At 39.5% G+C, this 144179-nt stretch overlaps 1 protein-coding gene across 1 annotated transcript; it reads left to right on the top strand.

Annotated features, from left to right (window-relative positions):
• Positions 1–69184: 69184 nt before the first annotated feature.
• On the top strand, positions 69185–140842 carry HAPLN1 (hyaluronan and proteoglycan link protein 1). Its single transcript, XM_026498664.3, has 5 exons — positions 69185–69510; positions 108233–108358; positions 128323–128694; positions 136680–136982; positions 138998–140842. The coding sequence occupies exons 2-5, from the start codon at positions 108259–108261 to the stop codon at positions 139285–139287; spliced, it is 1065 nt and encodes a 354-aa protein (XP_026354449.1). The 5' UTR covers positions 69185–69510; positions 108233–108258; the 3' UTR covers positions 139288–140842.
• Positions 140843–144179: the final 3337 nt, after the last annotated feature.

Here is a 144179-nt window from a genome sequence, read left to right as displayed (position 1 = left end):
AAGTAAAGGTACAATAATTGAACGTGGTGGAAAATGAGGATGGTTGGGTAGGGATGAAACACTTGAAATTAGAAACAATTCTAAAAGACAAAAAGGGTTCACAGACAGTATTAGAAAATTCAGAAATGAGTAAAACACTAAAGTGATTATTGGAATTTAAAAATGAGCATCAGTATCAGACATCTGTTAACTCAGTGCTAATTCAGGAAAAGTCTAGGTATTTGCATAGTTCATTTGGACCATGCAATGAATAGTCTTAAATGTGGCCTTTAAAAACATAACCTCTTCTTTAAACTGTCTTATATGAGTTCCACTCTAAACGTCTGTGACTTCGTCTTACGTCTTTGACCTGGCAGCTCGAATATAATTTTATTCTTGGAGTAAAAGAAGAAAGATGTTTTGGTGGTCCAAGTGCATTCAAGAGATATGCTTCAGGAAGTAATCGCTATATTGGCCTATTGCTTGGATTCCGAGATTCCATTAATAGTATGCCTACTGCACTAGCCATATAAGCTCAGAACTTCCAAGTGTAAAAGTATTTTGGGGGGGGGGGGGAAGGAGGGGGGTGGAGGGAGCTACCAAAGGGAGTGCTTTTCAAAACTTCATTTACCCCCTTGTGTTGGTTTAATGTGTCTGACCTCAATTTCATGTACAGATCTTAAGGACACAGCTTACATTCAGATTACCATGTACTCACACACACTTCATTTTCGTGTTCAGGATTCTGTGGTTTCTTGTTTGGGAATTTTGGCTAAAAACAAGTTGAATATATTTGTAAAATTCTTTCTCTTCAGCAAATCCCTTCTCTTTCACTATTTAACCAGTTGCCAAATTGTTTAGAATTTTGCCTCTGGGGGCGCCTGGGTGGCTCAGCCGTTAAGCATCTGCCTTCGGCTCAGGGCGTGATCCCAGGGTCCCTGGGATTGAGCCCCGCATCAGACTCCCCCGCTGGGAGCCTGCTTCTTCCTCTCCCACTCCCCCTGCTTGTGTTCCCTCTCTCGCTGGCTGTCTCTCTCTCCGTCAAATAAATAAAATCTTAAAAAAAAAAAAAAGAATTTTGCCTCTGAGATGTCTTAACAATCTTTCTCGTCTTCTATTTCAACTATTCATTCCCAGGATTATTTTGCTTATACTCTGGCTGGGTTTCCACACCTGTCACTGCCCACTTCTTTCCTACATTCAGGTGTTGGTTTAGATTCATACACACAGCTTGATCATACAGCACATCCCTGGTGAAACAAATGAATGGCTTCCAACTGCCTAATGACATCGCATACAAACTCTGCTCATTTTCATGCCTGTTAACAATATAACTACCGCTTTATCCCCGTCACTCCAGCTTTATCCCTCAAACCTTTCTGCAGTTTCTCTGTTCAGCAGATAGATGGAACATTTTTTTTAAAGATTTTATTAGAGAGAGAGAACACAAGCGAGCCTGGTGAGGAGGGGCAGAGGGAGAAGCAGATTCCCCACTAAGCAGGGAGCCCGATGTGGGGTTCGATCCCAGGACCCTGGGATCATGACCTGAGCCGAAGGCAGACACTTAACTGACCGAGCCACCCAGGTGCCGCTAAATGGAACATTTTGATCACCCAAGCAAGCCTATCTGTACATATGTTGTTCTCCTGCTTGGAATTTTCTCGATGCCTCTTTCACCTATCAAATCATTACCCATATTTCCAAATTCATCTCCACCACCTTGTCTGTTTTCCCAATACTTTCTGAGTGGAGGTGACTGCTCCCTGATTTTGAGGTGACCAGTCCTTATAGAACTTTCTTTGTACTCTTTTATGCCATTAACGCTGCACACACCACCTCGTACTGTATAGTATGCACCTTCTGGGTACTGCCATAGGTTAAGCCATCAGCTCCTTCAGTGTAGCAACTGAAATTGACTCATCTCTGTGGGACTTAACAAGCGCCTACTCAGTGTAAAATTAAAAACAAAAGAAGACGAAGTATGGTCAGGGGCTTAAAGAAGCATGTTAAGTATTCATTCAGTAAATATTCTTGAGTACATACGTATGTAACACTTGCCAGAAACCCTCCTAGGATACATTTCATTCAGCACTAATGGTTGTTCCCAGATGGAAGCAATTAATATTATACATCTGCCAATAGCAAACAAAAATAAGCCAACTCTACTTTAAAAATAATCAGTCTACAGCGTAGTTTTTGCCAACAAAATCTGGCAGATATCATTTCTCATAATGTTAAAATATGTAAATGAAATTAAATCTCCCTACGTGTTAATTTAAGCATTATCTCTCCATAGAAATTAGGATATATAAGTTTTCACCTTCTAGGATATACTTGATGCAAAATAAGCATATAGCTGACAGCTGACAGCTTTGTGTGATTAGTGTTGGAAAAACTCCGTAAAATTAGATCTGTTAGCTCTGTAACACACTAGGTAATGGTAAATTTACACTAAAGTAACTGTAGGCATGCAGACTGGAATAGGTCTTTGCAAAAATCATATTATTGTACTTGCTATTTTTTACTGGCATATCTGTGAATTACTTGAAAGTTGTTATCAAGCATCAGAAATTTGTACAGTTGTGCCTATGAGCCCAAACATACACAGGACTACATGCAAATTTTGTAAACTCAAGTGTTTTGGAGATTGCTGAATGACATGAAAACTGGGTTGTGAATTCTAGGCCTAGCTGTTCCTAGCTAGGCTTTATTTACTAGCTGCACAATCTTAATCAAATCAATTAACTTTTTTAGACGATTTAATGAGGTAAAAAAAAATCACATAATCAAAATCAACTTGAAGGGACTTCTACCATCTTGGAAGAAGCAGAGATAGGGATCAGATTTACCCACTTCCTGAAACTGGACAAATCCCAACACTGGACAACATATTTGAGACAGTGGCCTTAGGACTCTGGGCATCAGGCAAACAGTAGAGTGATCCCTGAGGATGGGAAACAAATGAAGTGATTCTTATGACTGCCCAGCTTACTCTGTTTCCATATGGTGTTATGGGGAGGGGGAGACCAGGTGGAGCTTGGTGGATTCTTTAAGGTGGAGAAATGGACCTAAAGAGACCAAGAGGGTGTAGTTCTCAAGACAGACTACTGGAGGGAAGCTAGATACACACACACACACACACACACACACACACACACACACACAAGAGCACTGGAGAACTGCAGAAGGTCCCTCTTGAAAATTCAGGGGAGTTTAGATCAGCGCATGCATGCATGTATGGAAACTACTCAAAGGCAGCGACAGACCCAGCTATAAAGGTAAGAGAAAACAGTTCCTGAAACATATACAAGACAGGGAACAGGTCTGGTTCCCACTAGCTAGACTAACTGGTCACTAACTGTAGTCAGCTGTCAGGTCAAAAACATAAGACGAAGTCACAGACGTTTGGAGTAGAACTAATATAAAACAGTCTAAAGAACTGGTTATGTTTTTAAAGGCCACAGTTAAGTCTATTCATTGCAAGGTCAAAGGAACTATGCAAAATTTAGATATTTTAGACACCAATGAAACCATCACTGGTTCTTTGAAAGGATCAATAAAACCAATTAACCTCTAGTCAGACTAAACAGAAAAAAAACCAATATTGCCAATATTAGAAATTAGAGGAACATCACTAAAGATTCTATATATATTTTTCAAAAGGCAGTATTATGAACAACTTCATGCAAATATGGCAACTTAGATGAAATGAACAAATACCTTGAGAGATACAGACTACCTCAGCTCGCTCGAGAAGAAAAAATATATATACAATGGGAATAACCCCTGTCTACTTAAGAAATTCAATATGTAGTTAAAAACCTTCATACAAAGAAAACTACAAACGCAATGTCTTCTCTGGTGAATTCTACCAAACGTGTAAGAAAAAAAAATCTCAATTTTACATTAACTCTGAGAAAATTGAAGAGAACGAACTGTTCCCTAAATCATTCTATGTAGCTAGCTTTACCCTGAAACCAAAACTAACAATGTTATGAAAACGTAAACAAACAAAACTTGAGCTGAATATCCCTCATGAATATAGATACAAACATTTAAACAAAATCTTAGGAAATCAAATCCAACAACACATTAAAGATTGTAATAGATTATGACAAAGCAGGGTTTATCCTATGAATATAGGTTGGTTTAACATTCAAAAATTAATTAATGTAATTCATTCTAATTGTTCATATCCTAAATAATAAAATTCCCATGACATCCAAATTAATGCAAAAAAAAAAACCCACAAAAAAACACTCAACAAAATCAAACATCCATTCTTGATAAAAACTCACAGCAAAATAGGAATAGGAGGAAATTTTCTCAACCTGATAAAGGGTATCTGGGAAACAACTAGAGTTTACATCATACTTAACACCATACTTAACGGTGAAAGACTGAATATATTTCTCATAAGAGCGGGACCAAGACGAGGATGTTCACCCCCACCACTTCTGTTCAATATTGTACTAGATGTTGTCGTCATTGCCATGAGGGTGAAAAATGAGTAAAAGTCGCCCAGATTGGCAAGGAAAGAACTCTCTTTACTGTTAAAAAATATCACGCACTGTGTAGAAGATACAATTCAATCTATCTCAAAGCTGCTAGATTTCATAAATGAGATTAACCAGGTGGCAAAATATAAGATTAGTGTTCTGGAGCCAATTTTTATTTATGTGTTATCAAAAGGCATTGATATTGGGATTAAAAAATATATCATTTACAGGGGCGCCTGGGTGGCACAGCGGTTAAGCGTCTGCCTTCGGCTCAGGGCGTGATCCCGGCGTTCTGGGATCGAGCCCCACATCAGGCTCCTCCTCTGGGAGCCTGCTTCTTCCTCTCCCACTCCCCCTGCTTGTTCCCTCTCTCGCTGGCTGTCTCTATCTCTGTCGAATAAATAAATAAAATCTTTAAAAAAAAATCATTTACAATAGCAAAAAATGTAAATGATCTATATACTGAAAACTGCACAACATAGCTGAGAAAAAATAGAGTAGACTTAAATAAGAGGAAAGACATACTTCGTTCACGGGTTGGAATAATACTCGGTATTATCAAGATGGTATGCCCTCACAAATTAATCCATGGGTTGAAGGCAATCCTAATTAAAATCCCAATAGATGTTTTTGTAAAACTGACTGCCTGCATCTAAAATTCATATGGAAATGCAAAGGACCTAGAATAATCAAAACAATTTTAAGTATACAAAGTTGGAGGGCTAACATCTGCTTTAGAGATTTAAAGGCACAGTGATCAAGACGGTGTAGTGTCAGCATATAGAACACACTGAAACAGAGTAGATAGTCCAGAAAGAGATCCACACATGTGGACAACAGATTTTTTTAGCTTTATTGAGGTATAACTCACAAATGGTAAGATATTTAAAGTGTACGATGTGATTTGATATACACATATATTGTGAAAGGACTACCCCAACTGAGTTCATTAACATACCCACTATTTCACATATTTACCTTAGGGTTTTTTTGTTCTTATTTCACTTTTGGTCAGAATAGTCAAGTTCTACTTTCTTAGCATATTTCAATTACACAATATAATGTTATCATCTACAATCACCAATAGCCCCCAGGCAACCACTTCTCTACTTTCTGTTGCTGTAATTTTGACTACGTATTTTTTTACATATGAGGGATACCATACAGTTTTTGTCTTTCTCTGGCTTATTTCACTTAGCATAATTCCCTTCAGTTTCATCCATGCTGTCCCAGATGGCAGGATTTGCTTCTTTTCTTAAAGCTGAATAATATTCCACTGTGTGTATGTAGACATACACACACATATATACATACCACGTTTTCTTCATAGGGGTTATGCCCCTGGCCATTGGTCTTAGCAATAATTGTTTTAATTGGCAACAAAAATAAACAAGTGGGACTACATAAACTAAAAAGCTTTTGCATAGCAAAGGAAACCATTATCAAAATGAAATGCAAATCTATGGAATAGGAGAAAATATTTGGAAACCACATATCTGGTAAGTGATGACTCTCCAAAATATACAAGGAACTCATATATTTCCATGGCAAAAAAAAAAAAAAAACCTCAAAATAACAAAAAAAATCAATTAAAAATGAGCAAAGTTCCTGACCAGACATTTTTCTAAAGATGATAAGCAAAAAGCCAATAGGTACATGAAAATGTGCTCAACGTCACTAATCATCAGGGAAATGCATATTAAGCCCCAGTGAGATATCACCTCCCACCTGTTACGATGTCTAATAACAAAAAGAGAAGTGATAACAAATGCTGGCAAAAATGTGCAGGAAAGGAATCCTTGAACCCTAAACAAAGGAATATAAACTGGAATAGCCACTATAGAACACAGTGTGGAGTGTCGTCAAAAAATTAAAAATATAACTACCATGTGATTTAGCAGTCCCACTTCTGGGTTGATGTCCAAGGGAAACAAAATCCTTGTTTCATAAAGATAACTGCACTACCATGTTCATTGCAACACTATTCACAACAGTCAAGGTATAGACAATTGGTCTTCAACAAAGTTGTGAAGGTGAAGAAAGAATGGTCTTTTCAACAAATAGCGGCAGAAACAATTGTCCATATGCAAAAGCATGAACTTTGATCCCTAACTCACACTATAATAAAAACTAACTCAAGATGAATTATAGAACTAACTGTAAAACCTAAAACTATAGAACTTTCAGAAGAGAATTGAGGAGAAAATCTATGTGGTCTTGGGTTAGGCAATAATTTCTTAAATACTGAAAGTGCATCCTTTTGAAAAAATTGATAAAGTAGACATTGTCAAAATTTAAAACTTCTGTTCTCCAAATGACATTCTTAAGAGTATGAAAAGACAAACCACAGACTGGGGAAAAATATTTGCGAAGCATATTTCTGATAAAATATTTGTATTTGTATTTCTGATAAAATATTGTATTTGTAAAAATACAAACAATTCTCAAAATTCAATTTTAAGAAAACAAGTAACCTAATAAAAAATGGAAAAAAGAAAGTATTTGTACAGACACTTCTCCAAAAACATATATAGGTAACAAATAAGCATATGAACTAAGTATTGTGAGTTATGAGGGGAATGATAATTAAAATACAATGAGATACGTATGTCACAGAATGGCTCTACTTAAAAAGACTGACCATACGCGTGTTGACAAGGATGTAGAATGGGCCCTCTCCTCCACTGCTGGTGGAATGCATAATGGTAACCACCTTGGAAAAGAGTCTGGCAGATTCTTGAAAAGTTAAATATAAACTTATAATGTGATCTGGCCTTTTCACTTCTAGCTATTTACCCAAGGTAAAGGAAAACATATGTCTACACAAAGACATGTACATGAATGTTCAAAGAGGCTTTCTTTGCTCTAGCCCCGAACTGGGACCAACCCAAATGTTCATCTCAAAATAATTACACTGAGTGAAAGCAGCCAAGCAAAGGGTGCACACTGTATGATTCCATTCATATACAGCTCTAGAAAAGCCAAACCAATGTAACCAATTTATAGTACAGAAAGCAGGTCAGTGGTCACCCAGGGGTGGGAGGACCAGTGGGGAAGGAATGGGGGTGCGAGTACCAAGGGAAACAAGAAAACCTCCGGATGTAACAGGTATGTTCACTATCTTGAATTTGGTGATAGTTTCACAGGTGTATGATATATCAAAACTTTTCGAATTGTACATTTTAAATCTGTGCAGTTTATTGCATGTCTAGTTTACCTCAGTACGATTGTTTAAAAATGTCCTTTGTCCTTTGAAAATTTATGTTATTTGTACTTGAATAAAATATCCTTTGAAAACCGATTCACTTGCCCCTACACTACAATAAACATATATTATATACACTGTACATTCTTCTACAGAGAAGCCCTGTGCGAACCACTAGAGTAGAACAAAAAAGGACAAAAGGAAAGGGTGCATATAGATATTAGGACATTCAAACCGTTCTGCCTCTAACGCCGGTGATGAACAGTAGGGTGAAAATTTTAAGACAGTCTTCTTATATGCAGTGTTTACTCCATTCGGTTATAATATAAGCCTGACCCTTTCAATGCACATTATTAGATGTGTTTGTTATTGTACAAAAAACAGGACCATATCATATTTTGTTGTTTGTTGGCATAAATTAAAACCATTTCTATGATGAGCCTCCACTATAATTTCTACCTATTGCATTGCTTTCTGCATTGTGAATATGCGAATTAGCTTCTACCCTAAAGGCCTGCACAGTCTGGTGGGCAAGTCAGCATGTGTACATTTATAACATAATGTTGTTATGGCTACAGCGAGGCAATTGATTTTGCATAGGGACAAAGGGTCGGGTAAAGCTTTGCAGAAGATGTGAAATTAGAACTGTGACTTGAATTAAATATAGATATCTTCCTAGAGGGGAAGAAAGAGATCATTTCAGAAGGAAGTGTCTTTTCTTGGTTAGAAGCACCTTCAAAAATCCCTCCTTTTTAGTCCCCAAAACTTTTCCACTGCCCTCTCCAAGCCTTGTGCTGGCTACCAGTTACTGAGCTTTAATGTATATTATCTCACTCTGCCTTTACATTAGCTTTGCAGAATGGATAATGCTACCCCCATCTTACAGGTAAGAAAATGTGCAATAACTTCAGGCTAAGGTACTGTGTAGTCTTGGTGGTTTACAGCAACAAGGATTTATTTCCTGCTCACATTATGGGTCTCCACTGTGGATTGATCGTGTCTGTGCTCCATGTCTTCTGTTTTTCCGGACCAAAGCTGAAGCAACAACGATATGGTACATAGCAGTAACAGAGAAAAAGACCAATAGTGGAACCACAAGATGGCTCTTACAGCTTTGGTTCACATGACATTGGCTACAGCAAGTCACTCAGTCAAGTGTGATGTAACGGTTGGAAGTCTAATCCTCTCGGGGAAATCTGCCATGCACCAATTGCCATGGGAAGAGACATGTGATTCTCTCACTGTTCAGGGGCAGCCAATACTTGGAACTTCAGAAAACTAAGGTTCAAAAGTTGGTGTAACTTGCAGGCCATATAGATGCGTGGCAGAGGCAGGGTTCAAATGGTTTGTTCATTGTCAAAACCTCTGCCTTTTTTTTTTTTTTTTTAAGTAGGCTCCATGCCCAGCATGGAGCCCAACCTGGGACCCGAACCCATGACCCTGAGATCAGGATCTGAGCTGAGATCTAGAGTTGGAAATCTAACCAACTGAGACACCCAGGTGCCCCAAAACCTCTGCTTTTTACACTACACCACACTGCCCCCCTCATGGGTCTCAAAGGGACAGGTCAAGACTAACTTTAAGTTAGGGAATATCCTTGGCAGGGAAGAGAAAATCTAAGTAGTGTGTGTGTACAGGCACAAGTGTGCATGTGTGTGAAATAGAGAAAGACACGGGGAGACATAGAGACACAGATGTGAACTGGAGAGAAACAAAAACAGGAATTAATTGCTTCGTCTTCCCTCCGGTCTACTGCTCTGGCAAAGAATGTCTGTATTTCTCCACAAATTTATCACACCCCTCCCCTGAATGCAGAGAAGAGTATTAGACAGGAATTTGAGGCTATTTAACATAGCCTCTCACTTGGCGTTTAGCAAGTACGGCATGGATGGAGCACTAAACTAAGTCATCTAGAGAGACACGAAGGCCTAGAAAACAGTATTAGAGCCCATGCCACCCACACGACAAATCTTAGGCCCTGCAAGGACTACTTTAGAGGCACTGCTAACTGGGAAGGTGTCCCCAACACAGGCTAACCTCACCTAAAGTGGCTTGCTGGTCAGAGTCCGCGGACTCTACTCCTGCCCTGTCCCTCTGGTAAGTGGTTCCACTTCCCATCCCGCCATGGGCAGCTCACCTCACACTTCCAGTTTTCCTTCCCTGCAGTCCTCCAGCATACAGGTATTTCCATACTAAAACCGAGGGAAATGCAACACAGAGGAGCTGGCCCACTTGTCTGGAGCTTTGACATAAATGAATGGAGGGAGACCTTCAGGAATCATCTGAGTCCCCATCATTCTCTTCTGTCCGTGGATGGTTCTGACAGAATGTCACTTGCCAAAGATCAACTTTACTGAGGTATTTCCCTCTAAATCGTCATATAAATGGAGTCAGCTGTATATAGCAAAGAAGGGGCGATGATTATGTGGCATTCTAAGCATGATTTAACCAATTTTCTTTCCTTTTTAAAGGAATGCTGTCACTTTAAGTCTGCACTTAAGGCAAGTTTTAAGAAGCCCGTTGCTAAGAGCATCTAGGGAAAACTGTTAAAAACTGTAAGTGAATCATTATATAGAATAAGTCAAGTACCAGTCAGCAGAGGTCAGGAAAAAAACAAGACATAAAAGGTAAAATTTTATTTCGCGGTTGCATGGTGTGATTCTCAGCTGGAGGACTACCGTGTCCACTAGTCAAATATGTCCGAGGCACAGCTACGGGAAATTTGTCTGTATGGAAGTGTACTGGGGTTCTGGCCACTTTAACTCTGTTTCTGTTGGTGCTGCTCAACCCTGCAGCGTCCTGGGATGTGCGCCCCACAGCCGGCGTCCCTGCCCTCACTTCCAGGGCGGGCGCGTCTCTGTCCTTTGTGTTTCTAATGCCGCCGCCAGCCCCCCCCCCCCCCCCCCCCCCCCCCCCGGCCCCACACGCTCCGGAGCTCCCGGTCTCAGTCTCGTTCCAGTGAGCGCACCGGAGCTCCGTTTCAGTCTGGTCGTGTGTGCTCCCGGCTCACAGTCTCAGTCCGCTCTCTCGCTTGCCGTCCTCGAGTCCGCCCGCTCCCCCGTGCAGGTGGCTACCGCTTCCCGGCGCCCGAACGCGACGGCTCCCTCCCCCTTCCGTTTATCTTCTGATATCTGTGCACGGTTTCACGGCTCCCCGCTTTGTACCTCAATACTCATATAAAACGTCACAGGGTTGCATATTGAATAAAAAGACATGACCCATCCATTTGCTGTTTACAAGAGACTCATTTTGAACCTAAACATACATCCAGACTGAAAGTAAAGGGATGGATTACCATCTTTCATGCCAATGGACCTCAAAAGAAAGCTGAGGTAGCAATTCTCATATCAGACAGATTGGATTTTAAACTATAGACTATAGTTAGAGACACAGAAGGGCACTATATTATTCTTAAAGGATGTATCCAACAAGTGGATAAGACAATTATAAATATCTATGCCCCCAACAGGGGAGCAGCAAGATACACAAGCCAACTCTTAACCAGAATAAAGAGACATATAGATAAAAATACGTTAATAGTAGGGGACCTAGGGGCGCCTGGGTGGCACAGCGGTTAAGTGTCTGCCTTCGGCTCAGGGCATGATCCCGGCGTTCTGGGATCGAGCCCCACATCAGGCTCCTCCGTAATGAGCCTGCTTCTTCCTCTCCCACTCCCCCTGCTTGTGTTCCCTCTCTCGCTGGCTGTCTCTATCTCTGTCGAATAAATAAATAAAATCTTAAAAAAAAAATAGTAGGGGACCTCAACACTCCACTATCAGCAATAGATAGATCACCTAAGCAGAAAATCAACAAAGAAACAGAGCTTTGAATGCCATACTAGACAAGTTGGACCTCATAGATATATATAGAACACTACACCCCAGAACCAAAGAATACTCATTCTATTCTAATGCCCATGGAACATTCTCAAGAAGAGACCATGTTCTAGGTCACAAAACAGGTCTCAACTGATACCAAAAGACTGAAATTATTCCCTGCATATTCTCAGACCACAATGCTTTGAAATTGGAACTCAACCACAAGGAAAAATTTAGAAGAAACTCGAACACTTGGAGACTAAGAACCATCCTGCTCAAGAATGATTCGATAAAATCAATTTAAACAATTTATGGAGACCAATGAGAATGAAAACACAACGGTCCAAAACCTATGGGACACTGCAAAGGCAGTCCTAAGGGGGAAATACATAGCCATCCAAGCCTTACTCAAAAGAATAGAAAAATCTAAAATGCAGTTTTTATATTCTCACCTCAAGAGGCTGGAACACCAACAGAGGGACAGACCTAATCCACGCACGAGGAAGCAGTTGTTGATCAAGATTAGAGCGGAGATCAATGAATTAGAAACCAGGAGCACAGTAGAACAGATCAACAGAACTAGAAGCTGGTTCTTTGAATGAATAAATAAAATTGACAAACCACTGGCAAGACTTATCCAAAAGAATAGAGAAAGGACCCAAATTAGTAAAATTATGAATGAAAAGAGAGAGGTCACAACCAACACCAGTGAAACTGGAAGGATTACTAGAAACTTTTATCAACAGCTTTATGCCAATAAATTAAGCAATCTGGTAGAGATGGAGGCCTTCCTGGAAACCTATAAACTACCAAGACTGAAACAGGAAGAAATTGATTTTTTAAACAGGCCAATTAATTATGAAGAGATTGAGTCAGTGATAAACAACCTTCCAAATAACAAAACTCCAGGCCTGGACGGTTTTCCTGGGGAATTCTACCAAACATTCAAAGAAGAAATAATACCTATTCTCTTAAAGCTATTTCAAAAAATAGAAACAGAAGGAAAGCTACCAAACTCATTCTATGAGGCCAATATTACCTTGATCCCCAAACCAGGCAAAGACCCCACCAAAAAGGAGAATTACAGACTGATTTCCCTAATGAAATGGACGCCAAAATTCTCAACAAGATCCTTGCTAATAGAATCCAACAGTACATTAAAAGGATTATCCATCATGACCAAGTGGGATTCACCCCTGGGATGCAAGGGTGCTTCAACATTCACAAATCTATTAGTGTCATAGATTTTATCAACAAGAAAAAAGCCAAAAATCATATGATCCTCTCAATAGATGCAGAAAAAACATTTGACAAAATACAGCATCCTTTCCTGATTAAAAGCCTTCAGAGTGTAGGGATAAAGGGTACATTCCTCAATCTCATAAAATCCATCTATGAAAAGCCTACAGCAAATATCATTCTCAATGGGGAAAAGCTGGAAGCCTTTCCCTTAAGATCAGGAACACGACAAGGATGCCCACTCTCACCACTATTATTCAACGTAGTACTAGAAGTCCTTGCAACAGCAATCAGACAACAAAAAGGGATAAATGTATCCAAATCAGCAAAGAAGTCGTCAAACTGTCTCTCTTCGCAGATGACATGATACTCTATATGGAAAACCCAAAAGAATCCACTCCCAAACTACTAGAAGTTATAGAGCAATTCAGTAATGCGGTGGGATACAAAATCAATGCTCAGAAATCAGTTGCATTTCTATACACGAACAATGAGACTGAAGAAAGAGAAATTAGGGAATCCATCCCATTTACAATAGCACCAAAAATCATACGTTACCTCGAAATTAACTTAACCAGAGATGTAAAGGATCTATATTCTAGAAACTACAAATCACTCTTGACAGACATTGAAGAAGACACAAAAAGATGGAAAAATATTCCATGCTCATGGATCGGAAGAATTAACATAGTTAAAATGTCCATGCTACCCAGAGCAATCTACACTTTCAATGCTATCCCGATCAAAATACTGAGGACATTTTTCAAAGAACTGGAACAAATAGTCCTTAATTTGTATGGAACCAGAAAAGGCCCCAAATCGCCAACGAACTGTTGAAAAGGAAAAACAAAGCTGGGGGCATCACAATGCCGGATTTCGAGCTGTACTACAAAGCTGTGATCACAAAGACAGCATGGTACTCGCACAGAAACAGACACATAGACCAATGGAACAGAATAGAAAACCCAGAAATGGACCCTCGGCTCTTTGGGCAACTAATCTTTGATAAAGCAGGAAAAAACATCCGGTGGAAAAAAGACAGTCTCTTCAATAAATGGTGCTGGGAAAATTGGACAGCTATATGCAAAAGAATGAAACTTGACCACTCTCTCACACCATACACAAAGATAAACTCCAAATGGATGAAAGACCTCGATGTGAGACAGGAATCCATCAAAATTCTAGAGGAGAGCATAGGCAGCAACCTCTACGACATCCGCTAAAGCAACATTTTTCATGACACATCTCCAAAGACAAGAGAAACAAAAGATAAAATGAACTTGTGGGACTTCATCAAGATAAAGAGCTTCTGCACAGCCAAGGAAACAGTCAAAAAAAACTAAGAGGCAGCCCACGGAATGGGAGAATATATTTGCAACTGATACTACAGATAAAAGACTGGTATCCAAGATCTACAAAGAACTTCTCAAACTTAATACACAAGAAACAAATAAACAAATCATAAAATGGGCAGAAGATATGAACAGACACTTTTCCAATGAAGACATACAAATGGCTAACAGACACATGAAAAAATGTTCAAAATCATTAGCCATCAGGGAAATTCAAATCAAAACCACACTAAGATACCACCTTACGCCAGTTAGAATGGCAAAAATTGACAAGGCAAGAAACAACAATTGTTGGAGAGGATGTGGAGAAAGGGGATCCCTCCTACATTGTTGGTGGGAATGCAAGTTGGTACAGCCACTCTGGAAAACAGTGTGGAGGTCCCTTAAAAAGTTAAAAATTGAGCTACCCTATGACCCAGCCATTGCACTACTGGGTATTTACCCCAAAGATACAGACGTAGTGAAGAGAAGGGCCATATGCACCCCAATGTTCATAGCAGCATTGTCCACAATAGCTAAATCGTGGAAGGAGCCGAGATGCCCTTCAACAGATGACTGGATTAAGAAGTTGTGGTCCATATATACAATGGAATATTACTCAGCTATCAAAAAGAATGATTTCTCAACATTTGCTGCAACATGGACGGCATTGGAGGAGATAATGCTAAGTGAAATAAGTCAAGCAGAGAAAGACAATTATCATATGGTTTCTCTCATCTATGGAACATAAGAACTAGGAAGATCAGTAGGAGAAGAAAGGGATAAAGAAACGGGGGTAATCAGAAGAGGGGAATGAAGCATGAGAGACTATGGACTCTGAGAAACAAACTGAGGGCTTCAGAGGAGAGGCGGATGGGGGAATGGGATAGGCTGGTGGTGGGTGGTAAGGAGGGCACGTGTTGCATGGTGCACTGGGTGTTATACGCAACTAATGAATCATTGAACTTTACATCAAAAAATAATAAAAATTAAAATTAAAAATTAAAAATAAAAGCTGGAATGTGGTTCTACAAATTTTATATATAAATATATAATAAAATATGTTCATTTACATATATTCTTTGCCCAAATTATTATATTATACATACTCTTAAGAAACATCTTTTTCACTCAGCCTCATAGCTCAACATATTAATTTGCATTCCTTTATGTATTGTAATTGGGCACATTTTTTAAGGTTAATGAGTATGCATATTGCTTACTATGTGAATAATCTGTTCACATTATTGACCATTTAAGACTTTATTCCCTATCAATGATATTAAGTAGGATTGTTAATGATTTAGTATAAGAGTACCACCAGAACAAAACAGCAACTATTAATACTAAACAAAAAAAGAAACAAATCAAGCACAAAAAAAAGAAAGAAAGAAAGAAAGAAAGAAAGAAAGAAAGAAAGAGAAAGAAAGAAAGAAAGAAAGAAAGAAAGAAAGAAAGAAAGTCAGTCTACTGGGGCTTTTAGGAAATAACTGGGCTGGTATCCATCTATGGGGTGTAGATATCCTCAGGTCTGCCTGAAAAACTGGAGTGGCTCACAGGGTGTATCAGGGGAAGAGAAGGGTGCAGACTGTGCCAATAGCAAGTGAATTCTACAAAGAACAGCAACATTCATGGTAAACTTGGCTCAGGGAAAACATATTTGCATTGATGGTGCAAGGAGTTTTTAAGTATGAAATTAAAGTGCAATTTCTCAGCTGCAGGTGCTGTTGATGCTGTGCTCGATTCACTGGCAGGCATGGTGGACATTCCCATACGCACTGCCAGCTCACCGCAGAGCCTCCATCTCTTTGTTTCTCAGTCATAAGGCTTTCTCCAGAGTCATGGGAGTTTGCCCAGTGTTACAGGGTAGCCCAGAAAAAGCCAGGGTAGCTGGAGAGATTTAACACCCCCAGAAGCACCTCTTAACCAATGAGAAATGGGAGTCAGCAGATAAATACCCAAGCTTCCTAGACACTCTGGACAATTTTGAGGTGTATTCCACCCAATATCGCAGCCCATAGTGAGGCTGAGTACACAACCAACTTATGAATGAACCTTTGTCAGCGCATCTTCTTTCCCCCTCTTTCTTTACTCCTTTACTTGCGCTTCCTGGAATACTTCACAAATAAACCTAATGCAGAGGTTCTTAAGTCTTGTTGTCAGAGTTGGCTTTTGAGGGAACCAAAGCTAAGTTACTCAATTGAATACTAATGTATCATTGGGATTAAAAAAAAAAAAAACCTCAGCTTTTTAATTCTATTAAAAAGGTATAACACAAAGGGGAAAAAGACTCTTTTCCCCCACTCTGTCTCAAAGCTCTGGCACCACAAAGATCCAAGGTGATCACCAGGAGAGAACTATATGCCTGATAGAGCAGTAAGAGAACGAACTCCCCAAGGGAGTTCCAAAGAGTGGTGAGGTCTGATATGAGGTGCAGAGCAGAGGCAGCACTCACCACCTGGTTGGGGTGACAGGTGTCATTTAAAGAGACCAGCTGAGGGCTGTACATCAGAGAGGCATAATGGAAGGGTGGACATCTCACAGAGGGAGAGTAATAAAGGGGATGTTAACATGAGTGTATTTTTAGTGATGTGTTGCTCAGGCAGTGGACATTCTGAAATTATCAATAGTAACAGGGAGAAGTAAAATCTGACACAGAAATGAAGATACTCCATATCTCATTATTGATAAATCAATTAGAGTTATTTCTTTCCTGCTGGCAGGTTTTAGGAAATTAGTATCAGAGCAAAAAGCACAGACTGAATGAGAATTGAAAAAGCATCCAAGTAGGGGACTAAGGAAATTCTCTTAAGGAAGTCACCAAGAGTATTCTCTAAACTGCGCCCTGGGAAAGGGGTTAACTCCAAAGTTAATGTGAGGAACAGATGCAGGAGGTTAAACAAGGTCCATGTGATTATTACTTTTTTAGGTATTTTAATCAAGTGAGTTACTAGGATTTGGTTACCAATTCCCATTTTGGAGGAAAATATTACTAAATTAAATTGTTAAATTTTACAAGGTAAAACAAGTACCCAAAAGTCATAGAGAAGATAATAAACACATTTTACAATATCAAATACCAAGATTTATAGACCAAAAAACAAACAAGCAAACAAAACAAAACGAAACTACACAAAAATAAACCAAAAAATGCACTGGAAAATATTTGAATGTAAAATAGAGCCTTAATATTTGAATATAATAGATCAAGGAGAAAAATCTCAAAGGACCTACCTTACACCTAAAGGAGATAGAAAAAGAACAAAAGAAGCCTAAATCCAGCGGAAGGAAGGAAATAATAAATATTAGAGCAGAAATAAAGGATGTAGAAACTAAAAAAAGAAAAACAAACAAACAACCAAAAAAAAAAAAAAAAAAACCCTACAGAACAGATCAATGAAACCAGGAGCTGGTTCTTTGAAAAAATTAATAAAAAGGGACAGACTTCTAGCCAGACTTATCAAAAAGAAAAGAGAAAGGAATCAAATAAAATCACAAATCAGAGAGGAGAAATAGCAACCAACACTGCAGAAATACAATTTTAAGAGAATACTATGAAAAGCTATATGCCAACAAATTGGACTACGTAGAGGAAATGGACAAATTCCTAGAAACACGTAAACTACCAGAACTGCAACAGGAAGACATAGACAACTGGAATAGACCCATAACCAGCAATGAAATTCAATCAGTAATCAAAAATCCCCCAACAAACAACAGTCCAGGGCCAGGAGGCTTCACAGGTACTTTCTACCAAACATTAATAGAAGAGTCAATACTTATTCTTCTCAAACTATTCCAGAAACTAGAAAAGGAAGGAAAACTTCTAAATCCATTCTATAAGGCCAGGACTACCCTGCTACCAAAGAGAAACACCCTACTAAAAAAGAAAACTACAGGCCAATATTCCTGATGAATATGGATGCAAAAATTCTCATTAAAATACTAGCAAACCAAATCCAATAATTCACCACAATCAAGTGGGATTTATGCCTGGCCTCCAAGTGTGGTTCAATACTCCCAAATCCATCAATATGATCCACTACATTAACAAAAGAAAGGATAAGAACCATATGATCCTCTTAATAGATGCAGAAAAAACATTCAACAAAGTTCCACAGCCATTCTTGATAAAAACCCTCAACAAAGTAGGGGTAGAGGAAATATACCTCAACATTATAAAGACCATATACAAAAAACTCACAGATAATATTATCCTCAATGGGGATAAAACTGAGAGCTTTTCCTCTACAGTCAGGAACAAGACGGGGATGTCCACTCTCAGCACTAGTATTTAACATAGTACTGGAAGTCTTAACCACAGCCATCAGACAAGACAAAGAAATAAAAGGCATCCAAATCACAAGGAAGACGTGAAACTTTCTCTATCTGTAGATGACATACTATATAAAGAAAACCCAGAAGACTCCACCCAAAAACTGCTAGAACTGATACACAAATTTGGTAAAGTCGCAGGATACAGAAGTCAATGTACAGAAATCTGTTGCATTTCTATACATCAATAATGAAGCAGCAGAAAGAGACATTAAGGAATCAATCCTATTTACAATTGCATCAAAATCCCTAAGATACATAGGGATAAACCTAACCAAAAAGATGAAAGACCTGTAATCTGGAAACTATAAAACACTGATGAAAGAAATTGAAGAAAACACAAAGAAATAGAAAGCATTCCATGCTTATGGATTGAAAGAATATTGTTAAAATGTCTATACTACCTAAAGCAATCTACACATTCAGTGCAATCCCTATCAAAATAACACAAGCATTTTTCACAGAGCTAGAACAAACAATCCTAAAATTTGTATGGAACCACAAAAGACCCCCAAATGCCAAAGCAACCTTGAAAAAGAAAACCAAAGCTGGAGGCTTCACATTCCCGAACTTCAAGTTATAAACCTGTAGTGAAAACAGTATGGCACTGGTACAAAAACAGACACATAGATCAAGAGTAGAGAAAACCCAGAAACGGACCCACAACTGCATGGCCAATTAATCTTTGACAAAGCAAGAAGGAATATCCAATGAGAAAAAGATTGTCTCTTCAACAAATGGTGTTGAGAAAAGTGGACAGCAACATGCAAAAAAAATGAAACTTGGCCACTTTCTCACACCATACACAAAAGGAAATTTAAAATGGATTAAAGACCCAAATGTGAGACTTGAAACCATCACAACCCTAGAGAGAACACAGGCAGTAACTTTTCCAACATTGGGCATAGCAACTTCTTACTAGATATGTCTTCAGGAGAAAGGGAAACAAAAGCAAAAATAAACAATACTCCATCTAAATAAACTTCTGCATAGCGGAGGAAACAATCAACAAAACTAAAAGGCAACCTAAAGAATGGGAGAAGATATTTACAAATGACATAGCTGATAAAGGGTTAGTATCCAAAATATATAAATTTATAAAACACCAAAAAAACAAATAATTGAATTTTTGAAAAAGGCAGAAGATGCGAATAGACATTTCTCCAAAGACATACAGAGGGCCAACAGACACACGAAAAGATAAATGCTCAACATCAGTCATCAGGGAAATACAAATCAAAACTACAATGAGTTTGTCACCTCACTCTGCTCAGAATGGCTTAAGTCATCAACACAAGAAACAGCAAGTATTAGCGAAGATGTTAGCAAGGATCAGAGAGAGGGGAACCCTCTTACACTGTTGGTGGGAATGCAAACTGGTCCCGCCACTCTGGAAAACGGTATGGAGATTCCTCACGAAGTTAAAAATACAACTACCCTATGATCCAGCAATTACACTACCAGGTATTTACCCAAAGAATTCAAAAATACTAATTCAAAGGAATACATGCACCCTGATGTTTATAGCGGCATTGTGCCAAATTATGGAAACAGTCCAAGTGTCCATCAACTGATGAATATATAAAGAAAAGGTGGTATACGTTATATATATGTGGATATTCCTCAGCCATCAAAAAGAATGAAATCCTGCTATTTTCAATGATGTGGACGGAGCTAGAGAGTATTATGCTAAGTGAAATCAGTCAGAGAAAGACAAAAACCATATAATTGCGCTCATATGTGGAATTTAAGAAACAAAACAAGCAAACAAAGGGAAGAAAAAAGGGAGGCAAACCAAGCAACAGACTCTTAACTACAGAGAACTGATGGTTACCAGAGGGGAGGTGCATGGGGGAATGGGTGAAACAGGTGATAGGGATTAAGGAATGCACTTGCTGTGATGAACACCGAGTGTTGTATGGAAGTGTTGACTCACTAAATTCTCCTAAAACTACTGTTACACTGTATGTTGAATGGAATTTAAATAAACATTTAAAAAAATTATAAAATTTTTAAACATATTTCGATATAATTATTTGAATAAAATCTAAATATTTGGATATATTTAGATATAATTTGAATACAAAATAAAAAGGTAATATCAATAATAAAGAGCTTCTAGAAACAAGTAAAAGGTAAATAACCTAATTTAAAAATAGGTATAAGAATGGAACTAGACAATTCACAGAAGAAATCCTAGTGCTCTATAAACATAAATATCTGACCTTTCCCTCCATAGCCTCCATAGTCCTTTATCCCTCTGATCTCTGATCTGTATCTTGCTGCTTCTTTGGCATGAGCTTTGGCCGAAATTGTTGGTCATTTGGTTCTCTCTGATGATTTCATCACACTCTGCTTGTAGTCCGAGGATATTCTAAAAACTCCACTTTTTCTGGTTTAGCATCTGGGTGAAAGCACTATAAGGTAAGTGTATCTTTCTCCCTCTACAAGATTGACAGTATTTAATAGCATGACTCCAATTACTTTATTAACAGAATCTCTTTTCTCTACCTTATTAAGAATGCTGTTGCCTGCCTCTGAGCACAATTCCCATGATATGCTCTTATCTTTTTGCTACCTTTTAAAATAACCTATTCCATCATCAAGAAATTGTATAGGGAGGGGGAGGAATTAAGATGGCAGAGGAGTAAGGGGACCCTAAGCTTGTCTTGTTCCTTGAACACAGCCAGAAAGTTATCAAATCATTCTGAACACCCAAGAAATCAATCAGAGGTCCGAGAGAACAAAAGCTGCAAGTCTACAAGTAGAAAACTGACCACCTTTTGGAAGGTAGGAGGTGTGGAGAGTTGACTTGGGGGAGATAAAACTGCAGGTACAGTGGTGAGGTACAGCTTAAGGAGGTTACTGCAAAATATTATAAGCAGCGGAGCACAATATCTGAACTTTCAGAAGTCCTTTATCATAGGTGACATGCCTGGCTTAAAGGTGCCCAGGTGGCAAAGTGTGGCAGAATCCCAGGAGTGACAGCATAGTCAAGGATCTGCTGGGTCTCAGGAAGAACAGGTGGGGCCAATGTGGTGCACTGTTCCCAGGCATACAAGTGGGAAAGCCAGCTGAGAATAGTCAGCCTTGGTGCCAGCTTCCTGCTCTTTTTGCCATCAACAGTGAACCACTGGGCAGTCCTGTGACTGCTTAACTGAGACAGGCCAGCAAATGGCAAAAGCAGGTGAGACCCTCCCCTGGAGGAATAGTGTGGGTCTACTCTGCAGGAGTCCCTAAAATTTGGAGTTTTGAAATTCATTCATAGCTCTGAGATAAAAAAGCTCAGACACAGGCAGGGTAAAAGCAGGGTTCTGATGAAAACCAGGAAAACAAGAGTGGTGATTGATTGCTCTTCTGTGAGGGCTCACAGAAGAGTGGAGGGCTCCAACTTTTAGCTCCAGGGCCAGAGAGCAGGGCATTGCCATAATCATCTTGCCCATGGGCACTGAAGCCTACAGGGAGCAAAACAGCACCACCTGGTGGAGGCTGGAGCCACTTATATCAAGTCCCCCCACCCCCACCCCGTGCCATGGAGGCGCCTTGTCACTAGGGCAAATCCATCTGAGAATCAACCCGACAGGCCCCTCACCCAGGAGACCAGCACGCTCCCTTGGACCAAATCTAATGATCATAGAGTGCTACAAAGCTTCAGCTCTAGGGGGAAATAAAATCTAGCTTCCTTTTAACTATTATTTTTTAATACTATTTTTTCATTTATTTTATTTTTTTCTATTTCATTTTTTTCTATATATTTTTTTCTGGATCTAGATTTTTTTTTTTTTTTAACCAGCAGACCAAAACACACCCAGGACCTAAGTTTTGTTACTTTTGTTTTCTTTTCGGGTTTTTTTTTCTTTCTACTTTTTTTTCTGAGCAAAATGACAAGATGGAGATATTCACCCCATAAGAAAGAGGAAGTAGAACTCACAGCCAGGGATTTAATCAATACAGATATAAGATGTCTGAAATAGAATTTAAAACAATGATTATAAGAACACTAGCTGGGCTTGACAAAAGCATAGAAGACACTCGAGAATCGCTTACTGCAGGCATAAAGAACTAAAATCTAGTTAAGCCATAATTAAAAATTCTATAACCAAGATGCAAATCTAAATGGATGCCAAAAAAATGAGGATGGACGAATCCGAAGAGCAAATCAGGGATACAGAAGATAAAATTACAGAAAATAATGAAACTGAAAAGAAGAAGGAAAGGTAATGAATCACAAAGGTAGACTTTGGGAACTCGGCAACTTACTATAACGTATTAACATTTGTAACCTAGGAGTCCCAGAAGACAAAGCAAAACTAAAAGGGGCAGAAGGTTTATTCAAACAAATTATAGCTGAAAACTTCCTTAATCTGGGAAAGGACACAGCCATCAAAATCCACGAAGCACAGAGAACTCCCATTAAATTCAACAAAAGCTGACCATCGCTAAGGCATATCATAGTCAAATTCACAAAATACACAGACAAGGAAAGAATCCTGAAAGCAGCAAGGGGAAAAAAGTCATTAACCTACAATGGAAGAGAGATTAGGTTTGCAGCAGATCTGTCCACAGAAACTTCACAAGCCAGATAAAAGTGGCAGGATATATTCAACATGCTGAATGGGAAAAATATGCAGCCAAGAATTCTTTATCCAGCAAAGATGTCATTCAGAAAAGAAGGAGAAATTTTCCCAACAAAAACTAAAGGATTTCTTGACCACTTAACCAGACCTGCAAGAAATTTTAAGAGGGACTCTTTGAGTGGAGAAAAAAAGACCATAAGTAGCAAAGACTAGGAAGGACCAGAAAACATCATCAGAAACACCAACTCCACAGGTAACACAATGGTACTAAATTCATATTTTTCAATAATCACTCTGAATGTAAATGGACTAAATGCTCCAATCAAAAAACATAGGGTACCAGAATGGATTAAAAAAACAAGATCCATCTATATGCCGCCTACAAGAGACTCATTTTAGACCTGAAGACATCTGCAGATTGCAAGTGAGGGGATCGGGAAATATTTATCATGCAAATGGACATAAAAAGAAAGCCAGATTAGCCATACTTATATCAGACAAACTGGATTTTAAAACAAAGACTGTAACAAGAGATGAAGAAGGGCATTATAACATAATTAATGGGTCTATCCATCAAAAAGATCTAACAATTGTAAATATTTATGCCCCCAACTTGGGAGCACTCAAATACATAAATCAATAATAAACATCAAGAAACTCATTGATAGGGGCGCCTGGGTAGTGCAGTTGTTAAGCATCTGCCTTCGGCTCAGGGCATGATCCCGGCGTTCCGGGATCGAGTCCCACATCGGGCTCCTCCACTGGGAGCCTGCTTCTTCCTCTCCCACTCTCCTGCTGTGTTCCCTCTCTCACTGGCTATCTGTCACATAAATAAATTAAATATTTAATAAAAAAAAAAAAGAAACTCATTGATAATACAATAGTAGTAGGGAACTTTAACACCCAGCTTACAGCAATGTACAGATCATCTAAGCAGAAAATCAACAAAGCAACAATTACTTTAAATGACACAATGGACCAGATGGACTTAACTGATATATTCAGGACATTTCATCCTAAAGCAGAATATACATTCTAAGTTCACATGGGACATTCTCCAGAATAGATCACATACTGGGTCACAAATCAGGCCCCAAGTACAAAAAGACACATCACACCATGCCTATTTTCAGACCACAAAACTATGAAAGAAGTCAACCACAAGAAAAAATTTGGAAGCACCTCAAATACATGGATGTTAAAGAACATCCTACTAAAGAACGAATGGGTTAACCAGGAAATTAAAGAAGATATTTAAAAACACCTGGATGCAAATGAAAATGAAAACACAATAGTCCAAAACCTTTGGGATGCAGCAAAGGCAGTCCTAAAAAGGAAGTATGTTGCAATACAAGCCTTCCTCAAGAAGCAAGAAAAGTCTCAAATACACACCTTAATCTTACACCTAAAGGAGCTAGAAAGGGAACAGCAAATAAAGCCTAAAGCCAGCAGGAAAAGAGAAATAATAAAGATTAAAGCAGAAATAAATGATTTAGAAAAAAACAAAAAACCAATAGAACAGATTAATGAAACTAAGAACTGGTTCTTTAAAAAATTAACAGAACTTATAAACTTTTAGCCAGACTTATCAAAAAGAAAAGAAAAAAGGACTCAAATAGATAAAATCATGAATGGAAGAGGAAAGGTCACAACCAACACTACAGATATACAACCAATTTTAAGAATTTTAAGAGAATACTATGAAAAATCATATGCCAACAAACTGGGCAATCTGGAAGAAATGGACAAATTCCTAGAAACTTACAATTTACCAAAACTGAAACAGAAGAAATGGAAAATATGAACAGACCCATAACCAGCAAAGAAATTGAATCTGTAATAAAAAAATCTACCAACAAACAGAAGTCCTGGGCCAGATGGCTTCCCAGGGAAACTCTACCAGACATTTAAAGAAGAGTTAATACCTATTCTCAAACTGCTTCAAAAAATAGAAATGGTGGGGCACCTGGGTGGCTCAGCCGTTAAGCATCTGCCTTCGGCTCAGGTCATGATCCCAGGGTCCTGGGATCAAGCCCCGCATCAGACTCTCTGCCTGGCAGGAAGCCTGCGTCTCCCTCTCCCACTCCCCTTGCTTGTGTTCCCTCTCTTGCGGTCTCTCTCTGTCAAATAAATAAATAAATAAATAAATAAAAATAGAAATGGAAGGAAAATTTCCAAATTCATTCTAGGAAGCCAACATTACCTTGATTCCAGAAGCAGACAAAGACCCCATTAAAAAGGAGAATTACAGGTCAATATTCCTTATGAACATGGACATGAAAATTCTCAATAAAGTACCAGCAAATCAATTCAACAGTACATAAGGGGATTTTTCACCATGAGCAAGTGGAATTTATTCCTGGGCTTCAGGGGTGATTCAATACTTACAAATCAGTGTGATATACCACATTAATAAAAGAAAGGATAAGAACCATATGATCCTGTCAATACATGAAGAAAAAGCATTTGACAGGTGCCTGGGTGGCTCAGTTGGTTGAGCGCCCAACTCTTGATCTCAGCTCAGGGCATAATCTCAGGGTCCTGAGATTGAGCCCTGCATCAGGCTTCATGCTAAGCATGGAGTCTGCCTGAGATTCTCCCCTTCTCCCTCTGTCCCTCCCTCCACCCACACACTCTCTTAATAAAATTTAAAAAGAAAGAAAGGCAAGAAAGAAAGAAAGAAAGAAAGAAAGAAAGAAAGAAAGAAAGAAAGAAAGAAAGAAAGAAAGAGAGAGAGAGAAGGAAAACCATTTGACAAAATACAGCACCCATTCTTGATAAAACCCTCAACTAAGTAGGGATAGAAGGAACATACCTCAATATCATTAAGACCATATATGAAAGACCAACAGCTAATATCATCCTCAATGGGGAAAAACAGTACTGGAAGTCTTAACCTCAGCAATCAGACAACAAAAAGAAATAAAAGCCATCCAAATAGGCAAGGAAGAAGTCACATTTTTACTATTTGCAGATGACATGATACTCTGTGTAGATAACCCTAGAGACTCCACCACAAAACTGCTAGAATACTCGAATTTAAGAAAGTCAAAGGATATAAAATCAACATACAGAAATCCGTTGCATTTCTATACATCCATAATGAAGTACAGAAAAGGAAGTCAAGGAATCAATCCCATTTGCAATTGCACCAAAACAATTAGGAATAAACCTAACTAAAGAGTTAAAAGATCTATACTCTGAAAACTATAGCACACTTATGAAAGAAATTGAAGAGGACACAAAGAAATGAAAAAGCATTCCATGCTCATGGATTGGAAGAACATTGTTAAAATGTCTATACTACCCAAAACAATCTACACATTTAATGCAATCCCTGTCAAAATACCACCAGCATTTTTCACAGAGCTAGAATAAACAATTCTAAAATCTGTAGAGGGAACCACAAAAGACCCTGAATAGTCAAAGCAATCCTAAAAAAGAAAAACTGGAGGCATTGTGATTTTGGATTTCAAGCTACATTGCAAAGCTGTAGTCATCAAGGCAGTATGGTACCAGCACAAAAACAGACACATAGATCACTGGAACAGAACAGAGAACCCAGAAATGGACCCAAACCTGTAGGTCAACCAATCTTCAACAAAGCAGGAAAGAATATCCAATAGAAAAAACACAGTCTCTTCAACAAATGGTGTTGGGAAAACTGGACAGCAACACGTAAAAGGATGAAACTGGACCACTTTTTTACACCATATACAAAAATAAATTCAAAAGGGATTAAAGACCTAAATGTTATTAGGGGTTAATGTAGAGCATGAAATCAGCCATAATACCTGGCTTGCTAAAATGTAACATGGAGGCCGCTGAGGGCAGGTTTTGGAGAAGGGTGTAGGCCTTGGAATGTCGAGGCCTGCGTGACTGTGACCGTTCTGCCACAGGAATGCGGGGGGGGGGGGGGCGCCTGGGTGGCACAGCGGTTAAGCGCCTGCCTTCGGCTCAGGGCGTGATCCTGGCGTTGTGGGATCGAGCCCCACATCAGGCTCCTCTGCTATGAGCCTGCTTCTTCCTCTCCCACTCCCCCTGCTTGTGTTCCCTCTCTCGCTGGCTGTCTCTAGCTCTGTCGAATAAATAAATAAAATCTTAAAAAAAAAAATTATTAAAAAAAAGAAAAAGGAATGCCAGGGGGAGATGCCTTCACCAAAGCTTTCTTAGCCCGAACGCCACCCTGCAATCTAAGAGATGTATGCATCGTCCCTTAGGCTATGGTTAGCAGAACTCGTAGAACACACAGATTAGCATATCGAACGATTCCGTAAACAGATCCTCCTAATTCCAGTAAGACCCCTTGTCACACATCACGTGCTTGAGAAAGAATGATAAGAATTTGTGATTATCCTGAAGGACCAATAAAAGCGGAGGAAAGCAGGGCAAAGGGTCTTCCTCTCTGAGCATTGACCCCCTTGTCTTCTCCTCTCCAAACAGCAAAGTTTGGAGTAATCTTTCATCCACCAGTACAGAGATTGCTGGCCATTCCCAGCAAAATGTGAGACAGGAAACCATCAAAATCCTAGAGCAGAACACAGGCAGAAACCTCTTTGACCTCAGGTAGCAACTTCTTACTAGACAGGTCTCTGGAGGCGAGAGAAACAAGCAAAAATGAACTATTGGGATTTCATCAAGATAAAAATCTTCCACATAGAGAAGGAAACAACAAAACTCATAGGCAACTTATTGAACGGGAGAAGATATTTGCAAATGACATATCTCATAAATGGTGAGTATCCAAAATCTGTAAGTAAATTACTAAACTCACCCAAAAAATAAATAATCCAGTTAAGAAATAGGCAGAAGACATGAATAAACATTTCTCCCAAGAAGAGATCAGATGGATAAGAGAGACATGAAAAGATGTTCAACATCACTCATCATCAGGGAAATGCGAATCAAAGCCACGATGAGATACCACCTCACGCCTGTCAGAATGACTAAAATTAACAACACAGGAAACAGTAAGTGTTGGTGAGAACGTGGAGAAAGGGGAACCCTCTTGCATTGTTAGTAGGAGTGCAAACTGGAGCAGCCACTCTGGAAAATAGTATGGAGGTTCCTCAAAAAGTTAAAAATAGAGCTGCCCTATGATCCAGCAATTATACTACTGGGTATTTATGCAAAGGCTATGAAAATACAGATTTGAAGGAGTACATGCACCCCAATGTTTATAGCAACATAATCAGCAATAGCCAGACTATGGAGAAAGCCCAAAAGTCTGTTGACCGATGAATGGGTGAAGAAGAGGTTGCACATATAAAGAATGGAATATTACTCAGCCATCGAGAAGAATGAAATCATTTGCAACAACTTGAATGGAGCTAGAGTATATTATGCTGACATAAGTCAGTCAGAGAAAGACAAATACCATATGATGTCGCTCATATGTGGAATTTAAGAAAGCAAACAGATGAAGATGTGGGCAGGGGAAAAGAGAAAAAGGAGAGAAGGAAACAAGCCGTAAGTGACTCTTAACGATAGAGAACAAACTGAGGGCTGCTGGAGAGAGGTGGGTGGGGGATGGGCTAAATGGGTGGTGGGTATTAAGAGAGCACTTGTTGTGATGAGCGCAGTGATGAATCACTGAATTCTCCCAAAACCAATACTGTACAATATGTTAACTAAAATTTAAATTTAAAAAAAAAAATTGTATAGAGAAAGAAATTCTACCCTGGGGGGTAATCAGAAGGGGGAATGAAACATGAGAGACTATGGACTATGAGAAACAAACTGAGGACTTCAGAGGGGAGGGGGGTGGGGGAATGGGATAGACCGGTGATGGGTAGTAAGGAGGGCACGTATTGCATGGTGCACTGGGTGTTATACACAACTAATGAATCATCGAGCCTTACATCGGACACCGGGGATGTACTGTATGGTGACTAACATAATATAATAAAAAATCATTAAAAAAAAAAAAAAAACTAAAAAAAATAAAAAATAAAAAAAAATAAAATAAAATGGCTCTTCGTTAGTGTATAAGAACAAAAAAAAAAAAAAAAAAAAAAAAAAAGAAATTCTACCCTGTTACATTACCATCAAAATCCCAGATCACTGGGGCACCTGGGTTGCTCAGTCAGTTGAGGGGCTGCCTTCAGCCTGGGACATGACCCCGGAGTCTGGGGATCGAGCCCTACAGTCCTAGGATTGAGCCTGAGGTCAGGCTCCCTGCTCAGCAGGGAGTCTGCTTCTCCCTCTCTCCGTGCCCCTCCCCTGCTCCTTCTCTTTCTTTCTCTCAAATAAATAAAATCTTTAAATAAAATCCCAGATCACTAAAAATTTTAGTAAAATGAGTTCATTTTAGGAGATGCAGAGTTGTAAATCATCTGAAGTCCGTCAACTTGTTTTGATTCCTTTTGTTAGTCTTGATACCATCATCATCGTTAAATTTGATGTGACAGTGACAGATGGGAATGTGTTAAAATCTGCCATAATGACTGGTTTTGTCCACTTTTTGAATTTTTAATATCTTTGGTTGTACATATTTCATATATTTCATTTAATGATTCAACATTCATGGTTATGGAATTTTCACAGTGGATATTTAATATTTTGTCAATATACAGAAAGACTTTCTTGCATATTAATGACTTTCGTGTGGTGTTTTCTGATATTAATATTGACAACCCACTATCCTTCTCTTGGCATTTGCCTGGCATATCTTCCACTCTTTTCTTTGTTTGTTTAGCCTCTCAGTTTCCAAGGTACTAAATAGTTTTAATACTGCCCACACAGCCTCTGCAAACATTTGCAAATTCAAATAACGAACCAAAACAGGTCTCCCTTTTTGAGGATGAGCACACGGAGAAAAATACCTTTTTATTGGACTGGGAATCCAGTTGAACATAAGGGGCAAGATAGTTCTGGTTAGAAAGCAGGGCGCTCTCCACTTTGCTGAGGGCAGCTCTTGAAATTGTGAGCAGTCATTTAATAATTATGTGATCCGGGGTGGGTTCCTCAACCTGTCTCTGGGGTCTGCCTCCTCCGCGACATGAGGTAAGTGACCATATGTACTTTCTAGAATAGATGTAAGGGTTCAGTCGGTTAATGCATGAAAATACTTACGATAGCAGGCACATCGTAAGTATTCCAAAGATGCGAGGTAGTATCATGGTTCCTATTGTTACGCATGTCACAGCATTTGCTCCATGCAACTGTTTCCCACTTCTCTGTCAGCTCTGTAGCCTGCCACTGGACATTTAGGGGATCGTGAGGGGTTAGTGTTGCGGTGGCCAACAGGGATATGAGCCCATGAAACCGTGCTTGCCATTTTTTCTCGACTCAGCAGAAAATGTTGTATTTGACCTGACAAATTTTTTTCACAATATCAAAAGATATGTGGATACAGACCACCCCAGTCCCCCTCGAGCCTCCTTTCCCAAGGCAAATTCTGTACTCAGTTTCTCAGGTTACCTTTCACAATTATTCTGTAAGTCTTTAAAAATAAGGGGGGAAAAAGCCAAGAAGAAAAAACACACAAATGGTACTGTTCTGCCTTTATACACTGCTCTGCACTTAATAATGCCTCTTGCATATGGTACAGGCTTCTCCCTGGCATAAATTTACCATAATTTATTTAACCAGCGGCCTATTGATGGACATTTCAAGTATTCCCTGGCTTACTTTATTTGCAAAAATAAAAGTCACAATGAGTATCTTTGTACATATGGATACATTTTCTATATTTTCTAAAGGTTTTTAGAAGTAGAATTCTAGGTCAAGAGTATGAGCACTTTTAATTTTGGGAAATATTGCCAAATTGTCCTCCGTGGAGGTCGTACCAACCCCCATTCCCAATAGCGTTGGAGAGCAGAAAGCGGTTTTCTCCGCACACTCTCCAAGTGTATTAGCAACCCTTTTTGTCTCTGCCAGTCTGGTGGCTTGAAGCAGTATTTCATTCGGTTGTGATTTGCTTGTGTTCCTTTCAGAATGAGATTGGGTGTGTCTGCGTTTGTCACGTCATCGCACAATTGCGGTGAGATGCTTTGTGACGCTGCGTCAGTCTCTGCTGAGCGGCTGACTCTGAAGGTCTACGGTGGTCAGACTGAACCTCCTTACAGAAATATTTTAAAAAGCAAAACTGCAGGTTTCTTAGCCTCATATTTTTGTTTCTTTTATTTCATACTTTTTTTTTTCTTTTTACCAATTCAGTAACATTTTTAAATTGCAGTGGCCGCCAAAGTTCTCAGGGAGTCTTTTACACTTCTATTAATTTTCTTTTCTGTGAAATTATACTAAGAAAATGCAAAGGAAATCCTTTTCTGCTTGCCTACAGCAATTTAAAGGCCAATGATGAATGGTTAGCTGGGAGAGCCAGGCTCCCAAGGCAAGGGAAATAGGATGGTTAGGTTTTGTATTCTAAATTAGGAATATGGACTCCGAATACATAAGCAATCAGATACTCGCTTGTGCAAATGTAAGAATGAAGAACCCATTAATTACAAAAGAAGCATAAAAATGCAACTTTCCTCAAAGAATAAAAATTTCTTCAAAGAAGATTATGTTTTTTGGGCGCCTGGGTGGCTCAGTCAGTTAAGCGGCTGCCTTCAGCTCAGTCATGATCCTGGGGTCCTGGGATCGAATCCTGCATTGGGCTCCCTGCTCCTTGGGGAGCCTGCTTCTCCCTCTGCCTCTACCTCCCTCTCTCTTTCTGTCTCTCATGAATAAATAAAATCTTTTTAAAAAATTACGTTTGTTTTGTTTGGGGGTTTTTTTCCTGCTTAGTACTAAGTATAAATGAACTGACCTATGTTTAGACAAAGGACAACGTATTTTCAGTGTGAAACCTGAATCACGAAATGCCAACAAATCAGAATATGGTTATTCACACGGATCATTTCTCCATGAGGTCAGTACCCCTTCAATTTATGAGTCAATATTTCTGTTTATAATCTAAATATCACCTAGATTTTCTAAAATCTCTGTTGTCATACTTCATCGCTCGGGTACAGAATCTGCAATAATTCTTGAATCAATGGGTTGTGCTGGACAATTTTATTGCTACATTAAACTGGTAAACTGTACATTTGCCCAAATATTTTGTTTCCTACAATCATAACCCTTTCTCTATGGACCAGATTCTGGTTTATAATTTTTCCATGATCCAGCCTAACCTTTCACTGGAATTTCTACAGAAATTAAGAAGAATTAAATACTTGAGAACATGCGTCTGAAGACTGCAATGCTGGATAAATGTCATTAGTAAAGAAAATCAATAGTTTAGCAAGTTATTGCTTTGACTACCATAGTTACATCTGACAAAATAAAAACTGTTAAAAATGATGCTATACAAATTATTAAACCTAATAAGGGAACAAATTAATCAATGAATAGAAAGGCATTGGGCCGGTTGTAAGGCCAGTTTCTTTAACAAATGGCAAGGCACCTTTCCCTTCTTACTTTAACAGTTTTGATGCAACATGATTTTACCCATAATTACTCATCCTCTTTCCCAAAGCAGTAATAAAGTGGTGTAAAAAGTACTTGAAGCAGCAGCGGTCCAGTACCTTCGTATGGACACAGCCTTTCTCCTTTATACACACGGATGAGAGCCACCTCATTCAACCAAACCCTCCCAAGGCCCGGCCCCAGAGAGGAGTACCGACTCAAGCTGGTTTGGGGCTTGGAACCGAAGAGATAATCAAGCAGTCTCGCCAAGAGTTTGAATTAGTGAGGTGTAAAACTAGGTGTCAAGAGCTATCAATGGCAACAGAAGATTAGACAAAAAAAACAATCGCTTGTGACAAATGTCAAAAGGTAAGAAAAAGGTAAAGGAACAGACAGTCCACTTTGCTTTCAGATGGGTGGGTCAGGAGTGGCATTTGAGCTGGGCCTTAACACCTGGGTAAAATAATTGCATATTTATGCTTTTTGTGTTTTAGTCGGAGCTCTAGTGCAATTTTGGAAGTTTCTCTGTTTTCCTTTCTGGAGACCCTCACGTCTAAACCACTGCAGAGTTATTTATATGTGTATATATGTATACATATCCATATGTATAAAAATGTAATAAAGTTATATGATTAAGGAAGTTAACTGCAGCTTTAATCTCATTAGTAAAAAGAAATGTTAAAGTATTTGTGTGTAATATATGTTACATATATGCATAGACACAGAGAGTTAATAATGACTACGTATTAGGATATAGAATGATTAAGGGGTCTGTGAAAATCCTATTCCTGTATCTTTTGAAAATGTTCTCCCAGCATGTAACATTTTTTACCTTGATTTTTGTTTGTGTGAAAGTTCAACATGAGCACAGTTTAAATAGCTCTTGTTTTTAAAGAACAGCATGTCTCTGACCTCCCATATGCCACTACTTCCTGATTTCCAGAGGCTAACACTTTTGAATCCCTTTACAACTTTTTATTAATTTTTATTATTCCAAGTAATTTATTCAAATTGCTTCTTCTTGACCTTTGAGTTTTAGACACTATCGGCTTCCCACGGTGCAGATGTGGCTCCCACCCACGCATTCATACTTCTCATCTTCTATTCACTCAAGAGAACAAAACATCGTTTTATTAGATCAGTGTTCATTTTCAGCTGTGGTATACTAGGATTATTCTGCCTTTTCTATACAGCGGAAACTCTTTACTACAAATTACTCTGTTCCTTTATTTTGGTTTCTGCCTTTCCCATGAGAGGCTTTCTCAAACACCTGGTGATCTTCAGCAACTGTTCAAAGTTATGACTGAGCTGGAAAACTGTTGACTAAAAGGTCTACCTTTTGGTGGAGACAGATGGGTGATGAATGTGGATTCTGTTTAAGGTTGTCTGTCTAAATTAATCCACTGGGGGTAGTGGGCATCTTCACTTAGGAGACCAGTCATTCCCCAGAGATAGTCTCTTCAATTCTTGCTTGAGGACATAATCCTCACAGGAAAGCTTGGAGAGTCAACATACATACATTTTCCCTTCATTCCCCTGCTCGCTATGGGTCATTCTGTAGTAAATGTGCTTTCGAATAGAAGCAGGACAGAGACCTTCTTTAGAGAACAAATCTGCCAGCGCTATAGGGGAGCAGGGACCAGCAGAGGAGAGGAGAGAACTGGGTAACTTACTTCGTTAAAAGATTTTCAACCAAAACTCTTGTTTTCAGCCCACTTTTGTCCCCACTTCCAGCGCTTTGCAGCATCAGCAATTCTGGAACCGCTGCAGGTCTCATGGTATAAGTCAGTTGGCTCCTTGGCTTTCTCCACTGTTAATTAGGACCGCTTTCTGGGATCTGCGAAGTCAGCTAGCTGTAACTCTTCCATCTGTTCTCCAGCTTCCAACATTTCATTATGGACATCTCCTCTTCTCTCATTGTCCTTATTTATCTATAACCTTAAAAATTACCTCTACTGACATTTTACTGCATTTTCAGGAGGGAGCAGAGGCTAATCCTTGTTCACCTCAGTGCGTTTAAATTTCCAATTGGCATTTTATAGTATACTTCTATTTTTAAAAACTTTAAAAATTAGGGCTAAGCTAGCCATGTCTGTTTATTGTAATCCCCAAACACTAGATATTCTAGCAACAGAGTTGGAGTCTTTTTTTTTTTTTGAACTAAAAATAAATGGGTACCAGGCAGTACAAATGCACTTTAAAGTAATTTTGATGTACTTAATCCAGTCTTCATCCTGGAACTTGGGTAAGCAGTTTAAAATTTGCACTCTGATGAATATTGAAGATTTGAATCCTAACTTTTGGAATCAGTGTACTGAAAGTTTTCTTTCTCCTTTGGAGTAAACCAAAGGGTCCAAAAATAAAACAAAAACTTGATTCTCTGTGAGACCTGAACATCTACCATTCCCAAGTTCTCATAGTATCCACTAGTTCTGAGACACTTAAATTATTGAATACCTGCAACCTTATCCCCATAAATTATTGTTAAGAGATTTAAATTTCAGGGAGAAATGCACTTCTCCCTACACCTAAGAACTGTGCCATCTATCTTAATACTGAAAATTCTTCCAATATGTTTATCGCTGGAAATTTTAGAACAAGTTTTGAAATCTTGGTTGATTGTTGAAATCTTCTTGAATTCTTTGTTTTTATCTCAACCAAAGGGATATACTTAGTGGTCCATGAATATTTACCAGATGGTAAGATTTCACTAAATGTCTCAGACACCAGAGAAGCAGCGTTCCCGCATCACAGTTATTGATGCCGTCCAAGCAGAGACCTCTTACTAACTAAGTCATCAAAACACGGGGGGGGGGGGGGTGGCTAGACTGGAGAACCAGCCCCTGCTCAGCCTATGGAAGTGCACATGAGGAAGCTCCATCTCAGGAGAGGATGGCGATCAAAATCCAGGGATTTTTACAGCAGCTCCCATCAGTAAGTATTAGATTATATTGACTATTTGCACTATTATATTGACTATAAACCAGAATTTATAACCAGCGCACGCCAACACTGATAGAGGTAAAAAAGCAATTTCCACAAAACGTTATCACTCGCCAAGGTTAAGATAAGCAAGCATTTTCAAAACTGTCTCCAGAAAAGCAGAGGATATGTGCAAGAATCTTCTGGGCTACATCCGTCCTTCAAAAACTATTCCCCTCATTGCAAGACACACAAAAACCTCTTGGGAAGAAAATGGTTAGCATAACTTGGAGTCAGAGACCATGGCCATCTTGACATCTTAAGTAACTGACTGGTCCCAAGATTCCCAAAGGTACTCTGTGTCGTTATAGGACTGTGGTTCTGGAGGCAGAGAGATTTGTATTCAAAACCCGGGTCTGCCACTGACCAGCTGTGTATTTTGGGTGAAGCCAGGTAACCTCTTCTGTACAAGATGGAAAAGGAATCTTAGAATTCTTTTGATTGTGAATGTCAGAAACCCTACTAAAGTTGGTTTAAGTAGAGAACGAAATGTACTGACTACCATAATTTATTGGCTCTGCTTTCTTTTGGTTGGCTTCATTTCCAGGACGATTCTCCCCACGAAGCAGCAAAGATGGGCCCTTACCATTTGAAATATACATATCTGATACTAAAAAACCCCCGATAAAATGGCAAGGTGTCTCTCTCCTAAGACCCGCATGAATGGATTCAGGATGATTTTTTTTTTTTTTTAAGTACTGTTCTTACCGTTGGGACAATAATTTAGTTACTGAGATTGGTACAAACTGGCATATTTGATCTATGTTACATAGAAATGATAGCACAGTTACATCTGTACCATCAGAACTACCTGGAGAGGTAGTTCCAGAAAGAAAAAAACAAAAGCCATTTGAAAAATTGCAGAAGTCCACAACACAGCCTCCGCAAGCATTCCTATCTTACAGAATCGCCAGGACAAACACACGACGGGACTTGGGCAAAGCAACGGACACAATGACTCTCAGCATTTGTTTATTAAGAACCATACTCATACAGACAAGTCAGTTCTATCCAGGCATTTTACCCACTTACTTGAAAGTGAGGCTTTTGCCTTTTGTTCAGCGGTCTCTCGTAAGCATCTAATCAGATGCTGTTTCTTTAATTTCTAAGCATGCTAAAAATGATCAGTTAAAGCTAGAACCTTCAAAGAGATAATCCAAAATTCTTACTTCAAAAAAAAAAAAAAAGTCTGAAAACCTTAGCAGTCAAAATATAGATTGCAAGCAATACTAAAAGTCACGCACCGCCAAAAAAACAGAATATTGCCCCACTTCGGAATAGGGAACTCTGCTGAAGCAGTCAACTTTAACCTCCACTTGCACTGGCTGAGACAGAGGCCATAAACAGCCACAGAAATGACTGCGGATTTGGTGTGTTGTAAAAATGCTGAATGGAGTCCTGAAAATGAAATCTAGATGTTAAAAACGGGATGTTCTTGCTCTTTCAGCAAATATCTTAAATCCAAAAATTAGAGACAGTAATATTATTTCTAAGGTCACCATTACAACTGCAAGGACAGTTTGTACACCCACTACTTGAACCCTTTAGAGGTCCTCCCTTTTCGAGTTGTGAGATGATGTTTATCAGGGAGCCACACAACTGTGTGTGCTATAATTTAAGGGTGAACTTGGATCTGTATTTGTCTGCTACAAGAAGGGGGTGGTTAGTTCTATCGTAATGAACGGAAGATTGGGTTGCTTATATCCCGCAATCCTTCAGGATTTCTGATGGAAAGATAACGAGAACAGAGATCCAGAGGTGGGCAATTATACCAAGTAAACACTTAGTAGTTCAGTTTGCCTAGAAAAGAAAATGCAAAAAAGAGGCTATGGAAAATATTCATGACATGTTTGAACGAATACCTGATGGAAAGCAGTTTATACAAAATTGGATTCTAATATTTCTGCTTATAGATGAAACAATAAAAATGATTTTAAAGAGAGGATTCTATAGATCTTTACAATTCCGGGGTGGCTCTAACTCAATGCTGCTTTCAATATGTAAAAAGGTCAGAATTACTTCACATCTGAGAACAAAGGGCTCGCTCTTGTAGCCACCACATCATTTTCTGGTCAAGCTCTCCTACACTTTTCTGCAAAAAAGTACTGCCAATTATGTGAACTGCCTTTTAGAACATGAATTCCACGTATTTAATTTTTTTTTTATTTCGTGCTGAAATTTAAGCAATGTGGCTTTTTTTTTTTATTAGACAGTTACTTTAATTGTACTGGTTTTCTTACTGCCAACTACCAACCTTCGCTTTCAGAGGCTGAAAAGGAGCATGCTGTTAGCTTAGCTGTCAACACACATCACGGAGCAGAAAGGGGAACATTTCCCTGGACAAAGAGGACCCCACTATCTTTCTGGAAAAGTCTTTTCGTTAGTTTTGTTGGCCCCCAACTAGATCATGTGTTACTTTTAGCCTTCGAAACGTCTTCACTTGTATGGATTGTAACAGAAAAACCTTCTTAAGGGCCAGTCCTGAGTCCTCAGATAGTTTAAATCCAACACTTTTGCATGTGGTTATATGATGAAGAAATTTGTTTTGCTCATTTCCTGAGACTGACTTTTTTGTGCACAATGATATTACTTACCAATGATAAATAGAGCCCTAGAGCTCTAAATACCCCCCAAATTCCTCAAGAGTGGAAGAAAATAATGATAGACCAAAACCCACATTGGCATTCAAGTGGGGAAAAAACTAAGTACATATATCATCAGGAAAAATTCAATCCCTATTTTGTAGGTAGCTATTTTGAATAATAACTTTCAGAATTACTCATCACTCATGGCAAGAAGGGAGGTGAAAAGTTTTTATAATAGATGACATAATCTCCAGATAGCAATCAGTTAACTGATATGTTGTACCTTACTATTAACTGTGGAAAATAGAAATAAACTCCTTGCCCATACATAGTTTAAAACTAGAGATAGAACGTATTGAAAGATACAGCAACCAAGCAACATAAAACCGAGAAAGAACCAAAAACGTTATACAACATGATTGAGTTTAAAAGGCAACACATATCATTTCATGTTGAGAGAAGCTCACGAGAGGGGGTGAACTGTTTTTGGACCTTAAAGAAAAGTGAGATTTTGCTAGAGAAACGTGTCGAAGATCTCAGCATAGGGAGAACTGAGTGAGCCTAAAGACATGGAGGAAAAAAACAATGTTAAAGAAATTGGATTGGAATGGAAGGTTTGTGTGAGAAACGTAGATTAGCTCCAAAGGTATATAAAGGGTACGCTGTGCGAGCCCTCAGATGCAGTATAAAGGGATTTAGTCCCAAAGGCAAGAGAGATTAACCTTAAAGAAGATTGATATATGCAGCGAGAACTGGACCAGGGAAAGGCTAAAAACGCTGCGAGCATAAACTAATCTTTGTGTGGCCTTTCAAATTCGGTGCAACTGATCTCGAAGCGGATGGAGCCAGCGTGCTATCAGTGGGAATGGAAAGGAAAGGATGGATGCAGGAGATACAGCAAAGGAATGTCTGATTAGAGGAGAGGCTATCAGACTTTCTGCGTCTGGGTGACTAGAGAAGTGTGATACAGGAGCAAAAATGTGACATCAAAGGGATGGTTTGGATTGGGGGAAAGAGAATGAGTTTGGTTTAAAAAACAAGTTTCAGTATTGATGTCCAGTGAGGAGCCCAGAGCCAGGAGCTGGAGAAATACATTTGGTGTCTGCCTTCATAAATAAGGAAAGCCACAAGTCTAACAAGAGCCCCCGAAGGAAGTGGGCATAAGGAAGAAGACGGAGCCTCAGGAATAGCCAAGCTTTAGGCTCACAACGTAGAGGAAGACAACCCAGCAACGAAGAAAGAAACTAGATGGACAGAGATGGACAGAGGGAGTGAGGAACAGGAGGTGAGCAGCGACGGACAGAAATCAAGGGCAGGCAGGCATGGGCCCAGCTTCCAGGAGGGCAGAGCTCCCCTGGGGGCCACATGTCCTCAGGACACAGCAGCCTCTGCTCCCCACGGTGTACACCCGCAGGTGCAAACCACCCCGCAGGCTCATCTCTGCCAGCACCCAGGCGCGGTAATTCATTCGAGGAAGTATTCTAGGTCCCCGGATGCCCAAATAGTGGATGGGAATGGACGCCATTTCCCAATGTCGTTGCCCATAGTAGCATCAATATTTTAATCTCAATAAGCGAGAAGGAAAAGAGGAAAGAAAGAAGAAAGGCAGGGAGACAGGGAGAAAGGAAAAAGTGTCACATAAAGTAAAATGTTATAGAAAAGTTAAATAGGAGAGTTGTCACCTGCAAAAAATAAGAAATAAAGAACAAAGTCTTCCGAGAGGGCATCTGAGGAAGAGAAACACTGTATTCTTCAATGTGGTTTTAATAGTCAAGAAGTTTCTCATCTTCACTATAATTCAGAAAGAGAAGCAACTTGAAAATTTCCTATAGCCCAATATACTGATTTTAATTTTGCAGATTTCATTAACTGTTACGGCGCCTTTAAAATTTATGTCACAAGATATACATCCATAGCCAAAAATGTTAGAGTTTTTATAGCATTGATTTTGTGTAAGTGAAAATTAAGGGAATAGTAATCAGTACTTTACAAAAAGTTCTCTCTTTACTAATTTGGAAGTGCTGCAATGACTTGAGTGGCCAAATTTTTGCCCAGTGAAAGCAAATAAACACCAACAGCTTCCTAATCGAATGGGCACACTGTTGTATTTTTAAATATTCACTGAAAAATTCTCAGGCTTGGAGTTGAGCTGCTCAGTGTCTCTTTCTTCCATATGTCCTATAATAATTAAAACCTCAATTCCACTTTGAGGAACATTTAACACCATCGTTCTCGCTTTCTTCAAATAATAAATGTGGCGACTAAATCAACCATAGCCTCATAAAGCTAAAGAAAATCTCAGGATCATCAAGTCTTAGATCAGAATAAAGGGCATTACCTAAGCAGTTTAATCAGAGACATTTATTTCTATAGTTTTTAAAATAACTTTGGATTTTCAGTATCTGTAGGCTTTGCAGTGGTTAGCAAGTCAGTGAGTGCTGTATTCGTTCATTCCTGCTGTTGCCCTAATAACACAGTTTCTGCGCTTATGATAAAGAGATGGAGGTTTTCTAACACCTATTTTTAAATATTAAGTAAAGGCATTCATACATAACATAAGTCAGCAAGTATGGTTATTCCAAAATTAGGTTGGGTTCTAACCAAGCATTTTATTTTTCTATCTAAAACTCAAGGGATGGGCAGTACAGATTATTAGGCTGCTCTGCTCCCTTCCCCCAACTTTTGTTTCACTTTATAGGGTCTCCATTTGCAAGAGTTCCTCATGTGCCAAAATGACTGCCTCAAATTACATTTGCCCAAATAAATGGTTTCTCATATTCTGTATTAGAAATAACTCTGTAATGAATTTATTTAAACATAAACCTTTGTGTCTAGCTCCCATTTACCCTGAGTGAATTCTTAGTACCAAAGTAGCATTCAGAAAGGGTATAACAAATTCTAAGTTCACCAGCAGCCTATAACAACAGTATCCTTTTTGCCAACACATGCCCTTGACAAAATTAAGTATATCATTTCTCAATTATTTGACAGGTGAAAATGTTTCCTCGTAATTTTATTTTGTACTTCTTTGGTCATAAGTGACCTTGAACAACTTTTGTGAATACTGACTACACCCACTTATTCTCTTATAAATTGTCCTGATCCCATGATAATTTGTTTGAGGCTGGATTGAGAAAATTGTATGAAAACACTTTACATATTATTAGGTGCTCTAGAAATATGAGATGCTTTTAGAGTCTGATGAATAGTAAGAATGTCTTCCCTTTCTTCTTTTGGGATCATTGTTCATATCAAGTAAAATATACGTCACGACGCTTAAAATATTTTATACGTAGAATGTACTTGGACACACTCGAATTTCTTTAGTTTGTTGATGAATTGGCGCAGATGGAAGATGCGGGAAAGGGATGTGTGCAGTTTTCCCACGGTCATCACTTTATTCATGACCTATCTGCACAGTGATATGGGTCCAGGAACATGGAAAAAATATGCTTTTCCAGTAAGTTCCTTCCAAAATCAGCATTAACAGGAGAGAAATCAGATTTGAGGGGCAAAAAAAAGAAACAGATTTGAAAAAGAAATGGGACTACTTTCCAGACTTCTAAGAAGGAATTACCATTATGGGTTTAGAACTGACCTCACCTTTCTTTTAAGAGCAAACAGAACGGGAATGATACAGGACTTAACTTAAAGTCCCTCCCCTCTGGTTAAGTTACCTAAATCTACACCCATCATTGTTTGCTTGCCTTAGGGTCAAAGATGTTCCTCTACACATTCTCCACGCAAGCTCGTTTATGGCCAAGGCTGCAAATAATCTGTACATTTTTGTCTCTCAAATACTTCCAGCTAATTCTCACCACAAGCCAGCTACCCCACGTTTACTTCAAACAAAAACTAAATTCATCAGTATATTTTTGCATTCAGTGTCCCTTAAGCAAACACATTGCTAACACTTTGCCAAATCCAAAATATCTTTTCTGTGTATGACAATAAACATTTCAAATGCATATAATTTATGTTAATAGTATATGCAGATTTGGGACAAAGAAAAGGAGTGATGGCAATATTATCTTCTACCTTACTTATAAATTTTTATATATTCTGATTATGCCACTTATTTCAAAGCAGTATATGATTTTATCAGAATTTAAATTAATCTATTCGACTTATGCTATTATTACTTTTATAGGTGTTTTATTTTTTTGTATCACTCGACTTGTCATGGTCACAAAATAACCAGCAACCATGGTAAGGTATTAATGCAAAAGAAATTAGAAGAAAAAAGACAGTTACCAAACAATCCCAATATTACATATACTTCACAGGAAATGAAATGAATAAGTGTTTCCAAAAAATGAATATTCTTAAATAAATCATCATTATTTTTCTAGAGAAGAGTCAAACATAACTAAGCCTTGGCTACTGAAAATTATATGTCCCTGTCAAGGAGCAATGAAATGTTTCCTGCTGGCAGAGCACAGTAACTGCGTGAAGGGTGGCTCTTTATGCAGTTGGGAAAAAGCAGCGTAATGACCCAAGTGCCATCTACAGGAAATGCTAAAGTATGGTAAGAAAGCTTGCCAAGTTGATTGGTAAGTAGCCTCTAGATAATAAAGCTCTTATGCAAAATATGTTAAGCCTTTAGGCCTTAATTCTGAAATGATCAAAACTTTCTCATGCAAGGCAAACTCTGGATTTGAGTTTTGACCTCTCCTGCTATTATTAGAGTTGGCTTTGTCTTAGATGGTCTCCACTCGGTCCATCCCAGGGACTGAGTGCGGCTCAATGTCCGATGCATCAGGAGCAATCTTCTCGTGCTGAGGATGCGTTTTGCGCGCTGCCGCTAACAGCTGGGATTGTTGTTGGTAATTATCTCTATTTTCCTCGTAGGTGGCCTTTTGCTGTGACAGCTCCTGAGGAATCATCTGCAATGTTGGCTTCTCAAAGCTGTGATACTCAGGACAGATCTGCCTCCCACTTTATCTGTCCCCATTAGGAAAAAAACCCAAATGCTTAATGACTACAAATGTCAATGTGTATTGCCTGAAGCGGCTGCCATGGCGCTATGTGAAAGGGAGAATGTTGGTTATGACCTAGAAATTGAAATAAAATCAACGTTTGCTATTAAACCGAGGAAGACTCAGGCTAGGAGGACAAGTTCTATCTTGACTGAAACTTCTGATTGGTAGTGAAGGCCTCCACGGCTGAAGATTCTGACTCTGTGTCTAACCAAAGCATTAGCCGTGTCTGCCCTCATTTGGGCGAAGGGATTCCAGACAAATCTGATTGTCATCAAGAGTCAGTTTATTATCTGTGTAGAAAATGGCTTCTAAAATCCACCACTAAGTAGGTAGTGTATGCAGGTATAGGCCAGTTTTAATCCTCCAGGCAGGGGCATTTAGTTAGCATTTGAAATAGATTACAGAGGAATCCACACTCCGGAAGTACACTTAAGCACTTCAGATGTTTTATCGAAATCTTTACAAGAAGCCTTGCTAATCACAGAGAAATCTTAGCAGTAAATTTTCATTGCTAAAATGAATGGTTACTGAAAGACACGTTGGCCGGAGAGTACAGGAGACTACAGGAAGATGGCATCAAAATTCAACAAACCCAGACGGGGACTCACTTGAGACCCAAGACTCCAAATGCCTTGGCCCACTCCATCTCAGGGACAACTCTCATTTGACCCCAGCAAGTGCTGGCTGACACTGCCATCAACATATTCTTGCATTGGCCTCAGGTTAAACCTTTCATGTAAGCTACCCGTCAGAGGCGCTGAAGATAGAGAGATGAATGTTGGGAAATAAGAACAGATTCTATGACTGTTTGTTCCAGTTCACTAATAAATGTACATTAGACAGAAATGGGGTTTAGCTAAGACTTGCTTTCATCACCAAATATCACCTGGTAACAGGAAGGCAGCCTCCCGCACAGCTCTATTTATCTGACATGACATTGTTGACCAGCCGGATTGGCTCAGATTAGCTCACAAAAGTGGTTACTCGTGTTTGAGACCTTTATCCCAGCTCCCTACTTTTCTTTGTTCCTTTTTTTTCCCCCTCAAATACATTTTATGTGTAATGTTTTGTTGCAAATTATCTTCTCTTCCACCATCCTTCTCTGTACTTATTCCTAGCTACTTTTTCTCCATAGCATTTAATGAGGCATTTTAGAAGTTTCAAACGGAATAACAAATTCTCTCACAAGTTTAAACTCTCAGAATTTACAGTTATCGAACTCCGCAGAAGTGTCTCCATGTGCTAAAGGCATATCTGTTCTTTTTCTGCAGGCTGAAAGACCAGTCCTCTTGTATTTGTTGGGTATCTAAGCCACTTAAGGAAGGATAAAACACAACATGGGTTCTAGAGCAAGGTTTTTCGAGACCAATTTTGCGCCACTGCCAATTCCAGGGCACCACTGGTCACACAATGAAACGGCAGCCTCCCTTCAGTTTTGCTAGCAAGTCAGTAGCTTTGCTGGCTACAAAATAAAATTTCAACCATTTTACTTTATCAGTATGATGCAAGATATGTTCGAGTTCTGCATTTAAATCTTCCACCTTTGCCTATGAAATAAGACCTTATTTGTTGTTGGGTAATTATCTGTGAGGTCTATTATTTGCACTCAGCGTTCTCCTTATGTTTATCAAGAGCTTCTGGTCCAAGAGGTCCAGTTCAGGTAATGACAAAGGAGTTGATATCAGACTAACCTTCTCACATAAAACAATTAAGACTTTGGACAAATTATTTCACAACTTTTTGAAAGCAACGGAGGGGACCAAAACCAGGCAGAAACTGAGGAAGGGAACCGCACTGAGGGATATCGATATTTACGTGGCTTTTCCTCTAAAGGATATTGTCAGCAGCGCACGACAGTCAGGTAGGACCCAAGCAGAAAGCTTGCAGGCTTTGAGGATGAAGTGACACAGGACAGCACTCAATTAAAGTTATACTATTTTGCGTAGTTATTAAGAAAATTGAAGATATTTATGTTTGTCATCTTAATTGGACATATTTACTATGCAGTAAGATAATTTTTTATTTTGGACAGGTCTTTCCTTTTGGAAAATTGAAATATTTAAGAAGACTACTGAACATATAGTATTTAATCTATAAACACAGCTAGGTATATTTGAAGGTATTGATTAACTAAGTTTGAAATGGTGCCAAATAGTATTCCCAAAATATTTTAAAATGATGGTTACAAGTTGCTAGACTTAAGAATTCTAATAGTGAGATTTGTAAGCTAAAAATAAAAAAATGCACTTTTCAAGAAGTACTAAGTTTTTGAACTCATGACTTTAATAGGAATTCTAAAAATTGGAACCAAAAATTAACCTCTAGGTAATGATTCCATTAAAAAAAAAAAAAAAAAGAATCCTCAGAAATACTGAGGATCTTACAGGGTCAGAGACAGGAGCTTAACTACTGCGAAAAGGTGCCAAGGGAGGGTCAAAGTTCAAGCAAATGGGCACAACAGAGGATCTGAAGGAGCTGTGGAGCCTGAGGGAAGAATGCAGGAAGACACCAAATATAGCAAAAACAGGAAGGCTCTTGCTGACCACCGAGTCACCCTTTGTTTTAGTCAGGAAATGTGTGTGTGTATTAGATATAGATACTTAAAAAAAGAAAAAGAAAAGAGAACTTGGGCAGTAGCCAGCCCTTTCTTCCTTTTTATGAAGCCACAACATGTGGGAGACTGCAATCGCCCAGCTGTAGGGGAACATTTAGGGCCACAAGGAAAACCTGCCCCAGGGTAAATTCATGAACCCTACAGATCCATCATTATTCGTTCTTAGAAATCAACCATTTCTGCGCTCCAGCAGAATGTTAACCAGAGTTCGGACAACAGAATGTATGGCACAGTGATAAAGTGAGTTACCCTGTCAAGGAGCCCTACGCAAGCCATCAGATTGTATTTTTCTTAAAATACTAAGACTCCCAGAGCCGATGCGACATGCCCTTGCACAGACCACCTTATCTCTGTGAGCACAGCAGCTCCTTCTCCTTTACCATGGGATTTCTGACTTCACTTTTTATCCTTAATGCTCCCACACGGAGGAATATACACAAGAACCTATCACACTTATGTACTGGCTTTAAAACCCACCTGAAGTTATTTTGGGGAGAGTAAGATTTCTTTGTAAAATCAAATACTACAACAGAGTCCTGCCTTGGACTATTTCCATCTCAACTTTGAAATATATTTCTTCACATTACCGTTTTTTTCTCCAAGGTATATTAGCCTTTTCTTGCTAGGTATGACGAAAACTCATTGATTTACTTTTTCTGATTTACTCACATCTGTACATACTGCTGGACATCCAGAAACGTTGTTGTTGAAGTAATTATGTTTGTGCGTATTCTCCTGCACGTGTCATCAAGTAAGCAGAACTTATGGGCTAGAGAGTTATTCAGGCCCATCACTATTATTAATGAAAAATTCAATATTAACCAGTGGTTCTCAGACATTTTCCTTCCGGCACTCCAGGGACACGTGACGCATCCCCATCAGCAGCAGGGGCTCACTGTGGCTACAAGGGTACGTGTCAAGAGGGATGAATTCTTAGAAAGCCTAGATGAATTTTTAATATTACCTCTCACCCCCCCATTCCCCTGGGAATAACTTGTACAAAGGGTAGCTTCGTGTTAAAAAAAAAGAAAAAAAAAAGCTTCATGCATTTAGGAAAATTAAAGAAGTACAGAATGATCCTATTTCACAAATTATTCTTCTGGCATAATGAGTAACAGCTGGGACTCTTGAGCGGGAATGATGGGTCCAAAGACGCTACCACTTACTTGGTCTGTGGCATTGAGCAAATTCCTAAAACTCCTGTGCCTCCATTTCCTCCTTTTCTAACACAGGATAAACAATAATGTGAGCACCAGCTTAATAGCCCTGTGAGAATTAAATGGGTTGATACTAGCAGAGAAACTGAGGCTGTGCCTGACCAAAAAAGATGGAGAAGCAACAGGAGCAGAATTCAGTAAGTGTAACTGCTACTGTTTTGATAGGGGTTAAAAAAAATATTTGGCCCGTTTTTAAATATTTCATGTGCTTCAAAGTACTAAAATGCATCATTTTATAATATATATTAATCTGCTCAGGCTGTCCTAACAAAATACCTCAAATTGAGTGGCTTAAACAACGGAAATTTATTTTCTCACAGTTCTGGCATCACGAAGATCAAGGCATCACAGGCTGAGTTCCGGTGAGGACTCTCTTCTTGAGTCTTCTGTGCGCGCACACGGCGGGGGCGGGGCGGAAGTGGGATAGTGGAGCTATCCTTCTCTTCTTATAAGGAGACCAGTCCCATCCAATCAGGGCCCCTCCTTATGACCTCATTTAACCTTAATTACCGCCTTAAAGGCCCTATTCTCAAAGACAGTCACATATAGGGTTCAGGCTCCAAATTGCGAAGGGGGGGGGGGGATTCAGCCTTTAACAGCATATAATCCAGATATTTTGCATTTTAACCAGTCTCACCACAATATTCTTCCCTACTAATTAGCCCACATTACTTTAGCTGAATTACTCAGAAGGAAAATTTAATGATGCTTTGAAAAATTAAATTCCTAGTTCTTAACTTCCTCCAAAAATACCATTTTCTGTAGAACTGAATTAATCATAACTCTAATCCAGTATTTACCTATGTCCTACCTACATACTTCATAAGGGAGGGTGGATTGGGCAGAGAGATGGGGAGCAGCCCATAGATGGTGTCATAATAAGTCAAAATTATCTTGAGGAACTTCCTCAAAATATACCTGTCTTTCTCACTAACCTCTCCAACTCTAAAAAATTTTGTGTGGCTATCTTTAGATGCTGTTCTAAGAACTCCCCAGCTTTCCCCCATGCCTTTCCTTTCTTCAGAAAATTATACAACAAATATTTCCCTGCCAGACCCATTGGCTGCCAGAGCACATCAGCCCCCACTTCTCAGTGAATATCAAGCACAGTTATTAGAGTTTTCTAACAATTGAGCGAGATACCTCCTTATCCTCCAAGTCTATGAACCAAATTATTTTTCAAAAGAGAAATTTTTAAAAACACTCAAATGATATCTGACATATTGATGCCACTTAGTTTTATAATTTTTTTTTAAATACCTTTAACTTCATCTAGCAGTCATTGTTAGTTTTTCATCACTATTATAGGGCCTCTTTGTTCCTTTTCAAAAGCACATTGAAGATGTATAATTCTAGAAAAACAATTTAAATGAAAAGTGTACTGGCCATGTTACCCTATCAAAATCTTGTAATAATGCACAAAGAACAGCAAAAGGGGAAAAAATGCATGGGCATATGAATGTTGGCAGGGACATGGAGAAGAAACTATGTACTGTCCAATAGAATAAGTTACAAAGTTAACTTTGAAATTACAGATATATAGTAATTTACATGTAAAATCAGTGGAGCTGGCTGATATTGGTTCATAAGAACTGACTTATTAAAATTTTAAGAACTTTGCTAGCGGTTGTTACTCATTGGTAGCTTGGAATTGATGAACGTGGAAGTATTTATACCACAAAAGTCAGCAAATGCTACAGATCAGGACTCTTTTTCCCCAAAAAGCCAGTGGTTCCACATTTCCCAGCATATGACCCTAATATTCAGTGCAATTTCTTTATGCACATTTATCACTTTAAACATAGGCAGGCTACTATGTAAGTACCAGATTTTTTCCCTTCTGTCTCCTATATTCACTCTTGTTTTGAACTAGCGGCTCATCTCTGTAGTCTTCTCATAAAGAGATATCTGCGTACCACGGAATATCTGCACCTTGAAGTCTCCATCTGTGGCTTCTTCGTGAAAACAGATCCTAAATGTTCTCAGTACTGTATAGAGTACCCAATATTCTTTAAGTCAATGATTCTTAAGTGCTAATGGATCTGGGGATTACTTGGGGTCATTACAAGAACAGTCAGATTCTCCAGTTTCGCCCTCAGAGATACCAGTGCTGTAAAAGCAGGGTAGGACCTAGCAGGCAGACATTTACAGTACCCTGGGCGTGCAGATCACTGAGCTACAAGGGGTCCTCGGCCTGCACCTGTGAAGCCCTGCCTATAAGGTGGTGGGAGAGGGTCTGGAGGATTTTGGTCACCGTGCGAAAAATTACTTGAAACCGGCCTACTCTAAGGAGCAGTATTCGTTCGGTCTCTTTAGGTCATTCTTACATGTCAATAACCACCACTTCCAGGAGACCTGATCAAATTATCTCATCCTCCAATTTGTCCGGATAATTCTATCCCAGCCCATATCTTCTCTGAAACGTATATTTTACTTGCCAATTGATTGCTGCTGAACAGCTATGTCTGGGTTTCTTGGCTAAGGATCAGACTTTTGTGTCCAACTTTTAAGTAAAAAGAAAAAAAAAAAGACTGCTGGGTTGGGACTTCCCGAAGATCATACCACTTCTGTTCCAAGTCATGCTTCCCAGTTTGCAACCTTTTCCTTGGAGCTCCTTATAGACACCCAGTAAGAAATTTAAAGGCACAAACTCGGGACCCCAAGATCAAAATTCGCCCGCTCTACTGACTGAGCCAGCCAGGTGCCCCAAGGGCTTTTGAATACTCTTAAGGCTCCTCTTGTCTTCCTCAAGGAGTAGAACAGCGATTTAAACTACTATCAATCCTTTATTATCTATGGGGTTAATATTTGCCTAACAACTTCAAAGATAGTGACTGACCAAGCTTATCTCTTTACTGATTCCAGTTCTGATACTCCATTGCACACTGTTCATTACCAGTGCTAGAGACCTTCTTCTTAGAGACTTAGTTCTACTGAATGAAGGGTTCAGGTAAAACAAGTGGCTGTATGTACGGCCGCCATCCTAAGTCTTTCCAAAACGTTCTTTTCTAAGTGATTTCTAGCATATACACACATGGCAATACAGTTTTTCCAAATTTTAATCTCTGTTTTTCCCTATATACACACCTTCTCTGAACTTAGTGTTCTGAACTTTTCCAGTTGTTTCCCCCAGGGAGCTCTTCCCTCTCCCAGGGCTGCAGAGGGTCGGGCAGAGGAGAACCCGCCACTGCAGAAACAGAAACAAAGCCTGAGAACAGTGGAAGACAGAAAGATGTGGAGCTATGGCCCGGGAAGTTTCCCCCGCAGAGTCTCTAGAAGCAGCCCTACTGGAAGGAAGGCACACACCATGCAGAGAGGAGAAGAAAGTGGGGAGACCACGAGTCCCTGGAAGCTGGCTTTTCTGGAAACTGCTTGTGCAGCTGTTGCCTTTTGAGAACCACTCCCTTAAGTGGTCAGCCAGTTGCCCAAGTTTCCTTCAGTTGTATTGACTTCCATCTAGACCACAGATAGCCCGGAGCACATACCTACCCTCTCCATCCACTTCTCAACCTGCTAGCTTTTGGCCACCTACGGGCAGAAAGCTCAGGATAGTGAGAGGCTTCCAGAAGAGAGAGTAAGGGATATTAGATGCTTAGAGTACATGTGAGTTAGAGAGGATACGAAGAGAAGGCCTCCCCCTCTCATCAACAGTGCAAGGCTAGAAGCACAATAGCCTTGTATAAACGGCTTAATTTATATAAATAATTTATAAGTGACCAAATACAGAAAGGAACCATTTGCGATAGAGAGATTACAGAAGGGTGCCTCTTTTAGGCAGATGAATTACAAAACAGCCTATGAGAACAAGTCAGAACATCGCAGGCTGGGTTTCAGCACACAGCCTGCATACCCGCACTCTACACTCTGGCCACGGTGGGACTTGAAAAAACCAGGTTGAAATTGCTGCCTCGTCCCAGCTGCATGGACTGCCCTCTATGACTCACTTTTATCTTGAAAGATTGACATCAAGCATTATTACACCTTACCAGACAGGGTCAATACTCTGTTCCCCAAAATATTCATAAAGCTTCTGCCTAAATACTAATTACTAATTTAAAAATTCTATTGAGATGACCTGTCTGTGGGTCTGTTTCTCTTTCTACACTATAAACTCATCAGAGACAGAAAGCGCACAACATTGATCTCGGGCCCTCCAGCACTCGCTACGCGGTAGGATCTTAATAAATGTTTATCTATCCCTTGCAAAGTCCTGGCGAAAGTACAATAGCATTGGCTTCTCTGTTAAACACTCCTAAACAGAAGAGGAAAGCTAATGGTGCAGAGACCTTAGTAACATACAGACACTCCACTCCACTCGACGGAGTCAGTGAAGAGCTTTTTTTAATTAGGCAAGTATAAACGGTAGCATTTTGAATTATTAATGCACGCTGTCTCTCCTTTCACCTAAGCACATATTCAGGTAGATTCTTAAAAATAAACTCCTCTAACCTTAACCCGTTCTGTGAAGTCATGTGTTTCAGTATAATTTTTGGAAATATTATGAAAGCTCCTAACTAGCTAGAAGTGGTTTTAACGTCTATATTTGCATTGTACATGCAGAGCCTCTGACGATTTTTTTTTTATTAGGTACACAAAATGCCATCACGACCGTGGGTAGGACTATACTGCCATTACAGGAACAATAACGTGCGTATTAAATTTGTAGGTTTATAATGTATAGTACAATAGTCAGGAAATGAAACTGGAAAAAGTCGATCTCATGTACTGTTCCAAAAAGGCAGGGGTTAGGAATTCCTAGTAATAGCCTACTTTGAAACCTCAGGATCCACTAGAGTCTAGAAAGCCAGGGATGTGTAGAACCCAGGACGGTTCTGACATTTTCATCGTGTTTTCAGTTTTGGTAAGCAGTCATTTAAGTCAAAAAGTCACAAAGCATCAAAGTGGAACAGTGGTGACAGTGGTTTCACAAACCTGCCTCAGCAATGAAATTAGTCAGATACCGTGCCGATTGATAGCGTATCTTTTTCAGATCTTATCAAAATGCGACTTTCGAAACCCCAGGGGAAAAAAGGCATTTACATTTTAATTTTATGGGTGGACTATGGTAGGTTTAGTATCCATTAATGGAAATTCCTGCATGCTTGGTCAACCTGAATGCCAATGATTACCCAGACTTAAATTTTTTAACTTCTGTTTTTTCTTCATCAAGTTAAGGAAGAATGAAAAAAAATTACATAAGCAACACTTTTTTAGGAGTAATCATCAGAATATCGCTTATATAGGGGCGCCTGGGTGGCACAGCGGTTGGGCGTCTGCCTTCGGCTCAGGGCGTGATCCTGGCGTTGTGGGATCGAGCCCCACATCAGGCTCTTCTGCTGTGAGCCTGCTTCTTCCTCTCCCACTCCCCCTGCTTGTGTTCCCTCTCTCGCTGGTTGTCTCTATCTCTGTCGAATAAATAAATAAAATCTTTAAAAAAAAAAAAAAGAATATCGCTTATATAAGAAAAATGGAAGCTATCCTACATGTCCTAGAATAGGACATAGGTTACATAAATTATGGTACAGGCTTGCAATGGAATGTATTATGCATCCCTAGAACAAATGCTACAAAATATATTCATTATCCTAAAAGGATATAGATATTTTGTTGTTCAGTTTGAAAGGCCAGTTTAAGAATGGGTATACTACAAACCTTGAAAATGTAAAAAGTAGTAATATAATATGCCTGACAAAAAGAGTAAGAAGTTGTTTGCTAAGAAGTGGCAAAATGTGGCCGCAATTGATTTCCTAATCGTTTACAGCAGGTTTTTAATTGATACTGTCTAAAGTTAACATTTTCTGAATGGTGTTGTTTAAAAGATAACTCACTTTTATTTTGGGAGCTGTGGGCAAAATTATGCCGGGACAAACTGCACAAAAACTCCTTTTATAAATGTCTCTCTGAAATATTGCCTATTGTTATACTCAAACCTTTTAAAATTGTATTTTCATCTGATGTTTTTAACATTGGACTGATATGCTAATACGCAGACCTTGCTTGCCAAAGCTTTGGTCATAACGCAATCAAACAGACCAAAAGATAAAGTAGTTAAATAAATTGATTGCAATCATGTGCAAATATAGACTGAGCTTCAAACTGGGCATGAGGGAGATTTAAAGGGAATGGTGGAATTTGAGGTCCTGAAAAAAATGTGTTGGATAAGAGCAGAGAGAGAGCTGAAGGTTGTTTAAGGGGTGGGGGCCCCAGAAACAGCTCTGCTAGTGGGGACCAAATGCTTCTACCTTTCACTCAAGTAAGTAATGTCTCGATTCATTGATTCTGCTCTGGTTTGGGAAGAAGGGGGAAAATCGTCAGCAGGGTACCAGTGAGAGGACAGAGGTAAAGGAGCAGCAAGTCCAGAAAATAAACATAAATAGTTGTAAAAATCTCCACGTCCTATGCAATCCAAGGACAATTGAATGAAACAGGTTGGCTGGAGTCAAAAATTAATGCCGGACAGAGTACAGAGGACTATAAGAGGAAAAGTGAATTGGGATAGAAATATCAAAGGCAATGAGAAAACAAGTACAAATAATTTTAACAAGTATGAATAATAACTTCTGGTTTTTAAGCTAGACTTTGGGAAGATTTTAGTGGTTCAAAGTGAACTAGAAGTACAAAAGAGGGAGAGGAGAAACCACCTCTCTTTTTTTTTTTTTTTTTAAAGATTTTTTATTTATTCGACAGAGACAGAGACAGCCAGTGAGAGAGGGAACACAAGCAGGGGAAGTGGGAGAGGAAGAAGCAGGCTCAGAGCGGAGGAGCCTGACATGGGGCTCGATCCCAGAACACCGGGATCACGCCCTAAGCCGAAGGCAGACGCTTAACCGCTGTGCCACCCAGGCGCCCCGAAACCACCTCTCTTAACAGCCTACTCCAGTTTAGGCCCAATGGTCAATAGCTTCTCTTTTAGCTATTGCTACAGCAACCCAATGAGGCTTATGTTACAGTTTTCACATTACAGATGAGGAATTAGGGCTCACTGATGTTAAGTAACATGCTTGTTCAAGGTTGGGAAGAAAGGAGGCTATTAAGGCACTGTTCAGGAGACAGGTTTCTGGAATAGTGGGATAACAATCTCCTCCATAAAAGTAACAGAAACACTGACAAAACCAACTTAATCAGAGCTCTAAAAATTAACTAATGCTTGCCAGAATCCAAGGGTGTTCATTCAAGAAAAACAGCTAAGTTTTGGTAAGGACAGTGAGCTTTGTGGCTAATTACCCCAAACATTTAAAGAAGAGTCAATACCTATTCTTCTCAAACTATTCTAAAAAATAGAAGAGGAATTCAATGAGGCCAGCATTACTCTGATACCAAAACCAGATAAAGACACCACTACAAAAGAGGATAGGCCAATATCCCTGAGGAACATGGGTGCAAAAATCGTCAATAAAATACTAGCAAACCAAATCTAACAGTACATTAAAAAATCATTCACCAAGATCAAGTGGAATTCATTTCTGCTTTTCAAGGGTGGTTCAATATTTGCAAATCAGCGTGGTACGCCACATTAATAAAAGAAAGGCTAAGAACCATACGATTCTCTCAATGCAGAAAGAGCATTGACAAAGTCCAACATCCATTCATGAAAAAAACCCTCAATAAAGTAGGTTTAGTTTACCTTTTTCTATTTTCTGCTTTCTCTTCATTAAAGGTGATAATGTCTTCTCCAGCGGCTATCAGGCAAAATCAAGAAAAAAGAAAAGAAAGTAAGAGATCAATTATTCCCATAATAAATATTCAGGGTCCTAAATCATTACGAAGTTGAGTCAATTTTGACTTGTTTTCTTAACCCAACTTTTTCTCCGCTGAAGAAATGAATGATGTACCCTTAGAGGAGAAGCCAAAGAATGAAACAGCCTTAGTGTAGATTCGGACTATTTATATTCAAATCGGAGCATGCCTTCTCCCCGGCAATCCTCAAACAGGCTATTTACCCTTTGTAATAGATGATGGGGATTAACGAATTCACGTGTGGTGATGAGCACCAGGTGGTGTATGTGCTGATCGCTATATTGCACACCTGAAACTAATATTACACTCTGTTAACTAAACGGAATTTAAATACAAACTATCCAGCCAAAATGCAATAGCAGCAAGAGAAATCAAGGATTTAATCCCATTTATAGTTGTGCCCAAAACAGTAAGATACCTAGGGATAAACCTAACCAAAAAGGCAAAAAACCTGTATTCTGAAAACAATAAAACAGTGTTAAAAAACACTGAAGGTGACACAAAGAAATGGAAAAACATTCCATGCTCATTGATTGGAAGAACAAATATTTTTACAATGTCAATACTACCCAAAGCAATCTACATATTTAATGCAATCCCTATCAAGATACCAACAGCATTTTTCACAGAGTTAGAACAAACAATTCTAAAATGTGTATGGAACCACAAAAGACCCCGAATAGCCAGAGCAACCCTGAAAGAGACAAGCAAAGCTGGAGGCCTCTCGATTCCAGATTTCAAGTTATATTACAGAGTTGTAGTGATCAAGACAGTACGGTACCGGCACAAAAACAGACACAGAGGTCAACCGCGGATAGAAATGCAACAGATTTCTGGATGTTGATTTTATATCCTGCAACTTTACTGAATTCATGTATCAGTTCTACCAATTTTTTGGTGGAGTCTTTTGGGTTTTCGATATAGAGTATCATGTCATCTGCAAATCGTAAACTCAAAACAAGGAAGCCAGTAAATAGGAAAAATTCAGTTGAGTCTACTGGTGTAAGGAAAAACCCAGTCTTTCTGGTTTCTTTTTTCTCTCACACTATTAGCAGACTCACACAGAGCACTTCACTTTAGTCACCCAATGTGTGAAGGTTTTTCCCATACCACCAAATAGCACTCAATTTCAGTATGTATTGGGGGCAAGAAGTTCCCCCCACCAAGCAATGCTCAGGAGACCAACTGACTGTCCTACAATTCAACTCAATTCCAACATTTTCTACCGGGAGAGAGCATTAGTTCCCACAAGTTTAAGAGTTCAATAAAGACCCCCCCCCCCTTAGCCCCCAACTTCAGATAACAGTACAAGGGCAGGTTGGATACCTGTGCTCTAACCAACTGTCTATAAATGAGAGGTTCTCCCATCTCCCTCCTTGGGTTTGATTAATTTGCTAGAGCAGCTCACAGAACTCAGAAACATTTTACTTACCCAATCACCCGCTTATTTTAAATTTTTTTAGCTTTTATTTAAATTCCAATTAACATACAGTGCAATATTAGTTTCCAGTGCACAATATAGTGACTCAACACTTCTGTGCAACACCTAGTTCATGTCACAGCAAGTGCCCTCCTTAATCCCCATCACCCATTTCACCCATCCTCCCACCACCTCTCGTCTGGTAACCATCTGTTCTCTATAATTAAGAATCTGTTTCCGGGTTTGCCTCCCTCTCTCTTTTTTTTCCCCCTTTGATTACCTGTTTACTATAAAATTCAGAAACAGCCAGATGACAGACATGCACAGAGCAAGGTATGAAGGAAGGGTATGGAGTTTCCATGCCCTCTTAGCGTGCACCACGCTCCTCAAGCCTTCACCTGTTCACCAACCTGAAAGCTCTCCAAACCCTCACCTTCTGGATTTTTATAACAGCTTCATTACATAGGCATGATTGACTGAATCATTGGCCATTGGCGATTGACTCAGCTTCCAGCCCTCCCCTTTCCCCAGGAAGTCTGGGGTGGGACTGAAAGTTCTAGCCCTCCAATCATGGTTGGTTCTGGCAACTAGCCCCACCCTTGGGGGGAGGGTCCAGAAGTCACCTCATTAACGTAAAAAAGATGTCTTTGTTGCTCTCATCGCTTAGGAAATTCCAAGGGTTTTAGGAGCTCTCTGCAAGCAACGGGGATGAAGATGAAATCTGTATTTCTTATTATAAATCACAGTATCACAGTTAGCCTTATGTAAAACAAGTGAAATCTATCCCGCCCCCAGCCCCAACTCTCCTTTGTTTCCTGGCTTAGGTAAAGGGGCAGATGGTGATTCCCTAAGCCAGGGCATCTCTTCTGACAAGGTCTCATTGCTTTGATGGCCTTTGAGTTGCTAAGCAACTTATCTTTCTCACCCCCATGTCTGTCCCACCCATCACTGCTTGTCAAACTCTGGCCCTGTCATTCTACTCATTGCATAAGCCAAATACATGAATAATACATTGAATTTCCACATTCCAAGGTCCTTCCATACTTCGGGAATATTCTGGGGGGTTTTCCCTCATGTTTCACACAAATAATCTTGTACCCAATATTGTTTAAGCTTTTATCCATTTACACCTCTTAGAGGAATACCTTTTAAGCCTTCCCTGACACTTAATAGGTATTTTTACAAGTTTTTTTTTTCTCCTCAAATCTTCAGGTGAAAAATCTCTGGGTATTCAACAAAATGATAGCACATATGATGTCATTTTACTGATCAAAAGGTTACCTCTCCTAATTATAAGTCCTGCCCCATAAAGGAGGTAAGTCTGTCCTTCTGTTTTTACAACAAGCAGAATAATTAAGTTTAAAATGGGCCTCCTGGAGACACTTTAACAACAACAACAACACCCAACTCCGATGATGGGAATTCCAAATACTGTGGTAGCCAGGTGGGAGCTATTTTTGAACAGACAGGCCTCTCGCTGTCCCTCAAATTATACCACTGGCATTGCCTCCCACTCTGTTTATAAGTGGGATCACCCCAGCTCAAACGAATTCAATACCATTTCTTATTAATAGATCTGGAAAAAAGATTTGTAATGAGGAACAAGTAAATTAGAGTAGGAAAACATTTTTCTCTCAACTGTCAATGTCATTCAAAGATTCCATTAAGGACTGTGGACATGAAATCTAATTTTAGTTATGGAGTTTCTGCTCTTTTTTATTTTTATTTTTTACTTCAAAAATAAACTTCATTTTTTAAGTATTTGTCAAATATTTGTCAATAACATACCACATGCTAGTCACCAAAGATTAAGTGGTGAACAAAATGGACTCCGTTGCTACCTAGGATAGCCTAAACTGAGGAAAACACATACCAAACAAGTCATAAAACTACGACATAAAGGGGTTCAGGGAGCTAAAGAAGTATATGACAGGGAACCTGAAGCTATCATTCTGTGCGTGTGTGTGTGTTTTGGTTCCAAAATTTATTGGTATCCACTGCATCACAGTGTGTCCCACTCAACTGAAAATTTTCTAACCCACTATCTCTACAGATATTAATAAGCATAATAATTCTAGATCATGAAGCTATAATTCTTAAGAGGCAAAAATACAGATATCAGTTACTTCCAAACCTATTACAGTTTCCATAGTTTATCATTCCTCATGTGAAAAATACCATAAGAAAATAAATGAGAGCAGCAAAAGAGAACTTCATTAAGGTCCTTTTCAGATTCCCATTTTCTTAATTTCTTTTTTTCTTTAATTTTTTTTTTAAGATTTTATTTATTTATTCGACAGAGATAGAGACAACCAGCGAGAGAGGGAACACAAGCAGGGGGAGTGGGAGAGGAAGAAGCAGGCTCACAACGGAGGAGCCCGATGTGGGGCTCGATTCCATAACGCTGGGATCACGCCCTGAGCCGAAGGCAGACGCTTAACCGCTGTGCCACCCAGGCGCCCCCCCATTTTCTTAATTTCTAAACACGGTTAGAACGTGGTAGGTAGTAATCTTATATATTCTAACCATGACAACTTAATACAGTTTAAAGAATAATTTTATAGAGATTGAAATTCAAAGACGGCATATGCAGAAGTCTTCCAGTATTTTGACACATCAAGTGGGTGGTTTTCCCCAAAAACCGTTCCTCAAGTACAAATAAAAATAGAAGTGACTACAGTCCCTTTTACCAACGTGCCTGTAAACACTTAGAAAAATCACACAATGTCTCTGAAAAAAAAACAACACAAATTTATCTGGCAAGGCATTGGGGTTCTAAAATTACTGTCCTTTACAACTTTTCCAAGCACCAAATAGTCACAGATACAACCCTTTCCTTGATGGAACATGTGTTTCTGTTGAATAGGAGAACACAGAAGCTTCTATAGAGAATGATTAAAGCAATATATAAAGTAGAAGTCCCTCTAAGCATGTGGCCTGAAAACTATATGGAGGAATTGTAATGCTCACTTGTCTAATATATATATAATATATATTATATATATGCCTTTTATTCTATGAATTATTAATATTTTCATTGCATGAATAATCCAAACAGCCTGAACAATTGCTGATGAATATTTTGACACAAGAACATAAGCTAGATGACTCAAAGCATAACAAACATATTACTGTTATTAAATTTTGTTGATTACTCAACTAACGTCATTGCCCAACCCATGGTTTGTGGTAAAATCTGCTTCCATTTCAGAATGAAAACAGCAAAAATCTTAACCAACATAGTCATTGATTCAAAACAACAAAGATGGATGGTATCAAATTACCCCCTTCCTAGAGGTCAAGAAGGAAATAATAGCCATGGGTCTATTATTTTTCTTATTATTTGATAATACCAGCATACATAATATCAGAGAGATTACAGGCGTTAAATTTAAGTGTTTTATTATTTAAGAGTCATCTTTTTTCTCTAAACCCTAAGGAAAAAAAGATATCTTTTGACGGCCAGAACTTGGAAGAATCAGTGAGACAAAATATACTTCAAATTCAATTATTTTTAAAAATGGTGAAAGACTATGGACTCTGGGAAGCAAACTGAGGGCTTCAGAGGGGAGGGGGAGGGGGAACTGGGATAGGACGGTGATGGGTAGTAAGGAGGGCACGTTTTGCATGGTGCCCTGGGTGTTATACGCAAACAATGAATCATGGAACACTACATCAAAAACTAATGATGTACTGTATGGTGACTAACATAATATAATAAAAAATTATTTAAAAAAAATGGTAGAAAAATCATTTTCACAGTTAACTTTTAAAAGAGTAGTCACAAAATGACATACATATTTTACATTGAAATGAAAATAAGGCTATGAACCTTAATTTTACCTTCAAGTATGTAGTTGATAAAAAAAAATCCATGATTTCTAATAGCAAAATCATAAAACAGAAAATAATACCACCACGAATAAAGAGTCAAAGGTTAATGATTGAATTAATTATCAGGAGTAGTGACATGACAGCCCACTAGATAGAAAGAAACTTTACTCTTGTTAAAGGGCCAAGAATATACTGGTACTGCACTGATTTTACCTAAGAACTTCTATTTATCTTCTCCTATATAGAAGCCAGACAACAGTAGGAAATATTTTGAGATCAATAACATGTTTTTTAAGCTCCCAAATTTGTGTCTTATTATATTTTCTAAGTGGTTGCTTGGGCTATACGTTCTCATTCAGGGTGGGATCTCATAGAAGCTCTCTGCGGGCTTCTTCAGTGATCTAGGAACATCAAAAATGGAAAGTCAGTCAGTGACTGCCACGGGTTAGGTGGGAAGAGGGATGAGTAAGTGGACCATAGAGGATTTTTAGGGCACTGAAAATATTTTGAACGAGACTATCATAGTAGACACAAATCATTTACTTTTATCCAACCCCACAGGGTGTACACCACCGACACAGACCAAGGACTTTGGAGGATAAGGGTGGTCGGTGGAGTGGGTTCATCCTTCGTCATATACGAATCGCTCCAGTGCGGTGTTGATAAGGGGGGAGACTATGCATGTGTGTGGGAAAGGGGGATTTGGGGAATCCCTACACCTTCCCCTTAATTTTGGTGTGGACCTAAAACTGCTCTAAAAAAATTAAATATTTTTTTTAAATAGAGACTCAAGAAGGTAATGTACAGCTTCTTGTTTTTATTTCTTACAGATATTCCAGTTGAGGGTGATAGCTTCTGAACCCTCTGTACATTTTTCTAATAGTGATACTCAAATAATAAGTAATACTCAAACAGCTCAAGCCTGACAGTCACAAGAAAATCCACAAAGGGATCAAAGCATAATACAAAATGATCAAGTATGCTTTTTGGTCTATAAATATTTCTCAATTGTTTTGGGTTTAGATGCACAAAAAAAGAGCATAGTGACTGTCTATGAAATTGGAGTACGGAATTCCATTCAGCAGTGACCACTTAGTTTCAGTTTCATGCATGGTAATTTAGAAAATCAAAAAATATATTTGGAGTTGCCAGAATCGGATGAACAATTACACTCACTCAACTTTATCCAAAGATAGTTGCTACTTCCTCCAAACAACTTAATTAATTCAAAGAGTAAAGAATGCCACACTCAGGCCAAGTATAGTAAAGCAATGTAGATTGTAACATCTAGGTCACAAAACCAAACACGCATTTCAGGTTTTTAGAGCTTAGCTATCCAGCAAGCTTTGTCAAAAAGGTTTTGATGAAGGAAGTGCTATGTTCAGAGCTATGAAATAGGGAAATAGTATTATGGACAGGTGGAAATGGACTTCTGAAGAGAGCTAAGAGTCAGGGAAGGCAACCAGGATGCTACTACAACAGGGGGGTTCAAATAAGAAAGGGATATTCAAAATGAAAAAGAGGTGGCAGGTGTGAGAAACACTTCAGACTTCCCGCTAGAGGCAACAGAATCCTGACATGGTGATTTCCAACTTCTAAGAACAATCAAACGTTTGTGTGGCAAGGCATTCAGATGCCAAAGGGAGAACCCAAGGGGGAAGAGGCCAAAAAATGAGTCAAGTTGAGTCCCAAATCAAATCCTATTGTTATTTTTTTTTTATTTTTTTTTTTAAATTTTATTTATTTATTTGACAGAGATAGAGACAGCCAGCGAGAGAGGGAACACAGGCAGGGGGAGTGGGAGAGGAAGAAGCAGGCTCCCAGCTGAGGAGCCTGATGTGGGGCTCGATCCCAGAACGCCGGGATCACGCCCTGAGCCGAAGGCAGACGCTTAACGACTGCGCCACCCAGACGCCCCCTATTGTTATTTTTTTTATATATAGAAAGTAAACCTGAAAGTTCAACCAGAAATCACTTCCCAATTTCTTCCTGCTAACATACTTCCTCTATGGTTTTGATGTGATTCAATTCAGCAAACTTTTCTTTATCCCTACGTGTACAAGGCACTGTGCTTGGGATGGGTAGCAGGCCACACTGGAAGGCTTAAAAATAAATTTGACATAAACAGTCAATGTGCTTATGGTAGAGAGACGTAGGTATGTACCTAACTAATGTGCTGACCTATGCAAAATTCCATAAGAGAGATTTGTGATAATAAACAGAGAGGAAGAAATAATTTCTAGCTATGTTCTAGAAGAAATACATTAATTACAACTGCATTCTAAATACTTTGATTTACAGAAATAGGTGGCTGGGAACATTCAAGAATACCAGGATGACTTTGGGACAATTCCTTAATTTCAGGAGACTCAGTTTACTTATCCAGAAAGTAAAGGATTGAGTTAAATCAATTTAGCTTACTTTTAATTATAAAACTTTCTACTTCTGGGGCGCCTAGGTGGCACAGCAGTTAAACATCTGCCTTCGGCTCAGGGCGTGATCCCAGCGTTATGGGATCGAGCCCCACATCAGGCTCCCCCAATATGAGCCTGCTTCTTCCTCTCCCACTCCCCCTGCTTGTGCTCCCTCTCTCGCTGGCTGTCTCTATCTCTGTCAAATAAATAAATAAAATCTTTAAAAAAAAAAACTTTCTACTTCTATTTAAGTGTTACTGGATGGGGGGAAGGAGGGCTTAGAGTAGAGGACATTTACAGGGAAAAACTTTCTAGAGATCACCAGTTTCTAAAGTTACTGATAAGTATTTCCATGTACAAGCTGAGAGATAGTCAACTCAACTTTGCCGATGTTGAAGTTTTCATGTTTTCAATTACCTGCCTTTAAGCTCAAAAGAGATCTGACCCTGGGTATTTGCACCAAAGAGATCTGACCCTGGGTATTTGCACCAAAGAGATCCGACCCTGGGTATTTGCACCAAAGAGATCCGACCCTGGGTATTTGCACCAGCAACCATTTTCTAGTTGACATTTAGGGCAGGATTGCTGAAGAATTACGGCGTGTTGAGCAATAAGGCTAGTAGCAATTAGACACAAAATGGAGAAATACTTCCTCTTTTTCTTTTCTTCATTCACTCATAGGGTCTTTCTTCCAGTTTAACCTTTTCTGCCTTAATTGAGCCATATGTTGGAACAGCTAGATTACCGTAAGGAAGAAGTACAGATTTCCTATTTACAGTAGAATGAATTGGCTGAGCTAGTCTGTGAAAGGAGGTATTGAAGATAAATGTGTGTAAAGCTATTTCTACATGCACTGTTCAAAGGCTCCTTCTAAAATCCTTTTACTTCCTCAGTGCTTAAAATAAACCACAAGTGAGCTTTCTAATGACCTTAATGCAAAAAGTATACATATGTATATGTGTGTGTGTGTGTGTGTATATATATATATATATATTAAATTTTAGCTATTCTTTTACTGCCTAGTGCCTGCCTAAAACTTGGTTGTAGGAGAGAATCAATTCTGTATTTCTGGTGATATTAGGAAAAAAGAAGATTTTACCTATCATGTTTAGCATAGACTTGTATATAAAATTTCAAAACATCTTGATGTTTATTCCAAACCAAGCTAAACTCAAAATTTACTAAGAGGCATGTTGTTCTAAGTACTTATGTTAATATTCTCTTCTAGCCTTCTGGTAAAAATGTCCCTAAGCTTGGCACTTGACTAACCTCTCCTTTTTGAAACTCGTCGGCTTTTGATACGATATAATCCTTTCTCTCCATCTTTCTGACAATTCTAGACCATTTCCTTCACTTTCAAATAATCAAAGCCCTTCACTTCAGTCTCTCCTGAGCAGTCTTCACTATGCTAACCTTGGTGTATTAGCGAATTCACCCATTTTACCCTAAGCATCAGCCCAATTAGATTTGACATCCTTTTATTTGAAGGTTATAAGAAAATACAATAATGACTACATTTACTGATAATTACAATTGGTTTAAATTTAAAATAACTATATAAGTGCAAGTGAAAAAAATCAATATTCAAGGGGCTGATATTGTAACTCTAGGACAATAACCTTATTTGTCACTAACTTCAACCTAGTTCCTTAAAAGAGCAAAATCTTTTACCTTTGTTTATTATCATTTATATAATCATTCATCAGCCAAACATGGAAGAAAAATATGTATTATGTTTCTTTGAATTTTATGAGATCAACAAAAATGATACAAATTATTCTTTAAAGATTATTTATTTATTTGAAAAAGACAGAGATAGGCAGAGAGAGCACAAGAGGGGAGGAGAGGGAGAAGCAAGCTCCCTGCTGAGCCAGGAGCCCCATGCTGGACTCGATCCCAGGACCCTGGGATCATGACCTGAGCCGAAGGCAGACGCTTAACTGGCTGAGCCACCCAGGCACCCCTCAAATTATTAATCAACCTTTGATGATTTATTATTATTTATTATTATATTTATTTATTAATTATGCCATACCGTGAACTAGCTTGTTCAATAACTAGCTCTCCTCATTTGTTCTTACTTTCTCTCCTGAATATAGAGAATCTCCTTGTTATCTTCAATAATAACAATAAGCATTTTTTGATCAGCATCTAATAGCAAAGCTGTGTGCTAGAAACCGAACATGCAAAGATATACTATTGTCTCTCAGGAAGTTTACGATACAGTTGATTAAAAAAACTGTATGAAAATACAAATAAAATGCCAGGCAGCATACAAGTGGCAAGAGGGTGATCTTAATAGTAATAAGGGATTGTGAAGGAGGAAGAAGTTTCCTGATGTTAGGACAATCCAAGACAACATGACAAAGGTCCTGGGATTAAATCGGGGCCTCACTGCAAAATGACTAGAATCTGGTCAACAATGAAACAGACAGCAATTTACTGAAAAAAATGAAGAAAAGTTTTGGGCGTTCTGGATAAAAGAAACACACTGAGAGAGTAATAGGCTACAAGAAAGGTGCTATGAGACCAAAAGCAGTCCAACAGGCAAGCAGGGGAACAGGTAGGCGCTTACTTCTCAAGATATTTATCACTTGATATGATATTCATATGGCCTCACTAGCTTCTGGAACAGCTCCGCTCTTAACATTTGAACAATTTATTGCCTAATTATTCCGTTTGCCCTTTTGAAGAGTCTCTCTGCAGGACACTTTCTGAGAGTGAGAGCACAAAAAGCGGGCCCTTGGAAAGTTATCCTTCCCCCATTGCATTAAAAGCAAAATAACCTTTTATCAAATGCTTTGTGACCATTTCGAATATTGAATTTGTATTTTAATCATGGAGTTCAACAGGAATATAGCCAGTGGGAAGGACTTAATTACAAATGATGTCTTTCGCATGGTTATGCCCGCAATCCCACGGGATGCTTTAATGAAGTTCTGAGCCCTCAGACAGGAAAGGTCAAATGGCTTTCCTCCCTCCCCCTCCACCTCAAAGTGCACATAGCTGCACCTTTATCCTCACAGATGTTCAACCAGGTATAATATTAGCCTGAGGCGAAAATTCCAGGAAACATGAACTCACAGGGTAGGAGATCTTTGGAATTCAGTGGAGAATAGAGCAGACTCTTTCAGAGTTTGAGGAGCAGATGAATTTAGATATCACCATTTGAATACAAATCTATATTTCATTAGAGGTATAATATGCCAGGAGGAATACCATTCTGCTTTCAAATTTAACACATATTAAAGATTCATGCTATTTTAGATTGATATTTTTTAAATGTTGAAAATGTTTCTGCTGTGTTTATACTATGCACTTATTTAAATTTGTATTAGTTTAAGCCAGATGAAATTGCCTTTTCGACAGGTCAAAAATGGTTGAATATTCCATTTTACCTGGTTCAACCTGAGCACTCAAGTTTTCTTACAATTAGCAAGAGAATGGAAAGTCACATTTTATAATACCATCCTGACCTAATTTTCATTCTTAAAAAATATTTTTGCATTATGCTAAATGTGCTGATATATAGATATATAGATACCCATTAGCTCTAAATTTGTGTTCATTTTCCTTGCACTGGACTTGATTTTCAACTTTGATTTTTAGGTTTTGAGTCTCTAGCACTAGTGAGGAAGCTTAAGGTAGAACCTTAAGTTACATTTCAAGCACGTAAGTCATTTTAAAAATTAATATTGAAGAAAATACTTGGTTTTTCTTCAAACTTAAAAAAGCTGGCTAACCCTGCCTTCCCAAAACAAAACTAAAAATACCTCATATGCCATGAAAGACATGAGTGTCCACATGGATTACTAATATTAATAATTAGAGGGAATCTTCATATACAGAATACAGATATTTGGGTCTCCTCATTTTTTTTTTTTACAACTTACACCTTCGTAAAATATTTGGTCATGAAATACATTTGTATTTATTTAGTTACTTGATTTGATTTTTTAACCAAAGCTTATTAATATGCATATTATTATAATAATGGTATAATTATAATGCATAATTATAACAACCGATCACAGTAATGTCTACCTCTATAAACCATTATTTAGGTGAACATTAGTTAATTCAAACATAAAAAATGTTAAGACTCTTAAAGCTGACTCCACTGTAAACTTTAAATAATTACTAAAACATGAAACTAAAAATGAGGGGCACCTGGGCGTCTGCCTTTGGCTCAGGCAATGATCTCAAGGTCCCGGAATCGACTCCCACGTCGGGCTCCTTGCTCAGTGGGGAGCCTGCTTCTCCATCTGCCTGCTGCTCCCCATGCTTGTGTCCACTCTCTCTCTGACAAATAAATAAATAAAATCTTAAAAAAAAAAAAAACTAAAAATGAATGGAAATATGAATCAAGTCAATTAAATTGTCTGAATAACACTTAAAACACACACTATTGGTAGGTTAAATACTTGTGATTAAAAATACTAGAGATCATTTAACAAAATAAGACTGATGAATCACAGACTTGTACCCCTGAAACAAATAATACATTATATGTTAATTAAAACAACAACAACAACAAAAAGACTTGTAACGAGGTACCTGGGAAAGGGAGCTAGGAAATAGGAGTAGGAAAGGACTGACAAGATAATTCTTGTCTGGAACATCAGTCGTAAGCAGCTGTCATTGTTTCTGAAAGCTTATCTCAATTGGTGGGGTTATACCTGAAATTGAAACAAACAAAAATTCTAGAGTATTTCACTGTGGTCCCACTGAATTAGGAAACAGATGTCTTGTGTGGCTAACAATTTCTGAAGAGAATGCAGTACTGTCTTCCAATGCTCGGCTGGAATAAATGTATGGGTCAGACCACGAAATAAAGGGAACAAGTGCCACCCATGGGCCAGCTGGTCTGATGTGCTCCCCAGGCAACGCCCAGAAATTAGGTTTTTAATAAAAGTTGAAAGAACAAGATTTGTGTTTAACCTATCTTTATATGATTTCATAGCCATATACCACCAGCCTCTCCATCTTTATGAAGCCGTGATATAAAAATTGTAAGATATTTGTTTTTAACTCTAATTCCTTTATGGTCCTCAAAATACGAATCATCCTGAACATTTACAAGAAATATCATAAACACTCTCCTCATAGTTGAAAAGCAGAGATGTATCTTATTTTTATTGGCAGTTCATGAGGGGGCCTACAGTATAACAGCTGTCTCAGTAGCCATTAAATTAACGACAGAACATTGCAAAACTTTTAGCGCCTTGTTTTCTGTGGGGGAGAAATAGAAAAAATGAAGAGGCATCTTGCCCAGGTTTGGGAATGACTGTACAGGAAAGGTGTTGAATTGACTGTTGGAGGGTTCATTCTCAATTCTTTCCGTTTGAATATGACTGTCTTCATTCAGTGAGGGTTTGCGGGTGTTGGATTTTGTTTTCCTAACAAAATCTTTCCAAGAGGCACGTGTGGATTTACCACACACCGGCATGGCAAGGACGACGAGTCTGGGGGCGAGAACCAGTGAAATACGTCCAGGAAAAGCGGGGAAGATTTTTTAAAATGTATTTTAAGATCCCTTTCCCGCCTCTCGCCAAAGGGGAAGCCACGACCGGGGTTGAGGCTTAGGCTTTATCTCTAAGACAATAGCGCCTCTCGCCGCCTCGGGCACAGCTCCGATCTCGCGCCCCGTCCGGCCCGCGCCCTGTCCTTACCTGCCCCCCTGCCCAGCCAGCTCATATGCCCCACGAGTCTGCTGCCCCACGGACGTGTCCGCCTCACTGGTCCCCGCGTCTCGCCCGCGCCTCTGTCCCACGGACGCCCCTACTCCTACTAGCCCCGGCCGCACCAGTCCCTCTGCTCATCAGTCCTCCGGCCCGCCAGACCCTCTGCCCCCCCGGGTCCCCCCTGCCCCTGCAGCGCCCCCGCGAAGCTGAGGCGGTGGTCGTGAGGAGCCCGCAGTCCTGCCTGCGCGCCCCCGCCTGCGCACCCCCACCCCGGCCCTCGGGCGGGAACAGGCGCTGCCGCGAGCCACTGGACGTCTCCCAACGCCCCGCGCCCGAGGTGCCCGGCTCCCCCGGCTCTCGGGCAAGCCAGCCCGCGTTTCGCCTCCTCCTTGGCTCGGGGCCCCTCGGCTTGTTTGCTTGTCCTCATCCCCGGGCCAGCCCCGCTCCCTCCCGGCTGCTTCAACAGCCGTTTGCTTCCTGCGGTGTGTTTCTTTTTTTCCCCTCCTAGGCTCCATCAAAGGTGGCTCTGTTATTGAAATATGAAGCCATTTCCTCTCCAAAACCCTTGGTTACTCAAGGCGGGAATCAATGGACCTATATACTCTCCCAGGAGTTATAAATAAACGTCTATTTGTTCAGGAGGCGTTTTCCCGCGTGTCCCAGCATCTTTCCCAGTGGTTATTTTAGGGTGTCTGTGTGTCTGCGTGTCTGTGTGTCTATGTGTGTGTGCACCCGCGCGCGCGCCCCGTGCCCATCTGGTTCTAATCCTGGGTATGGATCCATAAGCCAACCCCACCCATCTCGTCTGCCCCTCGCATTCCTCACTCTATAAATAAATCCAGGTTCTTTGAGCTCTGTCATCCAGGGATACAATAGCAGTTGTTTGCTAACGGAGATTCAAACCCAATATCGATATTGAGTTCAGTAAACAAGAAAATACACTTCTTGCAATTTGGGTGGAAGGGCATCTCCAGTTTAGGAAACCTCGTCTGCTGTTGTCATAATTGCCTCTCTACCTAGTCACCCTGGATCTACTGGGAAAAGGGAGACGGAAAAGCTAGGACATCTTCTACCTTTAGATTTTCCTTTTAACAGAGGCTAAAAAGCAAAGCGAAAAAGTACTGTCCTGGCGTTTCTGCCTCACACCGCTGCGCCCTAGATGATTCTCCCGACCCCTTGCCCCAGCCTCTCTGGGGTAAGGGTGCAGGAGGTGTGGCGTGGGTGGGGGCTTGTGGCCGTAGCTGCTGCTTTCCCTGAACCCCTGAGCAGGATACTCCGGGATCTGAGCAGAGTGGAAAGTCATCTAAGAAGCTGCTGTTTCACAAGATCTGGGCACAGAGCTGCCCCTCCCTTCCTCCCTGAAGTTTGCATGAAGTGCACGTTAGGCTGTAATTAGGGGATCTGGGAGGAGAACTTTCCTGGTGACGCTTTGCTTTTCTTCTGCTCTTGGTGAGAAAGTGCCTCCTTCTTCCCAGGACCAGGACCTCTGCCATCCAGCGCCACAAAGAGACATTCTGCGCACACACACACACACACACACACACACACACTTGCCCAGAGACAAACTTAAGGTGAGGAGAAAGAGCGCTAGCTTCACTTGATCTCCAGGCTCCAACCTCAGCAGGACTTGAGAGCATCTGAACTTCTGGATTTCAGGACAAGGTAAAAACTTCCATAAATTTTTCACTCTTCCTCTCAAACCTTGGTGCCTTGAAGATTTCAGAGAGCATACATATTATGATGTATATATACATTAAAACAAATTTTCTTCTTTTCGAGTTTAACATGACATTCAACTTTTTTAAAAAAGAGTCATATTGTAAGATAAAATACTGAATTGCAATAAAAAAGCTCAGTCTAGGTTGGGGTAAGGATTAACTCTAGTATCCTGGCTTTTGCTCCTGCTACTATAAATCTGGTTAGGCGCATGGTTTCCAAGTGGTGGCTTTTCCATCTGGGTTTCAACAAGCATTTTTATGGCACCTGAGATGAAAAAAAGAATAGTATAGGTTGAAGGATATGCTGAAGAATGGGGATGTCCATTCCAGATTTAAGAGTTTTGTTTTAGGGAGTATATAGGTTTGGGCGGAAAAGAAAGTGACTGTAATCATAGGTAATACCTGTTAGATTGATAATCTTTGAGATGTTACCAATTTTGGTCCCCGCTGTTCCAGTTAATTGTGAAATTAAGATCAGAGAGTTATGACGCATTTCATACATTGAATGATGTTGATAATTAATTTTAAGGTACTAAAAATATTTTAAAGGCAGAGTTGTTAAGATTATTATTAAAAGTTACTTAAAGGATTTACGTGTTGAGACTGTTCACCACTCTAAGCAAATCTGAACACTTTGGGGCTTAAATGAAGTTTTCTTCCACTGAATTTGACTGTTGTGTTCAAAATGAGATGGTTTATTATTTTGAAAATATGTTATTTTATTTTCATCTATCACTGGAAAAACACACTGAGTGGCCAGTACATGTGGGGATTTTTAGGGTGGAAAGTGTTCCTGTACATGTTCCAATGTGATGTCATAAAATCAAACATACTGGCTGGCATCTTGGAAGCTAACGGTTCTTAAGAAATAAAGCCCGTGAATTAATTTGTAAGTGAAATGTAATATTTATCCATTACAAATGTAGTTTCTGGTAATCATTCTATTTGATTATTTCAGGGTACTAAATTGCAGTAATTTTATACACACTTCCGTGACTTCAGTATTTCAATGGAATCATAAAATGGGAACATTGTTCTATCAAAAATGTATTAGAGTAGTTCTCTCTGGATAACTTTTAGTGTGATAATCCTCATATCAGTGTTTAACTTCAGTTCCATTTATTTCTACTAATAAAGAAGTTTTCAATTCCATTCAGTAAACTAGAATGTACGCCAGAGGTCTGTTGAGCATTTACTAGTCTTTAATCATTTGGGGGCTATCTGTTCTCAATAATTCAATTGTTTAAGCTGAGAGAATGTTTTACATTTTTGGTAACCTCTTCACAAAATTGGAACAACTTTTAAAATGGGAAAACTAGATAAGTAGAAGTAATTCTTCTTAAACTTCATTAAATGAGAAAGAAACCAACAACCTCAAACGGTGGCTGGTCCCCAGGGAGAATGTACCCAGAGGCCGGTGTTCCAGAAGTGTCCTGGGGGTCTGAGCTTTCCATGAGAAACAAAACAGAGAAGACCATCGTGTTCTTATAAAGTGAGCCATTGATTTATTGTCAGGGGGCCCTGTCTCTCGGAGGAATGACTGACGCTGTAATTTAGAAGTACTGAAGAGACTCACAGAGAAGAATCAGTTCATGATGTCCCTGGTGGTTTCACTTCCTCTTCCTTCGGGAGCAAGTAACACATCCAGGATGAATGCGTTTGGCAGAATATGCAGAAAGATACCTTAGGAGTAAATGGTTTACCAAAGTCCTGCCTTTTAACACCTTGGTCACTGAATACTGGTAGTTTCTGAAGAGTTGAAGAAATCTTTAAATCTTAAGGTAGAACTGTTTCTGGAAAAATGAACGCGAATCCTTTTTCAGGAAATAACTCCCTTTTCCAGAAAACACTAGTGCTGGTTTTCTTTTCATTTCCTTTTGCTTGTTTCCCATGCATGTTTTATTTTCCAGATTACCTTTTTAAGATAATGGTCTTCCACCAATTAAAATGCCAACAAAACGCAAAGCAAATTTGGAAATAACTTTTACATCAGAGTCTTCTGTTACCTCTAGTTAATTTTCCAACATTCTGGATTCATTATTAGTAACCATGGTACTTGGTCTGTGTTATTTAAATGTACTTAGTCTGTTATTTAAAGGTGACAAAATATTGTTGGAGGAAAATGGGGAGGGATGAAACCTGAAAATACTTAGGATTTTAATCAATAGTGTTTAAGGAGAATTAGAGGAAACAGCTGGTTAAACAAATATTAGGTGTAGAGTGGACGTGATGGCATAAATTAATAATGCAGCTCTTTATTTCCACCATGAAAGGTAGGCTCTGTGATGGTTCAGTGTGTTAAGTACGGTCCCTGTGTGCCACCTAGTGGTTGAGTCGAAGAAGGCTTTCTCACCAGCCTCCTTCTCTCCAAAAACTTCGGAGACTTCTGTCTGTTGACATTCAACACTAACTGCATGCCAGACGTTGGGGTAGGTGCTCACAGTAGAAAATACAGCAAGTGACTTTTATATAATTTAAAAATCAAGGCACCACTTAACTGTTGATTAAATTCCCGGTGGCTGCATTTAAAATCAGTTTACTCTTTCCTGGGTAATTTACCGTCAACTTTCTGCCTCCATGAGGATATAGTTTAATAACTGTGACTCACTTCTAATAGAGAATGTGTTTTTTTTACAGAGATGTCATGACCTAGTTCAAGAAAGGATGGGGAGACTTTGAATCTTGAATCTCTGTTTCTTATATGGAAATATGTTTCTGTAAAGTTCAGTGTTGCTGAGTTAAATGGGTAAATAATTACTAGCTTAAAAGGCTAGCACACAGATACTAGCACGTATTACATCCTCTCTAGATATTTTTTCCATTAAATGTAAAAGGATAGTAGTAAAATTGTTTGGGGGTACTAAAGGTATTGGCGTCAAACACTAATAATTAGGATGGAGAACAACTTCTTCAATACCTGTGGTTCATATGCAGCTTTGAAGCAGGAACACTGCTTTCATTGAATTGACATGATAGAAACAAAATCCTAGAAAAGAACTATTAGAAGGAAAAGGACTGTTTGAAAGAAGCATCAGGATATCATAGATTAATCCATCAGAATATTGCACTGAGAATTTTGAAAAACTTTTCTCCAGGAGGTATGTGAATTGTTATTCCAAGTGGCTTTTTGCAAGATCTATGACTTAATGGCAGCAGTGTCAAGTGCATCAGCATTAATCAAGACAAATTCTGAAATTCACATTGGAAGGTAAAATGCCTCGGTAAGAAAAAAAAATGATTAATGGGTTACTCACTGAGTGAGCTCTAGGGGTGTCATCCACAAATTGAGTTAGGCCTGCTGGTGTGGAATGGAAGCGTCCTGGTTAGGGGACTTTGGTTTTCTGTATAGCAGTGAGACCTACATGGGGAAAGAAGGAGAGCCTCTCATTAAGTGCTTTTTCATTAATGCCACAAAATTATAGCCTGAGTTGATCAGAGGTGGTGGCTGGAAGCACTATCAATCATGTAAAAGAAAGCATATTATCTTAATTCTTATTTCCAATAAGTTGTTATGCACAAGAAACAAACCATTCCGTTGACAATTTCATTTGACCATCCTCGTGATTTAGAATGAATCCCATACTTGTACTTCAAGGACGTAGAAGTCAGAACTTCAGACATGGGTTGGAAATGTGTCATTCATGGTTTCAGATGGCTTACTGATACTAGTCAAGAACAACTTTGTGAGAGAGAACCTGCCACGCTCTCCGAAATGGGCTGCTGCTACTGGGTTCTCGGTGATATCATATAGAGTAGGTCCACCTGATGGCTTCTCCCAGCGATGGGGACCCGCGGGGGGCTGCTGGTAGTGAAGAGTTCTTGGCCACATTCAGATCCAGCCAGGATTTGTTTCAAGTAGCAAATGGTGCTGGACTATTTTGAGCTTCTATTCATTGTTTTATAGTTTAACAGGGGGTGAGAGAGTGACGCCGAGATTGGGGGGCAGCGGCGGGGGGGGGGGGGGGGCGGGGGGGGATTGCTAGAAGGCCAGGAGGCTATTTGCAAAACAAGGCAAAACAAAAACAAACTGGCAAAATGAAAGTCACAGAACACTGACTACATACAGTTCTGGGATTGGTTCTCAGACTTGGAAGGGCAACAGAAATTTCCCCTCTTGTTCCCTCTCTCGCTGGCTGTCTCTATCTCTGTCAAATAAATAAATAAAATCTTTAAAAAAAAAAAAAAAAAAGAAATTTCCCCTCTTGTCCAACCTATCTTAACCCAGAGAGAACACAAATCACTTGATTTGTCACTAAATTCCAATTACGATACTCCAGTTATTGTATTTATTGTATTAAATTGTATTTATTGTATTAAATAAAATCCAATTAAGTTAAATAACAAATTATTTTTATGGTAAATCTGGATTTTCCTAAACTTATCCTAAAGTTTCGTGGATAATATCTTGGATCAGTCTCCACCTATACTGTGTGAATTTTTCTCATTCTGACTCTCTTATCATCTTATCAAATGATCATCTCATTTGATCATTCATGCACTCATTTCTTCATTCAACAAACATTTATTAAATATTTGCTATTTGCCAGGCGCTGTGCTAGTGCTATGTGCTGGGACCCTCGCTTTATACCATGAAAATTCATTCTAAAAAATTCAGAACATCAAAATTGACTGATAATGAATCTAAAACGCTGCAGGGTCCTGAGGTACACGGAACAGCAGAGGTAACAGAAACAAGCAGAAAGTTCTAGCCTCACAGTTTTTGTATTAAGAGAATTTTGAGCATGCATCTTTAAAATCATCTTCCTTGTTTGCTATCTAGCGGAGTGGATAAGAACTTCGGTTTCTGGTTGTGTGGCCACAGATGGGCCTGGGGGGGGAAGCCCCAACCCTGCAGACCTCCAGGAGGGCGAGGCTTCCAATAATCTGTCTGCTTGGATGGACAGGACAAGCAAAAATTCATTTGCACACATTGCGGTCTGCCAGTTGGCACCTACAATCCGGACTGAACACAGACTGATTTCGCGCTGACCGTTTGCACCAGGCCCCACGCTAGGTGCTGCAGAGTGGGTGACGCAAGGAGCTCGCAAGCTAGCCGGGAAGACAGATGGACGCACGTCGGGAAGCTCTAGTAAAATTTGCCACGTAGGTGAAGTTAGGCTTCCTAGTCTCCCGAGTCTCTTTTCTTGGCCTGTCTCCAAACGTTCCACCCCGCCTCTCTCATAAAGTGAGACTCCTGCTTTCTCCCCCCACCCCGGAGGAGCTGATACTTCTCTGGTTTATTGATTTCTTGACTGACTGATTACACTTCAGTGTGAATGAGCTTCACTCATGCATTTCCATTTCAAGCCTTTTATGTCTCCAAAGTAAATGTTTTGTTTTCTGTGAAAAGAATTTCAAACATTCGGGGGCCTTCCTATCCTTACACCAAAGGGTGTAATTAAGCCGATTTAGTCCTCCATGGTCTTCAATCTCTCCGTTACCCCATTCCATATGTGAGGCTAGAGGACTCCCTCAAGGCCCATTTCTAGAGATGTGAAGGATCTTGGGTCCTGTTAATGATTGACTCCTTTTCGTGGAACCTGATCAACCTGTCCTTTCACCCTCTCCCCAGAGCTGTGCTGGGACCAAGTTTCCCCTCCCCCACCTGGAGGGGCCTCCAAAGCCCATCCCTTTGAACACTTCTGCTTACTTCGCCAAAACCTGCTCTCAAGTCCTCTCGGCCCTTCATCGCCGTGTTTGGGTTGCCGCCCCTGGACAGGGAGAGCACCTAGACCGTCTTACGCTCTACCTCTTGAGGCTTCGGGCCACCCTAAATGTCCAGGTCCAGGTTGCCCTAGGGAGCAACAGGAATCCACATATTTGGCCCAAGGACTCCTCTAAGTGAAGGGGCTGAGGGAAGAAGATGAAATATGCATAGGGTAAGTGTAGGAACTAGCCACCATGTTGAAAATATGGGTCAAAGTCAACATATTTTAAAATATGTACTTTGCTACAGTTGGTGACAGAAAAATTTAGACATTGGTGTCGAGTATAGATTCTGGAAAACTACGGGGGAAAACAATAAAGATTTGCTTTGCCTTTATATAAGGAACGCTAATCAGAGTCATTCGTGTAAATTCCTTCCCATTTTATGTTTAATTTACATAGAACATAATGAGAACCATATTTTATTAGTTGTTCTCATTGATTATGTTCCTTTGATTATGCCACCATAGTTTGGTACTCCTGGAAGATACTGAAGATGTGCTTACCACTTTTTAAATTGCCAGGACTGATAACCCAGATTTAGAGATTTCCTTCCCTTCTTCCCTGAGGCCTAGAGGACAAGGATCTTTGGTCTGCATTATTCCCCTAGCTGGGAGATCTAGATGCCAGAAATTCAGTAGGGGGCTTACCAATGCTTACTCCTGTTATCAGGGCCCAGTACAGGGCAGAACACGGGGCTTTTAGGGTCTCCTGGCCTTTTAATCCAAGTGCCTATATTCCAGATGTCCGAACACTTCCCAAACTCAGGCTATTCCCTGACTCAGCGTCTGTTTCCTTTTTAGTCTTCTGAGCTGTCAGTGTTGTTAAATGCATAAAATCTTCCCAGGTTGAAATAATAATTGGTATACAATGAATAATGTAAATAGAATTAATCAATAATTTCAATAAATCTCTAAATTTAAGGAAAGCAAGACTAGAGGCTGGAAATGAGTTGAGAGAGGCCCTGAAACCGTGTAGGCATGTTCTAATAAGGATGCGTGTATTGGATGGAAGAGAGAAGTCAAGGATAGTGTGATTGTTTCAGGGGCAGATGATAACATAAAGATGTGACAGACTAAGATTAAGAATGAAGGAAGAATAAAAATTTCTGGGAGAATATGGCAAATCTAATTTAGGAAGAACCCACGTGAGTTGAATGTATATATCTTCAGCACAGGGAAGAAGTTGTGGCTGAAAATAGAGATTTGGAAGTCTTCAGTATTAAAATGGGAGTTGAAAATCACATGGAAGAGGGAAGGAGATCACCCAGGAAAGAACAAAGGGGAAAACAGCTGACCATGAACTGAAACCCAGGGAAAAAACTATTAAAATTGGGTTTTCCATTGTTTGCGCGTTATCTTTACTTGTATTTTATCCACTATAAATGTCCACTGAGTTGGATAACATCAGTGTGTTATTAATCTTTATATCTCAGAGTCTTAGTAAGTCCCCTGCATATAGAAGGTGCCAGACATGTTTGTTGAATTAAATGAAATGGCATTTCCGAGCCTTGATACTCTAATGACAGATTTTCATAATGATAACTCTGAACCTGGGTAAGACCCCAAAATGTCTGAATTGTAGTTATTTATTCAATTTTGTCCAACACTGAGCTAGCTTTAAATATATGTTGTTGCATTTTGTTGTTTAAAAATCAGTAATCAATGTGTGGTGTAGATGGTAATTCACCGGACGACTTGATTAACCTTAGCCCATGTTGTTTAGCTTAGCATACAAATGAGTTCGCCGCAGAATGCAGCCTAGTTCAGGTCCATTTATAATTCTTTTCCTAGTTCCTTGATCTTGAAGACCTCTAAACCTTAGAGCAGATTTGGAGCCCAGAATCCTGGATTTCTCTGGTTTTCCTAGCAACTTGCTCCCCCCCCCCAGTACTTCTCCTTCCCTCCGCCCTCCATACTACAGCTGCCATATAACATCCAAAGGATAATTGAATAATGTTAAGTATAAGTATGTCTCAAATATTTCATGGTACATACTTATGCTAATGAGATTATGTGTTGTTCATCTGAAGTCCACAGTTAGCTGGGTGTCCTTTTTTTTTTTTTTTAATGGCTAAATTAGATAACCCTACCCTACACTTAAGTTACTGTTACTAGAATATGGCAAACAAGAATTTCAACATCAGACTTCTGAACACTCTCCTTCTGAAAGTCAATAAATGAAGTCACTGAATCTCTCTTCACTAGTTAAATGTATTAAAAAGATAATCCAAATAAAATTATCTAACTACGATATACCAATCAATGCAAATGTATCAAACATTTCTAATGATGGTGTTTTATATGTATAGCCTGTACGCTAATGGCTACATTAAGAATGCCATAGATGTGTATTAGTGATCATGTGTTTTAGTCTATCTAAAATGTTTTCAAATAATGTACGTTAAAAAATTAAACTTTTTAATTTTCACTTTTTCAAGTTGGCAATAATAATAAAACAAGCAATTGTTTTTAAATGAAAAAAGTCTCCATTCATACATACATGTACAATGGGTATAAACTCCCAAATATTCTAACTGCAGAAATAGCTGAAAGGGATCTTTTCCCTTGTTAATTACGTCAGACTGTAGTTGTGCTGCCACCTTGTGGTGTGTCGAGGTATGATTCAACTTCACCAGGTCATTAACATACTTTCCCATTAACATTCGGTGAATGTTAAAATTATTCCTCAGGTGATTAATATTTTTCATTTTACCAAAGAATGCCATACATGTTATCGTTAGAAAGGGCTCTCAAGTATTTAATGCACGTATTTTCTAGAAGTTTAATGTATCATCTGCAAATTAGTAAATGATTCTTAAGATAATAAATTATGTCATTTAGTACTGTTTTATGTTTTATGACTGAATTTCAGTTGTATCTGCATGTATGTTAAGTTCACTTGACCTTTCAACCTGAATTTCCCATAAACTATTTGAACTTAACATGTCCAAAATTGAACTCGTTATATTCCATATACCAAGCCTGGTCCATGCCATCTCTACATAGGTACCAAGGCCATATAATTTATTAGCTAAACCAAAACACTTTAAAAATGAAATGGGGTGCCTTACTAATTATTCCAGCAAAGTGGTTGTCTTATATGTAAGTTAAAAATCATCATAGTCTCAGTCACCCAAACTAGAATACTTGGATTTATGGACTACTGGTTTATCAAAATGACCTGGAACCTCCATCCAGACTTCCTCTCTTCCTTCTACCTGTTTGCTCCTTTTTTTTTTTTTTTCCCACCTCCTTCTCCGCTGTCCATCAGCTTGCCAACATTCTCACTGTCTTTGTCCTGTTGTCCTCAGAGTAACCCACCAGCCCCAAATCCTTTTTCAGGAAAATCTAACTGCCCCACTTCTTCCATACTTGCTCTAAATTGCTGGAACTGCTAGGAAAAACTCAGAGCACCCCACAAATGGAGCCGCTGTATAGCTATTGTATCTGACTTCTATTGTAACTGGATTTCTACTGCTGTGTGGCAGCTCTACCATGTTTCTTACAAGTTTTGTTTCTTGAACCCCCTATAGCAGATGTTCAAGCCTCCCTAACTCATGCTGAAAACAGAAGCCACTCCTAGAAAGAATTCTGTCACTGTCCTACCTCCTACCACCAAAACTAGTCCTTGACCACCAGCACCCCCATATATTCTTTTTTCCCTTCTATTAGGAGAAAAAGGTGTCCTTTATCTTGAAGAGTCTACGGCTGACATTGTCCCCTGAGCTCTAGATGCCATGTCCCCCAGTCTTCTCAGAGATAGTCCCTATTAATTAAGCTTTTTCTCTCTTGTATCTTCAACCTCTCCCACTCTGGTTATTTCTTCTTAATGGCATTTAATCATGGTCATATCTTCTTGTCTTAAAAATATATAATTCTCCCTAATGTCACATACATTCTATCTACCAATCTTCCTCATTCCCATCAGAGCCAAACTTCATTAATTATCCATGCTCACTCTCTACCTCTTTGCACCATCCACTCCTCAACTCACAGCAATGTGCTTTCTCCCTCAACTACTCCAATGGAACGCTCCTCATTGGGGTCACCGATGATTTGTCTTCAATACGTTTTCTTTCTCCTAAATCGGAACTGCTCCCAGTTTTAACTAGTGTAGTAAATGACACCATTTCCTCTCCACTCTATTTCCAAAACCAGAAAGGCAGCAGTCACCCTGTTGATCGTACCCCATAAACATCTCTTCAATATATACATCCTTTTCTATCTTCAGTAGCACAAACCTTACCCTCTGTGACCATCCTCTCTTGCCCAAGTTCCTGCAAACCTTGCCATTTGTTTTCTGCATCTCCCATCTTCGTGCTTTCTAATGCATTTCCCCCACACTGAAGGTAATGTTTCTCAAGTGTAAATGTGAAAATGATCCCCTACTTAAGCCCTTCAATACCTATCTATTGCTATGAAAATTAAGTTCAAATTATTTAACATCATTTGCAAAGTTCTCAGGGACCAGCTCCAGCTTACCTTTCCAGTTTCACCTCCCCTTATCTAAAATTACCCACCATACCAGCTGACAGGACCAAAAAGACCAAACAAACAGACAAAAAAATCAAGATAGTAAAACAGAAAATAGAAACAGATCAATAGAAGATCTGAATATCAAAGTTACCAGATAGATTTTATGTGAGTAGTATGTTTAAGAAGTTAGTCTCTAAGAGAATCTTACCAAAGAATTGGAAACTACAAAAAAAGGATTTAAATGGAAATTCTAAAACTGAGAAAGTGTAATAACTAAAATTAAGAGCTCAACACATGAATTTATAAAAAGTTGAGACACAATGAAGAGATAATTAGGAAAATAGGTCTGAAAAGCAACAACAACAACAAAAAGCAGAGTGAAACCTAAGAGAAAAAGGGAGGAAGTTACTGGGGTTTGGGGTGCACGGGGAGAGAGGAGTAAAAGATCTATGGGATATAGACATTGCCATCTCAGAAGGATAAATAGCAAATGGGGCAGAAATAATTTTTTAGAAATAATAGCTCGTAAGTGTCCATGTCACAGATTCAAGCTCTACAAAGAAGCCACAACAGGATAAATACCAAAATAAAAATAAAACACCTACACCCGGGCACGGCACAGAAAAACTGCAGACAAAACCAGACACACTATCGATAGCTTCCAGAAACAGAAGACTTGAGGTAGCTGAACAGGTAGCAAAATCAGCCAGTTGGAACTTTTGCTTTTCTTCCACGTAAGAAAATGCCCCAAGTCAGCAGCTGGGCTTGACTGTATTCTGGGTAGCTCTTACCTGCTTGGCCCACTTTCTCTGACAGAGCAGAGTCTTCAAGCCCTCGTTCCCTGAAGGAGCTGGACTGGACTGATCCATTTGCAGTTCACGCTCAGTTCCTGCCATCTGTTTTCAGATGTTGGACGCTCCTACTGCTGTCCAGGAAAAATTCTGGACAACAGTTTGGGAGGGCCATAGCCATCCATATCACTGTCTCATGTTATCTATGTATATATTTTGATTATCTGGGATACCCCATTGTTGAGGAAGTGGAAAGTCCAGACACCAGTTACCCAGAAAAAATTCTAAAGAGAATAACTGAAGCATGGAGTAAACAGAAACAGCCACATGCATCTGACAGTCACTTTAACTAAAGCACGGACCCAACGGATCTTGCGGGCAAACTCAAACTCAGTATATGACTTAAAACATTTTTTTTTCTTTGTGAGGGAAGAAGCTTCCTGACTTTGTAACTTTATCACTATCCAATGTTACTTTAAAGTACAAAGAGGAAATCAATGTAATGATTGCAAAGTTTATGATTTACATAGGATATTTTTACAATGCTCTAACTATCTGTTTAAGGCACCAAAAGTGGCAGCTAAGGTAAATCCATCACAAAGATGATGATAATTCTAGTCTCCAGATTATCTATCCCCTCTTTCCAAACATCCACGCAGTTCTACTCTAATTCTTCGCACATTCGCTTCTCTCAGGAGGAATCCCCTACACTGGATCCCTCCCGCCTGAGCTATCCCCCCTGCCAGCATCGTGAATCGTGAATCGAAAACACTTCCTCCAGGCAACCGCACATTGTCCTGCTCCCTGAAACAAGTCACTTTTTTCTCAGTTCCCTCTTAATATTTTATTTGCACCACCATTTTCTCTACTTAGCACACTTTTCTATGTATTCATGCTGTAATTAGTTGTTGACGTGTCTCTCCCTAATTCAAATCCTCCTTGTGAGTAGATCGCTTTATCCACCTGGTGTCCTTAAGAATTTTGACCTCAAGAGTTAGACTGAATCAGAGTTCAAAGGACCCGATCTGCGCCAGCGTCCCGCCCACTGCAGGAATCCCTCGTGTGATAGGATTTGCTGATCTGCTTCAACACCTGCAGTAGCAGAAAGCGCTAGGTCTTTCACAGGGCGACTCGTTTCACTTTTAGAGGACTTACGGAAAAGTTCTTCCTGACACTGTGCAAAATGGACTTCCTGAACTCTCATCTGCTCTAGTTTTGTCCTGTGAAGCTACCTTGCAGACGTGTGCTATCTTCCTGGTTCATGTGTAGGCAATTGACTTCTAAACGCAAAACAGTATGTTTTGTTCTATAAAAGTTCGTTCTTTGGGGCACATCATTCTAAACTCTGCAGGTCATTCTATTTCTTCCAGCTTCCAAGTCACATTGCAATTACTCTTAGTATTAGCCTTACAGCCCATGTACATTCAGGCTTTGAATTTTGAAAGTCTGTGACTAAAAGGAAAAACCCAACCTATATTAACATGCCTTGAAAGCAAAGCTCCTGATTGATAGTGCTCACAGAATTATAGAAATGAAAAAGATAATGTCCTTGTCACTGGAAAGGTCTCCTTTTATTAAACAAATAGCTGGTGCACCAGAGAAATGGAAAATAAATGTCAGTGCAGAGTTGAAAACCTTTATTTTCAAAATAGAAGGCATTGATCTTCTGCACTCCTTTATTTTGATTTTATCTTATTACATATTGTTACTAGTTCAAATTAATCTTCAGATAGCAGAATGTTCAGAAGAGCAGTGCATCCTCATTTAAATATCTGCATCCGTGAAATGTTAGGTCATATCAAAAATTGACACGTAGCTTGGTCTAATAGTTACCATGAGTGGTAGTGCATTAATTCCCCAAAGGTAAACTGAAATAGTTCAAAGAGTTTGAGATCTAAACATTAAAGGGAAATACCTATTTACTGTAATTGGTAAAAAGCAAAATCTGATCTTAATTTGCATTACAAACATTCTGTGAAAAAAATGCACTGTCTCCCCTCATCCCTCTTTGCCTACACCAGTGTGAAAATATCCATGCTAAGGTAAGAAGTAAACAATCTATGACTCCTAGGTAACAATTATTCCGTGGCTTTTCTCCAGGCCAGTAACTGCCACCTCCAACTGATAGGAGGAGAGAAGGTCATTCAAGGATGAGAACTCAGCAGTACCTAGAATGCCAGCCAGGGTTCCCACTTTTTAAAAATCCTGGTTTTTATGCAGCATAGTAGTAGATCAGTGTAGATTGATTGATTGATTGATTGATTTCAGAGAGAGAGAGAGAAAGAGGAAGGCAGAGGGAGAGGAAGAAAGAGAATCTTAAGCAGGCTCCCCCTGCCCCCCGCCCCCAGTGCAGAGCCCTACACAGGGCTTGATCTCCAGACCTTGAGATCATGACCTCAGCCAAAATCAAGAGTCCGATGCTAAGCAAATGAGCCACGCAGGCACCCCAATAAGTGGAGTTTTAAATACAGCATGCATTGTAACCTACCAACAGAAGGAATTCCAGTGTTCTGCTCCTAACGTTCGAGTAGAAGCATAGTTTGAATTATGCTTCTGTTATCATCAACATTTTAATTGGCTGTTGATTAAGCCTATTACACTAAACTATGGAACAGGATTGATTTACTATGAAATAGATCAGGAATCAGTTCTTTCTTTGTTTATACATTTCATTTATGTATCAGAATGTTCTCATGAATTGCAAATCCAAGTTTTTGGTGCATGGGTGAACACTACAGGAAATTCAAGTTTGAATGGGCTATGTAAAAACATTTCCCTTCCTCTTTGCCCTGATATGTAATTGAAAATTATTTAAGCAAACACAGAATGTCTTACAGTGTATTGACTGCCTGTGAAGTTGAGATTTTGATATAACTGCGTTCGTGCTCTGTGTAATGCTTACAACCCTTTGATTAAGGAAGACTGTTCTGAAGCAGAGCAACTTTCTACACAGCCCACGGCATTTCTCTTGAAGTAAAACAAAGGCATCCTGGACCTTGATAATTTACAATTTGAACTGTAGATTCGCTCCTTGAGGACAACCAGAGGAGGGTCATTCAGCACGAGCAGGCTCTATGTAAGTTACCCTAACAATACTAATCATCGTGTAAAGTCACCTAAAATATCTTGGACACACTTGATTAAAAAAAATATAATAATAATGATCTCCTTCAAGATTCTCTGCCCTTGACAGATTACTAACTGGTTAAATGGCAAACTGAACAGGGAAGGGAGATGAAAACAAACTATCGTTATTTATAAGGCCAGATCTTTACGTTTGGCTGCTATAAAGCCTTTGCTTGTTGACTGAAATACAAAGTGTAACAGGGATTGGAAGCTTATTTGAAGGGGCAGCATGAAGGACAGAAGGAATAAATTCTACCAAAAAACCCCCCAAAACCAAAAACCAACCAAACAAAAAAATTCCTTCCGTAGTTTATTGATGGTAAGTTACATCACACTGAATATTTTACATTTGTTTGGTTACTTCATGGTTTTTTCCACACAGCCCATAAGATTTCTCTTCCAAGCAAAACAATGGCATCCTGGGCCTTACTAATTTACAACTTGAGCTGTATATTTGAAAACTTCTACTCTATTTTATATATTCTGACAAATTTACATTTTACTGACTTAGCATTCTATTTTTAAATCATTTATTGATAATTTACACACAACAGTGAATTTTATTTTTCTTATCCAACATATTACATGGGAATTAATTTATTTAGCGTGTTTTTAAAAATCGAAATAGCATATTCTGTACTAAAATACAATATTTTCACTTAATCAGAAGATTCTGATCCTTAAATAAAATTGAACATCATAGATTAGAAAAGTTATGCTGATGAAGCTCCAATTTAAGCAATTTCAGTTATTTTGGAACTTGTCCTATAGATTCAGGTAGACCTGCATTTAAATTCCAACTCAGATTTTACTATGTACTAGCTGTTGCGTGCCTTGTGCAAATTATTCAAGCCTTGAGTTTTGTTGTCCATTTTAAAATAGAATGATTGATATTATTTGCCTCATAGTGTTTGTAGTTCTGAGAATCTACCAAGAAAATACATGCAAAGTACCATATAAAATAATAAAAAGTTGATAGCTATTTGTATTATTTTCATGAACTACTACTGGGGGACACATAAGTGAATATTTGACCAATAGTAGCAGAACAAATCATTGAGGAAAATACTAATATATTTCGTTAACATAAACGTTTATAATTCTATTCATAAAAAACACTACAAATCAAAATGAAGGGAAAATCTTTCAATATGCATTGAAGACAAAAGGAGCAGTACCTTAATATGCAAAAAGTTTTTAAAAATCAATAGCATAGTCTCAACAAGACTGTCAAAACAATTCAATGGAGAAAGTGTACTCTTTTCTACAAATGATGCTGAGACAACTAAATAGCCACATACAGAAGAATTAAGTTGGACCTCTACTTCATACCATACACAAAATTAATTCAATATAGATCAAACACCTAAGTGTAAGAGCTAAAACTATAAAATTCTTAGAAGAAAACAGAGGAATGGATATTCATGACCTTGGATTAGGCAATAGTTTCTGAGATAGAACAGGAAAAGTACAAGCAAGATAGATAGATATTATTGTAAATAATGTCATAATACATAGTGGTACATATATTATTTTAAATTAGTATTTTTGTTTTCTTTGGGTAAACACCCACTAGTGGAATTACTGGATCATATGGTGGTTTTGTTTTTATTTTTTAAAGGAGTCTCCATACTGTTTTCCACAGTGGATGTACCAATTTACATTACCACCAACAGTGCACAAGCGTTCCCTTTTCTCTACATTCTCACAAAAACTTATTTCCGGTCTTTTTGATACTAGCCATTCTGACTGGTATGAGGTAGTATCTCATTGTGGTTTTGGTTTGCATTTTTCTGATGATTAGTGATGTTGAGCGTCTGTATGTCTTCTTTGGAAAAATGTCTATTCAGATCATCTGCCCATTTTTAATCAGATCATTTGGGGGTTTTGGTGTCATGTAGTATAAGTTCTTCATCTATTTTGGGTATTAACCTCTTATCAGATATATCCTTTGCAAATATCTCTGCCCATTCAGTGGGTTACCTTTTCATTTTGTTGATTCTTTCTTTTGCTGTGAAAAAGCTTTTAATTTTGATGTAGTCCCAAGAATTTGTTTTTGCTATTGTTTCCCTTCACTGAGGAGATATATCCATAAATATGTTGCTAAGGGCAATGTCCAAGAGATTACTGCCCATACTTTCTTTGAGGAATTTTATGTTTTCAGGTCTGACATTTAGGTCATCAATTAATTTTGAATGAATTCATTCATATTTTATAAGGAATGATCCAGTTTCCTTCTTTCTCTTTTCTTCTTTTCTTCCTTTCTTCCTTCCTTCCTCCCTTCCTTTCCTTCCTTCCTACTTTCCTTCTTTCCTTTCCTTCTTTGCTTCCTTCTCATGTAGCTGTCCAGTTTTCCCAATACCTTTTATTGAAAAGACTGTCTTTTCTCCATCATATATTCTTGCCTCATTTGTTGTAGTTAATTAACCATATAACTTTGGGTTTATTTCTGGATTCTCTATCCTGTTCCATTGATCTATGTATCTATCTCTCCTTTTGCTATTGATTTCTAACCTATTTCTACTATGGTCAGAGAGCATATTTTGCATGAGTTGGATCCTTCTATATTTACTGAAAATTATTTTACGGCCTAAAATGTAATACCTTGTAGAATCCTGGTACATGCCTGATATACACTTGAAAGGAATGTATAGTCTGCTGTTATTGAAAGAATGTTGTATACTATCAATGAGATCAGGTTGATTTATAGTGTCCAAGTCTTCTACTCGTTTACTGATTTTTCTGACTATTTATTCTATATATTATTGATAAAGAGATATTCTAATCTCTCCTTACAATTGCATCAGGTTAAAATCTTCATGTATTTTGAAACTCCGTTATTAGGGGCATACAATTTTAAGACTGTAATGTCTTACTGATGATTTTATCACTTTATCATTATGAAATTGTTCTCTTTTCCTTGCTGGTATTTTTTGTTCTGAAATCTACTTTGTTTGATTTAAATATAGTCACCCCAGCTTCCTTTTTATTAGCATTAGCATGTTATATACTTTTGCATCCTCTTATTTTTAATATTTTTTTTGTCTTTTTCATTTAAAGTGAATATCTTTTAGGAAATACACAGTTAAATCTTTCTTTTAAATTCAATCGACAATCTCTGCCTTTTAATAGTTTTTCTTGGATCATTTACATTTAACATAAATATTGATATGGTTGGTTCTAAATCTATCTGCTTGCCAATTTTTCTATTTACCTCTTCTATTTTTCATTCCCTCCCCTCTCTTTATTTTTTAATTATTTTTTTGGATTAACTTTAGCATTAAAAAAATTTTCAGTGTGCCTGGCTGACATAGTTGTTAGAGCACATGACTCAATCTAGGGGTTGGAGTTTGAGCCCCACTTTGGGTGTAGAGATTACTTAAATTCTTTCTTTGAACCACTCTCCTCTCCTTCCCACCCCTCCTTTCCCATTTCCTCCCCTTTTCTTACCACTCCTCTTCTCCTCTCTCTTCTCTCCTCTCCATTATTCTGCCCTGTGATCTCTGGCTTCCTTGGATTTCCAGAACTTTGGGTTCCATCCCCTCAACTCAAGCTTCCCAATGGCATTGGTGTAGATTCCATCATCCTGTACTGAAACATAGAAAATTTCTTTAGGCCATAACCTGAGACAATCACACAGCTCACCTCAGTATTTTGAGTGCTGTGTTTTTTTCTATATTTTGTCCATTTTCCTTTTAGTTACTTTGGACAAGAGGGTAAATCCTGCCCCTCTTACTCCATCTTGATCAGAAGCAGAAGTTCTATATTAGTTTTATTTTCATATCTTTGATCCTCTTGATTTTTGAAGTTTTTCTAAAATAATACACACATACATAGAAACTTGTAAGAATAAAAATATGTGACTTAATTTAATAAAGGAGACAGGATAGTATTAAAGGATTTATTTGGTAATTAATCATATTAACATGCTTGAATATATAACAAGTAATTATATTGTTTTCAACTTTTTTACCAACATCCAAATTATATCAGATAGCTTTTCCCTGAGAGGAGAAAATCAAAGGCAAACAAATATCATAATTTAAGAAAGAAAAATGGGGGAAAAAATCTTTAAAAAAAGACATGTGGCTCTTTAGATATATAAAACTCATATTAAAAAACCCTAAAATGCTACAACGGTGCTTAAGAAAATAACATTAACTTGGCTCTAAATATAAATTACCCAACATTTTTCTTATTCTAGGTTCCAATGTGTTCCTTCAATATTTTTCCATAAAACCTTTTAGTCCCTATTTACAGATGTTTCTCTCATGACCAAACAGCTAATGAGAATTCCATGGCCTCAATACTCTACTCTGAATACCATCTTGCACTTTCCCCAAACTCAGATTCCTCACACTACTAAAAACCTGTTTCTACATCTGTGACTTTGGCTTTTATGATCTCCTTGGGTGGCTCGTTTATTCCTGGCATTTCTAAACCTCAAATTATGAAACAATTTCTCTGAAAAAAGTATCAGAGATTCTTAACTATGGGTGCTCTGGGTTTTTAAGGGAAAAAAGGAAAGACTAAGGTATTTTCAAAATGATTGTCCTTTGCATTATATCTAAATAGATATGACGGAGGACTAGTGCCAGGAATGTGTCCCATGCAATCTTTCCTCTTAAGTAAGCTGAAGATTGCTTCCTCAATTAGTTCAAACTGGGTGGTCTTTTAAAAAAGATACCTCTTTGAAGAAACTAGTGAACTAATAATACTGTAAATATAAAATAGTATTCGTTCTTTAGTTTTGAAGCAAAGAAAGAATGAATTGCAATTTAGTGTTTTTTGTTTATTAATATAGAATTTCCTATCTCTAACTTTTAAGAGGGAAAAATTCTACATAAATTCAATGGAACAAAAAATATTTTTTTAATGATGTGTATATATTTGGGCTTAGAATTAGCCAAGTTTAATTAATTGTGTGTGTGTGTGTGTGTGTGTGTGTAAACCACTTGTGACAATTCAAGAGATCTTTGTCTTTTTAACTGAGAGAAAGCAGACTCTCAATCTTACACTAGTATACTTTTAAAATCCATGCATTTCAAACTTGGTCCATTCTGACCATACATAAAATACCTTTGCAAATATTTCCCTTCACAAACCTTCTACAACTTTCCTTCGTATTCAGATTTTGCGTCAAGCCATTTTTCTCCAACCAACCAGTCTCATTTAGGACAGAATTACTTTCTTTTACTTTCGACAAAAACATATTCCCATTCATTAGATCTTTCTTACACATACAGACTTGCTTTCCCTATTTCCATCAGTCTTAATTACATTTAGAAGAATTTTGCACTTAGAAACCTTAGTCTCCAGTGAAAATAAGTAGTACCCAATTGTGAACTGTTAAACCAGAAAGCTTTAGATAACAAATTTATGAATCAGTTAAGCACAAAGCATGTTTACCAACAAACCCAAATATCCTTAGTTTCTTTGCAATAGGAAGTCGAAAGCACAAACCCCTATCCACTAATCAATGCTTTAGCACTTTATCCTATTTGGAAAAGACCTAGATGTCCAATGAATTTAATCCCATTTATCACCCAAGCAAACTTTAAAGTTTCAGGTTACAAAAGACTGAAAGCTATCTTAACAGTTATCCATGAAAACTTTGAGACAGACAAGATTAACCATCATTTTAAGTCATCTTTTTACTAGCAAATTGCAACAGAGATTACACAAGTTTATTTGGCTTTCAACAAATCTAGATAGAATAAAAGTTTGATATTTAATGCTGGTAACTCCAAAGACATGTCTATTTTATTTAAACCAACAAACTTAACTTAGTTTAAATACTGAATTATGTTCCACCTGTGGCCACTTAAAAGTCAATCATTTTGGGGGTGCCTGGGTGGCTCAGCCAGTTAAGCGTCTGCCTTCAGCTCAGGTCATGATCCCGGGTTCCTGGGATGGAGCCCCACATCGAGCCCCACATCCGGCTCCCGGCTCAGCAGGGAGTCGGCTTCTTCCTCTGCCTCTGCCCCTCCCCCAGCTCATGCTCTCTCTCGCTTGCTTTCTCTCAAATAAATAAATAAAATCTTCAAAAAAAAAAAAAAGTCAATCAGTATGTTCTCCATTTCCAAGTTTTACCTGGGGCACCGGTGGGGACATCAGCCATGGGCAGCATATGCAGGCTGCATGGCACCCAGGGTGGTGCCAAACAGAAGGAGCAGAGGGAGGCAGAAGAGGCTGCCAGAAGGCAGAGAAAGAGGGTTCCTGGTTCTAAACCTTGTTAGCTCAGACAGATGAACAGACACCATGATTTTTTTCTGGAGACGAGGGAACTTTCCAAAAACAAAGGGAGTGTCGTCAGCTGCTTGGGAATATTCCTTAAAGTCCCAGTCCTGAGGTAGACTAACCACAGTTGGCTCCAATTATAACCATTAACCCGGGAAATGAGGGAGAAGCCCCCACATCTGTTAGGAACAAGAACAGTGAGAGAGTCAGCATCTCCTTCATTACAGATGGCCTGTGTTTTCTCCAGCCTGGGTTCTATCAGGAGGAGGCCTGTTTAGATAATTATCATCCAGTGTGTCAGGAGGGAGTTTACTAGTCTGGTTATTGACCAAACATATTCTTCCCTCTTTCCTGCAGAGGAGATTTAACTGATAGATACTACTGAGGCCATACAGTGTAAGGAGATAAGTCCTTTCCTAAATTTTGCAGTTCAAATTGTTTCCCTTGGATTAAAAGGCATCCCAAGGGAGAGTCCTTGGGGGCTAAAGAAGCCTATTGAAGCCAAACTCCTAGAAAAGTAGAGAAAGTCCATTACCAAAAATCCCCCACCCCCCAACTCCAGGGTGGCATCCCATGCAGGATATGCCAGAGATTCCAAGTGTCAAAAGCGATTGGAGGCATTCCTTTAACAAAAATGGCTATTGATCACCATCTTGCCTTACCATGAAGGCATTCCTGCAGTAAAAGGCCCCTCGAAAGGATGCTAGTGTGCCCCCACTTCTCCACTGCATCCTAAGCTAAAGATGGGTGCCTAGGAAATACCACACCATGCCATTCATTGCCCTGAAGGCTGTGTTATTGCCCTCCCATGAAGGCCGTGCCTTATTTTACCTTGCCTTGCAGAACCTGCCATTTTTAACCCATGGAAAACACTAGAAAAGCTTTATAAGGGGAAATTACCCAATTTTATAGCTTAAGTAGTTGGTAGAGGACATTGATGAAAGACAGTAAAGATAGAAATCCACTATGATCTAAGAGATATTCCAACACATGTAGTCTTTACAGCCATCTCCTCTCGGAAATGTCCCTGGTTGGGTTTTAATTCAATTGGGTACTGGATTTGGACGGCTCTGAGCAGAGAGCCAGCGGTCAGAAACAGCTAGACCAGGGATGTGAAGGGGATCACATTAGACCAATGAGGAGGAAAACTCACATGGGAGTCTTATGATTGGCAGCTGTCCTGGTGACTTAGGCAGCTTTCCTGTGCTCAAGACAGGCAACTTTGTATGACAGGAAAAAAAAAAAAAAGAGGGCATCAAGTTTCAGGGTCTTATTACCATCCCTGCCATGGTACTAACTTCCAGCCAAAAGGCAGGCTTTCTCCCATAGAGTAGCCACAGGCTAGAGGATTGTAGCCTGAGCAACTGACATGAAAGTATTCCAATAAGACCTTACTCCTTGAAAAGCCCCTGAAATGAGAGCAAAGGAAGAGAAGAGAAGGTACTCACCAAGTTTGCACCAAGGTTCATAGTCTGGAGGAGAAGACCCTGTGTCTCCCTTTGTGGTTGCCAATGTAGGAAAGATGTTGGGGTTCAGAGTCCATGGCCAAGAAGGAATTCTTGAGATGTCTTTGGTGCAAAAGGTGGTTTTATTAAAGCACGGGGACAGGACCCATGGGCAGAAAGAGCTCCACTGGAGTCATGAGGAGTGGCCAATGATATACTTTCAAGTTGGGAGGGGATTAGGGATAGAGTAAATTTCTAAGGAATTTTGGAAGCAAGGTCTTCAGGACCTTGAGGGGGCTAGCTATTGTTAGTAAAAGGTCATTTATTACTGCCTAATAAAACCTTATTCATGAAACCCTTCAGGTGCTTATCGGTCGGCCATATGCTTGGGGGATGGTTGCCAACATATACTTTGGGGGGTAGAGATACAGGAAGTTTCCAAAGGAATTTTTATATGTTAAAGTAGACTTACTGGGGGTCAGGCTAAGGTTGCTTTTTGCCATTAGCAAAGTATTAGGGGCTTTTTCCCTTAGCAAAGCCTCCTAGAGGAATGTCACACTGCCTCTTTCAAGGACTTGTCAGTGGGTTGTAGGTAGTAAGGAAATTTAATTTTTCTTTGGCCTTTGTTTCCCACATTACTTGGTTTACTTATTTTTGTATGTAAATAGATGCCTCCACACATACTGGGTTCTATATGAAAGTCAACGTATGATAAATCAAAATATCTAAGGATATCCAGTAAACAAAGAACTCCCTCCGTTTCTGAGAAAATTGTCCATTACTAGGTCTTAGTCTGCATATTTGATTCCAATCTCAAGACTGAATTCAGCCCTCTGTGTTCTGCAGATATTACTCACCCTCAACCCCTGCCAGTTACAGTCGGCCTGAGGCAAAATGCTGAAGCAGTTGAAGCTGTTTTCTGTCAGCCTTCCATTCTTCCAAAGATTCCTTTCTCCTTTTTACACTTCTTGGCTGGTCAGTGAAAAACAATTGTATTTCAGTTGCAAGGCCATTTATTGCCCAGAAAGATAACCATTTAGGCAGCTATCCCCTCCAGAGAAACATCAATCAGGCTGACATTATTAGTAATCTTCACTCCTCAAATACCCATAACTGTGGTTTTCATTATTACTCTGGCTGTGTCTACCTAAGAGTTGGACGGTGAAAACAGTCACCATTTAAGCTCAGAATGTTCAGTTTGGGCCTTGGCTAAATGCAGTGCCTCCCAACCATCCCCACCACCCACCCCAAACAGGAAGGATGGTCAAATTAATTTTGTCATGAGAAAAGAAAATCTTTCACAAACAGGGGCCTAATAGTTGGGATGATTGACTAATGGACTGAGCAAATTCAAATAAAGTGGACATGTACCCACTGCAGACTTTACGAGTCCTCCAGGCAAGCTCATTCTAAATGGCATTTTTGGCTGTACTAATGCAATGTCTGTACTAAGAATTGTACAGAAGCCCGAATAAGTTTCCCGTGGTGCTGCTAAGCTTTATCAGCTATTGGCCAAATGGGCATTGGCTGGAAACGAATATTGCCACGGCCTTCAGCTTAGTTTTCTTGGTTTACGGCTATATTACTGGAATTATTAGTAACTGTTTCTCACTGTTTATAAGCAGAAAGTGATAGAAGTTTTCTGCCTCTGTCTACCATTGCCCTGAATGCATCATTTTCCAATGTTATCGTCTCCCCAGTCTATATTAATGCCTCCAATTTAAATAAGCTTTCCTCAAATACCCATTATCCCAAGTTAAAAAAAAAAAAAAAAAAAAAGACTGAAAGGTGCCGCATTTGGCAAATACTATCCCAGGAAATTATCCACGATCGGGGGTGCCCACAAAAGAGGTCAACAACCATTTGCTTTTCATGTGCATTTAATTATTGGAGAGAATTTGATTTGCCAATTACGGTAGTATTTTGAAGCGACTTCATTTTACAGTTGAGAACGGAGGCTTCCTAAAGTGGGGATTATGCCAGTGATTTCGTGCCAGAGCCGCGGCAGATACTGAAAAGTCTGACTTGTGAAGAGAACCAAATAAAGAATGGCAGGAACTACTCTGCTCCATGGAAATAAATGTAGCCTGTGCCTCAGAACAGGCAGCCACGGTGGATGTGTGACTCGGTGGTCACTCGGCTGACTTCTTGAGCAAAATATTTCTCCCATTGCCTAAAATGTTCACTTCGGAAGGTAACAATCAAAGGCATTATTAGAGAAGCAAGAGACCAACAGAAGACTAACGATGAAATGCTGGATTCAAGGGCAGAGGGGGTCAAAAGACCTATCACTTGGGTCAGGACAGCAGGTCTGAAGAGAGAGCCTGGAAGCGTAGATCCGTGAGTAGCTAAAATGTCCCAGACATCAGGATGTTCTAAAGACAGAAAGAAGACAGAATGGAAACAAAGGAAGGAATGGAGGGATATGAGAGCAAATTTTTTCTCATCCCACTTGGCCTATTTTGTGATTTAGAAATTCTTGTCTCTCCAGTATTTGTACCTTGATGAAAACCAAGGGGGTCAAACCAGGCTTTTGATGTGTCAGTTGAAGAGCAGTAAGTGGAAATGTTCCTATAAATGCATTTCCATAGTTTAGATATTGGAACACCAAAGAACACAATCAAAAAGTTAATCAATTCTGATATTTTTTTTCCCATTATCCAGATTAAAGAATAGGCCGTTCTAAAACATTAAAATTGACATCAGAGAGGTTGCCGAATAGTATGAGGGCACTCTTCCAGCCTGCGCGCTGGAGGTTTGAGGACGGATAGACACCCCAGGCAAGGTGGTTGCATTCTAGTGGGGGAAGATGAGTATCTAATGACATTAGTATAACACCAAATGCAATCCAGTGGGATTTCAAGAGGTCATTCCTGGTTTGGATTCCATAATGGTGAGAGAGATTTGGAGACAGGGATTGTGTTTTACATACTTGCCTCCGAAATACTGTGGAATAAATGCCTTGAATATGATGCCAGTAAGTGGGTATTTATTCTGTCTATGCAGATGACTAAACCGAAATATATGCTTTTGCTGAATGGGTTATTTTGCAAAGACCTGCCTAAACTATCACCAAAAATGCAAATTGTGGTCAAGGTTCCTTAACTGAGGGCCATGCTGTTCCTCTCGCTGGGAGAAACAGCGGGCGGCTCCTCAGGCCTTTCACTACATACTGAGAGAATATTTGCCAATTCTACAGTTTTTAAAAATTGATTTTCACTTGACAAGATCATTGAGGTTAATGATTCAATGAGATCATTGTCTTTTCCTCTTTTCCTGTCTTTTTTTAAAATTCTTTTTAATAACCAGTTGCCCTTTCTATACCAGTTATGTTGAGGCCTTTCATTATTTTTAAGTATATTTGCTCTTTTGTATATATTTTAGAATACTTTTCACCTTAACTACCTTAACTTACAAACAGCCAACTTAACCTATTAACTTTATTTCCCCCAATGGCATTTTTACAGAATGAAATTCTTCCCTTGAAATTCAGGAATGAAAAAAAAACAACACACCCTTCCAGATGTAGAGAAAATAAGCCTTATTCTTCTTTGAACTTCCTCAAATTTAAATGGCTTTCTTTTGTTTGGTGTCACTCTGCACCCCACCTGCTTTACTCACTTCTCTCACCCTTTGGCCCTGGCGCTGTGGAGTCAAAGGCTTTCCTAAGTTCACTTGCTGAGTCTCTAAAATGGCCAGGGTGGGTGCGGGATGGGGCACGTGTCTGTGTTGGCATCGGATTTGCTCTATCCCATTTTCAGTCAGCATGAACAGTTGAAGAGGTGCCATGGTTGCCTCAGAATTCATTGCTAGAAATTTCCACCTGAAGTCCAACGATATTGAGCCTTTTCGTTTCATTGCTGCTCTTACCAACTCAGGTAAAAATTCAAGTCTGGGGATTTCACTATCTTTGCCTCTCCTACAAGCCAAGGGAGGTTTCTAGAAGCTGTGTAGGAAGAGACAAGCCAAGTTCAGAAAGCCTCACTGAGGTGATTATATTAGACAGACTTGTCTTGTTCCCTCTTCTACCTTTTCACCTCAAGTAGCAGCTGCGTCTTGGTTTGGCCTGTTGTGCCTTTTCAAGACAGAGGTCAGATAATCATGCAAGGAGTGGATCAAAGGGCACGATCCTTAGGTAAATTTTAAATTAGCAGGTAGGAGGGAATGAGATAGATAATTTGATCTCAGGTCTTGTTCTTGCCTCCCCCCATCCGCCCCGCCATTTGACGACATTTTACATCCCTAATTGTTGTTTGACGCTGCCGTCGGTGGCAGCGCAACTCCAGACCATCTCCAGAGCACCGGTGAAGGAATAAAATGGTAAATACTGATGAAGTGTCAGCCCACTCACACTAAGGCTGCAGTGGCTTCTGCTATGCTTCTTTCCCATCAGCGTGAGAATTCTCTCTCAATAAGATGGGCTGGGCATTGGCTATGGAGGTAGACGAGGTGGACAGTTGGCGCGAGAGCTGCCATAAACGCCTTCATTACCTTTCTGCTTTACGTTCTCCCACAATGGACTTGTGTGTGGACAAACTTGCGGGAAGGTACAGGCAGATGTGTGCCCTTGGCCAAAAGTGGTATTTTTATGTTAGAGGAGATACGCTTTTCAGATGGGCAGCAAACGTGCAACATTTGCCCATGGCAGGCTGAGGTTGGGCGGGCTGGAAGGGCTCATAGCAGTTTAGTTACCTCTGGCTCGCTCTTGTGCTTAGAACCGCAGAGATGCCAATACCCTTTATTCCTTCATTGTACACTCACTGAAAACTCACTAGGTGCTAGGAGTATCTTTATAAAATAATACAAACTCATAAAATATGGTTTCTTGTCCTCAGTCGGGTCTAAACTTTTGTAACATTAGCATGGAATCACTTTTAAGGGCTTCACTAATCATTTGAAAATTATATGATTTCCTTCATTGGTGTGAAATGTGATGATTTGTTCAAGAAGTTGTGTGCATATGTGTGTGGTGTGTCTAACATCTAGAGGGCTACAACCCAGGGTTGTGCAGGTGGTGCACCATATAACACCCGGGGTTGCCATGCATTCTGCAGTGCACGGTGCAAAACCAATGCCCCTGAGCTCCCAGTGGGTCCCAGAGAATATTGTGGTACGTAGTTTCTACCCTTTCAGAGCTTGTATTGCAGTGGTTATGCACCCGTGCAAGCGGTTGGATTCTGCTCTTGAACCCTATACAACGTTCCTAGAACTACTTTCAACAGTCAACAGTCTTATGATAGAGCCCGATATGGAAATGTACTAAATTTGGGGGGTGCTCTGTGATTACGCTCATGCTGAACTTACAGCAATATCTATGTTAACCTCGCATTCCTGAAGAGTAAGTGAAAATCCAAAACCACAAGTCATCCTGAGATACTTAAAAATGTTTACATTTTCCTTTTGTAAAACACTGGCACTCTTCCTTACTAAATAGAGTGTACGTGACACGATTAAGACAATCCTTCTTTGTCACGGGTTCTAACAGTTATATTTTTAGGATATTATTTCGAGCTATGTAAAGATAAGGCAAACAATTTGTGGTAGCGGTGAAGCTTTGTTTAGGTTACCTGCTAGCGTCGGGAAGAATGCATATAAGGGTGACAGGCGAGGCCTTCTTGCCCCTGCCCTGGCTGCCTGTCCAACCTGGCTCTGGCTTCTCCCCGTCACCATTCCGAGTCTCCTACTCTGGGGTCCCGCGGAGCTGTGTGCCGCCACCCAGCAGCCCGAGGCCTCCCCCGCTCATTTCCTGGCACATACTCTTCCATAGACGGCGAGATCTGTTGCCCTCTTCTCCATTTCCTTGTCTTGCACATCCAGCTGAGCCATCATCTCCTTCGTAAAACCATTCCTGTGCCCTCCCAGGCTGGGTTAGGTGCCTGCTGAGGCTGCGGGTTGCACAACCTCGGAGGGTACCGTTTCCCTTGCATAGTGGGGAGCCCCTCGTCTTTCCCCAGTAGTAACCTGCGTGTGCCTCCATGCACTTAGCATTCTGCTCTGTTCTAGTCCTTCGCAGCACCCTGAAGGGGGGCTGCTTTGGGATCTGAAGCCTTATTCCCACTTGCAAAAGTGGTGCTCAGTGGGTAATTACTTGAATTGTGGCTAAATACGACCCAGGACATAACTCAGGGACCCTGAAGCTATATAAGGCTGGGTTTTCCCGGAATCGGCTCAGATTGTTCACTTAGCCTATCTGGTGGATTTTTCTTTTTTCTGATTTCTGTCCTTCACGTCACTTCTCCCATTTCCGGGGACTGTTGCTGCGGGCAGCCTTTTTCAGGTGTCCATTAGCACAAAGGAGCACTGCTCCTTCTCCTCTTCCCAGCTGCTGTGTTTTTCTTCTCCCTTCTCCCCCCTCCCCCTCCCCCTCTCCTTCCTCTTCTTCTGTCTCTCACCCTTCTCCCCAAGTCCCCATTCCCCTCCTGCCCCTCCTCCTCTTTGTTCTCTTGTTCCTTTCTCTTCTCAGTGCTTCTCAGCAGTAGGGGCTTTTGCCCTTTAAACAGTTGCTTACAAAAGCACGCATGCTTTTTTAGAAGCCAATCTCTGAATCAGCCATTGACATTTTATTTCCCATGACATTCATATCTGTAGTGGTTCTCTCAGTATTTGCTCCATAGTTTGCACTACAAATTATTTTCAGGTGTGCAGTTATTACCAACGTGTGAATGAAATGGCTGAGAGCTCTGTATGTGCGGGGGTGTGTATGTGCTGGTTTTGGGTGGCAGTTTCTTTTTTGGAGAGTCGTGCAATGCTACCATTTCTCTTGCTTTCTAGGTCCTATACTCTCAGGATTACATTTCATCACCTGGGTATAACGACATCTGCCAACCTGCTAAAGTTCACAAGGTGAAAGAGAATATTCAAAAGTCATTACTACCGAAATAACCCCCAACTGTCCTTTGCTCAGCAGTGATGAGAATCTGGGTCTTTTATGTTCACGGAATGACCGTTGTTTTCTACGAAAATTATGCAAGAGCAAAAAGGTAGCTTTTATGGTTGCTCCTTTCCTCTGAACTTTGACAGAACCCAACCAGGAACAATGGTACCGCTAGGTTGCTCTCTCGCTAGCGTGGACTTGAGACTCTCCTTGAAAATTTACAAAGCCACAGTCAACCTTTGAAATGGAAAAGACCTTGGCAGACTTAGTGTTGGTAACTCTAGTGGTGGGAATTTGGAGCCTGATTGAAAGGAAGGGGTCCGTGGGAAGGGTGGGAGTGGTGATTTTATGGTATTCGAGGATTGAAAAACCTTTGAGATTTACGTGCACATACTTTCCCTACTTCTTGTGAGAAGACTGCCCGTATTTTTACGTTTTGTACTCGTAGATGGTTATTTGGTTCTGAATCAAAGATAAGCCTAATATTTTTATATATCTCAAAAGTATTAAATGACATTGTTATTTATAAAAGAAAGTTACAAATTATGTAGCTATCTTTGGATCTAGAGTAGTCAGTTCTAAGTGACAGAGTAAAACAGTACTTCAGTGCCTATAAAGAAGGTTGGTTAAATGGTGTTAGTTGTTTTCAGAATGAACAAATGCCTCAGCTAAAGAAGATGTAAATGAGGATTAATTAGTTTCAAAAGCTTATAAAACACTTTCAAACATCACTATAACTTAAAAACCTACCAAGGTGAATTCTTGGGCTGTATCTCACTTCATAAAACCAATTCGGAAACTTAATTTAATGAGCTTAGCTGTTGATATTTGCCAAGTTCATTGGAGAGTATTGTATTCTCCCCCTTTGTGCTGTGTAGACACAGCCTTTTGGACTGGAACAGGCTTTGTTACTCACAAGCCAATGAACTGAATTCTGATGAGGATCATGCTTTGACGTAGGATGTGAACCAATAGTAAACTTGCTTCAGGATCTTGGAAGAGACCTTAAAAGTGGCAGCCAAAAGAGGTGGAGACTGCACCAAGCCCAGAGGAGACAGAAGTTTCTGCTGCTAAGGAACATTAATGGATTTTCTTGTTTTTATCATGACTTAGTACAACCAGATACCTCAGTAAATCTCGATCATAAAACTCTTCCTTGTATTTCGTTAAAAAATCAGAACCGACATATATTTAAAATCTTTCTACACCTTCTCAGAGTCTGATCACCGTATAAAATATATGTGAGTTGCCTGATTCTTACTGTCTGTCAACTAGTTTAGAATTACATGGGGGGTCCAGTGGTGCGTTTCGAGCTGGGTTTTGTGTTATGTAGAAAGCTTGTTCCTGCCGCATTTGCGATACCACAAAGCTGTCTTGTAGATGATTTTCAGGTGTGTTTTTAGGTCCAGGGTTAATATAACATTTACCTGAGAGCTGTTGGAATTTTGAACATTTTAAGAAATGCTAAAATTGTGAATGAAATGGAGCCTTAAAATATTGTTTTGCTAGCTCAATTAGAAATACTTTCAAAAACAGTTTAATTAAAAGTGATGTTATGATCAGTTTTCTACTCATATAAACCCTACTTCTAAATATTTTATTTAAAAACTTTTGTTTCAAATTACAAGGTCTGTAGAGGTTTCCGTTCGTTCAGTCGAAGGCATGTGAGCTCGAGTCTAAACTTGTTTCTATTTTAAGAGCACTCCTCTCGTCAATTTTATTCATATTTGCACATTAAAAAATAAAGAAGAGAGTTATTTTCCATGGTTTTAAAATGATGTCAATAAGTAATAAAAACCAACATGGAAGTTGTTTTATTTTCTGTAGTCTGTTTTTGGATTTGTTATTTGTAAGGGAAACAATGAGTTAACAATCTAAGTTCTTAATATTCTTCCATATATAGAGTCATTCTTTTATAATGTTTCAGAAAAACCTGTTTACTATACATTTTTGGTGAAAGGCGGCCTTTCAATCTCTTTTAAATGCCTGTGCTTAAGTTCTATTTGAATTGCAATTCACTAGGGAATATATCTACCCTTGCAGAGTTCTTAATTTAGTGCCAAATTCCTTGTGCAGTGCTCAGAAATCATTTATTATCGCTGATAATGACAATAAGTCATTTGATTTTATACACTAAGAAAAAATATTTTGAAGTTTAATTTTATATTACTCACTATAATGCTTTGTTGTTGACACTACTGAGATTTTTGATTACGGGATCAAAGAATAAATTATAAAATAAGGTCTTTCTTACACAAGTATGCCTGGCAAGAATAGTCTTTAGAATACGCTTATTCACTTTTTAGAGAAAAGTTGTTGGTTTTTTTTTCCAGAATGACGCTAACATACTTATATGCTTCATTGTTAGTTTTGGGGCAAATTAGGCCAGAAATGAAGGAATCATTTTAGTCAAAATGATTTCTACCATGTGGACTTATTAGTCCCATAATCCGGTCACTATTATAATGCCAACACGCTGTGTCGGCATTGAGCATATTGAAATATAAAGAAACTCTGACATAGACTGAGAAGTGGCAGCAATGTTCATTTCTATTCTGACAGATCTGATTTTCCATGATGTGCTTTGATTTTTTACCATTTCCTTTATGTGTAATGATAGAAAATGAATATTTTCTTCTGTATTCCATGAAGGATGCACTTGTACGGGCATAGCAATATAATAGTCATATCGATTATAGTCTAATTTTTAATGTTCTATGGTAAAATTATGGCTTTCAGGGCAGCAAATGTAGGATACATTCTCCAGAGATAAATAGCAGGGAAGAGGTTGATTTTCTTTTAGTATTACTGTCACCACCAAAATGCATATATTGTTACTACATTAACCATGTATTTATTGACTTCCTCTACTGACAACATCCGGTTAAGAAACAAACTATTAATTATTGATGACATGTTCCCGCCCAACCCTGAAAACTCAGAAATCTCATGTAACTGAAAAGCTTTTGAGTAGGTGGTGAGAAGCCCTGCAGATAGTACCTAGACGGAGCTGACAGAAATAGGCCGAAACTACTGGAGTGATTTCTACTACACTCGAGAACTTTGAAACCATAAGTCTTCTTGTCCACTTTTTGTACCAGTTTTTTTCTCCAACATATTATGAATTATCCACTAGAGTTAGAATTCGCATATTGGAATATATTGAGAGCAAGTGTGTGACATCCTGTGAGCGACCGGAGAGGAGAGTCTTACTGACTGCCCACGTAAATGCACAGCGAAACAGACATTTTTAAGTACGTAACGTCAGAACGAGTCGGTGTGTCTGCGTACACCTGCCAACCCCCCCGGCATGATGTGGCTACACGTGAAAGTCACAAGAACACACAAAGGACAAGAAAGTCCTCTTTTACTAGAGTTACAACTTATATTCTTTCCCTCCTGTCATATGAGTGAATTTTGACAACTACCTGTCCAGTGGTATTATCCCGTTTTAAGAGATTCCTGGCTGAAGAGGACACACCACAAAATTGGAGAGGCCTAGTTTACTCTGCTTACTGTTCTCATAGTAGAAAAATGAGTCAAATAAGATATAAAATAAGTATATAATACTATCTTTACTATACCCGGAAATGCTTCTCCAGGCTCAGCGTGAGCTGGGATAGAGAACACAATTCCAAGTAAAGGTATTGCATGCAAATAAATTTTGAATGAAATGTTCGCGACTTTTAAGCATCACTCTAAGGTTAGGGTTTTACATAGTTTACAACCCAGAAGTGTTGGAATCCTGCTGTATGTCCTTCATTCATTTACTCATCCAGCAACGCCAATCTGCTACTTGAAAACAAGAAAAGTCCCTACACTGGTTAATATGTATATGCACTGCTTCCCCCGCACACCCTAGGTATTCAACAAAAGCTTGCAGAATTGAGCACTATATTGGACACCAAATACAAGTTGTACTTCTACTCATGTATGCCTTTTTTCAATTTTTTTTGGAAAACCTATAAACAAAACCACTGCAGAATCCTTTCACAAAACTGGTTTGGGGGCAGTCTAACTCTTATCTCAAGAATTATTTAAAGCAGGTTCAGATGGTTTAATGAACAAATGCACTTAGATAAATGAAGGGATGCTGTGTTTGTCCCTAACTCCATCAGTATTCTCTGAGAGAGAGAGAGAGAGAGAGCGAGCAAAGAATAACCAGCCAAAAGCAGTAAGCAAATTGAATTGCTATTTCAACAAGCATTATTGATATTATCCCTTTAAAATCCATGAATTTATTTGCTGAGGAGGACAGTCCTAAAATGCAATATGAGTAGAATAGAGGGCCTGAACTCTCCAGTAACAAAAAATTACGCAATAACAATAGCAACTAATGAACCAATGTGTATAAGACATTGACATTGTCATTGACTATTCCAATTGGTGGCAAAAACACATGACCCAAAAGCAGCCAAATGACTTCTGTCAGGATCACATAACTAGGAAATAGCAGAGCCAGGACTGAAACGAAATTCTCCCTTTCCTCCTTTACACTTACACCTGTCTCCCCATCTGCCTAGGAGAGCTCCAAGTTCCATGCTACTGGTTTTCCATCTAGTTAGAAGTAGTTCTCCTGTTCACTCTGTGCCCTGGTTTGGATGATAAATCATATGATTGTGTCAGATATCAAATAATGTGATAAATATTATAAAACATAGGAAGAGGAGAACAGTGGAGAGAAAAATGGAGAGGTTGGGTGAGATTCATACGCAATGAATGGAGAAATAGGAGAGAAGAAAAACAAGAAAAGATAAAACGATGGAAAATTTAGAGGGAAAATGGAAGTAAAGTAGGTGATTTCAAAATACAGAGGAAGAGAAGAAAAAGAAATAACTCATAAATTTTAAGATGCAGACTATTCTGGGAATCATGAGGATCCTAGACAGCAAAAGACTGACCACAACCAGGGGAGAAAGGGTCCGTGGCCGGCCATCTAATTCAGGCATCATAAATGCTCTTTCGCTTCTTTGGTAGCTGGTGCTTCCGTAGAACAATGCAAGGTGACAGGGAAAATGCTATGTTCACTTGACGTTTATACAGACTCACTCTCTGAAGGGAGTTGTATCATTGAACAAAGATTTTTTTTTTTAATTATGGCTTCTCCCTCGAGTGTTGGGTATATTCCAAGCAGTTCTGCGTTGCACCATTGTGTGTGAGAAATCCTGGGCTTAGGTAAAGATCCACTTGTCCCTCCTCACTGAACAATTCAAATGCACCGTCTGAATTCTTTAGCTATCATTTGGGTCAGAGGTCTGACTTCCGCACTGCGCGGACCCGGGGGGTCGAAGCAGAGAACGAAGCCAATGGACAACAGCAGAGCACCTGAGGACCCAGCATCAGATTGCCGCTTTTTTAAAAAATCGCTAAACATGAAAAAGAATATACAGTTTGAGAAGCCTGCAATTTTTAATTCCATGAGATAAAGGCCGTTCTAACAGCAAAAATGTAAAAAAAAAAAAAAAAAAAAAAAAAGTTACTTCACAAAAACCCCAAAATTTTTAAATGAATTAATGTAATCTAATGAAGAAGTGCTCTTTAGCAGTCCCTTCTCTTTCCTTTTTTTTCTTTTGTATTTTTGTTTTCATTTCATTGTACCACTGACCAATTTTTAAGAAACACTGATCACGAACCCTCTTCTGCTTATAACTAGATCAGACTTAAAAGATTCCAAGGAGGAAAAGATTCAGTCTATTTCAAAGTAATTCTGTTAAATGAGATTCTTATTCAATCTTCAGCAAACTTTGCATTGATTCTTATAGTTTTTAAACCAAATTTCAAGTGCTAAATTGAAACCTGGTGCATGTCATGATGTCCTCAGTGGAGGAAAAAAGTAACTGTCACCATCCTCCCTATAATAATAGAGGTAACTCTTGAAACAGTGTTAAACTCTCCTCAGTCTTGGCTGCTTTAATCCTATGGCGGTTTCTCCCGGGTCCAGTTTTCCATTCATTCTTCCTCTTGGCACAAGGAGGTCCTGGGTCCTGGGCACACAGTGAGCAAAGCACTGAGACGTTGAACTCAAACATGTCTGTGCAAACAGGGCTGTGATAAGTGCTACTCCTATAACCCGTGAGAGAGGGATGAGGGACAGCATTCCGAATTGCGTGAACTTGAAGAGATCGGAGAGAACCAGCGAGGACAGCCGAAGGCATTCCTCAGGGCACACAGGACACCATGAACGGTGCTGGAGAGTGCCAGCTGTGGGGTCAGACTGCCCAGATCCCCAGGACCTTGCTTTACATGCCTGGGACTCCACCACACTGACTCTATTTCTGAAATTAAAAGTGTGTATACTAATACACTTCTTTGGGGCTCCTGGGTGGCTCAGTCGGTTGGGCGTCTGCCTTTGGCTCGGGTCATGATCCCGGGGTCCTGGGATGGGTACGTTGGGTTGTTTTGAGAAATAGTAGTTAAACAGGTGAAGCTCCCAGGGCAGTGCCTCGCATGTAGCAGTTGTTCAAGAAACACGTGGCATAGCGCTCAGGGCACAGAAAACAGCGTGCGCACCTTCCGCTTGGCTTATTTCCCTGCTACCGAATACGGCAATTTTATTATTATTTTTTAAATTGAAGTACAGTTGACATGCATCGTTCCATTAGTTTCAGGTGTACAACACTGTGATTTGACAAGTCTGTACGTTACCTTGTGCTCACAGGTGTAGCTACCATCCTAACACTAATTTTAACACAATAGGCGTTTAAGGACTAGCAGTTGGCCACTTCGGTATTAGACTGTTGGTATTAGTACGTCTTTATTTCTATCAAACTATTAGACTTTTATGTTGGCCACAGTATCTTGCTTCTGAATAGTGGTTTAATTATCACCAAAGCAGAACTGTAATATTACAGTCCCATCCTAGGTCCGTGACCGAGAACACAGACATTTCCATGTGAACTCTGGAAACTGACCGTGGCCTCAGGCAGCAAGGCCTGCGAGGCTGAAGAAAGACCATCGATGTGTGAGCTGCAGTTGAACTGAGCGCTAGCTCAAGGCTGGTAATAACTGGTTGTATAAGAGTCCCCCGAATTTCCTGAATTTTTACTAGTATCCAAAACTAAAAATTGCTTTCCTAACGTAGCTGGATACCCAGAGAAAACAAAACGCAAACCAACAGGATTCAATTCATTCACTCGCATGACCACCCGCTAGGCCTGAGGCCTCCTTCACTGAGGACCAGCATGCAGACTGGGCCCCCCCTTGTCCTCAGGACCCCCATCTGGTATGCAATACCTCCTGTTGTATTGCTGTTTGCTGAAGAGTGTGTCCCCAGTGCTCGTTTTCCTAGTTTCATCTCTTTTGGTAAGACAGATGCTATGCGGCCAAGGTAGCCAAGATAGCTCCCACTCTCTCCACCAGCAGTGCCCGATGCCCGGGTGCTCGGACGCGCTCCCTGACGTGGCCTCTAGTCTAACCCGAATCACTGAGGATGTGCCATATGCTTTTCAATTGAAGATGAGGATGATGTGTGTGTGTGTGTGTGTGTATGTGTGTGTGTGTGTACTCATGGGAGCCACCAAAGCAGTATTCATGGTCCCCGACGGTACTATAAGTGAGTAGAAATGAGGCAGGGCACAACATGTTAAAGAAAGTGCTATGTGACTTCTCCCATGTAGGTCTTGGGGCAAAAAGCGTATATTCACATATAACACAAGTTAAGGTTTTAAGATCATAGCGGTTCAAGTTAAAGAGCCTGAATAAACAAGGCGATTAAACAAAGAACACGTTAAAAATGTTGGTCTCACGGTCTCAAGGATTGCATGAGCCACTGTAGGCACTATGCTGAGCCTAAGCACTTGGCAAATAGACTTTCAATGAAAAGGAATTGCTGTTGGAATTATTATTTATCCCCCGTGCCCACCTGGGGCATTTGCAATTAAAAACTGAGTCCTTGGACAGTTAATATGCTAATTCAATGAGATGAACCCTTGGTGATAGAACTTTTAATACCATGGTATGGAATTAAAGGAGACATATAAATTTGTGTGTAATGTATTTTAAGTGAAAGTGAATAAAAATCAGGAGGACTGTAGGGGTAGGATGTGCAAGTCTAAAAGTGGGCACATGTGCGTGTGTATAAATTATGATGTAAATGACCACACGAATGGGAAAATTAATATAGCAAATTCTCCGCCTCTGTTCCTCTGATCCCTCCCTTAGAATTTCTCCTTTCTTTAACTACTGAAACCGTACGCTTTCCTCACACTCTCTTCCACATTTCCTTCTTCTTTGATTCCTGTGGCAAGCAGAGAGCCCCCAACACCTCTTGTGCCGGTTTGCCCATTGTTTTATGTTTGTGCATGTAATTGCCCCAATTACATCCCAAATTCCAAAAGATCACCTTTATTATGTTAATTCACCCAAAATGCAATTCTGGGCTGAAAACTGGTAATATCTGTCAGTGATATTTCTATGGACAAATGTCCGTAGGTTCAAAAAAATCACCATTTCCCGCAAGCCCTCAGAGGAACAAGCAAGTGAACTTGAGAAAATAAGATTAGCAACTCAGGTAGAATTTTGAAGGTGACACTCTCAGTTTTTTGGAAAAGTAAGTTTTGTAATTTGCCCGTCCACCATCTTCTTTTTGTGACATAAGGAAGAGAAAGAAAAGGAGTAAAGCTAACATGAATGACTGAAGCCAGAGGCATCCCAGCAATGCCGAGTTTTAGAGGGGAGAATGCAGGGAGGTGGCTCTGTCCCAGGAGAGACAGGGGATGCCCGTGACTCATGTTATCATCAGGCTCTGGAGTTGAGGCTGGCCTGCAAGGACCTCCAGGAACAGACTCAGAGCTCTTTAATAAGTATTCCAGGGAGTCAGGCTTTCCTGGAAAAAACAAATTAGTGTGAGAAGCCAGTACTGTGCAATTTCAGTTTTAAAAATAGCCAAGTGTTGTTAAGGCCACTGTGTGCATGAGAGAAAAAGAAAGCCCTTGTTAATATTTGCCTCAGCTTTCACATGCAAACAGAGGAGCGACCCTGAAATTCTTGCCTGGCAAATACTGCCAAGGTCATAAGGTTCGTATCACTTGGAGTCACTTTTTAGTCCTTCAGATGGCAAAGTTTGGGGGGACCGTGTCCCCTTTTCTCAAATTGGTCTTGCAATGAAGGACAGCCAAGCCACGGCTCTGCCCCTTTCACTTGCACCAGAGCCGCGCGTTGCTGTCCGGTTCGGCTGCTCGTCCGCCTGATTGCCCCGGGAGGCTGGCGGGGACGCGCCCGCAGCCGAGCCTCTGCTCGCTGCAGAGACCCTACCTGGCGCTGCAAGTTGGTGCGTCATCATTTGAGGTAGAAATGAATGAAAAATCAATCAGGATGACTGCAGTGGTAGCATGCACAACTCTAACCTAGTTTGTCCCTCATTTTCAACTCTTCACCGTCGACCCAAGCAATGTTTAAGATGGTAAGTGAATCTGTAATAAATGTGTTGCTTTTGCTCAACCAGGGATTTTTTTTTTGGCGGGGGGCGGGGGGTCTTCTTTTTTATTCAGACCAAGCAAATCTAACCTGCTTAAGCAGCCACATGTGAAATGAATGATGATGTCAACTTTCAAGCAAATATTCTTCGTTTGCCCTGGTTTAGGATTCAGTTCCTAATTAGACCGGGGGATACTCCTATCCGTATATATCAAACCGTTGTCTTGTTAAGTAAAACTTCAAATTCAGAGATTTAAATATTCTTTAAAGTCTTTTTATATCATTGCCATACCTTTTTGTAACCAACTGTAACTCTTTGTATCAAAACAATACTGATTTAAATGTCTAGATTTACAATGCTGCAAAGATAGAGTTAAACACTGTTCGGACTCTGGCTACAGAAGGCTAACTGGAATTGTTCAAAGCTGCCGTCCTCAGCTCCCAAAGACAGCTACAGCAACTTTCTGAACAGATTGGGTTAAATATTTTTACAGACCCATTCTATGATGATAAGGCGGTAAGAAGTAGTGCAGTGCAACCCTCCAAAGGCTTCCAAATCTCACAAGCCTCTTTGTATGTGCTGCTCTCACAGTGAAGAAGATTCCTTGGGTTATAAAGATGAAGAGTCTACTTCTTCTGGTGCTGATTTCCATCTGCTGGGCCGATCATCAGCCAGACAACTACACTCTAGATCACGACAGAGTTATTCACATCCAAGGTAAGAAAACACAGCTTCTCTTCTGAAAGTCAAATTGATTTCAAGTTACTTGGAGTTGGGATGCTTGGTTGGTGTTTCTGAATTTTAGTTCTGCTGCATTGACTTTTTCTTTTCCTGTCTGTTCATTGGTGAGCATGCTCTCTGGCTTTTGACTGCGACTGCATTACAAGTAGGGTTAAGAACTGAGGACAATTCAAGTGGAATGGCTTGAGAATGTCCAGCTGCAGGGGTTGATGCCATTGTCCAAGGCTTTTTAGTACAGTCGCTATCTTCTAAGCAGGATGCAGGGCATAAAGTTTGCTTAAATGGAAGCGAGGGGGGGGAGACAGAAGAAGTACAACTTAGGATGTAAGGTCATTCCGTGAGAGTCATCGTAAGGAAAACAATGTGAAAATGCCAGTCAGACAAGCGAAGGTTCAGGAGAGAGTAACTCACCTTAGGACCATCTCCCCTGGTAAAGCTTTAGTTTCCCATCGAGCAACGTATTGCTCCTGCATCTTTCTTCCCAGCTCAGCTGAATCCTAAGCCTGAGAGCTGGAGCAAGAGTCGAGGCTGCAGTACAACGCAGCTGTTTCCTCAGTCCCAGCCTCAGATGAGGGACATCCTGCATTAAGAAAGCTGAGAGACTTATGCAATAAGAAAAAGAGAGTTTTAAAGGAGCTGTAGCGTCTCTCTTTGCCCTTGGATGCTGAATAATTAAAATAAGAATTATAGACCTTCACAGCTTAAACATATGATGATATTAATTTTAGATGAACTCAGCTTGGGGACAAGAGGCATTATACGTCTGCCAAGAGACATAAAACATTAAATTACATCTTCAAGGTCAAAAGCGTAGTCTCAGGAAACTGCCATCCACTGTTGGAAAGTATAGGTTTGTGAAGGTCAAATGATAGTGTACGTCTTGCTAGAAGTATTTTCCTGCATATATTCCGACAACACAAATAGAATTCTGAATTTGACAATGTCTAGCTATTTTAGACATCTCTCTTTCAGTTCTCTTTGCTTCCCCCAGCTTTATGTTTCCCCATGTTGGACTGTGAAAAGGAATTATATAATCATAAATTGTACTATGCAAGCTGCTGACTCAGCTATTTCTTTTCATGCATATAGTAGAATCAAAGCTGTTTCCCGAAGGCTGAACGGTATTTACACACAGAGATTTCTTGGGGAAGGGTAACATCCTTTAACATCTAATCATGGAATTCAATTCAGCCAAAACAGTAATAGCTAGGCATTAACAATAGCAGTTTTAAATCCTATGTAAAATAAATTTTGGCTGTGGTTTCAAGTAATTATTAAATTTCTTTTACGTTATTAACCATGTACAAAACATTTAGTCTAAATTGCACCCAGAGTATGAAAATATCATTTTTAAAATACTGCTGAGAAGTCTGTAAGTCAGACTCAAGTTTTCTCAGTGAGGAAAACTTCTGTTTCTCCAGCCTTTCCAATCCCATATACCCTGCTGAAATTTAGTGCAAAGGCAGTTTTGACACAAGCAGTCAGAATCATCCAGAACATTTGCATACACTACCCAATTTTTTTTAAGTGACTTGATAGTCCACTTCAGTTTAATTGTAAATTCATATTCTTAGAAAGTTACTCACAGCTTTCAAGTAATAAAACTACAAGGCCTATACTTTGCTTGTGGAAGTTGACACTGAAATGTGATTTAGGACAAGATTATGATGCTATGCCCGTAGGTTGGCATTTATTTTAAAATTGCTCTAAATACCCATCATCGTTATTTTTCTTCAATAAAAAGTTTTCTTTTTCCTTTATGACTGCATTCAGACTGAACTTCCACATTCTTCAGTCCTTCAGAGAAACACCTCCAAGTGTCTGCCATAATTTCAGTTGTCTTTTACGACACAAACGTGACTCCCAGAGCACAGCAGATAATCACTGAAGCAGATGACCTGTACTACTTCCTGAAACACTGTAGTATTTTCTCACATTTAAAACTGTTATTTATCAAACTTGGCCCAGAAGGAATTTAAGGGAGCTGAAATCCTCCTACAATTTTATATGAATTTTAGAGTCAGAAGATTAAATGGGTAATCTAAATCTCAAATTCCTGAACTGGACTGATAAGCAGTATGAGCTGCTCTCAGTGATAGAAAATTGGTCAAAATTCATGTTATTACAAAAACACCTTTTCTAGCTCCCATTTTTCATTAATTCTATTCCTGTACTCCAAGTTCTCCAGGCCTAAATGATACTAGAGGAACAATGCCCATCATCCTCGATTTCTCCTCGGCTGCCATGATGGCGTTTAACACTTTAGCACATTCCTGAGTCTCATGCGTTAAGAGTCACCTAATTATTTTTCTGAAGGCTTCCTCCCAATTTTGTCATGGAAGCTTCCACAGAGATATAGGCACAAAAAACTTCATCTGGGTTTAAAAAAAAAGAAAAAAGAAAGGGGCGCCTGGGTGGCACAGCGGTTAAGCATCTGCCTTTGGCTCAGGGCATGATCCCTGCGTTCTGGGATCGAGCCCCACATCAGGCTCCTCCACTATGAGCCTGCTTCTTCCTCTCCCACTCCCCCTGCTTGTGTTCCCTCTCTCGCTGGCTGTCTCTATCTCTGTCGAATAAATAAATAAAATCTTTAAAAAAAAAAAAAAGAAAGAAAGAAAGTCAGGTTACCAGGGGAGAAAAAAACAGCAAGTGTAGGCCCCTGTGAAAAGCATTGCTAGTGAAAAGCATTTTCTCATGATGAAAACTCTCCCAACTTCCCATGGGGAAAAACACAGCTTTAAATAAAATTGCACGAGTACCAATCCATTCCCTTTATTTGTTGTTGTTGTTGTTGTTGTTCAATCAATTTGGTTACATGAGAAAGCAAATTCCACTTATCCATGAAGTCTGCTGAAAATGCGTAGTCAAGATTTTCACTTGTGAGTCATTCACTGCCCTCAATGTAGGGAAGGGTGATTTCCTCAATTACTTCCATAGGAAGAGATAGCTTCCGTTAATGTCTTCTGGTAACACTCTGAACTAATGGATTATACTCCTTATTTCATAAGGTGCCTCGTCAAACAACTTCTAAATCCTTTGAAGCTTGAGATCATTAGGAAGAATCTTGTATGGAATACCAAATCACACAGAAGCACAATTTTTAAAATATTTGGATTGGGTCCAAAAACACTTTGTGTAGGCTTTCAATTACCAGTAGAAGTTCAGAGATGATGAATATACTTTTTAAAATACAAGTCTTAAGAGAGAAGAGAAATGTTGTGACCACTTGACCATTAACCAATGTGAAAAGCAAAGTAGTTACAGGTGCGCTGAATATTTAAGTGCTTGACCTTACCCAGGTCGGAGAGCCAGCACTTCCTGCCTCTGGTGTTCAAGAAAAGGTCTTCTGATGACAAGTTCAAGAGCGTTAGCCTTACTGCCACTTACTGGCTTTAGATCTTGGACAACTTATTTATCTCTTCAAGTCTCAGTTACCACATCTAGAAAACAGGGCATGATCACAGATTCCATAGAGCTTTGTGGGAATTCAATCAGGTAACACATGGAGAAGCACCTAGTACTGAGCCGGGCACACAATGAGCTCCCAATAGATAATAGCTGTGACGGTCATGGTAATCACTTCCTAGCCATCAAGGAAAACTGACCTTGATGGGCTTGGGTTGGGGGGATGGTTAAATGGGTGATGGGGATGAAGGAGGGCACTTGTGATGAGCACCAGGGGGTGTTGTGTGGAAGTGTTGAAGCACTAAATTCTACACCTGAAACTAATGTTGCACTGTATGTTAACTAACTGGAATTTACATAAAAACTTAGGAAAAAATATTAATGAAAATAATAACAGCAACAAAAAATGACTTTTAAATATAAAAGGGAGCACAAATCCTGCTGGAAAAAGGTCATCTTTTCAAATCCATTTGTTAACCACATCATTCCTAGTTCTAAGGAAGTAAATATTTTATAAGTCACCTTCTTTGTCCTCTTTAATTTCACAATTTAAGATTTCCCCAATAGTATTAAACATCATCTGACCATTTTTACTTTCCTTGTGGAAACTGAAGCTTTCTAAACTTAAGTAATATTTAAGGTGAACACGTATAAGCTAATTTAAATGTTTTGAAAGTCTAATAAGAGGAAAAACTAATGTATATCTGGAACCCTCACTGGAAGTGAACACTCCCACTCAGTGTGGTTGGTCCGTCCCTCCCATATGTGTCCCAAACAACTCCTCTGTTCCACTGTAATGTGTATTCCTTCGTGTTAACGTGCCTCCCTTGCCTCATCACATCGTGACCTTTGGAATACCCCAACTGTATAGCAGTGCCTGGCACACAGTAGGTGCTTAACATGTCTGTCGAAAAATGAATGAATGTAATGAGATACTTCCAAATGACTACTGTCATAATGAGAATTTCTGAAATCCTGTGCCATTCACAGCATTTAGTGACGCATGACACATGGTGTAGGCTAGATGAACATTATACAACTGCTTCCGTTCTGTGATGTTGGTGTAAGTTAAATCATCATTTATGGGATTGAAGAACTTGAACTAGTATAGGTCATCTAGATCAATCTCCCTTTATACCAATGAGGAAATCAAGACCCACAGCTTTTATGTTGCTTGTCCCACGTGGCCTGGCTGATGAGGGGAAGCTTCTGTCTGCTAATCTCCTCCCCTTCTTTAAATCTGGGGTCATTTCCCACTTTCTCCCAATGAATTCTCCCTGCTGACTGCATCCCATATCAACTCCTCTGGTGCCCCGATCTCTCTCATACCTTCCTTTCCTTTTCTCTACAGCACTGGTTATCTATTCTACTTATTTTTACGTAATTGTATCCATCTCTGCAACGTGTGTTCCTCAGCTCCACAAGGGTAGGTAGGGATCCTGCCTGATGTATTCCAGTCACCTAAACCATGACCTGGCACGTAGTAGGTAGTCGACAGATGTTTGTTGAATAAATCCAGGACCAAACATCAGGTACTTTTCCTAACCAAGTCCTAGTCAGTCTTTCCAAAGCTCAAAGATGTCTTTCTAGTTCATGGAATGAGAGGTGGCAGATGAGGAAGAGGATTATGAGTCTGGCAACAAATTCGGTTGTATGCATGGCTCCCACACTGCCACAGCATCTTACACTCCATGAGAGCCCACCAGGGCGGGAGGCAGCAATCGTCCTGATGTGTGCATGGAGCTTTGAAGAGTATTTGATTTACGAATGGCCACTGCAAGGCTATCCTGTTCCTTATGTAATATCTGCAGAGTCGGGATCTGGTGGTGCAGAGTGGATCAAAGAGGGTGGAGTGAATTTAATAATGTATGACCACAAACCATCCACAGAGCCAAAATTTCATGTGAGAACTAGATAAGTGTTACTCCAGCTTAATTTTCTCTCTTCCACTTAAAACTCATTTGGACTCTGAGTCTGTTTTGAAAAGTTAAATTAATTCATTTTTGTATTTTTGAGGCAGGGTAATGGTATTTGTCACAAATGCAAAATCTGCAAAGATCATGTATATTTTCCAAATTGCATTTAGATACACATATACATTATTAATAATATTAATAATTCTATCTAGAAATTACTAGCTATAAAATATCAGCTAATTTAATCATGATATTATAAAAATTAGCAACATCATGAGTATTAGATGACCTTTCTAAAATCTACTAGTTTATGACAGGACATAAAGCCAAATACAATGATAAGAACCAATTACATTAAACACAGGATTATCATTTGATCAAACTAAGAATATCACCATATGAATGTAATAGATGAATCCCCTCGTGAAGGAAATGTATATATAGGCATACACGTATGTATGGAAGAATACCCATGTACTGCACACATCCATATACACACCTATTTGGGCTGCTGTAAGACAATACCATAGACTGGGGAGGGGGCTTATAAACAAAAGAAATTAATTTCTCACAGTTCTGGAGGCTGAGAAGTCCAAAATCATAGCAGTGACAGATTGGTGTCTGAGGAGAGCTAAAGCTTCCTGGTTCATAGATGCCTGCCTTTTCTCTGTGAACTCACATGATGGAAAAGAACAAGGGACCCCTCCTGGGTCTCTTTTATAAGGGCACTAATCCCATTCATGAGGGCTCCACCCTCATGACCTAATCACACATCAAAGGCTCTACCTCTAAAGACCGTTACATGGGGATCACTATTCAACATAGGAATTCTGAAGGGATACGAACATTCAGGCTACAGCAAGCTCCGACTCCAGTAGGCACTAGGGACAGACTGATGAACAAAACACATGGTCTTTGCCTTCAGGCAGCTTTTAATCTCGGGAGAGACAGACATTACTAGGAATATGGGACCACTGACTATGATAACTGATGGAAAATTACGGAATGCTACAGAGAGAAGATAGCATTATCTGTTATTTTATTTAAATGGGGGCATACGAAAAATCAGTTTCTTTAAACTATAGCTAGAAGTCAAACACGGCAATACCTTTCTTCAGCTACATAGTGACTACAGTAGACGCACGCCCACGCACAAAGATACATATATGATACACAATGGTTATAAACAGAAAAGCAAGGAATGAAATGATTATAGATTAATATACAATTTCTATACATTCCTTCATCTGGATTCAGAGATATGTATATTTTCCTATCAACTTTGCATGTGCTAGCCCTGCCCTAATCTTCTCTGCATTCGTGTGTCCTTTTGAGAAAACCTCCAGTCATTTAATAAACATTGGCCTCTTTCATGCAAAGCATTGGGGTATTCTCTGAGGTAGGACAGACCATCTCCTCGGTGAGCTTGCTGACAAGAGTATCAGGGCAAGAAAAAGGTGACAAAAAGGAACAAAAGGAGTATTAAACAGAGGGGGAAATATGGAGAAAAGAGTAATTAGCTACTAAACAAAAAACTCTTCCTACTTAGAACTTCGTATCTACACTCACTGAATTTGTTATCACGTAGTAGATTTAAATCCATAAAATACATCTTAAGAATATTACTAAACTTGTTATTGAGTAACCTAGAATGCTGATTCTATGTTATTTTATAAAGCATATTAAAGCAATACATTTTAGACTATTTCCAGGTATAAAAACCTCCATTTAATAATCTCTTCAGGTAACAACAAAGTCACACTACCAGCTTTCTCTGTTCCATTCTGGGTGCTGAAATGGGCAAACCATGTGGGAAGCCAATAATTATTTGGAAACATTCCCAAGTACCTAGAAAATCCATTAAATAGAGAAGCCTTTCCCTTTGGTTGCAACTTTGCAGGAACCAATGTTGACTCAGCTAAAGCCCTGACTTATAGCTTAATGGCTTAACGTTAAAGTGATTTTAACACGCTGTTTCTCTGACTTTACTAGATATCAAGAAAAAAATATATTTAGATTTCTTTATTGCTTTGGCTCTTTATTTTAAACATAAAGTGGAAAACTGCTGTTTCAGGAAAGTCTTCTGGCATAGAAAAATCTACCAAAATGCTAAGAAGTTAATATATTCAATTAAGAGGTTATCCAAGTGGTAATATCCAGGGGGGATAAATCTTTGTTATGGAAATATTTTTATTTCAAGACGAAGACATTGTGAAAGCATAGGATATCTAAAAGTTCTATAAAATTCCTTCAAAAATATTTTGTGTGTGTTGTAGTAGCAATAAACATGTGTGGCCCCCAAAATGATTATCAAGGAGTCAATACAGATAGTAGCCATCTTATTCTTGTTTTAATTACACATGTTGGTGACTTCACTTCAGTGCTTACTCAGTGACTCATTGCTACGTATATAAGTTCTGAGCAGTAGGTTTTCACACACTTATGGATTATTCTGTGAAGTATATTGAACAACTTAAGTTAAAGAAGAATTCTCCCTACCTTTTCCAAACACTGTCCACTCAAACGAGACAGGGACATTACAGGTAAAAACACAGTAAGTCCATGGTCCATCACATATGAAATTAACAAGGCGTGTTAGAACAGGGAGTGTTCACTACAGTCAACTGTGTCAAGTGGGTGAAGAAGGTGGAAAGAAAGGAGTGTCTTACCTTGTTTTTGAAAGAGATTATAAATTTAAAATAAGAACACCATTGAAAACACATTCTTGAAGTGAGGAGATTCTCACTTCTAGATGATTCTATTTGTAATGGTGCTTGCTTTGCCTCCTTGCTTTGCCTTGTTCCTAGAAACCACTGGGAATGATATTTGTGTATTTGGCTCAGAGTCACTGAATGGTAGGGAAGGCACAGGTGAACGAGAGACGTGGCAGTTGAAGATAGGTGTTTTCTCCTAAGTCTCAACAGGCATTATGGAAATTTCGTATATTCCTAGTTATCTGACTATATTTTTTCACTATGGATTTATGATTACCTGTGGCTAATAATGTTGCTAGGAAAAAAACATTTTCACACAAGGGTCTCTTTTTTCTGGTTTTTTTGCTTCTTTTTTTAAGAGGGGTACATTTTAAAATTTTCTTCCTTAGTGTAATGTGGGTTATACTTCTTACTTTCGCTTGAAAAGTGTCATAAATTATGCTGACAAGTTTTAAATCTCCAAAATCTGCATAGGATTATTTTCAATTCTCACTTTGCTTTGCCTTTTATGGCACAATCATTAACAAAGAGTCTTATAGCTTAAAGTACTGAGAAGCTGATTCGATAGATGGTTAGTACTGTACTTCACTGAGATTGTTTTCATGTAAAGAGAATACTTATTCTAAAAGATGAATAAAGTAACAGGCTTTTATAGACTGCCCACAACATATTAAGATCAACATTGTTTCAAGACTAAGCTTCTTGAACTTTAGCCCCTCTTCTAGTATCTATTTAATATTGGCCTGCATATGTCATTAAACAAGGGAAACAAATGAACTCATAAACAATAAATATAAAAGTGTTTTAAGGGAAAAAATGTTATGAGGGGGCCCCCACAGGGTCATGGGATGAATCGCTTTAGAGGGGAGGCAGGAGGGGTTCTGTGAGCTGAGATCTGAATAGTAAGCAGGAACCAGTCACATCAAAAGCCAGGGACAAAGCTCTCCAGGTAGTGAGTGAGAAATGAAAATTCTCCGAGATGGGAGTAAACCTGGTGTTTTCACGCTGGAAAGAAGCTGGAGGGATGGCAGCCTCACCGTGAAGAGAGTATGGTTTAAGATGAGGTTGAAAGTGTAGTCAGGAGTGAGACAATAGTACTTTATATTTGGTCTAGAGTACAGAGGTCAGGTTTTATTCTAAAAGCATTGAAAAATGGTTAAGGTTTTGAGCAAGAGAGTGATATAATATGATTTATGAATACAAAAGAGCATGTGAGTAGTGGATTATGGCGTGCCAAGAGTAAAGGTGAGATCTTTAGGAGTGTCTTGAGGTAGTTTAGGTGAGAAATCATAGTGGTGTGGACCAGGGTGCTAGCCGGGGAGATGGGTGGTAGAGATAGACGGAGATCAACCAATGAGGGGGAAACAATGGAGGTAGAGATGTGATAGACTGGGCATAGAGATTGAAGGAAAGGGGCAAATCAAACACACATTCTAGATTTTGCCTTGATTGAGGAAGATTGGGAGAAGGACAGGCTTGGGCAGGGGAAGAGGGACTCAAGTTGTCTCTTCGGCATCCAATGTATGCCCAGCAGGTACTTGGATTTACTCATTTGGTGCTCAGGGAAAAGTGCTGCTAGAATCATCAGCACATAATGCTATTTTTAGCCATGGACCAGTTGAGAACACCTGGAGGAGGAGGACATTAGGTAGAGATAAGGAACTAGTTTGGTCTGAGCTTTGGAGACCCTCAGCACCAACAGGTAAGGCGAAAAGAGGATGCAGAGGTCACATACTTATTTTTTCTCATGTAATTTTTTTGAAAAAAATCTAAATTAATTGCAAGCATTTAAAAATAGGAGACATTTGCATGAACATATGCATTTCTGGCATCTGTTAAAAAGTCCAAAGACCTGCTGTTTTTCAACCGGTATTCGCACAGGACAACAGCAGTGGGCACCAGTACCCTGCTGCCCTTCCGAATGGAGCGTGTGTGCACAGCACTGGCATGCAGGCCCACTCCCTGGTGTTCTCAGAGTCGGGGTGCTCCCGTCACTTCCCTCAGCCCTGCCCACCTGGGTATCTGTGTTCAGCTTAGCTTTCGTTTGTTTCAGCACTCAATACTTGACACATTATAGGTTATCAATCCGATTGTTTATGAAGAAGCAAAAGATCCCTTTTGCCTCCAGGACTGACTCTGTGACAACATCATCTTGATGCCTTGCATACTGAGTAAAGACGTTAACCTTCCCAATGTATAAAACCAACAATGTCTTTTCTGCAAATTATGGATAACTGGACCTTACATCTCACCACAAAGTGGATGTGGTCTGAGCAGAGTCAAGCTGATTTGAGCTCTAGCCCTTTACCACATAAAGACACATTTCCAATAATTAAAGAGTGTGTGGTTAATTACAGCCAAATGAAGAAGAATGACTCATGCTAAAGTTTTGGTTTCCCCATACCCTTTGAAAGAAACCTGTATTACAATTAAAAATCTTGGAAAGTGTGTTTATATTAAGAATGTCATTGACCATATTTAATGAAACATTCTAATTTTATTTTGGATTTTTTTCCCGTAATGTATTCCTTAATCTATCACTGTGATAACCCAGTTTGGTATTTTAGTCTAAAATTATAGGAATTAAATACTGTTTTTTATGCATAAGTCTTTGATAACATAGATAAATTTAAATTCTGAAAATAATTAAGCAGAGCAGATAACCCCGAGTTGACAACAATATTAAGATTGTCTCTAGTTCTGGGGCAAGTTATATTGGACTTAGCAATGGCAATAATATTAATTAGTGAATATTAACATTTAAAACCACTATGTGTAATACACAAGAGAAAATGCGCTACCTAGGTCATCTCATTCAGTCCCCACACAGCACTGTATGAAGGTGGTTATCCCGACGGAAGCTGAGAGAGGTTCAAAGCTTTCCCTAGTCATATGGTTATTAAGTGGAAAGCTGAGATTCAAACTCAGGCAGGCTGATTCTCATGCTCCTAACATAGCTTCTGTCTAAGCCTTTTCTTAGAGAATGTTGAGTCAATCAGTGGTTAAAAATGGCTCTCATTTTATCGCATTCAATTGATATAACTATGTCTCAGAAGGAATCAAATCACTATGAAAAGAAGTTTGGTCTTGGACCTTGGAGAAACTATTCTTATGAGAGGTATTCCTATTTCTCTCCTTTTTTAAGGATTTTATTTATTTATTTGAGAGAGAGAGAGGGAGAGAGAGCAAGAGTGAGTGTGCAAGCAGTGGGGAGGGGCAGAGGGAGAAGCAAGCTCCCCGCTGAGCAAGAAGCCCGACACGGGGCTCGATCCCAGGACCCCGGGATCATGACCTGAGTCAAAGGCAGAAGCTTAACCGACTGAGCCACCCGGTGCCCTACATTCAGTTGTCTTTAAGTGCTCCATACAGCTCCTTTCTTCTACTACTTTGTGAGTGGTTTGTCTTACAATTCAAGTGAGGCAGTTTGCCTAGATTCTGTGTTCTGTGTGAAGATACACGGCCGAAGGCAGACCCTTCACTGACCGAGCCAGCCAGGCACCCCAGAACTATTCCTATTTCTTGGAGAAACCTGGCCACTGTGGTGATTCTTAGGAGTTAGAGGAGCAAGGTGGGGCGGCAGCTGCAAATGAATACATGCCATCCTTATCCCCAAAAGAAGACTGTCTGGAACCCCCAGGAAATGGAGGAGAGAGGAAGAAGCTGGATCATACAGATACAGATTTGGGATTTTTGGAAAGCCTTCAAGGTGGTGCTCCGGAATGCGCTCCTGTGCTGTTAAGCACTGTTAGGTTAGAAGAATCATCGAAAGTTGATGAGATGTGAATTTCTCAAGAAGCGATGCCTTCTAGGAACTGTCTCCTGAAAAGCACAGGAAAGAAGTCAATGGCAAAGATAGAAGCCGGTTCACATACCAGCCCCACTCTGGACCTCAGTAAATGTTGAGCAGTAAGAGGCACCGGGCACTCACGGTGTGCCAGGCACGGGGCTAAGTTCTCAATGAATTGCTTCATTTCACTCTCACAAGAAACCTGGGAAGAAGGTGGCTGAACTCCATTTTACTCGCGAGGAGGCTGAGTCACAGACAGGTTCACTAACACAGTGGGAGAGTCCAAAGTTTAGCTGGTAAATTACAACTGCCAGAAAAGAAGATGAAAGAATCATGAATATGGAAAAACAAAACCCACAAAGAACTTCGTCAGCAGACAGAGTTAAACAGGCTCACCACACTTCTTCCTGCTAGAAAACAGATAAAGAAGAGACATAACATTTTTCAGGATACTCACACAGCTTCGGGTTTACCTCTGAGAACATAGATTTTTTAAACAGTGTTCAGTGGATCCCCTAGAGCTGCTTGGAGGCTCTTGATGCCTCTTTCCAGCAAAGAAGCTCACCTTTTATCAGATATGTGGCAAATTTTTGTCTAAGACATCCTGTGGGGAAAAAAGTTCCACTGTCCCAGAAAAAAATTTTTTTTCTCAAACAGTGCCATATAGCCGCCTCTGGGCTCTCAAACCAGAACATTTATCCTTATTTTTTACTATGCAACTTGGACAAGACAATAACATGGTACACATTCATGACAAACATCACCCAAAACAACACTATATTGTGGTGTTGGGCGGTTTCCCATTACAGAGTCAATTCAGCTCTAAGGCAAGGAAGGCAGGTGGATACGGTCAACACCCAAGAGCGTGGTTCGCAGCACATCCCAGCAGATCGTGGAGGTCTTGACAGAAAGGACACGTGCCATTGAAGGACATAGTGAAACCCCAATTCTAGGCAATTCGGTTCAGCTGCAGATTGACAGGAGCTAGCAGGGCACAGATTACACAATAGTTAGAGAGAAGGTGAGCCCTGGCCGGGGCTCCAAAAGGCAGGGTCCCCAAAAGACAGGGTCACAGGGGGTGAGAAACAGCAGCAGTGACTTTAGAGCCAAGAGCAGTCTTCACTTACCATATTTTTAGCACTGGACTTCTCCTTTATAGCCAAGGCTAGACAACAATCAGTCCCTTGGTTTCTTAAAAGAATAGGGAAAATGAAGTAAAATTCGCATACTTTGAAGGCACGTTTAAAGCTAACATGATTATGAACAGAGCCATAGACCTGCAAAATCTAATCCTGCAATCACGGCAATATATTGCGGTCGTGGCTACCAGCTTCTAGTGTCTCTCTCCAGAGATATTTTTGGCAAAGCTTTGTGTTTACTCATTCGTCAATTAAATTCCCTCAACTATTTTATTTAGTGTGAGCATAGGTGATGGTTTTGCACAGTTCATTTTTTTTTAAATATGTAAGGATACACAATGAAAATCTCTCCAGATTCCTCTGCCAGAGATCCACCTCCCCTTCCCACAGGTAACGAAGTTGTGAGTTTCTTGTGTTTCTTGGAAATCCTTTCTCATACAGTTTAAGCAAATGTAACTATTTCTTTTGAATTTATACAAATGGCACGCAGCACACACACCCTTATGCGTCTTCAGGTCAGACTTTAAACTTGATGAGAGCGAAGGTGGACTGCAGACAAATCCAAGATGGTCTCAAACCCAAATCAACGGGTCTTGACAGAAAGGACACGTGGGGACCAGGCCAGAGGACAGAGGGCAAGAATGGATCCTCACTAGAGCTAAGCCTCTGCCCTCTTCAGGTCAGCTCTTCCTGAGGTGCTGAGTCCCAGAGGAGAGGCTCAGCGCCCTTGGCGCTCAGGAACAGCTGGCAAAGAAAGTGAAGCTCTGTCTCTGACAGCCCAAGAGCAAGCAGCCCGCGGGAAGGACACTGGAGGCTGGGGGGGCGGGGGGGTGGGGGGGGGGACAGCCAGGACAGCAGAAAGGGCCTTCGTAAAAATTTCTGTTGCATCTCTGACTAGACCCAACAGAGTCACGGCCAACCAATGGGGCCCTTGGACTCCTGATGAGCAACTTCAAGAAAAAACTAGATTCGTTCCAGTCTCAAGGACACGAAATCGTGATTCAGAGTTAAAGGTTAACGAGTAAGACACTCCCCTTTTTTTTTTTCCTTAATTATGTATTCTACTCGAGTGAAAGGTGTAAGGTAGTTAGAAACAAATGTCTAACCTATGTGTTCTGCTTATTGGGTGTCTCATCTGTATAACTGTTTCTATAAAATGTTTTCATCTTCGAGCTACGTTATGACGTAAAGCAAATGCAGCCACACCCACGTCTACTGCCGTAGGTAGCCCGGGCTCCAGGCAGCACTAGCCCACGACAGTCACAGACCCCTGTCGCAAGCCAGGCACTGCCCCGCAGCCGGAGGAACGGTGTTAACAAGGCATGGCCCAGAGACACACAGGGATCATTTTCAGAAGATGAGGGTAAGCAAAGCCATGAGGATGTAAACCCATCTTGGTTGCTTATCCTCCAGCAGGTTTAGCTCATATCTGGTATTTTTGCCATGAGTGTCTTCACCACAAGCATTTTTGCTGCATTTTCAGGGTGGGATTAGCGGTAAGGCAATTGTGCCGTTTAAGATAAAATTACAAAAAAATTTTTTAAAAGGGACATTCATGGGGCACCTGGGTGGCTCAGTCGGTTAAGCGTCTACCTTCAGCTCGGGTCATGATACCGGGGTCCTAGCACGGAAGCCGTGCATTGGACTCCTTGCTCAGCGGGGAGCCTTCTTCCTCTACCCCCACTTGTGCAATTCTCTCTCCCCCTCTGTCAAACAAATAAAATATTTTTTTAAAAAAGGGACATTCATTTAAAAGGATATGATGAAACATGAAATAAGAATAACAAAATTAAAAAGATTTTATTATGAAATACAAAATATTTGAATACATTTAAAATGTGTGTCGAGTCTTGGCAAATCTGAGAAAGAACTGATTTTATTTTGTGGATTACACCTAAGCACTTGTCTTCAAAGTCTTTCATTCATTGCATTATGCCTTTTTGTGTATGTGGGTTTGATTGATGGATTGACTGATTGATTGATTTTGCCCCTGGTTCATTTCCTTGTTTAGCATCTCACTTTTTTCCTCTTCGATAAAATTTCTTCCTTCATTAAGAGACTTACCGGTTTCCAAATACTAGGATGCATATTTGTAACTGAGCTTTTTTTTTTTTAAAGACTTATTTATTTTTTATAAATAGAGAGTACATGAGCAAACTCCCTGCTAAACAGGGAGCCCCACAAGGGGCTCGATCCCAGGACCCTGAGCCAAAATCAAGAGTCAGCTGCTTAACCAACAGAGCCACCCAGGCGCCCCTGTAACTGAGCTTTGTGATGCATTGTAAAAGTCTGCTACATTGTTGCTTTTTCTTGGCATGTTGTCACCTGTCCCTTGATAGACATTCCAAAGTTCTATGGGAAATGGATTCAAACTCTGTGTTGCTGTACAAAGGCTAAGATTTACATGATATAAAATAGGAATGAAACCAAACTGTCCACCAATTGACGAAACGAACAAACCCTCAAACTAAATGGGCAACCAGTTGTTTTGTGTGTTTCATCTTATCTTTTATGGCAAAATTGCCTTATGGCCAATTATTTATGCAGCTAAAGATTTGCAGCAAAAATGCCTGACGGCAAGCAAGCCTCCGGTGCAACTCCCTAGCACCAGTCTGTCTACGTGCAGGAAACCAACACCTTCCACAGTGTGAGTCTTACGCATCCAAACCCGCCAAGTGACAACAAATACCGCAAAAATAAGGAACCATTTTTAAACCTTGTGCAGTTTTCTCAAATGACTCATCATGGAGCTGACAATTGAGACTGCCTACCAGTTTGGAATGTCAGGAAGGAATTAGCTTTTTCTTCAGCATGGTGAAAAAAATTTGGTAGTTGCACAACACTGTGAAAGTAATTAATACCACTGAATTCTACACTTAAAAATGACTAAAATGGCAAATTCTATGTTATGCACATTTTATCACAATAAAAAGAATTCAAATGATGTTGGTAGAGTTTTTTTCCTTGGGAGGGGAGTATTTTTAATGTCCTCGTTTAGCCATCTTAAATATATTGCCCACTTTTGTTTCGTTTTGTGTTTTACATTTTATTGGTTTAGGAAATTCAAAAGTCTTGACCCTACTTCATCTATACCCCAATGAGAAAGCCACCAACACCAAGACTGGTTATTTTGCACAATCCACAATTCACTGTAAAAAGACAAACTTTGATCCATAACACCTTCTCTTTTTTTCTGTCACACGTATTTCTTTGGCAATGAATTGCCATAAAAAAATGACTGTACTTTTAAAAGAACTAAGAACAACAGGTACTAGTCCAACACCATATTCCTAAATGGTTTTTCTGCAACTAATTGCTTGTGTCCTATTGTTTAGAAGAGTTCATCTAAACGACACAGCAGTACAAAGATGAGTTGTTTGGTTATGCTGTTGCTTTCTTAATTTGGTGAAATTGAATGATGTCCTCTGGATTTCACAGCAGAATTTGTAAAATAATAATGAGGCCCTGCTGTTTCCCCTGAAGACAACTGTGGTCTTTGAAGGGCATCAAATCTTTCAAGTCACTGTCACTGACCCTAATAGAAATATGAAATTTCTGTGACTTACTTACAAATTAAACTTTTTAAAAATCCGGCCCTTCCAAAATGAGCATATGGATGCTGCCTAGTTTTATTAATTCTTTCATATTTTTTTTATTAAAAAAAAACCGGAAAACAAGCAATGCTCATTCTGATGATGGAGGTTTATTTTTAGCTTTTGCATTTTATTTGCTTTGCAACTGCCTATTGATCAAACAGGTTGATTTAAACATTAATTTCAAACTGCTTAGGTTCTTGCCTCCAACGACGAGATTCGAGACTTACTCTAGGCAAGCCGGGTGCAAAGTTGGTCATCGGCACTCATGCTCGATTCCCTCTTCTGCTCTTTGTCCCTGCCCTCTCCCCTCTCCAGCTGATGTGTTTCCTCGCTCACCCCCGTCATGACTACCTGCCGCGATGAGCCTGACAAAACTCTAAAAGTCCATGTATTCATGAGGCAGACCTGTCAGTGAAACACCCAGAGTTCCTGACTCACTGGCCAGTGCTCCTTCCCACCTCTTTTCTGTTCTGCAACAGGCTACTCTCGCCAAAATGCTCAGTGCTGTATAATCTGCAGTGTCGATCTTCTAAAAATAAGCAAACTAACAAAAAACGTGGTTCTCAACGCTGTGCCGGTGGTGTAGATTAATGAACATGGATGGCCCTCAGTCACCCGATGTGCTACACGTTACACAGCGCTCTTAGGCTTTCAGCCACGGACTTCTGCCATTGATGACCTCCACACCGCAGCCTCCCCCTCCAAAAATAAGAATGGTAGAATTTTATACATTCCGGCAGGATTGTTAGGAAATTAATTTGTGGGAAATCAGTGGATTTTTGGTATCTGCTCTCTTCTCAATATTATGCAAGTCACCATCTACTCACCATGTTGGATTATAAGCAAATAGTACCTAAAAAAATCAGAAGGCTATCCTTCTAAAATACTACAAGATAATGTACTGTTAACCACAGAAAAAAATTAGAAGTCTCAGTCCCTTGTACAAGAGTTCTGATCTTTGCTTTAACTCTTTAATTTACGAAACACTCAGACCTTGTATTCATTTTGGAACATGCTATGATTATGTGAAACCACAGAATAATTTCTACGTCTCCTTTAGAACCCAGGTGGCATTTTACGTATTTTCACCCCACATGGTTCAAAGCTTTGTAAGTAAATGGAAGGTTAATGTATGCCAAAATTATGCTCAGTATCAGGAAGTATCGTATTTGAGAAAAACTGGAAGATGTGTGCCGCAGCAACAGTTAGCAGTGAGCGCACTCTTACTTTTGATCGGACACAAGTCTAAGAGCGCTACGTATCTATTGGGTCAGCTACATATGATAGATGTTGCTACCCCGGACGCGCATATAAAGGAATTAGAGCTTAGAGAACTTTGAGAACTTGCTCAAGGCTACAGAGCTAGTAAATTGAGGAGGCGAGCTTATAATAAGGCATCCCATTGCAACCCTTGTTCCTATTATAATACCCCTCACCCCTGTGGATTTGGACAGTAGTTTTGACTTTAAAGATCTTGCAGGAATCATGGAACTGCAACCTCCTGTAGCTCTGTGTCAGGTCTCAGCTCAAGCTGCAGCCGGAGAAACCCAGCTCCCAAGTGACCTTCCAGGTACCTGGTAGGACACGTTCCCTACAACCTTCAGGCATTGCTGAGCGGTTGACAGCACTTTCCTCCTCCCGGAGAGAGGACACGTGGATGTAGTTATTAGGGAAATCGGAGGGGAAGATCACAGGTAGGGTCGAGTTGGAGAGATTTACCTTTCATCCCTTACGATTCTATGATCCTAAATAAAAAGATAAAGAATAAAATCTAAAGGAAATGCTTAATGAGCTGGATTTATGATTCATTTTAATTAAGCCATTATCCTCTTATTTTATGATCTATTCCAAGAGGGGGCATTAATGGCTTTGTTAAACTTTCCAGTTTCTGAAGATTGGGGCTGACTTGTAAATGAAATATGGCCATTTAAAAATACTCATTCTGATAGCTCTATGTTAAAAATATAACCACTGTGTCTGTTTTTGGACACTTTTTATTTTAGAATCTGAATCCTGTGTACGCCATTAAATAAGTAAGTTATGGGATTTGTCTGGAGGTGAGTGGGTCTTCTTCCTGACCTGTGTATCCTAAAGGAGTCGCGGCCAAGATGTACTCAGTACCCACCTGCCTCGGGCAGGAAGGGCTGCAGAGCTGCACGAAAGGCAGTTTCGGCAAGCTTCGAAGGCTGTGTGCAGATGAGAAGGTGTGTCTGGGCCCAGGAGTTTTTAAATTGCTTTCTCATTTTCAAATCTTGCACGTCCTCAAGAGACCTTGTCAAGGTCAAAAGCACAGTAAGCTACCTGGGGGAAACCCCAGAGAAAACCAAGATGTGAAAAGCACAGCTGGCTCCCTGGAGAACGGCAGCCCTGCTGACTTGGCAGGCTTGGACTATTACGGTGCTCTCGGGAAGGCTATCTCCTTGGAGGAGGGTAGAGGGAAACCAAAGGGCAAGGAAAAGAAAGGTGGGAGCGAGAAGATACACCATAAAACAAGATGTGGCAGAAAGCCAAGACAAGGGGTAGAAGGAGATTTAAGGGAACAAAGAAACAAATAATTATTTGGTTAATCAGGAAATAAATATAACTTTGGATATACTTTCAGCAATTAAGTTTTGAAGAATATACTTCAAAACCTGGAGTTGTGTGTGTGTGTGTGTGTGTGTGTGCGCACGCACGTTTTAAGCATTGGCTAAAAATAACTTTTCTGATGTCTAGTCTTTGTGTGAAAATAAAATGCATACATACTGCTTGAAATGCTCCAGAATGGCATCTCACAAGTGTATATTTGAATAGAAACCACAAATGTGAGAATAGTCTAAGTCCTTTGGCCAGAATAATATAATGAAAACTGATCATTTTGCTTTATAATTTTGCTGTAAGTAAATAAAACAGAGATGTATTGTATTAGATAGCGCAAGTGGGAAGATAAATTTGCCTACCTTGAAATTTTTTGGTTTGTATTGATGAAATTCATCATAAAACTTTGTCGCTTTGCTTGGTCTTGTTTCTGCATTTTTGATATGTAAGGGTAGGAAAAAATAGAATTTGTTATTAAATTATCAAACTTCGATGACTGTGGAGTTTTATGTTCAGAAATTTTCAATTATTGTAATTAACATCCTTCTTTTTTTCAGTGGTTTAAAAGACATGACTACCTTGTAGGTGCCGTCCAGGTATGAAAGGTACCTTTCTATGTGGCTCAAAAAATATTACTCTTCAAGAATGCAGAGAAGCTTATCACGCAATCCTACTGTTTGTCAGATACCCTGTATGGGTAGCATATTTCATGTTTTTTTTTTTAAAAAAAGGCTAAAAGTGTATTAATGGTTCTTCTTCTTCTTCTTCTTCTCTTCTTCTTCTTTTTTTTTTTTTTTTAATTATAGCAGAAAATGGCCCCCGTCTACTCGTGGAAGCAGAACAAGCCAGGGTGGTCTCATATAGAGGTGGCAATGTGACACTGCCATGTAAATTTTATCGAGATCCTACAGCATTTGGCTCAGGAACCCACAAGATCCGAATTAAGTGGACCAAGCTAACTTCAGATTACCTCAAGGAAGTGGACGTTTTTGTTTCCATGGGATATCACAGGAAAGCCTACGGAGACTACCAGGGTAGAGTGTTTCTGAAGGGAGGCAGTGATAATGATGCTTCTCTGGTGATCGCGGACCTCACCCTGGATGATTATGGGAAATACAAGTGTGAGGTGATTGAAGGATTGGAAGACGATACTGCTATAGTAACATTAGATTTACAAGGTAGGTATCTCTAAATCATTTTCAACTTGGAAATGATAATTAATCATTTTTCATGATGAGTAATGTCTAGTGGTTACCATAGTAATAATGTGAGAAATCAAATGTCCATGCATAGCAAGTTTCTTTTCTTTCGTATTTTGCAGTCTGTCAGTGAGTCCAGCTTTCATAGTTGAAATGTACACACAATGGTTACACACAAAATTGAAGCTATTTGCAAGTAGGAGAAACGTGCAGTGGAATTGAATTAATAATATTTGAAAACTGCCTTATGCTATTCAAAATTTAAATCTTATGACACGGTTATTGAGAAATTCAGATTGGATGCATTTTTATTATGCTTCTAAAATTATCTCAGTTTCAAAATAATGGCAACTTTTGTGAAGGACATCTGCTAACTAAAATACATGTAATTATATTCTATAAAATAACTGTGAAATCTTAACAAAAAAGTGCCCTCCAGGTTTATTTAAATAAGTAAGTAGAGAAGTAAACTTTTTTTAATGGTCCAGAGTCTTTTAGACACCAATACCAAACAATATAGGCATTCTAGGGGAATTTTTTTTCTGGAATATGTAATCTACTCAGTAAGTTCAAAAACCAAAATATAGAGAATGCCCATAAATCAATAAAAAAGTGTCCCCGCTGCCAAAGGCCACCCTCTGTATGCCCCACCAGTAGGGAAACTCTTCTCTGTTTCTCATGCATCTCGAAACATCTTATATTTATGAATTTCAGTGTTTCTTTACACTGAAGGATGAATTTTTGGCTGCATTGATAGACTATTTTCCTTCCTTATGCACATAAACTATAGGTGTGTGTTTGCTAGAAGCTCCTTTCATATCCTAGGACAGATTTTTGCCCTTGGAAAAGAATCCGTTTTGTCCACTAGCATATCACTGAAGAGTTGACCTTCTGAAGCCCACAGAATCCCATCACACGTATGGAGATTTATCAGCTGTATGTATCTAATAAATTGCACGATGTCATAAAGTACATTTTTATGACCTTCTCTTGTTTATCCTTTTTTCTGTTGTCTCTCTTAGTTGTAGTTCCTTGCTCCTGATTACATATCACCTTGTACTTTGTTTTTATTGAGTCACATAAATATCTATAATCATTGGCATTATTTGAGATGAAGGAAGTGACTGGTTTAGAGTAAACAGTTAATCATCAAATATTAATGACAGCTGATTTTCTTTATCGAAGGGGCAGCAGGCAAACCCTCAAGCTAGTAGTACCAACCAAGACTTTTAGGTTAGTCCCGACTCTACCAGTATGAGTTTTGTCACTGGGGCAAGTTATTTAATCCTTGTACCTGGCTTCCTCATCTGTGAATAACAGGTTGAACTATAATACCTGTTCAGTTTCTTTTTCTTCTAAATTTCTGTTGATTTACCATGTATTTCCTAAACCTAACTAATTCACCTGCTAAATTTATTGTCTCCCTACATATATTTTAAAATGAAATTTTAAGTGAATAGAAAGCTGTAGAACTTGCCAGAAATAGAAGGAAACCATAAAAATAAATACAATGAATATAAGATTCTTCCATATTCCACCTGGATACCCGCTTGCGAATAGCTTTGAGCACTCAGCCTGCGATACCTTTGTTTAAAAAGGAGATTGACCATGTGTAAGAGGATGATGGGCTCCAAGGTCAAACTGAGACTATACAAGACATAATTAGAGGTGTTGAAGAGGAACTGTAAAAAGAGTAATTTTTCCTGCCTAGGCCCTTCACCATCCCAGTTCACCACGTTTTCCATGCTATTGGAACACTTCCCTACCATATAACCCATTAGCATATGAGCCGAGTAAATGTGTCCAAGAAACCAATTTAACTGATAAATATTTTTATAAGTGCTGTTTCAGTGCCAGGAGATGTGAAGATTTCCAGATCTTGGTTCTTTTCATTCAATAGCCTGACAGGCTATTAAAGATTCTAATATACTTTCAAAAGTAAGTATTTTGAAAGAAGACAGAAATTATTACATTGTAGGTCAGCTACACTTCAAATACAATAAATCAATAGCGGAAATAAGGCAGAATTTGGTTATAACGTAAGTGGGTACAGAGAGGTTGCGGTAATCACGTGCGCCGTGTTTCGCTCACTTTCGGTGAGCCCCCCTGACAGACGAGACTTAGGGAGAACTCCTTCTTTAAGGGTATGAGGCCAGTAGTAAGAGCTGCAACTGGAATTTGCCACCAAGAACATTGGAAGAAGCCTATGCTTTTATCCACTGTGATCCGGGGGTTCCCAGGAAGGAGAACCTCCCCGCTGGAGAGAAGCCAGAGACCTCACAGGGGCAGCGGTCTTTGGCAGCTTTCGGCTGCGGAGGATTCTTTAAGGCCCCAAGTGGGTGATAAGCTACGGACCGTCTTTTGGCCACACTGCATTAATGGGTGTACGCATGGTAGCTGTTCAGTCCCCCTCCTGCAGGTGGTGGTTCTCCGTCTTTCTGGTGTGCTGCGGCAAGGGTAGACGCAGTCATGAACCAGAGCACCTGCCTTGAGACAGCGAACACTTCAACATGTAGCGTTACACACACGAATCCATTTCTGAACCACCGAAGAAAATACACATCTTCAAAGAGGAAGATCTGAGTTCCACCCTGTGCTTTCCTCTCCGCTCCGCGGCTGTGATGCCCTCACGGCACCTTACGGAGATTTCCGTGAGAGCTGTCCTCACACTTGTTCTGTAAGTGTTTGCCAACTTGCCTTCTGCACCCCTTAACTACAGCCTACTGGAGGGCAGTCAGGCACCCAGAACCAAGCCAGTGTTCAGTAAGTAGTGTAAAGCGATTAAATGTGAATACAATGGGTTTAAACTTCCAAACACACAGCAAAATGTGCTGTCGCGGAGCGGCCGCGGAAAGTACTGCCAGGGAAGGACACTTGATCTGGGCCACAGAAGGTGAGCTGGTCCTTCCGGAGGTAGAGAGCGTGAAATAGCAAGGGAGAGGACATCACACGTATGAGTATGAGAGAGAAACTCCTCAAAGGGAAAAACGTGAGCCACAGACGCCACTGACAGTTCGCATCCGTGTGGACTGGTGTAAGGCTCTCAGCTTGGCAATAGGAGAAGGTAAAAAATTTTAATCATAGCCAATTTCAAACATCTGGAAAAATAGAAAGACTGGTATACTGAATCCCTGTACACCATGGCCTAGCTTCAAAACTTACCATGATAAAGACACCTCATTTTATCTTGCTTTATATAATCCCACTTGCACTGAATAATTTTCAAGAAAAACTCAGATAGCATATTATTTTATCTACATATGCTGCAATATGAGACAAGGACTCATATTTTAAAACGAAAGTACAAAAAATATTTAAGATCGTTACTGTAGAATAAAATTTAAAGAAGCTTGGTTGCTAACCTGAGGATAGCCATTGAAAGTGACTTGATAATTTCCACATGGTCTGGGACAGATAAGCAAGGGGCAGTGATTACACACCTAAGAGTTTAAGGGCTATGTGGCAAAAGAGACTTTGTGGTTATCCCTTATTAGCTCCAACCCAGTTTTTGACTTTTTTTCATTATCAGTTACATTCTTACATGTAACCATCAGGCAAATTTCCTCGAGCTCCCTGTCAATCTTCTAGTGTGCAGAAACAAGGCCAGGGAAGCATATCATTTTAAATGTCGTGATGATGCTTTTTCAACTGTACTTGTACAATATTTTAAATTATATTGGTCCTTTAATACATACTGAATGCTATGTTCTCCAAAGAATTTTTCCAATTAGAAAAAAATCATTCTTCTTTAAGATATCCAAATTATATGGTTTGTATTTATAGTACCAGATTTACTTCTGTCTTGGATACAAATTATATATATATATATATATATATATATATATATATATATATATATATATATATATATATATATATTCTGCATATCAAATTATGGGCCCTTTGAAGGAACAGGCCACAACCCAAACCTATATTCTAGAGCACCCAGCACACTGCTTTGCTCTTTTTTTTTTTTTTAAGATTTTATTTATTTATTCGACAGAGATAGAGACAGCCAGCGAGAGAGGGAACACAAGCAGGGGGAGTGGGAGAGGAAGAAGCAGGCTCATAGCAGAGGAGCCTGATGTGGGGCTCGATCCCATAACGCTGGGATCACGCCCTGAGCCGAAGGCAGACGCTTAACCGCTGTGCCACCCAGGCGCCCCCACACTGCTTTGCTCTTAGCTGTGACTTAAGAACTGTTTTTTTGAATCATACTGATAAAAAAAAAAAAAAAAAGTAAGCTTTTTTGAAAGACTGAACTCCATGTGAGCTGGAGTTAGCTGTGGCAACAATTTTTTTCATATAGAATCTTAGATAGGTAATGCCCTCTGATTACTACCAATTACCCACACTAGAAATAGCACCCAACTAGAAATAGCACCCAACAAAACTAGCCTTATGTGACTATAACGAAGAGATTCAGGTCACTGGAAATTAATGAGTAGCTTGGTCTACAGAATTCATCTCAACAATGAACAAATAAAGATAGGAAAAACGTGATACTCCTTCTTCCAATCTCCCAGTGTACTGGTTTTCTATTGGTGAAAATGGGGCCAGATACACAAAAATATAGTCTGAGAACTCATAAAAACAGAAAAATAATTTCAGATGTGTATAGCACTGATAGGCACTAGAAGGGGCACTGAGGAAGGTAAAGTTATACTCCATGGTTTCTGTCTTTCTATGACTAAAGTTACTGAAATTTACGTTAGCTTTCATATGGGCAATGGTATGATGTTCATACATCTTTTAGATGTCTAACAAATTGATAATTGCCAACAACTAGGATGAATTGGACTGTGCAATTAACTATTAAAAAAATGTGTTTTTGAAACATATTTCTACTGACTAACCTACTCACACTCTTTTCCATGCAATAGATCATCCTTATTAATTCCCTCTGTTGTGATGCATACCAGCCCTTCATGGGAAAAGAAACAATTTTTGATTACATTTTGACATATGAGTATAAAATAATCATACTTGGAAAACAATCACACGCCCTTCGTTTTCACCGATGGAAGTTTAACTTGTATTTTTGTAATGCTGGATGAAAGCAATAACCATTCGTTCCATAATTCAGCTGCAGGAAGTGCACATTTTCCCACAGAGACAGGTTTCTGCAATTATAGTCTTAGATGTTGAAATCTTAACTCGCTGGAAGGAAAATAAGTAAATAAATAAAATACTAACAAACATGCAGTTCCAGAAATGCCCCTGCTTGTAAGAACATCTGATTATTGAAACGTGTGCGCCAAATGTGCACAGTGCAGTGAAACTTTTACAACACTGGCTGGGACACAGAAATTGACCTTGATTTACTTGGAATGTATTCTTTCCATAATCATCAAGCATTCATTAAAATTCAAGTAAATGTTTTGAATTAACATAATGATAAGTGGACCAATTATTCCTACAACTGAAAAATAATGAAGTTTCAATATTGGGTTTCACTATGACTTTAAGCAATGTTTGCACGAAGTTATGTTAAATTTGAGAGGAACTTAAATAAAAATACATTACACTGAATTTGGAACTGAACCAGTCATGGTTCAGTAACATTCGATGGTTAATCAAGAACTACTCAAGAACATTTTTTCCTAATGCCCATGAGAGTCTACCAAATACCGCCACCGTGAATTTAAACCAGAAAGCTTGCCTAGGTCTTGAAAATCATTGTAATTAAAATATCCTCCATTATCCACTGTTCCCTTCTTGAGACATTTGGGAAACGGAATCCAACCCAAATGGTTTCTCTCTCCCGACTGAAACGCTTTGAGATTTTTCTCTCACTTGGGGTCTAGCTGCCAAGGAAATCTCACTTGGATAAATTAAATAATTTTCTTTTCATTGGCATTGCTGGCGTTCTGTGGAAAGAGGATGAAAGGCATGAGGGGACAGGGAGAGCTACAGCAGTTCCTTCCCAGCGCTAACTGGGTTCTTAGCTGGATGCCTGGAAATAGCTCTTCTTAGATAGAACCATCTCAGGCTCCCCTCCACCCCCATCACTGCAGGGGGCAGTGGCAACTGAGAGAGGCTTTTCCTCCTTCCTTTTGGCTCTGATTCAGCTCACAGATCCCTCAGCCAAGAACCTGAGAAGGCAGGATGAGATCGGGAAGCCTTCCTGGATCTCTGCCTCTAGGGAACAGTGCCAGCTGGACCGCCCTAGAGGGACGAACGTGTCCTGCAGAGGCCTTGGGTAGACACGACTTGATTTAGGCTATTGAAATTGCTTCTTGTAGAGTCTTCCAGGACAATTTATAAAAGAAAACACTTCCTGTGTCCTGGTTACACGATTAGTGAATTGTACATTCATCTTGAATAGGGTCTGCGGTCTCATAAAACAGCACTTGTGATATAACCCACCAAATTACTGTGTCAGTGGGACAATTTTTTATATTCCACAAGCTAAAGTATTAATTATTTATAATTATAATTAAAAAATCCAAGGCAAAACCTTGAATAACCACTCTGAATTGATTGTCTTTTATGGGGAGACATGTTGATGGAGTGGTCCTCTGAAAGTCCAGCAAATGATACAACTTTGTTTTCTGATGCTGTAATTCTCATCGTTTAAAGAAAATGCACAGGAAGTCGGGAGATGGCTCGATCACCTCCAGTGACTATTTGACCAAAAAGAACACTTTGGGGAAGCCGTTACATCTTCCCAAACAAAGTCAAGTGCCAAGTCACACTGTTCACATTTGTTAAGGGTTTTTGCCCACTCAAATATTTAACTTAATGCCTTGGCATTAACTCGACCAATGTTTATTCTGTATCCACTTTGTATAGGACAAGCTTTGGGAAGCTTTTTTTCCCCCTTGTATTTGTAATAAAAATGTTTTTAAAAGCTCATTTCAATTTGCAACACATGACTGTGGAAGCTGAAGAATTATTTTTAAGTGAAAGCTCTCATTTTAGTTGTGCTGTTCAAGGACAGAAAAAAATAAGATCCAGGGCTACACTTAAAAGCTGAAATAGGTAACAGAGCCAGGGTACCCTTAATGGAGTATGGAGTGAGGGTTGCCCCACTGTAAAGAACTGGCTTATTAATATGAATGAAGGCTGCTTAATTAGGTTTTTGTTAGATAAATAAACTCACTTGAGAGTTTCTGCAAGTAAGAAACTTCCTACGTGAAAATTACTTAGATAAGTAAGTTTTTAGGAGCGTATGTAAAAGAAAGTATGTATCTACATTTGAATCATTTGTTACCGTGTTTGTTTATACATTTAAAAGTCTATACTAAGTGGGGTATGTAGGTGGCTTAGTTGGCTAACCGTCCAACTCTTGATTTCAGCTCAGGTCATGATCTCAAGAGTCCTGAGTCTGCTCTGTGCATGAAGTCCACTTGAGATTCTCTCTCTCCCTCTCCTTTTGCCCCCCTCCCCCCGTGGGTGCTCTCTCTCTAAATAAATAAATAAAACCTTTTAAAAAAATAAATAAAAAATAAAAGGCTATCCTAAGCTAATTACTAATTATCTAAGAAGAACTACTAAGAAAAAACATGAAGAATTTTCATAAATTCCTTTTCTCTAAGCATTATTTCTATATCCTCCACCACTATTAGTATTCAATATTGACTTTTTCCTCGCTGAAAAGGACTGAGTAATAATCCATTTTAAGATTATTAACAGAAGTAGCAGAGGTAAATTCTAGAGGAGGCTATTTGAAAAATACAGCCTGTGGATGAATCATTCCAGAAAGGAGAGTTTTAAGGCTTGAATTGAACTTTTAGCGAAAGGGTAAATCACGGAAGTTATCAAACCACAGAGCTCACTGTGAGGTGCTCAGAGCCGAGAGGCTATTTGTAGGGGAAAGGGGCCACGAGAAACCATTGCGAGTCGACCAAAAACTGCAACTTCATCTGATGGAGATTCTAATGTGTTTTCACCAGTCACGTGATTTTGCTCAGAGCTGTTACTTTCTGTACCACTAATCCCTTGGTCTCTCCTTTGGGCAGGTGTGGTATTCCCTTACTTTCCAAGACTCGGGCGCTACAATCTCAATTTCCACGAGGCACAGCAGGCTTGTCTGGACCAGGATGCTGTGATTGCCTCCTTCGACCAGCTGTACGATGCCTGGCGGAGCGGGCTGGACTGGTGCAATGCCGGCTGGCTCAATGACGGGTCTGTGCAGTATCCCATCACAAAGCCCAGAGAGCCTTGCGGAGGCCAGAACACGGTGCCCGGTGTCAGGAACTACGGGTTTTGGGATAAAGAAAAAAGCAGATATGATGTTTTCTGTTTTACATCTAACTTCAATGGTAAGCTATTAACTGTACTGCCTTCTTTCCTGTCCTGGGGACCAATACATACTATAACCCCACACTCCATTTTTAACCTTACCTACTTAAAAAAGAAAGGAACGTGGCTTTGATGTACTGGCCTTAGTTGGAAAAGATGCAAAGTTCTTTAACGTCATAATTTTTAAAAATATCCATGTGAGCAAAAATGCATATTTCCACTATTCCTAGGTCTTATTGCATTCGATTGTAGTTATAAAATAGTTTAAATTGAGATAGTCTGTGGGGTCTGTTTGTCACTGACAAAGATGCTGCTGCCACTGTGTGTGATGGAGATGCGTGCCCTGGGACAGAGAGCTCTTCATGGAAGTGAGAGTAGCCTCCCTGTCACGCTCTCCTTCTCCGAATCACAAAGTCAATTATGTTCATAGTTGATCAGCAAAACTCACAATGAAGAGAGAGCTGAGTAAAGAGAACTTTGCAAATAAATTAGTAGCAATAACACCGAAGATGAAAGCAGAAGAAGAGAGATCCAGGTTGCCTCGGTGTTGTTGACTTATCTGTTGCCTTCAGTGTAGCTCCCAACCCTGTCTTGCCTCATCCAGAACCAGCTACGCAATTTGTGGGGCCCAGTGCAGAATGAAAATGTGGGTTCCTTGTTCAAAAATTACAAATTTTACGATGGTGACAGCAATACATTCAACAAACGTGGGGCCCTGTGTAATTGCACAGGATCCCACGCCCATAGCGCAAACCCTGGCCCCATCGTTTTATATTTTAGTTCCCTGGTGACATGCTTTGGGAAAAGTAGCAAGGGATCAGGGATGACCCAACTTTCTGTAAAGGGCCAGATGATAAATGCTTTTGGCTTTGTGGGCCATGTGGTCTCTGTTGCAACTACTCGATGTAGCTTTGTACGTTAAATGTCAAACAGCCGCAGACAGTATTTAATGGATGGCTATGGCCGTGTTTTAACAAAACTTCCGGTGACCCCTGCGCTGTAGTTTGCGGACCTCTGGTATGGATGATAGAGCCAACCTTCTAACTCATGTTCCAGTGGCCTCTACCTTTCCTCCAGATCACGTCGTCTTAGTCTTGCCAGAAAGAATTGGCAAGCATTAATTTGTACTTAGTAATCTCTATATAGTGGAGGGCAAGGAGACATCCCATTACAATGTGTACTCAGGTAAGAGTCTGATTGTATTCCACCTGAGACTCAAAGTCAGGGAAAAGAAATCTTTGGTTAGCACTTCAGCCAGTTAATGTCATTCTTTAAACATTGTATGCATATTTAATATACATTGGAGGTATTTCAGTAATTAACTTTATTCAAGGAGTGGTTAAGACTAATTCGCTTTTTCTTGTGCAATCAAGAAATGGTTAGGTGTCAGGGCTCCCACTGAATAAATAAATTCATCCTCTTTGCTAGTAACTGAACAGACTGGGTTCACATTCTGAGTCCGCATTATTTAAGGCAAGTGACTTCCTGTATTTTTTGCATTTTCATACTGTAGTCTTTGAATCAGAATAATGTCTTATTGATACCTGTAATGAAAAGGACTTGAGGGCTTTTGATTTTTTTTAAATGGACTTTTATGTCAGGAATTTTTTTGATCTTTTCACATTCAAATTTTGCCTCTCCAGAAACTTGTGCTAGGGTTGAGTCTTGCTACAGCTAGAATTTAAATAGCTCTTGCTTTTAACATGGACTTCTGTCCTCCCTGGTGCTACAGAAGGGCCCTTTTAGTCACTAATTAGCCAACAGAAACCGCATCTGTCATTTCCCTTCTCAGTTTCAAAGCTATAAAAGGGCACGTCTGAACACATATTAAGGGGCAAGGAAAAAACTAATTTAGCGGAGAATGACCGGGGTGGGGGGGGGCGCTACGTTTCACCGACAACCCTGTGTTCCCAAACCTTCACAGACATTGCGCTATCTCCCCCTTCGCTGAGAAACCCTTCCGTTTGGGCTCCCACCCTCTCGGGCGGCTGGGCTGCAGACGGGGCGCCTTGACTCTCTCTCCTTCTCCCCGCAGGCCGGTTTTACTACCTGATTCACCCCACCAAGCTGACCTACGACGAAGCGGTGCAGGCTTGTCTCAATGATGGTGCTCAGATCGCGAAAGTGGGCCAGATATTCGCCGCCTGGAAACTTCTGGGATACGACCGCTGCGATGCGGGCTGGCTGGCCGATGGCAGCGTCCGCTACCCCATCTCCAGGCCGAGAAGGCGCTGCAGTCCTACCGAGGCTGCCGTGCGCTTCGCGGGCTTCCCAGACAAAAAGCATAAGCTGTATGGTGTCTACTGCTTCAGAGCATACAACTGAGCGTGCCCCTAGAGCACACCAGTTTTAAAGTCATTAAGAACATGTGAAAGGTTGTTGTTGTTGTTGTTTGTTTTGTTTTTTTCAATATGAACTCATGCAAGTTACCAAAACTGTGATAACCCTTTTTTACTTACTGGAAAGAGTCATTTTCATAAAGGCCAATTCATTCATTTGTTTTTGTAAAGCTATCATTCAATATATATTATAAATTAATATAATTTTAAAGGAAGCGCTAGGTAAGGAGGCTGTAGAGCCGACCGGTTAGGCTACATCATGGCAGTGAAGTATCCGTTCACGCCCGCGGCAGACAGAGCTTGAGGATGGCTGGGATCAACTGTAGGAAAGGACAGCTACTCAGAGCAGCTTCCACAAGCACAAATTTTACACATTTGTACCATTTTGAAATGCACTACGATATGCAAATTAGAGCAACAGATTGGACATACAGGCTTCTTCGCATAAACTGAGATTCCGAGAGGTGGCACAAAACTCAGTTTCACAAGGGAACCATCTACACTTTTCTAAAAGATATTATTTCAAGTCTCCGATAAACACAATGTGTTAGTCTTTAAAATCCTGCCTTTTTGACCAAAAAAAAAAAAAAATTCGTATGGACTCCAATGCCTAGTAAAAGCACAGTTGAAACTCCTTAATAACCCCATTTCTATGAAGTATGAAACATAAATAAGCAGATAATATTTAATCAATCAGAGACTCCTACCTTCTTTTCATTGAAATGACACACGCCTGAGAAGAATCGCTCCCTGTGTGAGCAGCTTTACTGAGTGCTATTTAAATTCTAAGGGCGGTCTGCTAAGCAGCATCAGCACCTACTCAGGGCAGTTCTAGAGATAAACTGCTGGACAGAAAAACTGTAAAATTTAGCAGCTTGATTTTATGTTAGCCTATGAAATATATTGTCCTATAAAAATAACTTTAAACTATTTAATATTTCCTTCTTATTTACCTTACATGAAAACAATTTAAATCACAAAAGGAATGAATACCTGTACACTTGCCTAACCAACAAATACAGACCCAACTTTCAAAATTCCCATTATTTGTCTTTGTATATATCCTAGAAAGCCCAACTGGTGCCTGTGTGGGGGGAAACTAGTGAACAAAGGCGTTCCTGACCTTCCTCCATATAGAAAACGTGGTCAATGATGTCACTTTCCTTGCTGGTCATCATTAGGCTGAAATGAAACGCAGAAGCTCCCATCAGAGAGTTGACACTAAAATCTTCGGGGCTTTAAAATGAAAGGGTAAGACCAGCTTCAGAAAAACAACTTTGGACATTAGCAGCTCCAATATTAAATAAAGCTCTGTTTTCCTATATTTTTATGACTGTTGAGATCCCGCAGGGACCAATATTTGTATTCAAATTACATTTCATGGTTTCCCATTGTTTCACAATGAGTTCTAATAAATGGGATTTAGTATAACAATCCAAGTATGACATAGCTGGTATGCTTTCATGAATGTTTTTATGTAGATTTTCCTCCCATGAACATGAGTAAATAAATCTGTTTCCTGAATTGATTGTGGTTGCATTGAAAGCTCTGTAATAATTCTAATAAATTACTCTATAGAGAGTTACATGTGTGGAAGGTATAGAACAATTGGAAGTCCACGAAACCATAATTATATCCATACATTATCTAGAGAAAATACTGTAAATAAAAGATCATTTCTTTTATCGAAGCATATCTGGGAAATTTCAGATGCTTTAATATTAAAAGAGGACAATGTATGCATGCACATTTTTACATTAGGTTGGATATGCAAATTGTACAAAAATATAAATCCAAAGAGATGGTAAAGGTTACCTCAAACACTGCTGATACACTAGAACTGAAACTTCTAAATTAAAAATACCTGAATGGTCTAGGATAAGAGAAATACATTTTTTAAAGAGGGGACTATTTCCAAAATAGCAACTTTAACACCTCAAACATGGGGGTTAGCATATTGGAGGGAGCCCATTCCTGAATGATTATAACCCACATTACAAGAATTTTATCGGAAATGCAAGTGGAAACACATTTCTATTGAAGCAGACATGTAATTTTCAGTTATTGCTGCAGAACTCTACCTTTATAATATTAAGCATAGTAGCGTTTCTTAACTTTTGAATACTTACTAGTATTGGAATTGGTGCTGTTCAAAATCTCTGGAGTGACTGTTACCTAATTAAAATCTATACTGATTGCACACCATTTTTCCATGCTTATGTAAAAAAAAATCTTAACAGAATGAATACTGCTGGGCAGAATTTTTATCTCCTGACTTGCCCCAAAGGATCAGAATCCCCTTATCCCTGTGGACTCCTACCTGAGTAAGGGTTTTTTAATGTTCTTACTTTACAGTTTTTCCATCAATGTCTATTTTCCTACTTCATTCCCCAAGATATCTGACTGAGGATTCCTAAAAAAAAAAAAAAAAAATCTATCCTAACACATACAATTCCTAAAAGAAAGTCAGTGCAGCACTGGCGAATTCAGACTTTATTCCTCAGACTTGGGTTCCAAGAGTATCAGAGATGAGGTGGGAGTCTGGGTTAGGAAATCTTGTTTTGACATTTTGTCCATAATTAACAACTGTGGCCCATGTAAGGAACCCCAAAGCTGACCTGCAAATTTCACTGAGACACCAACATTTGAGAACACCAACAAAAAGAAATGATTCACATGGAAAGAAGGACTAGGGATGAAAGTGAATCATATTAACACTGGAAACCATCTTTAAATGACTGCTGCCATATTTTATCACGGTAATTTTTAGTCAAATATGGTATTTGTAAATTTAAACCTTCTGTCATAGAAAGGGGGCCGGTACCTGTTTAAGCTTTATTTTATGCAATAATATAGTCGCTTATTATTTTGGCAGTTAGAAGTAGACTCAAAGGAGATTCCAATTTGGTTGCTGGCAGCCATACTGGGTTTCTTGATTTCAGCGCTCCAAAGAATACAGTGGTCCCATGGAGTAGCTGACCACCAAGGAGGGGAGGAGTAAAAGGGAATTACCTATCCGTTTTCAACAGGGAATGCATCAAGAGCGATCAATGGATAACTGACGGAGTTTTGTTGAGAAGTGAACTCTATCGTAGCTCGCTACTGCCAGATCAGCAATGATGTACAACAAAAGAAATGAAATTCAAAAGTCATTAAACCGCCTGATTAAAAGAAAAACCAGTATTTAAAGGCATTTAATACCTACTGAGCACAAATCTGAGAAGAACCAATCTGTATTGCCAAAAAAAAAAAAGTGTTTTCATTTTCTGTAAGATACAATGAACTGCTAAACAAACATTAAAAGTCAATTTTGTGTTACCACAGTATCTTTTGATTCGTCTGAGTTGTAGAATCTTAGCTATTAATCTTTGGTCAATCTCTATAAATACATTATTTCAAGAAAAGATATTTAACCCATCCTTGTTTTGATACATTTCAGTTTAAATTGTAAACAACATAACAAAATTTCCATTTCCTATTACTTTTGTAAAGTTAAGGGGGAGAAAAGTACGTATCTATGGTAATTGCTGTTATCAGTAATAGTATATCCCAAAATCTTTTTCCCCCTTTTTACAGGATTCAAATCTTCATTTATTTTGCTCACCAGGTTAGCAATTCCAGAAATCTGTGGTGTTGTTAATTAAAGTAATAGGCTTAACATGCTGTATGACTTCAGTCATTAGCACTGAATTAAAAGAAAGATCCTTATTTTCATAGTGAAGTCCTCATACCCCAATAACAAGGAATATACCTTCCCTGAATTTTCAACATGGAGAATACTTTCTGGAGATTGCTGGCATATAGAAATCGCTTCTTGGGTACAAGAGTCTATAGCTGGTACAGTGACTTGAATGCAAAAACACCCAAAACAGTTTGAGTCATTGACATTCAAACAGAAAAGTACACTTTAAAATTTTTCCTGTACTTATATGCAATACAACGAACAACTTTGGAGAAGAAAGTACAAGACTAAATATGAAAGTAAATAATCATTAAGTGCTTAAGTTCTAACACAGATGAAAGATATCATTTTCCACTTTGCCAGCAAATTTCACGTATGACTGTTGCCCAAATACTAAGCCCGCTGGGTACCAGTATCAAAGAGTCGTATGGAATTTCAAAGTGCTTAAATAAAAAGTTAAAACTGTTCACATGTGATGCTTTTAGTTCCCCACCAAGCGATAACACCTAATACTGAGACTATTCTTGGGTAGAGTGGACTCTGTCCAGGATGGCCAGATATGCAATGAGGCTAAAAACAGTGCAGGATTATGGGGTAGTAGGAGGGAGATAACTGTGCCCTAAGAAGACACTGATACAGAAGTGTAAGGAAAGGAGCTTTCCTTTTGTGTCTCGATTTCTTGGGCTCTCTAGTTAGAATTACTGAGAGGCCCCGCTTAAGACGGCTCTATAGTCCTTATTTCTCTGTCGATGATATATTTAGGAAATGGTCAGCAGGCTACACACCCCAATCGTAGGAAGGAAATTCACTACACATATATTTTTTTTTTCACTAAGAAGCAAACAAAGCTTATTTATTTTCTCTATATTTCTTTCCAGCCAATAAAGTTTGTCACCTCCATAGCCACTCATCATCTGAAACAACTTGGGTCAGCCCAGAGGGTGATTCCATGTCTTTCTTGAAATCAACCAATTTTCCTTCTCAACATATCTCTGTCCACTGGGGCTGTTCAACATCACGGGCTTCAGCTGTTGAAAGATGGCTCTTTATTTAGTTGGTGTCTGACTACAGGCTGAGGTCAGTTTATTTCAGGGAATCCTCCCCTGGTGGAGAGAAAGCTCGGATTCCCCGTTACCTACCAAAGAAAAACTATTGGCTTTAACAACAAATACAAGATTCTTGGATGGCAAAAGAAT

The sequence above is a fragment of the Ursus arctos genome, unplaced genomic scaffold (genome assembly GCF_023065955.2).
Source record: "Ursus arctos isolate Adak ecotype North America unplaced genomic scaffold, UrsArc2.0 scaffold_5, whole genome shotgun sequence".
Classification (NCBI taxonomy): domain Eukaryota; kingdom Metazoa; phylum Chordata; class Mammalia; order Carnivora; family Ursidae; genus Ursus; species Ursus arctos.
This window is presented reverse-complemented; position numbering and strand designations above follow the sequence as displayed.

Excerpts from the sequence above, each read along its gene's own strand:
- HAPLN1 (XM_026498664.3), top strand. The coding sequence starts at position 108,259 with ATGAAGAGTCTACTTCTTCTGGTGCTGATTTCCATCTGCTGGGCCGAT. Across the intron at positions 128,695-136,679 it reads AGTAACATTAGATTTACAAG|GTGTGGTATTCCCTTACTTT; the intron begins GTAGGTATCTCT and ends TCCTTTGGGCAG. Across the intron at positions 136,983-138,997 it reads TTTTACATCTAACTTCAATG|GCCGGTTTTACTACCTGATT; the intron begins GTAAGCTATTAA and ends TTCTCCCCGCAG.